The 137,035-nt window shown below is 50.3% G+C and overlaps 9 protein-coding genes and 2 non-coding genes across 19 annotated transcripts in view; 6 read left to right on the top strand and 5 right to left on the bottom strand.

Annotated features, from left to right (window-relative positions):
• Nucleotides 1–16,913, top strand: part of CSK (C-terminal Src kinase) — an 18,685-nt gene extending 1,772 nt beyond the window's left edge. Inside the window, exons 2-14 of one of the 3 annotated variants that reach the window (XM_063089469.1) lie at nucleotides 4,250–4,317; nucleotides 11,779–11,855; nucleotides 12,198–12,311; nucleotides 12,423–12,535; nucleotides 12,909–13,128; nucleotides 14,108–14,201; nucleotides 14,409–14,474; nucleotides 14,560–14,659; nucleotides 14,755–14,845; nucleotides 15,281–15,354; nucleotides 15,452–15,647; nucleotides 15,756–15,842; nucleotides 16,086–16,913. In XM_063089469.1, the coding sequence (XP_062945539.1) occupies nucleotides 11,841–11,855; nucleotides 12,198–12,311; nucleotides 12,423–12,535; nucleotides 12,909–13,128; nucleotides 14,108–14,201; nucleotides 14,409–14,474; nucleotides 14,560–14,659; nucleotides 14,755–14,845; nucleotides 15,281–15,354; nucleotides 15,452–15,647; nucleotides 15,756–15,842; nucleotides 16,086–16,268 (1,353 nt within the window). In that variant the 5' untranslated portion in view covers nucleotides 4,250–4,317; nucleotides 11,779–11,840 and the 3' untranslated portion in view covers nucleotides 16,269–16,913. Of the gene's footprint in view, nucleotides 1–4,249; nucleotides 4,318–4,552; nucleotides 4,626–11,778; nucleotides 11,856–12,197; nucleotides 12,312–12,422; nucleotides 12,536–12,908; nucleotides 13,129–14,107; nucleotides 14,202–14,408; nucleotides 14,475–14,559; nucleotides 14,660–14,754; nucleotides 14,846–15,280; nucleotides 15,355–15,451; nucleotides 15,648–15,755; nucleotides 15,843–16,085 lie in introns of those variants that run through there. The other 2 variants (XM_063089470.1, XM_063089468.1) reach the window with 2 other exon arrangements.
• A 6,118-nt stretch (nucleotides 16,914–23,031) lies between these two features.
• LMAN1L (lectin, mannose binding 1 like) lies at nucleotides 23,032–34,699 on the top strand. The gene is made up of 14 exons (XM_063088432.1): nucleotides 23,032–23,200; nucleotides 25,550–25,704; nucleotides 25,819–25,926; nucleotides 26,025–26,083; nucleotides 27,575–27,674; nucleotides 28,099–28,219; nucleotides 29,163–29,218; nucleotides 29,803–29,935; nucleotides 30,247–30,398; nucleotides 30,985–31,041; nucleotides 31,417–31,502; nucleotides 32,658–32,781; nucleotides 33,432–33,559; nucleotides 34,570–34,699. Exons 1-14 carry the CDS (start codon nucleotides 23,032–23,034, stop codon nucleotides 34,697–34,699), a joined length of 1,578 nt encoding a protein of 525 aa, XP_062944502.1.
• Nucleotides 34,700–35,776: 1,077 nt separating this feature from the next.
• Nucleotides 35,777–38,907, top strand: CPLX3 (complexin 3). Its single transcript, XM_063092196.1, has 3 exons — nucleotides 35,777–35,940; nucleotides 37,100–37,187; nucleotides 38,683–38,907. Exons 1-3 carry the CDS (start codon nucleotides 35,777–35,779, stop codon nucleotides 38,905–38,907), a joined length of 477 nt encoding a protein of 158 aa, XP_062948266.1.
• Nucleotides 38,908–44,775: 5,868 nt separating this feature from the next.
• On the bottom strand, nucleotides 44,776–51,666 carry ULK3 (unc-51 like kinase 3). Its single transcript, XM_063090235.1, has 16 exons — nucleotides 51,530–51,666; nucleotides 50,880–51,020; nucleotides 50,675–50,795; nucleotides 50,017–50,121; nucleotides 49,127–49,270; nucleotides 48,838–48,920; nucleotides 48,158–48,313; nucleotides 47,867–47,972; nucleotides 47,598–47,638; nucleotides 47,233–47,335; nucleotides 47,027–47,091; nucleotides 46,859–46,937; nucleotides 46,745–46,785; nucleotides 46,303–46,350; nucleotides 46,018–46,084; nucleotides 44,776–45,897 (listed from the first exon to the last, which is right to left on the bottom strand). Exons 1-16 carry the CDS (start codon nucleotides 51,629–51,631, stop codon nucleotides 45,881–45,883), a joined length of 1,419 nt encoding a protein of 472 aa, XP_062946305.1. The 5' UTR covers nucleotides 51,632–51,666; the 3' UTR covers nucleotides 44,776–45,880.
• Nucleotides 51,667–52,203: 537 nt separating this feature from the next.
• Nucleotides 52,204–73,829, bottom strand: SCAMP2 (secretory carrier membrane protein 2). 2 transcript variants are annotated; one of them, XM_063089592.1, is made up of 10 exons: nucleotides 73,686–73,829; nucleotides 62,700–62,768; nucleotides 62,176–62,274; nucleotides 61,529–61,657; nucleotides 60,321–60,438; nucleotides 59,599–59,724; nucleotides 58,752–58,911; nucleotides 57,522–57,623; nucleotides 53,972–54,092; nucleotides 52,204–53,725 (listed from the first exon to the last, which is right to left on the bottom strand). In XM_063089592.1, exons 1-10 carry the CDS (start codon nucleotides 73,740–73,742, stop codon nucleotides 53,591–53,593), a joined length of 1,116 nt encoding a protein of 371 aa, XP_062945662.1. In that variant the 5' UTR covers nucleotides 73,743–73,829; the 3' UTR covers nucleotides 52,204–53,590. The 2 variants fall into 2 exon arrangements, with proteins under 2 accessions (XP_062945662.1, XP_062945663.1); XM_063089593.1 differs by lacking the exon at nucleotides 61,529–61,657.
• A 10,475-nt stretch (nucleotides 73,830–84,304) lies between these two features.
• MPI (mannose phosphate isomerase) lies at nucleotides 84,305–106,617 on the top strand. 4 transcript variants are annotated; one of them, XM_063091396.1, is made up of 8 exons: nucleotides 84,305–84,374; nucleotides 84,819–84,946; nucleotides 85,656–85,856; nucleotides 86,622–86,763; nucleotides 87,294–87,476; nucleotides 89,314–89,487; nucleotides 90,180–90,382; nucleotides 106,075–106,617. In XM_063091396.1, the coding sequence occupies exons 1-8, from the start codon at nucleotides 84,359–84,361 to the stop codon at nucleotides 106,093–106,095; spliced, it is 1,068 nt and encodes a 355-aa protein (XP_062947466.1). In that variant the 5' UTR covers nucleotides 84,305–84,358; the 3' UTR covers nucleotides 106,096–106,617. The 4 variants fall into 4 exon arrangements, with proteins under 4 accessions (XP_062947466.1, XP_062947467.1, XP_062947465.1 ...); XM_063091397.1 differs by lacking the exon at nucleotides 106,075–106,617 and adding an exon at nucleotides 95,788–100,517; XM_063091395.1 differs by lacking the exon at nucleotides 106,075–106,617 and adding an exon at nucleotides 94,605–95,780.
• On the bottom strand, nucleotides 92,372–98,469 carry FAM219B (family with sequence similarity 219 member B). Of its 2 annotated transcripts, none has more exons than XM_063091398.1 (5): nucleotides 98,160–98,469; nucleotides 97,867–97,954; nucleotides 97,056–97,133; nucleotides 96,584–96,632; nucleotides 92,372–95,112 (listed from the first exon to the last, which is right to left on the bottom strand). In XM_063091398.1, the coding sequence occupies exons 1-5, from the start codon at nucleotides 98,371–98,373 to the stop codon at nucleotides 94,945–94,947; spliced, it is 597 nt and encodes a 198-aa protein (XP_062947468.1). In that variant the 5' UTR covers nucleotides 98,374–98,469; the 3' UTR covers nucleotides 92,372–94,944. The 2 variants fall into 2 exon arrangements, with proteins under 2 accessions (XP_062947468.1, XP_062947469.1); XM_063091399.1 differs by having other exon boundaries at nucleotides 92,372–95,109.
• LOC134373513 (cytochrome c oxidase subunit 5A, mitochondrial) lies at nucleotides 103,766–118,844 on the bottom strand. 2 transcript variants are annotated; one of them, XM_063091401.1, is made up of 5 exons: nucleotides 118,630–118,844; nucleotides 111,299–111,415; nucleotides 109,082–109,203; nucleotides 105,846–105,969; nucleotides 103,766–103,919 (listed from the first exon to the last, which is right to left on the bottom strand). In XM_063091401.1, exons 1-4 carry the CDS (start codon nucleotides 118,727–118,729, stop codon nucleotides 105,856–105,858), a joined length of 453 nt encoding a protein of 150 aa, XP_062947471.1. In that variant the 5' UTR covers nucleotides 118,730–118,844; the 3' UTR covers nucleotides 103,766–103,919; nucleotides 105,846–105,855. The 2 variants fall into 2 exon arrangements, with proteins under 2 accessions (XP_062947471.1, XP_062947470.1); XM_063091400.1 differs by having other exon boundaries at nucleotides 105,822–105,969; nucleotides 118,630–118,840.
• LOC134374150 (U5 spliceosomal RNA) lies at nucleotides 107,779–107,895 on the top strand. Its single transcript, XR_010023026.1, has one exon. It is a non-coding gene; the product is annotated as a U5 spliceosomal RNA (small nuclear RNA).
• Nucleotides 108,355–108,457, top strand: LOC134374177 (U6 spliceosomal RNA). The gene has a single exon (XR_010023052.1). It is a non-coding gene; the product is annotated as a U6 spliceosomal RNA (small nuclear RNA).
• Nucleotides 118,845–132,873: 14,029 nt separating the features above from the next.
• RPP25 (ribonuclease P and MRP subunit p25) lies at nucleotides 132,874–133,473 on the bottom strand. Its single transcript, XM_063088561.1, has one exon. The coding sequence runs from the start codon at nucleotides 133,471–133,473 to the stop codon at nucleotides 132,874–132,876; it is 600 nt and encodes a 199-aa protein (XP_062944631.1).
• Nucleotides 133,474–137,035: the final 3,562 nt, after the last annotated feature.

The raw sequence follows: 137,035 nt of genomic DNA, 5'->3' as shown, positions 1-137,035 counted from the left end.
CCTGACCCAGCCCCCCACACACCTCTTACCCAGCTGGCACAGAAGCAGCCAAGTTCAGAACATGAATGGGATTAGGATGGGCAAGGTGGGAGCCTTGTCTCCACTGACAGCACCCCACAGCCTTGGCAACGGGAGCATTGTCAGGACAGGTGTACCCAAGGAGCCTATTTCATGCTCCCTGTACCTTGGGGGATCCCAATGTCTTCCTTGGTGTGGCCACAGCAGGAACAGGGCAAATGCAGCAGGTGTGAGGTTGGGAGTGTAGCAGGATCCCAGGAGGGCAGGCAGTTCCCTGGAGTATCCTGAGCCATGTCTGGGCCCCCTTGCAGTTGTGGGCGGTTTGGTTCCAGCTCAGGCCCCTGCCCTTTATTTAGGGTTTTTCTAGTTACCGTTACATGGACCATAGAGGGGACTCAGATGTCCTGGACCTGTGAGGTTCCCTCACATAGCCCCACACCCAGCCCTAACTTCCTTTCCAACCTGAGCAGGGCTGGGGCCTGACATGGTTGGGTGCTTCCTTACAAACTGTGAGCACTAGGGTGCAGCCCAGAGTTCCAAGGCCTTTGTAGAAAGGAGTCTGTCTTCAGGCTAGCACATGTGCAGGGCTATGTTTTGTATTTGGCGAGCCTGGTGCCTTCCTCCCTCTCAGAAGTGGCTGCTCTTCTCTCTGCATCAGGTCAAGGACACGGAAAGATGAGAAAACGTTCCTCTTCACCACTGCAGGACCCAAGAGGTTGAGCCCCACAGAGTGGCCTATGGCAAGTGTTGCAGAGGGGGGCAGAGTTCAGCTCCCCCAAATAAGCACAGGGCCAAGGCTTAGGAGCCACAGTGATGTGGCTGCCCCCAAAGGCCCCTAGGTTGCCTGATGGGGCAGGACTGCCTGGGTCCAATTCTGGACTGCATCATTTGAGAGATTTCAAAGGCTTGACATGTAGCCCCCAAAGAATAGAGGTATTGGGTGGTAAAGAGAAGGTAGGGAGAGATCCTCACGTCTGAGGGATTGTCCCATATGGGAAAGGCTGTCCCATGGCAGAAATGTACCAGGCACCTGGGCCAGAGCTGGTGAGCAGGGAGGTCCCAAAGAAGCAAATCTGAGCTCGTTATAAGAAAACTATGTATGTACCAATTTTCTTGATTTAGAAAGTACCAAAACAGCACTATAGAAAACTTAGAAAACAAACAAAAAAAATCACCCGCTGTATTTCTTCACCAGGCAGTGACTGTTAGCATGTTGGAGTTCCCTGCTGGTCTTTTCCTGATTTTTTCCATCATGGCTGCTATCATTTGAGTGTTTGTGCCATTCCTTCTTTCATTTAATACTGTGTCTGAGGGCATTTTTTCATGGTGCTACACGGTCTAAGTAACTTTACCTCTTGAAAGCTACAGAATATTCCAAGCAGCTCTGCCACAGCAACTTTGCACATAACCTCTTACTGAGCATGTGCGTTGTTTCCCATCTGTCGCTGTTGTGGTTGTTATTACTACAGGCCCCCAAAGCTGTCAGGAATATTGGAGAGAGCAGGCAACTTGGCACCCAACTGACATGGGTTCCAGGCCCTGCCATGGCACTTAGGCCAGGGTGGAGGGACCTTGGGCAAGTCACTGATCCTCTCAGCCAGAGTTCCTTTATATAAATAACAGGGATGGTGAGACCTGCTTCAGAGGCAAGTGAGGACAGTGTGAACTAACTAACTAGAAAGTGCCTGGCATGACCCCTCTCCTCTACTTACCATTTGTAAGTAGGGGTTGGCGTTGTGGAAAGAATGCCACTGCAGACTGCTTCAACGTGTGGGGAAGATGCCTGAGCCGCGAGCCGTGGTTGGCTGACCATTCAGCCAGCAGAGAGTTGGCCCCTGCCCAGGGAGCCCCTAGGACACCCTCTGGTCCTGAGGTTCTGGACTCCTATGGCCAGTGCCCTGACCCACCTCCCTGCCTTCCCCTCTCTCCCTCACCATGTGATTGGCTGGCCCAGGCATGGGGCTGGCCCTAAGAAGATGGGCTGCTGGTTGGTGTCAGGGCCTGACCCCACCCATTCCCCTTCCGGTCTCCCAGCATTAGAGCTGAGTGGACCAGGCCTATTTTCTGAGAGCCCAGCTGCCTCCCACTTCCCAGCTTGGGCTAGGCCAGCCCAGCGCAGCATTTCCCCAGTGGAAATAGAGGCCTCCTTAGCCTGAGACTTGGGCAAGGAACCCAGGCATCCTAAGACCCAACCCGGGCACAGCCATGCCAGCCTCATCTTCCCATCCTTTCCCAGCAGCCAGGGAAGGGAAGAAGTCTAGGAGGTGGGGGTCTGGATTCTAGAGCCTCCCAGCTGGGAGTTATAAGGGAACATAGACGGTCCAGAGTCACTTGGGAACTCACGTGTGTTAGTGTTCTCCTCCTTGGCAGGTGTTCCCCACGTCTAGCCTGAGTGTGTACCACAGTTACACACCTTGCTCTCGTTCTGCTTCTATGGAGAGCAGAGTAACCAGGAGTATCCTCCTGAGGCCACCCCGTGGGCAGTAGGAGGAAACCAGTCTTAGCTTGGCACTCCCTGGGCCTAAGGGACCATAGCCCCAGATGACCCTAGGGTGGACCAGGACTAACATAGGCAGGGGCTCCTCCCCCAGCTGGCCCCTCCAATGCAGAGGTCCCTCAGGCACACAGCCTCAGGACTCTGGTTGCCAGATTTTTGCCTGTGGAGCGTCTTCCTCCTCCTGGTCTTGGTGCGGGGGAAGTGGGCATTACAACTGCCCTCCTGTCCCACAGTTTGGGCTGGGATGTGGTCACAGGGTGGGGCCGTCCCCAAGATGCTGGCCTGGCTGGGGTGAACCCTTCGGATGTTTCTTAGTTCCCGCCACCGTTGGTTGGGGATAGGATGGGTGGAGGATCAGGCTGCCCCCCACGCCCGGGAGGGAGCACTGCCTCCATTCCTCCTCCCTTCTGGGTCCCTTCATCCATGGGCTGGAAATAGAAACCGCTAAGTAATGATTAAAGTCAAATTCAGACCTAAAAATAAAGAGCTGGTAAAGGAATAGCTAGTATGCTCTCTGCATGGCTGAGGGGAGAAGCGAGCAGGGAGACGCTGGCTCTGGGTGGCTGAGCCCCTGCTCACCGGGATCAGGAGTGCTCCACCAGTTGCGGGGGGCTCTTTTATTGGACATGATGCAGCCTGCGGTGCCCATTGGTTATAGACTGCACCCGTCAGGGGCAGACTGGCAGGACCATGTAGAAAATCTCATTTTTCCCATGGGGAAACTGAGGCCCAGAAGGAAGAAGTGGTTTGTCCAGCGACTCTCTGGGAGCTTCCCTTAGCAGGCCTCCAGAGACCAGAGGGCCCGATGCAGCCCAGCCCGCCTTTTCTGCCTGCTCAGTTTCTCTTCCTGGTTTTGAGGTGCTGTGATGAGGGCAGCTTCTCATCACACTCTAGCTGTGTACACCCTCCGACCGCAGCTTCCCTCCGCCTCTCCCCTCCCCTTCTGTGGTCTGGGCCCAGAGTCGAAGGAACAAGCAGAAGAGAAGCTTGGTTGGCACTGCTGCGACTGTCATGCTCTCAGCAAGGTTGGAAGCCTTGTGGGCGGGTGAAAACCTGGGTGTCATCTAACCCCTGTCCACACTGGCTGCTGCTTCTCCGCCCTCCCCAACCTGGCACCTGGTCTCCACCCAGCCTTGTGCATCTGCAGCCTGTGCTGTCCATGCTGCAGGGAGATAAGGGGGGAGGATGGAGAACGAACCCTGAGAGCTTCCCTGCTGGCCAGTAGAGGAGACCAGACTCAGGGGAGTCAATTAGGGGAGGCTTGTGGTTCCAACTTCCTGTCAGGGCTGGTGGGAGCTCAGAAGCTGGTGATCTACGTGGGCTGGAGCAGCCTGGAGGACTTCCTGGAGGGGAAGGGCCTGTGAAAATTGAGAAGCATTTCAGGAAGAAGCATGGTGGGGGAGAGATCCTTGTTTGGACCTTCTCTAGGGCTGCTGGGTCTCTAGTTGCTGTGAGGCCCCAGGCAAGCTCTTAGCCTCTCTGTGCAAGGCCAGGATATGCAGATGAGCAAGAAGTAGGCACAGATGTACCTCTGCTTCCCAGAACAGAAGGGCCAAGCTCTGGGCAGACCTTTTCTTGGTGCCCCTCATCTGTCCATTTTCAGGGTGTCATATGTCCTGCTTAGGGAAAGGTTGGGGGAAAGGTCTCCTGCGCAAGATTCTGACAGTTCAAGTCCCTGTTCTACCCCTTGGAAGCCAGATGACCCTCCTCAGAGCCTGTTTTCTCCTCTAACAGAAGTCAGCATTGCCCCATGTGGTTTCTTGAGGATTAAATGACTGGCGCAGGGCCCCAAACCAGGTTGGGTGAGTAGGCTTTCGTGCTCGTGCTTTCATGTGTGCAGTCCATCCCGCTGGGGGAGAGCGTCGATCCCCGCTTCTCCCTCAAGGGGTAGCAATTCTGTCTATCCCTTGTGTTGGCCCCCATAGCTCTACCTTCTGACCTGTGTGTTCTGCAGGTCCCAGTTCTGAAATGTGGAGACCAAAAGTCTGGGGGCCAAGGTTCTAGACAGCTCGTGGGCCTCTGGACCTCAGTCTCTCCAACTATAGTGTGGCTAAGGAGACTTTGGAGAGAGAGACAAGGATACTCCATGGCTTTTAAGGGTTCATTGGAGGTTAGTGCTGGGAGACTGTATGTAAATGTAGATAAATGAAGATGCAAAGACCACAGTCTGCACTAAGGGGGTGAGGGGAACTGAGGCCTGGGTTTGGGCCCTGGGGAGGCCCAGAGTCCCCGTTGCCCAGCACACGTAGGTAATTAGGCTCCTGAGCGGTAATTAGAAATCTTTCTGGGCCAGGAGTGGCAGCCTCAAGCCGCAGCGGTGTGGGGGGGAGGCTCCCGTTAGCCTCTCCTCAGCCCAGCCCCCACCTCTTCCAAACCGCTAGATGGGATTTCCGATCCCACTGAGCCATTGGGAGCAGGAAAAAAGCCAGTGAGTTGCTGTAATTTGGTGTTTAACATTTTTCAGCCACTAAACTCGCCCTTCCCCTTAGGTCAGGGGTACTGAAGGCTGAGGGACTCCCGAGGTGAGGCTAGGGCAGCATGCACTGGAGCCAGCACGAGCCATCTTACAGTCCCTCCCCCTCTTCCCAGGGAGGTTTAGAACCCTCCAGCCCTACCTCCTGGTGTGTGGCTGGGGTGTGACAGTGCTGTCAGCCTGGGTGCCTGCTGCAGAACCAGGGGTGGGGCTGGTTTTATTGCTGCCAAACCAGCCCAACTGCTGGCAGGTGCCCCGCCCTCATCAGGTGCACTGCCCTTTCTGAGGGGGTGTGCCAAATCTGAAACTTAATTCTGCCTGTGTCTGTCCTGTGACCTGTAGGAAACTTCCAGCTGGGCTCAGAGCCTCCTTGGGCCCCCACCCCAAGACTTCCTCAGCCTTCATTAACTCCCTCTGTACCACAGTTTGGAATCTTAGTCTCAGCCTGCTTCTGCTCTGCACACCCCTTTCCCAGCTGCTTCCCCCTGAAATCCTTCCAGCTGCCTCTCCCCTCCCCCTTCCTCCTGGAAGCTTTCCCAGCTGGCTCCTGTCTCTCCTCAATCTATTGAGGCACTGAGCACTCCAGGCCAGGATTGACCACTGGTGGCCAGGCAGACAGGAGCCAGGTCTGCCTTTTGTCAGGGTCCCCAGCACCAGGACCCAGGCTGAGCACAGAAGAGAGACTGATGAGTGAATATCTTGGGTCCCCAAGGGCAGGACCTCCTAGGCCCTTTCCTCCTCCTGCCCATCCTGGCCTACCAAGCATGGTGCTGGGCACACAGGATGGCTCCTGAAATGTTGGCTCAAAGAATGAGAAGGCAAGGTGGCTGTCCCAGCCCCCAGAGGGCCTGTCCAGCTGGGTCCTGTGACAGGACCAGAGTCTCCAGGGGCCACAGCCCTGAGTCCCCAGGTCTCTTGTGCACTTCCCTTTTCAGTGTGTATTTTTAGCAGGGTGTAAACAGTAACTGAAGGCTCCCATGCCCCATTAGGCAGCAGAGTTTTGGTGAGGGGGGCAGGGCAAGGAACCCCTTGACCTATCCTGGCCCTTAGCACGTGCCTGGCTTTGGTGTTCTACAGCTGCCTCCAAGGCAAAGAAAGGGCAGCCTGGGAGTTTCTGGGCTCCCAATTCCCCTTCATCTCCCCTCCCTGCAAGCCTGGGTTCCCAAGAAAAGCCTGCCTGAGGCTGCGGCCACTGACCTCAGCACTTGGGCACAATGCCCAGTATGTTCCCGGGACCCCAGCACAAGGGCTGCTGGGAGCAAGTTTTGGGACAGGAAGTCAGAGTGAACACTGGCCCTGCCACATCCTAAGTCCCCTGTCCTCTAGCCCTCGTAGGGGTGGGGTGACAGCTGCTGTCCTTTTGGGGTTAAATATAGTCCCATTGGTTATAGGACCTCAGTGTGGTACAGCCAGCCTGGCTTCCCCCCTTTGTTCATTCGTTTATTTGTTCATTCATTCATTCATTCAGCACTTATTTACTGAGCGGCCACCATGGGCCCAGCCCATGCTGGGGATGCAGACATGAGTCAGACCCTAGCTCTCCCCCTACACAGCTCCCACTCCACCCGAAACCACAGGCCACAGCCAGTGAGGTTCTCACTGGAACACAGGGATGTGTGAGAGGCCCGGGCAGCCAACACAGCTGGGGACCCAAGGAGGGCTCCTGACAGAGGTGGTTTACAAAAAGTTATTATTGTCAATTTTATTTTTAGGGGGAAGGTAATAGATGCATGTGGTTTAAAAAGAAAAGTCAAAAAGAACGTAATAGCACATATGCAGTAAAAAGTAAGTTTCCCTTGAACTTGGTCCCATTCTCCCTTCCCATCCCAGAGGCAACCTCTGTTATCAGTTTCCTCTGTCTTTCCAAAGATAATCTAGGCATCTCTGAGTTAAGGTACACAGTATACATCTTTAAAAACACAACTGGTAGTATACCATAGATTATCTGCACCTGGCTTTTTTAAAGCCTTTTATTTTGAGTATTTCAAACCTACCATAAAGTTGAAGTAGTAGTACAATGAATATTGATATATCCTTCACCCAGGTTTCCCTGTTCTTAACATTTTGCCACATGTGTTTTGCCTCTTCTTTTATCTGCGTAGACATATGTGTGTGGGGTTTTTTTGTTGATTTGTTTGAGTGTTAGTTGCAGGCATCGTATCATTCGCTCCTGAGAACTTTAGCATATACCTCTTACATAATCACAGTACCGTGATCACACTGAAACATTGGTGTTAATTCTATGATACTGTCTATTACTTTCATTTCCCCAACTGTCCTCACATGATTTTTATAGCTGGTTTCCACCCCCAATCCAGAATCCAATTCACAATCATGTATTGAATCTTGTCATGTTTCTTTAGTGTCCTATTTAATCTAGAACATTCTCTATCCCGCCCCCCTTTTTTTGGTATTTTATGACATTGATGTCAAGAATCCAGGGCAATTGTTTTGGATTTGTCTGATTGCTCCTTCCTGATTGGAATCAGGTTAAACAGCTCTGGCAGGAATATTACACAAGTGATGCTGTGCCCTCCTCAGTACATCACACAGGAGGCACTTATTGTCCTGTCTCCTTTATTTACTTATTTATTTTTATGGTGCTGGCCGGTATGGGGATCCGAATCTGTGACCTTGGTGTTACCAGCACCACACTCTCCCAAGTGAGCTAACTGGCCAGCCTCCTTTTTGGTGATGCTTAATTGGATCACTTGGTTAAGGAAGTGTCTGCCAGATCTCCCTATTGTGAAGGTGCTTTTTCCTCTTTCTGATTAGTCCATTGGGTGGTACTTGAATGCCCTGTCTCTGTCCTCCTCCCCCAGCAATTTCCTTCAATGACTTGAGCTGGTGTTTTGCCATTTTACTTACTATGTCATTGGAAGTGTTCCGTATCAGCACCTGGAGATCTGTTCTGGCCCCATCACCGCTGGAGCTACGCTGCTCCCTTTTGGGGAGGTCTGGTCACTTATTACCCAGTCCCCCACTAGTGGACATAAAGGCTGTCTCCCCATTTCTTGTTACTCCAAACAGTATACTGCAGGGATTGTCCTACTACATTTTTTCTTAGGCATGTGTACAACAGAAGAAGCTGAAATTCCTCAGCTGCACCCCCAAGGTTGAGTGGAAGTTCCTTGGGTAGAGAAGAGGGTGGGAGTGGGGAGGAAATAGCAAGGCAGGGAAGTGGGCAGGGCACAGATGTCCTGGGAACTGCAAGTGGGAAACTCGTCTGGCAGGTAGGAGCCAGCAAGTACCAGAAAGGTCAAGTGACTTTTCCATGGTCACTCAGCAAGTTGGTGGCAAAACCATGTACATGACGCCTAGGACAGCATTCCTGCACTGCCTCTGTAGAGTGGCCTGGCCCTAAGTTCAGATAAGCCCAGAAAGGACCCCCGTCTGTGCCTGACACAGGCTGGATGTGGAGGCCTGAGTTTGCAGTAGCCCCTCCCAGCCACTCTGGCTCTCTCAGCCTGTGACTCAGAGGGGGAGGGGCTCACCTCCTGGGGATGCCATAAGAAGGGGGCCCCAGCACAGGCACCGGCTGGGAGGCTGCTTAGCCATCCTGGGCTCATGACCTCACCAGGGAGGGGCTGTCTGAGAGGGTCAAGGCTCCCTCTTGCATCTGTGGCAAGGCAGACAGCGTTCCTAGTGCTGAGAGGCAGTGACTCCAGTTCTCAGAGCAGCGCTTGGAGTTGCAGGGTTATTACCAATCCATTGTACAGAGGGGGAAACTGGGTCCCAAATTCACAGCCGGTAGAATAAAGGTGATTAGCTCCTCTTTCCCCTTTCCAGATCCTCTGCAGCCTTTAAAGCCCAGCCCTGCAAGATAGCCCACCTTGCTCCTCCTGACCACTCCTGGGCTTGCCTCTTCCTCTCAACACCACCTTCTATGCCCGAGGGCAACTTCTGGGGGCATAGTGTGGGGCAGAGAGGCACTAGGGGATTGGGGAAGGACAGGCCAAACTGCTCAGGAGTCTGACGCCTGAGTGGAACAGGATGCTCACTCTAGGTGTGACCTCAGGCAAGGCCACCTTGCCTCTGGGCTTCCCTCTGGGTCCTCATCTTATAACGGGGATAATAATAGCCTCTCTCTTGGAGTTGTTAGAGGATTTGATGAGCTATAATGTGCCAAGGACAGGGCCTGGCACAGAGTAAGTGCTCAGAAAACAAGGCCTGTTATTATTTTTATTATTATCATCAAAGCAATGGGGAGGTGGTGGCGGCAGCAGCTGCAGGCCAGGAAGGGAGTGTTTGTAAACTGACAGCTAGAAGGGTGACTAACAGTGCCACAGCCTCTGAGGCCTCCTGCAGTGGCAGCGGCAGCAAGTTTTGGGAGAGAGGGGGCGGCACAGGGATGTGGAGAGGTAGCAGGACCCCTGTTCACAAGGTCCTGAAGGTTGGGGCCCAGCCAACCACAGTGGGACCCCAACTCAAGCTCTGGGCTGTCACCCCCAGCTAATGTGTGACTTCGTTCTTGAGCCTCAGTTTCCGCTTCTATAAAATGGGGGTAAGAAGGATTCACAGGCCCCCCATAACTTGCAGTCTGAGAGGACCTTGGGGGTGGGGTGGTCCTGTCCCCAAGGTGGTTCAGCCGTGTGAATGTGGGTAGACGTGGAGGTTTCCAGGCTCATCCTCCTTGGGCTTCAGTGTCCCTGCTGGGTTTGATGGGCTGGCTCCTGGGGGCAGGGTGGGCCGTGTCCTAAGAGGAAGGGAAGTCCTTTTGTCTGGGGGAGTGGTGGGAGGCATGCCAGACACTTCCAAGTTTGGGACCTCATTCCACTCCCTCCACAGACCGCATGTAGAGGACCCCTGTCTCCCTTTCAGGGTGAGGGTGTGAGGCTCAGAAGGGTCAAGTCTGTCGCCCTGAGTTGCACACTTGGCAGAGCTGGGTTTTAAGCTCAGGTCTGCCTGGCTGTAGAACCAGGTGTGTGGCCTGGAAGTGGTGGTTGTCTTCCCTGGCCCTCTTCTCCCCAGTTCCTTCCACTCTCCAAGATCACAGGTTCCCCTGCTGAAGCCCCAGGCCCCATCACCCTCAGACTCAAATCCTGTTTCTTTACATTGGCCTTGGAAGCCCCCTTGCCACCTGGCAAGGTTTCTGCCAGGCCCACTTGAAACCATCCCCTGCAGCAGACTGACAGGATGCTTGGGGTGGACTGTGGAAGCTCAGGGTCCTAGGGCCCCAGATGGGCAGAATCTGCCTCCCACCTGCCCTCACCATCATCTTTCACTCATGCCAGTTTCTCTTGGCTGTGCCAGCTTTTTAGCCCGACCCTTTGGTCAGGCTGCTGCACCAATCTGGGCTGCCTTCTCGGCCACACTCTGCCTTTCTAAGCCCTCCAGTCTTCGAGGCTCAGCGCTGCCTCCTCCAGGAAGCCTGTGTAAGCTGTGCAGTCCTTGCTCACTTAACACCCCACAGCGCCTGCTCAGATGTCTTCTCCCTCTTCCTGGCCTGGGGTAGGTGCTGATGTGTATAACCAGCAGCTCAGCCCCTGGACCTCATCCATCCCATCAAATGAGCCTGGCGTCGAGGCTCATGAAAGAGATTCTCTTCTAACATACTGTGACCATGGAGAAGCCCCTGGCCCTGTCTAAGGATCAGTTTCCTCACCTGTAGAAAGGAAACAGTAGCCCCAGCCCCTCTACTTCCTGAGACATGTCCAAGGGGGCTCTGGGCTGTGTTTGGGAAGAAGATGGTGGTGATAGGAGCTCTGGGCTGGGGCTGCAAAGTACATATGTGTAGACAGGCTTGGCTTGCTGCACCTGGGGCACAGGATTGGCAGGGTAGCTTTTGTGAGGGAGTCAACTTTATTAAAGTAAACATACACCAAAAAGTGCACCAACCGTAAGGGTACAGCTCAGTGAATCACCACAAAGTGAACCCACCCTATGACTGGGCTCAGAAAATGCATATAACGAGCATCTAGAGGTCCCCTTGTACCCCTTTCAGTCCCTCGCCCCCCCCACCCAAGGGCAGTTGTTGTCCTGACAGCATGAATTGGTTTGGGCCGATTTTGAACTTTATACAAACGGAATCACATAGTATGTGCTTTTCTGTCTGGCTTCTCGGTTAACACTATGTTTAGAAATTCATCAGCATTGTTTTGTGAGCTGTAGTTCATTTGTGTTCACTGCTATACAGTGTTCCATTTTGTGAATCTGCATAGTTTATCCACTTTACTCTTGATGAGCATCTGGGCAGATCCCAGTTTGAGGTTTATTACAAATGATGTTGCTGGGAATGCTCCTGGGCCTACCTTGGTGGACACTGCTGTTTTCTCTTGGGTGTGTACCTGGAAGTGGGCTCGGTGTGCATTTGGCTTTGGAGATGCTGCAGGGCAAGCTTTTGTAGTTAAAGGACCTGAAGGGCTCACAGAGCATGAGTGACTTCCTGGGTCACACAGAGCCTTCTCAGTCTCACAGAGCTGCCTGGGCCCCTTCCCCCATGTTAGTTAGCTCCTGGGACTGATGGGGCTGATGGCAGGTGGTGCTCGTGCTGCCAACCCTCCAAGCATCCTTTGTCTCTCTTGGCTGTTCTGTTGGGTCTGTAAGGCTCCTGGGGCTTAGGGTTGGCCCCCTTTGTCCTTGAGGGTCCTCAGCCTCCATGTTCCTGCCACTTCCTCTGTTCAGTGCCCTTAGGCTGCTGAGACTAGAAAGAGCAGCCCTTGTCCCAAGTCCCAACTCGAGGAAACCTTTGGCACCTGTTCACACTCCTGTTGGGAAGGATCTGGAGTTCAGTGATTACGTGGAGCCCATCTCCTCATACCCCTTCACAATCTTTGCCCTTCTCCCATAGCTCTAATGGTACCAAGTGATAGGTCAGCCTTCCTGTGACACAGGGACGCCAGATCTGAGAAGATGTCGGCAATACAGGTACCGTGGGCTTGTGGGGTGTAGGGTATTTGCGTATACCCAGGAAAGAGAACGGGGTTTTAGATCAAACCATTCCCCTTTTTCCCAGCCCTTGTCCCATCCCAGCTTTCAATAAAGTAGAATTCCAGTGTGCATTGTCAGACACAGGGCCTCAAGACAGGAGCACAGCTCTGGGGCCTGTGGAGGAATCTCAGCTGGAAGGGACCCAGAGTTCTCAGGGGAAGGAGTGCCTCATCCAGGCTCAGGGAGGGCAGCTAAGAAGCTGTGACCTTGAGCGTGTGCAGGCAGGTGGGTGGAGAGGGGCCCAAGGCTGCACCCTCCCACCTGTTGCCTGCCCTGCAGGCCGCCTGGCCATCCGGTACAGAATGTATTGCCAAGTACAACTTCCATGGCACCGCTGAGCAGGACCTTCCCTTCTGCAAAGGAGATGTGCTCACCATTGTGGCTGTCACCAAGGTACTCAGGGAACCCACCTCACCCTCCCACCTCTGGGGCTTCTCTCTGGGTCTTGGTTTCCCTGTGAAGGAGGGTGGGCCTGAAAGTGTGTCTGTGCTGCCCCCTCCCCAGGACCCCAACTGGTACAAAGCCAAGAACAAGGTGGGCCGTGAGGGCATCATCCCAGCCAACTATGTCCAGAAGCGGGAGGGCGTAAAGGCGGGTACCAAACTCAGCCTCATGCCGTGAGTACCTGGAGAAGGGGTCGGGGCCACCCAGCCTAGGGAGAAAAGAAGAACAGGCCCTGTTCGCTCTTATCAGAGGAGAGCAGGGGGCTAGAGCCAGGTGCTGGCATGTAGGTGGGGGCTTCCTGAGGAGAGGGGCAGGGTGTGGGTGCTGGACCTCACAGAGAGGGGAGGATGGCATAGGAGGGCAGAAGACAGAAGGGACAGGGAGCAGAAAATGAGGGCCTCAGATACCTGACTGAGCAAGTGGGAACCATGGAAGGTACTCCGTGGAAGGGACCAGAGGGAGCACCTTCAGAAAGGGGAGGCTGTCAGGAGGCACCAGGGTCAGTCCCCTTGGGCCACTATGACGCCTGGCCCCACCACCCCCTAGCTGGTTCCATGGCAAGATCACACGGGAGCAGGCCGAGCGGCTTCTCTACCCGCCAGAGACAGGCCTGTTTCTGGTGCGGGAGAGCACCAACTACCCCGGGGACTACACGCTGTGCGTGAGCTGCGAAGGCAAGGTGGAGCACTACCGCATCATGTACCATGCCAGCAAGCTCAGCATCGACGAGGAGGTGTACTTCGAGAACCTCATGCAGCTGGTGGAGGTGAGCCAGTAGGGCACCTGCCTGTGGCCTCACCCCGCACTCTCACGCCCTCCTCAACCCACCCACCCGGGAACACTTGCACACAACTATGGACTCTAGCTCCAGCCCCACTACTTCTTCCTGGGTGACCTGGGCACATTGTGCAACCTCTGTGAGCCCTCATTTTCTCACATCTTTACAGGAACACCTGCTGCATGCCAGGATTGGTCTCTGACCCCACAATGCCACCTCAAGGATGGTAGCATTAGCCCCATTTTGTAGACCAGGAAATGAAAGTTCAGAGTAGTTAAGGGGCCTGCCTAAGGTCACACAGCCATAAATTGGAGGTGCCAGAACTAGCTTCCCTTCTGTCTGTCTAATCCCAGAACTAACTTCCCTTCAGCCACTCACAGAACTACATGCCCAGATGTGTGTATATAAACATGAGCTATATATTGTGATGGCCAGGTCCCCCAGGCTTCTGCATCTGCACGGACGTGCCCACATGTTCCTGCAGCTTCCGAGGCCAGCTCTGCCAGCCCTGGCCAGGCTACACCTGGCATCTGGTAGCCGCAGGCAGACTCCCAGATGTCTACCATACTCACTCTCATATTCCGCCTGCTGGCCTGGTGTGGCCTGTGGTAGGGGAGGGCGGGGGTCCCTGGCACACTTGGTTAAAGGTTGGTATCAGGACCGAGCCAGGATTTGCCCTCTGCTTCAGGATACTGGCGAGGCACAGAGTGGTAGTGACAACTGGGTGTTTGTCCAACAGTGGGTGTTGAGTGGCAGGAGAAATGGGTCATGTGTCAGAGTAGGGTTTTCCCAACCCTTGCCCTGCCAGAAATGGGGAGCCGTCCCCACGCAAAGCAACGGCTGGCCAGGCAAGCTCAGCCTCTGCCACCCTCTGGTGGTCAGGCCTGGGCGGTGCATGTGAACAACTGGGTGGTGGGGTGCCATGGGGGCTGGCTCTGAGTGCCCTGCCCTGTCCTCCCCTTCCCAGCACTACACCTCAGACGCAGATGGGCTCTGTACTCGCCTCATCAAACCAAAGGTCATGGAGGGCACAGTGGCGGCCCAGGATGAGTTCTACCGCAGTGAGTGTGCCCTACTCCCAGACCTCTTGCCCACCCCCGTCCACCTGCCCAGGCTTCCATGCACTTCCCCATCCAGGGAGACCTTCAAGGTCTTCATCCTGGAGACCTCCAAGGAACCCTACACACATGATAGTCCAGTCTGCCTCTGTCATCCCAGCTGTGACCCCCAGCCTGGCCTCCACACCCCTCACCGGCCCCTCCTCACAGGTGGCTGGGCACTGAACATGAAGGAATTGAAGCTGCTGCAGACCATTGGGAAGGGGGAGTTTGGAGGTGAGCTGGAGGGGCTGGGGGTCCCAGGAGGGCCCAAGGGACTGTGGGGAGTCCAGGGAACAGCCCCAGCTATCTTCCCCCACAGATGTGATGCTGGGCGATTACCGAGGGAACAAAGTTGCTGTCAAGTGCATTAAGAACGATGCCACTGCCCAGGCCTTTCTGGCTGAAGCCTCGGTCATGACGTGAGTTGGAGCAGGGGTGGGTGGGGAGGTTGCCTGGGGTGGGAGGGCAGTACGGGGAGGCTTGGTGGGCTTTGACCACCCCCGTCCTGCCCCAGGCAACTGCGGCACAGCAACCTGGTACAGCTTCTGGGCGTGATCGTGGAGGAGAAGGGCGGGCTCTACATCGTCACTGAGTACATGGCCAAGGTGGGCACTGCCCCAAGATCTGGGACTGAACACTGGGCCTTCTAGCTGCCCTAAACCTCCCACCATGCACATGGGCCCCTGCTCCCTCAGTCCCCCTTGTCCCAACTGAGCTTTGAAGTCACCAGGGCTCACCTTTTGTCCTGGCTCATCACTTAACTGTGACCTTGGACAAGTCCCACAGCTCTCCAAGCCTCGCTTTCCTCACCTGCGAAGTGGAGATAATAACAAAGCCCACCTCAGAGTTGTAAGAGTTCAAAGAGACCATGCTGAGTCTTGCTGAGCACAGTATTCAGCAAGGATGTGGGACCCCTCCCCTGCTCCTTCCCTTTCCTCACACCTCCCTTGGGTGTCACCATTTACCCAGCCCCCAAGCCCACTGTTCCTGAGGGCTGCAGGGCAAGTCTGACCTGGGGGGCTGTCTGTCCTGCCCCCCAGGGGAGCCTGGTGGACTATCTGCGGTCACGGGGTCGGTCGGTGCTGGGCGGAGACTGTCTCCTCAAGTTCTCACTGTGAGTGAAGCAGCGCCAGGGGTGGGGGGTTCGAAGGGGACCCCACCCTGCTATGGGAGCCCCAGTCTGAGGGGACATGTGACTGGCCTGCCCCCAGAGACGTCTGTGAGGCCATGGAATATCTGGAGGGCAACAACTTCGTACACCGGGATCTGGCTGCCCGCAATGTGCTGGTGTCTGAGGACAACGTGGCCAAGGTCAGTGACTTTGGCCTTACCAAGGAGGCCTCCAGCACCCAGGACACAGGCAAACTGCCAGTCAAGTGGACAGCTCCCGAGGCCCTGAGAGAGAAGGTGAGACGGGCCTCCCTCCAGGCCAGAGCATTGGTAGGTGGGGGTCCTGGGTCACCCCGAACCCCAGATTCCCAGGACCTGATGCTGCTTTTCCCGTCCACATGACAGAAATTCTCCACCAAGTCTGATGTGTGGAGTTTTGGAATCCTTCTCTGGGAAATCTACTCCTTTGGGCGAGTGCCTTATCCAAGAATTGTGAGTATAGGCTGGGGCCAGGGGCATGGCTGGGTTGAGGGTGGGGCGTGGAGCAAGGTAGGGGTGGCACGGGTGTGGTGGGCCCCGCCTCTGCAGTCTGAGGCCTAGAAGCACAGACCTGCCCCGGGGAACTTCCAGGCTGCTTCCTGGGCCTGTGTCTGAAGCGGAGCTGAAGGGGATCCCTGAAGAGGGTTGCTGGGGAGTCAGGCCCTGCACTGACTCATACCACCCACCTGCCCACAGCCCCTGAAGGATGTCGTCCCTCGGGTGGAGAAGGGCTACAAGATGGATGCCCCCGATGGCTGCCCACCTGCAGTCTACGAGGTCATGAAGAATTGCTGGCACCTGGATGCCGCCGTGCGGCCCTCCTTCCTACAGCTTCGAGAGCAGCTCGAGCACATCAAAACCCACGAGCTGCGCCTGTGACCACCAGCCTCGGCCCAGTCACGGGCCTGTGGGGACTGAACCCGGAAGGTTGTGGACCCTGCTTGCTGGGCCCAAACTGGAACTGAGCCCCAGCGGGCCGGTGGGCCTCTTTCCTCTGCCCCAGCCTATGCCCCCTCTGGCCCCCAGGGACCCTGCCTAGGCCTGGCACCTTCTCTTGTGGACCCGCCTCTGGGGCTTGGGGAGCCCACTGAAGGGGCCAAGAATGGAGGAGGCTGAAGAGCAAGAGGCAGCGCCCCTACAGTGGTCAGGCTTCCTGGGCCTCCCATCGCTCGCCTTCTTAGAGTTTTCATTCCCTTCCTTTTTTGAGATTTTTTTCTGTGTGTTTATTTTTTATTATTTTTCAAGATACAGAGAAAGAAAATACCCAGCAAATGGGCATTTTACAAGAAGTACGAATCTTATTTTTCCTGCCCCGCCCACAAGGGTCAGGGCGGGATCAGGACCCATCACCCCAGCCTTGTCCCCATTCCGTGTTCTGTGTCCCATGTCGCCTCGGTCCGCCCCGTGTTTGCGCTTGACCATGTTGCACTGTTTGCATGTGCCCAAGGCAGACGTCTGTCAGGGGCTTGGATTTCATGTGCCACTGCCGCTCGCCACCCGCCTTGTGAGATGGAATCGTAATAAACCACGCCATGAGGACACCGCCACCCAGCCTCGGCGCTTCCTCCACTGATCCTGCCTGTCCTGCCCAGTGGTCTCCCCATGCCATCTTGTCCATCCCCCTGTCTCTGTGAGTGGGGCTGGGTGGGGAGCATGGCCAGGAGATGTAGCCGCCGCTTTGTGTCAGCTGCACGAGTGAGTGTCCTGTGTCTGCCCGTGAAGAGTGCTCGCTGCCTGCCCCACCTCGTGTCTGGGGCCCCACCTGGCATCAAGGCCCCATCCACAGGATGCTTCCTTGGGGGGGGTCTGGCTGCCTCTTCTGCTGTATTCAAGCCTTCAGCACAGGGAGGGCTGGAGCCAAGGATGGGGGCCACTTAGGCCTGAGCAGATGATCCCAGTCGAGCCCCCTGTTCAAGAATGAGAAAAAGCAGTGGTGGGCCTGGGAGCTGGGTGGGGACCCCCGGTAGGAAATAAGATGAAGGTTTCATGCCTCAGAAGATGCTGCCCCTAGGGGGTGATAGGAAGGGGAGTGCTCTGTGCCTCTGGTGGTTCTCACATTTTGCGTAAGATGCAACAGCTTTGCCCCATCCCCACCCCTGCTGTGTGCCAATCCCTGTGCCTTATTGGACTTTGCAGGGGCTGAGGATGCAGGAGGTGGGAGGAGATCCAGGCCCTGCCCCCAGGCACCTTCCAGTGGGGGGAGAGCCTTTCCCCAACCTGCCTGTCGGGGCACAGAAGGGAAGTGACCAGCCATGAGGGAGGGTTCTCCCTCTTAGGTTGTCCAAAGGCAGAGGTCAGTACAGAACCTCTGAAGGTTGGGGGAGCTTGATTTGTTCATGCAGACAAGCAGGGTGGGGGGTTCCCCTGTGTAATTGCTGCTCTGATGCTTCCTGTCCCAGCCAGCAGGACCTGAAGACCAGGGGCTTCTGACTTTGAACTCTGCCTTGTGCCTGTTCCTCCTCAGACCCACTATAGTTCCAGCTATCATTATCTCTCTGCTGGCCCAGTGCAGCAGCCTCCTTGCCTCCTCCAATCCATCCTCTGTGCACACTGCCAGACTAATTTTCCTAAAACCAGACCATTCATTCATTCAAAAACAAGTATTTGAATACCAGCTGTGTGCTAGGAGTGGGGTTCAGCAGTGAACAAACCAGACCCCGTGGAATTTACAGTTGGGAAGACAGTCAAATAATCACACACTGACCATGAAAAACTAAGAAGTTATAAAGCAAACGCATAACATGGTATCTTGTCTGTAAATCAAGGAGGGCTTCCTGGAAGAAGGAGCATTTAGGCTCAGATCAGAAGGATGAGCAGGAGGCATGGGTGGAGGATTAGCAACATTCCAGGAAGAGATACTGAGATTGGAGGGAGGGCAGCTTGTTCCAAGATCTCTGAGAAGATGGACGAGGATGATATACAGACATTTGTGGTAAAGACTTCACTTTTATCAAATCGAGAGCCATGGGAAGCCAGTGGCAAGTTTTGAGCAGACAGGTGACATGTCAGATATATGTTATTGAAATGACCACCTTTGCTACTGGCAGAGATCTGAGAGCAGTGCAGTGAGGACTGGGCTAGGTGAGTGGTGGGACTCCAGAGAGATGTAAGAGACAGAGCTGACAGAACTTGGTAATGGGTTTCATATGAGGGTGAGGGAGAGGAAGGAGCCATAGTGACGCCTGATTCTAGCAGGATTAGGGGGGCAGGGTGGCAGGGGCACCTGCTCAGCAAGGGAACCAAGAGACTCATGTTCAGGAGGGAGCATCATGAGTTCTGTTAAGGGCATGTTGAATTTCAGGTGTGCCTTTGAAACTGCCAAGAGGTGTTGAATAAATTGTTGGAACCCAGAAGCCAGAGAGGGAAGTTTGAGAGTCATCAGCAGATGGATAAAGCCATGGGCAATTATGAGGTCACATTGGGAAGGCAAGAGGAGAGAACCCAGGACCAAGCCTTGAGGAACTCAACATTGAAAGGTCAAGAAGAGGAGCTTGAGCACACAAGGTGCAGAGGGAGCAGCTGGAGAGGAGGAGGAAGCAGGAGAGTGCGTGTCTTTGAGGCCAACGGGAGAGACCTGCAAGAAGGGGAGCCCCGTGCCTGCTTCCCAGAGGCATGGAGATGGATACTGAGTCTGCCCCTTGGTTTTAACCACAAGGAGGTTGCTGTTGACTTTAGCATCCCCTGTGTTTGGTAGGGACCTGTGCAGGGTGTGGTCAATGTGAGGGGCCGACAGTCTTCTGAGAAACTGAGCTGGAATGGAGAGGAAAGAGGATGTGTGAGATCCGCTTTTAAGAAAGCAGAGGCTTAGGGCTGGCCCGTGGCTCACTTGGGAGAGCGTGGTACTGACAACACCAAGTCAAGGTTTAAGATCCCCCTACCGGTCATCTTAAAAAAAAGAAAAAGAAAAAGAAAGCATAGGCTTGAGCAAATTTGAACTTTGGATCATGCCCAAGTACAGAGAGGGAGGCAGAGGATATAGAGGGGAGGGAAGGAGATGATAGTGATGGATGGTGGCAGGAACCCAGAGCACACAGAGGGGATGGGCCTCAGACAGGAGAGGGACAGTCTCTCTGAGACTACCGAGAAGGAGAGAGACACACAGTGGTGCACCAGTAAATGTTTCACAGCCAAATCTAGGTCTGGCTGGGCCGGCTTGGGGGGTGGGGGGGCTCTGATTTTCAGCATTTGCTGATGTCATGGGGTAAATACTCCCTCACCATTGCTGGTATCAAGCTACCCACCTGACTTCACTGAACACGGGTGGGAGGGGATTTTAACAGGCAGCTCTCGCTAGCTGGTCCAAGCCTGCTAGGGTTCGTATACCTGCAATGGTGCCTGTGGCTGTGGGGACACAATAGGGGCCAGGCTGGCAACATAGCAGAGGATTGAACCAGGTATAAGACACACAGGAGTGAAGGACAGGGCCCAGCTGACGGGACCCCCGGGGAAGGTAGGCCCAGGTAGCCAGATGTTCTAATTCTGAGTCTTTTTTTTTTTTTTCTGACTGGTAAGGGGATCGCAACCCTCGGCACAGTGCAGTCCGCACCACGCTCAGCCAGTGAGCGCACCGGCCATTTCTATATAGGATCCAAACCCGCAGTGGCGCTCCCAGCGCCACACTGTCCTCAGCGAGCCACAGGGCCGGCCCTAATTCTGAGTCTTTCTCCCTCTGCTCCCCACCCCACCCCCCTTCCTTCATTACTCTTCTCTGTTTTTTTGTTTTTCCTTCTTTCTTTTCTCTCATCCTTCCCTTCTCCTGCTCTGTGCTGGCCACTGGCTCATCGTAGATGAGAGAGATGTAGTTCCTACCCTTGAGGAGCTCATGGACTGATGGGGGAACCCTCTCAGGACTCAACTTGGTGCCCAGAAATCTGGTGGGGTGTTGGCTGCCACCAGTACCAAGCTAATAAGGCGGAGGCGGTGGGAGTCACAGGGTGGCTTAGACACTTGAAGGACGGGCAAAAACAGGGCACTGCCTGGGCAGAGGTAGGGAGGTACTTAAGTTGTGACTGGGGCTCAGTGCCCAGGGTGGGGCTTGGGAGCAAGTGAGGATGAAGAGGAAGCAGGGCCCAGGCTCCACATGGCTCTGCGGGCCCAAGGAGGGGCTCAACTTGATGCGAAGGTGACCAGGAGCAATTGAAGGATTTAGGGCAGAAGAGTGACATGGTCAGATCTGCATTTTAGAAAGATCATTCTGGGTACAGACTGGCCTAGAGGGGGTCCAGAGTGCAGACAAGACTGTGGGGAGGCTGCAGTCAGCTGGGCAGTAGGTGACCGGCCAATGATGGCTTGGGCTGGGGAAGCAAAGGGGGTGGAGAGAAAGATGAACACAGCTGAGCGCCCACCGTCTGCCAGGTCCTGTTCTGAGCACTTTACATGCATTATCTCAGGTGTATACTTTTTTTTTTTTTTTTTTTAAGATGACCAGAAAAGGGATCTTAACCCTTGACCTGGTGTTGTCAGCACCACGCTGTCCCAAGTGAGCTAACCGGCCATCCCTATATAGGGATCTGAACCCGTGGCCTTGTTGTTATCAGCACTGCACTCTCCCAAGTGAGCCATGGGCTGGCCCTCAGGTGTATACTATTAATTGTCCCCATTTTACAGGTAAGGAGACTGAGGCTTGGAGCAATTAAGGAACCAGGTAACAGTATCAGAGTGGCAAGAGCAAATGTAAGAGCTTGATGGTGGCCAGATGCAGGGGATAAGGCAGCAAATTTCAGTCTCTGGTATGATAAGGGGGCTGGTACTGTCCACCTGGAGGAGGATGGGCAGGGGGCTGGAGAAGAGGAATTCAGTTTGGATGTGATGTCTGGGAGCTTTAGTGACATCCTAGTAGAGATATCCCTTGCAGGGAGAGACATTCCTTTGGGCCAAGGAGAGGTTGGGCTGCAAGTAGAGATTTGGGAATCACAGGCACAGCAATGTGCTTGAAGCCTTAGGCGTGGATAAGCTTGGCCAGGGAGCATGTGGAAAGTGAGGTGGGATGCAAGCCCTGAGGAGCCTCAGAGTAAGAGTGGAGGGAGAGCAGCCAAGGGATCAGCCTGGGGCAGGGGAGAAGCGGGTGAGCGCTGGAGGGGGTGGGAGAGGGGATGCTGGCAGCATTCCATGTTGCAGAGGCTGATTTGAGAAGAAGCCACTGGGTCCAGAAAACAGGGCTCATTGCTCAGGCTTTGCTAGAGTATTTTTCATGGGGGCGGGGGGCAGGTGCTGGAAGGCAAGTGCTCAATGATCAGGTGGGAGGTCAGGGATAAGAGGGACCCTCCTTTCCACAGCTTGGCTGTGAAGGTGAGTGGGAGAGCAGGTGGAGGAGGCTGGAGCTTAGTGTTGAGAAATGATTTATTTCCTTTAGCATGTCCTTAAATTTTTCATTTACAATGCTGATTTCAGTTTGCAGAGCTTCAGTGGCTGAATCCTATTGGGAACTTACTTAACAAAGCACAGTAAAACTTCAGCTATCCAGAATTCTTGGCAAATGAATCACTCTGGAAAACCAACCTTGTTTTGGATGAAATATTTGAAATATATGATTTGTTTTTTTGGGTTTTTTTAAAAGATGACCAGTAAGGGGATCTTAACCCTTGACTTGGTGTCGTCAGCACCATGCTCTCCCAAGGGAGCCACGGGCCGGCCCTTGAAATATAGGATTTCTTACCTCCTAAAAACTTGTATTATAGAAATTGTCAAACACATAAAAGTAGAGAGGAGTTTAATGAATCCCATGTTCCACCATCCAGGTTCAACAGTTCTCAACTCAAGGTCAATCCTGTGTCACGTACACCACACCCACTCCCCACAAGCCCTAGGATATTTTGAAGCAAATCCCAGACATTTTTCAATTCATCCATAAAGGTTTAGTATGTTTCTCCAGAAGATACTTTAAAAACATGATCTTTAAAAACATGATCACATCACCACATTACTCCTAAAATTTTTAACAATAATTCCTTAATATAATCAAATATCCATTGTTCAGATTTCCCCAATTGTCTCTTTTTTTCCAGTTGTTGGGTTAAAATTAGCCTCCAAACAAGGTCCACACATTGCATTTATTTGCTCTGTCTCCTAAGACCGTCTTTCTTTTTTGCATGTAATTTATTTGTAGAGGAAACCAGGTTGCTTGGAAGGACAAGCTTTCAGGAATGTAGGAGAGAGCTGAGCATCAGAGCTGGAGAGAAGTGCAGCGGGGACAGGCTGAGGGGAAGGCAAGAAGGATGGGTGGATGGAGGGCCAGATGATAAGGACATCCTATGTGTGAGAAAGAGGCAGGATATGGAGGACCATCCCCCTGCTGAAGGGTGGGGCCTGTCCCCCTGCATCCCTAAGCCGTGCCCCCTCTGCCCCCCAGCTGCTGGAACTGAGGGAAGGTGGAAGGATGGCCTGAGTGGAGGAGCAGAGCCAGAGCTCAGATTGGCGTGGGGTCAGGCTGCCCAAATCAGGCAGGAGGTGAGGGAAGGGCGGGGCCTGAGATCAGGCCTGGAAGGAACAGGATGTCTGTCCTGGGGAGGGAGGGAGAGGACAGTGCCAAAACCCAGCTCCTGGCCAGTCACCAGTTCCTCCCGGCCTGGCCCAGGCCAAGGAGTCCCTCCCTGGCCCTCCAGCTACCACCCACCCTGGGACCCAGACATCAGCTCCCTTCACGATGATGGTGGTTGGTGGTCCAGATCTCTTGTTCTGCCTTCTCCTGCTCCTGGCCCCCAGTAGCCCTGAGGGGGGTCGCCCTCAGCGCAGGTTTGAGTATAAACTCAGCTTCAAAGGACCTAGGATGGCAATGCCTGAGGCTGGAATACCCTTCTGGAGCCATCACGGAGGTGAGGGGCAGGGCTGGGGATCGTTCGCGCCCAGGGTTCCTGAGAGTGCTGGAGGGGCTATGACTTGATGGGAAGTGGGTCTGCCCAGTGCCAGCCTCTGTCCAGAGTGGGGTCAGGCCTGGGGCAGGCAGTGCCAGGGGCCCCAGGACCCCTCCCAGGCTTGTCTCTTGCTCCACCCACTACAACTCCACTCCCACCCACCAGCCTTGGTTTCTCTCTGCCTCTCTCCTTCTCTGCCCTGGGACTTCTCTCTTTGCCTCTCTTTAGGCCCCCTCTCCTTCCTCTGCCTTTTGGACCTGTGAACACACACACATACATGCTCACACGCTAAGTCTCAGACACACAGAAACAAGGCAACTTGGACCAGCACAAACCTCCATTCTACTGGCCCCATCTTGTCGGGCCTGTGGCTGTCCGTGAGAATTGGGGGCTACCTAGAGGCAGGCATCCCCATGTCCAGCTGTTTTGCCAGAGAGGGCGCCAGCCCTTCCCTGTATGTGTGTTGGGGGTGGAAGCAGGTATGAGAGCATCTTAGCCACAGGTCTGTGTTCAGGACCTACAAAGAGTCTGTCTTCTACCTGATCTTGTTCCAAAAAGGATTTGTGATGACTTTTGAGGACCTACACAATATTTGTAATTTTTGGGGGGTGGGGGGCATCTGGCCAGTACCAGGAATCAAACCCTTGACTTTGGTGTTACAAGGCTGCTCTCTAACCAGCTGAGCTAACTGGACAGTCCTGGGACCTATACCATAGAAAGGAGCATAAATTAAAAGTAAGCCAGAAGAATGAGACTTAGATATAGAGTAGGGCATTAAATTAGTCTAGGAATGTGGCTTGTTTCCAAAACATATGCCATGAGGTCTGCTCACCTCAGAGTTGGAACATGGGTTTAGTTACAAGTCTTCTAGCAGGCAAAGCAAAGAGAAAAAGCAAATTGGCTGTGTATTTCTATCTATGAGATATAAGTTCTGAGAAATGGCATAATTCCTGATTGAGGACAGAACAGAATATCCCTTTAAGACAACAGGCCTCATCAGCAGGATCTTTCCTCCAGTCCTCCTTCACAGAGGCACAGGAGGTAAACAAAGGAGCGAGCCGTATCTCACAGCACCAAGCCAGGCCCTGCCTCAGAGCCAGGATGGCCAGGCCTGTGCAACACTCACTGCTCTGGGGCTTGCCAAGTCTGGTGTCACAGACCATGTGGGGGAGCAGAGGCACATTCTCCAAGATCGCCCAGTGGTATGTCTGTTGTCTACTAATTCATTCACTCATCCTTTTATTGAACTCCCACCCCCATGCTCCTCTGTGCCCAGCCTAGATACACAGGATTGAGTCAGGCTCAAGGAGCCCGCAGTCTGGGGTGAGGTCCCACGAACAATCCACATAAGGCTGAATGCATAAGTGTCACAGGCAGCAGACAATCCTCGCCTCTTGCAGTCACTTCAGAGGCAGTGGCAGCTTCCAGGGACCCCCAGACTTCTGGCCTTGCAGCCTCTGGGCCTCCCCGCCCCCATCCCTGGCCTTTGCAGAGCAAACAGGCAGGATTAGCAGCCTCCAGAAAGTCCTGGTAGGGTCTGGGCCCTGGGCCAGGTTCCAGGCTGGCAGGCTGGAGGGGTGGAGAGCCAGCTGGAGTGGGGACTCTGATTTCCCTTCCTCTGGTTCCTGCCAAGTCTGCCTCAGTTTCTCTCTCCTCTCCTCCCTCCTATCATACACATATAGGGCTCCTTCCTCCCCAGCCCACCACTAGCTGTGATCATTCTCACACACACACCCTTCACCCTGCCTCTTTCCCCCCATTCTGCGGGCTGGTTCCCACCTCTGCACCTTTGCTTTCATGCCTTCTCCACCTTGGAATGCCTGCTAAGTCCCCTCCACCAGGAAGCCCCAGCCTCATCTGGCCACACTGGAGTGTCCCTCCAAGACTCCACAGCCCGGGGTCCTGAACCTCCCGCACTTACTCTCTCACGAAGTGCTCTCCTGTGGTCTGTGGTCTCAGGCACTTCCTTTTCCCCCATAGGGCCTCAGTTTCCTCATCTGTAAAATAGGGTCTTGTAAAAACAGACAACACAGACTTGTGGTGAGGCTTAGGTGAGATTGCAGGTGAACTGCCAGCATTTATTGCCCTCCCCTGGCAAAGGCCCCTCCAGCTGTGCTAGGCTCCGATTCCCACTTCTTCAGTCAACTCCTGCGTCTGCCCAGCCCATTGTGTCTGCCTGGCCAATTGTTTAATGGCAGGTCTTGGTGTTACTTCCTTTCTCCTCCTGGAACCCAGCTCAGGCCCATGAGAGAGGGTGATGGGGAGTGGGGGTAGAGTGGGGCCTGGGCCCTGAGCTGTCCTGGTCCACAGACGCCATCCTGGGCCTGGAGGAAGTGCGGCTGGCACCATCCATGAGGAACCGGAGAGGCGCTGTGTGGAGTAGGGCCTCTGTCCTCTTCTCTGCCTGGGAGGTGGAGGTGCAGATGCGGGTGACTGGGCCGGGGCGCCGGGGAGCCCAGGGCATGGTGAGTGGCCCCACCCAGGCCCGACAGAGGGCGGTGAGTCAGGGAGGCGGGTGATGAGCCCTGGGGTTCCAGTGTCCTGCAGGGACCCCGGGCTGAGGGGCTAGGGACTTGCAGGCTGTGTGGTACACCCAGGACAGGGGCCAAGTAGGCTCTGTGCTGGGGGGTCTGGCCTCGTGGGACGGCATCGGGATCTTCTTCAACTCCTCAGCCGAGGACACCCAGGTGAGCAGTGGCCTCCTACCTGCCCACCCACCCACTGCCCAGCCCTTCACTATCCTCCCTGTGCCCACAGCTCAGGTTGATGGTCATCTCCCTTGTAGAGCAGCCCTGCCATCCGCGTGCTGGCCAGTGACGGGTACACCCGCTATGAGCAGCTTGGGTAAGGGCCTCTCTGGACTGACACCCCACCCCCACTCCTGGGCTCAGAGGGGCTCTGCAGCTGTGCCCCTGCCTCAGCCTCGGACAGGGACCCACTCCGCCTAGAGCTGCTGTCCTTGCTGACTGCTCCCTCTGAGCTGACGGCTGCCCCCGGGACTCCCTCCCACTTTGTCTCAGCTGTTCCCCTGGGGCCTCCAGGACCAGAGTTTGCTTGCCCTTCTGAGTCCTCCATTCACTCAACCCAAAGCCCCAGACGAAATGACATAGACTGGGGCCTGTGATTAGTATTTTTACCCCCATCTAATCTAATCATCTTATCCCCAGCACCCTTCATAAGTGGAGATTAGCCCCCACTTCCAGGTGAGGACCTTGAGACCCAGAGAGGTGAAGTGACTTGACCGAGCTCACCCAGCTTGTGCAGAGCTGAGATCTGAGCCCAGACTTGCCTGCGCAGGGTCCATGCCCTTCTCCTGCACAGCTGCTCCTTCCCTTTCTCCCAGATGACGTGGCCTCCCTCCCCTCCCCAGCCTGGCTGCCTCCTCAGTCACTGGGCCGGTTTGTCAGTGCTTCTCAGCAAACATCCCTCAGCTCATAACAATTAGAATAATCGCTAACATTTATGGAGCTGTGCTCACTGTATGCCAGGCACAGCGCCAAGCCCTTCACATTCATTGTCTTAGTTAACCCTCATAACAGTGGTATGAGGTCGTTGCAATCCTTAGCCTCATTTTAAGGATGGGAACATGGGGGTTGGGAAAGGTGAGGTCACTTGCCCAGGGTCACACAGCTAGGAGTGCAAGCCTGGGTTGCTGCTCCGGAGCTGGCTCCTCCCTGCTCTGTGCTGCCTCTGGCGGCAGTAGTGACAGATGCTCTGGTGTGAGCTGCCCATGGCGTATGTGTCCCCGTGTGCCCAGAGAAAGTCAGGCAGGGCTCAACACTCCTCTTAACTCCCCAGAGCCTGCTCTGCCACCCCTGTGGGGGAAGTGGGCTGGCCATATTGTCCTTGGCTGCTAGGACATGTCCCATGTTGTCTCTCCTGAGTCTGTTCCACTGCAGTCCAAGCCTTGGCAGAAGGGAGAGGAAAGAGAAGCCCTACCCAGAGGCAAACGGGGACTTGGCATTTAAGGAAAGGACAGGGAGAGAAGGGCAGAGGGATGAGGGGGTGAGCTGGGGGGCTTAAGGCACAAACCCCAGTGTTGGTCCAGGCCTCTGTCCCTCTGAAGAAGGGTCACAGGGAGGCCCCTGGCCCCTTTTTCTATAAACTCCAAGTCCCAACACTCCACCAGGCAGGGCTTGCTTTTCTGCCCCTTTCTCTTCTGCTAAGGGAGCAGCAAGGGAGACTAAAGCTAGACAACAGGGACATGTCCCATATCAGGTCACCCAGTGGGGAGGGGGGTGGTACTGCAGGCCTGGGCAGAGCGGTTTCTGGGCCTGCCCTTGCTGGCCAGGGCTCAGATTCTATGTGGCTCAGCTAGATTCTAAGCGCCCACAGGGACAGAGCCAGCTGGGAGCTGGGCTCCTGTCATCGGGACTTCCGGAATCGGCCATACCCCTTCAGAGCACGGATCACCTACTGGGGACAGAGGCTGCGAGTGAGTCGACCCCCTGGCCCCCACTTTAATAGGTCCTCCGGGTGGGGAGTGCAGATTACAGGGCTCTGAGTTACAGAGCTGCTGTGTGTGATGCCCATGACCCCAACAGACTCGTGCCTGTGACACCACATGAGGGCCCTAGCATACACATGTGAGTCCTCACATGTATGTGGGATCCCCAGCACATATGGGCCAACGTCCACTTTGGATCCTGCACTTGTACACATAATTCTCACACCCAAAGCACATGTATATAAGGGCTAACACTGGAACAGGAGCACAGTCACTTCCATGACATTCTGATACCAAGCCCTGTGGCTGTCTGCCCTCCATGGCTAGGGAAGCCCATGTGGCAAAGGTGGAGACAACCCCCCCTGCTGGGGTCAGGGGAAAGAAGGGAGCTCACTCCCTCCCTGCTCCTCAGGTGTCCTTGAATAGCGGCCTCATTCCGGGTGACCCAGATGAGGTCTGTGTGGATGTGGGGCCTGTGCTTTTGGCCCCTGGAGGTTTCTTTGGGGTCTCAGCAGCTACCAGCATCCTGGCAGGTGAGGATCCCACTGGACAGGTAAGAGCAGAGGGGCACTGGCTAATGAATCATCCTGAGGGTCCTCTAAAGAGCATGGATGTGGTCTGACCATGTGAGCTGGCAAGTCATGAGCCTGCCCTGAGCTTCTGCTACCATCGAGAGAAGTCATGTCAGCCTCTCAGGGTTACTGAAAGTCTCTTCTTTTTTTCTGGTGGCTGGCTGGTACGGGGATCCAAACCCGTGACCTTGGTGTTATAAGGCTGTGCTCTAACTAACTGAGCTAACTGATTGAAACTGAGCCAGCCCAGTTGAAAGTTTTAAATGGGATAAAACAGGAGACGCTTTTATTCCAGTGTTGGCCCCAGAAGTGCCCCTAGCTGGATGTTCTGGGGCAGGTGGAAGAGGGACAGCCATGAGGGACATTTAGGAAAATGGAGCAAAGGGATGTGATGCGATGTGAGCCCATGGAGTGTCCTGCAGCTGGAAAGCAGGGGGCAACCAGATCGTGGGAGTCCTTGAATGCCAGGACTTTGGTTTTCTGACCTTGGATACTGGGGAGCCATGGAAGGCTTCTGAGGAGGAGAGTGACATGGTCAGAACCATGCTGGGGAGGCGGAAACCACGTGGTTGCTTCTGCCAGTAGCGGCTGTGTTCTGGGGGCCCGAGGGTTTCACTGGGTTTGCTGCCATGGCTTTAGCCCAGAACATTTTGTGATTGCCCAGTTTTCCCACTCACCAGGGGCCCACCTCTGACTGTGTGTTTGGTTCAACCCTCAGAGCTCACCCATTTACTTGTCTGACCCTCACACCTTACTTATGAGGAGCAAGACAAAGGCCAGAGAGCTGCCCAAAGTCACCCAGATCTTTCACCTGCCTGGGATATAATGGAGGCTGGGGTGAGGGCCGACCCAGTGGGCTGCTGGGTGGAGGGGTCTTATTTCTCCTTCATCTACCCCCTTCCAGATGACCACGATGTCTTGTCCTTCCTGACCTTCAGTCTGAGTGAGCCAGGTCCAGAGGTGATGCCAGCCCCAGCCCACCTGGGAGAGGCAGCCCTGGGACCCTTCCCTCCCCAAATGCTTCCTCCCCACCATGGTGCCCTCAGACCTGCCATTCCAGCCCTTATCCCCCTGTCCTCTGAGCTCTGCTCAGGCCAGGCCTCGCACTGGGCAGCGCTGGGGCCAGGCCCTGTCCTCAAGGCCTCCCAGGTTGGCTGGGTCAGGCTGTTACATTAATGTTCAGAGTGATCAGTGCTGGGTCTCAAAAGGTGCAGAGAGCTGTGAGATCCCAGAGGAGGGGCCCAAACCCGCCAGGGCATCAGGGAAGGCTGCCTGGAGGAGATGAGCTTGAAGGAGTGGAGAAGCAGCCTGTATAAAGGCCTTAGGCTGCAGTGGGAAGGGAAGGATGTGGGGTTCAGCTTGGAGGCAGAGCTCAGAGGGCTGGAATCTGCAGGGCCTAGAGCTGAGCTGAGGGATCTTCCCTGGCCGGGGTGAAAGTGTGATCAGGGAGGGAGACTGAGCTCATGAGGGCCCTGTGGGAAAGCTCCTCTCACCTCTGGTTCTCCCATGGGTTTTGGGACCGACTTTTGGCCTTCTTCCTACAGGTTCCCCCTCAGCCCTTCCTGCAGAGGGAACAGCTCCGCCTGGCAAGGCAGTTGGAAAAGCTGCAGGCAAGGCTGGCCCTGGACACTAGGGAGGACATAATTCCAAAGCCAAAGTCTGAAGCCCAGGAAGAGGGTAGGGACACAGGCAGTGGGCAGGTGGGGCAGGGGCCCATGTGAGTGTCATGGGATCCTCTTCCCTTAGAACCAGGAGTCCTTTAGTCAGTGGGGAGACGGAGGCCTGAAGAGGCCATACCTAAGCAGGACCTGGGGCCCAGATGTTCTGTCCTATCCCCACCCCACCACCCAGACCCATTTTCCAGGGGAAGGTCTTGGAGACAGAAGCCACCCTTCTGGCGCTCCTCTCCAAGAAGCTCCCCCTGCCAAAATAGGATCTATTGCCTCACCCCAGCTGGCTACCCACCCCAGCTCTGCCCGAATCCCCAGGGGGAAGGCTCCTTGACCTGGAGGAGATGCTGGGCAGACACAGTCAGATCCTTCAGGCTCTCCAGGGTCTCTCCAAGCAGTTGGCCCAGGCTGAGAGGCAATGGGAGGAGCAGCTGGGGTCCCTAGGCCAGGCCAGGCCTGAAGGAAGCTGGGTGAGTACCATCCTACAGGCCTAAAAGAGGAGTAAGTGCTACAGTCAGGATGTGCCCTCCCCCAAGGACTCCAGGGAAAGCAGGGCAGGGAGGAAATGTTGCAGGTTGGAGGATGGGCAGGGCAGTATGCAGAAGAGCATCTCTGCACAGTCATATGCCCATGGAGCCAAGCGGCTGGGACTGGGGAGAGAAGATGCCAGGTATCTGGGTTCCAGTCTGTAGACAAATGACAGAAATAGACTAGGTGCTAATTTGCATGTGGCTCCACATGTGATTTGCATACAGCTTGCTTAATGCACAGTTGCACCAGAATGCTCGCTTCATCTCCACTGCCATCCTGGCTTCTCCCCCAGGGAGTCATGCCCCAGTGCATGCCCAGCCTGGGGTCCTGAGAGCTAAACTCAGCCAAGGTGTTAGATACTGGGCAGAGGAGGCCAGCAGCTCATGTGGGCTTTGCTGGGCTCTGACAGCTTGAGGTTTTAATCTTGTGTCCTCAGGCCAGAGCAGCTTAGGCTGGGCTGCTGGGGTGGGGAAGAGGGGAGTTGGCCCACGCTCCAGGGCCAGGCCTCTCCAATCCTACTTCCAGGCCCTGCACCTCTCCTGCCAGATTCCATCCCTTCCAGAGAGGGGCAACTACCTCCAAGTCACTCAGCAAGACAGGGACTCAAGCATTGGTTGTTGACAAGCATTGGCCCCCAACTCGGATTGAGCCCTGGGAGAAAGTGGGCAGAGAGGCTGGGTCTCTGCCTCCTTCAGGGGGCAGAACCACTTTTAGAAAGGGAAGTAATTTTGAGAAGTCCTAGGAGTGGCCAATGTTGGAGGGAAACAACCAGCCTTAGGGAGAAGAGTTTGGAAGGAGCGGGAATCCAGAGGCCCAGATGGACAGAGGTCAAATAAACTGAATGTGTTAAAATGAGGAAGGCCCTGGTAATCTGGTAAGGCCTCTGGAAAGAGGACGGCTGCAGTGCCCCTGGGGAAGGTGGGCTCTGAGAGGGGCTGTGCCTGGGCCCAAGACAAGATGCTGGCCCTCCTGCAGGACTCTGCCAAGGTCAGTGCCCTGCTCTGTGGACAGCGGACTCTGCTCCAGACTCTGCAGGAGATGAGGTAAGGACAAGGCAAGGAGGAGAGCCTGAGGAGAGGGAAGAGAAGCCCCTCCACCAACTTGCTTCTCCACCTGAAGTTCCTCCATTAGCCCTTCATTGCTTTCATCATTTCCTGAGCACTCAGCACAAAGCCTGGCAATTGGAGGGGCTGAGCGTGAAGTTAGGTTTGTTGAGTTGACCTGAATTTAATTGAATCAAGTTTGAAGTTTTGGGGCTGGCCAGTGGCTCATTCGGTTAGGGCATGGTACTGATAACACCAACGTCAAGGCTTCGGATCCCTGGACTGCCCCAACACCAAAACAAAACAAAGTTTGCAGTTTCGAAAGTCCTAGTTCAGGGGCCGGCCGGTGGCTGACTCGGGCAAGTGCGGTGCTGATAAAACCAAGGCCACGGGTTCAGATCCCTATATAGGGATGGCCGGTTAGCTCACTGGTTGAGCGTGGTACTGACAACACCAAGTCAAGGTCCCCTTACTGGTCATCTTTATATAGAATTTTTTTTAAAAAGTCCTAGTTCAAAAGCAACTCTTCCTGGGAGGAGTCCACTGTGAGGGCCCCCATCAGACATTCCTACCCCAGGAGGGTTAGTAAATCTGGGCTTCCTTCAGTGACAGCTGAAGGTGGAGATGTTTTGATGGGGACTCTTAGAGGGAGCACAGCCAAGATCAGGCCGGTTGGAAGAGGCAGTCCCTGATTTCACTATGTCCCCTCCAGCCTCCTAGCATCCCACTCCAGGCCAGGCCTTGGGAGCTACCCATAGAGCCCTGGGGGTAGGGAGGCCACCTGGATGCTGTCTGTGGATGCTGTGGCTGAAGCCCAACACCTCCTGCACACCCATGCCCTCCCCTCCCTACATCTAGATTCCTGGGGGTTGTTGATGGGAAGAGGGACAAAAACTAAATCCCCTGGGGACTGGGGATAGAAGGCAGAGCCCAGGGGAGCCTGGGGTTGAAACAGACAGCTTTAGGGAGATCCTTATCTGACCTAAAGCTGTTTCAGGGTCTAGGAAGGTTTGGGGTGAAAAGACTGTCCCCCAAGAAGAGGCCCTGCAGATGATGCTGTTCCCTACCCATGCAGATCATGGGAAATGACGAGGTGATTTGGGTGCAACCAGAAAGGGTAATGAGTCATCTCCTTTGGTTTCTACCTCCTACCAGGGATGCAGCTGCCCACATGGCCTCAGGAGCACAGGTCTTCTACCTGCCTGTGGGCACCCAGCATCATTTCTTAGAGCTGGACCAGATCCTGAGCCTCCTGCAGAAGGACCTGCGGGGACTGGTGGTGAGGGGGAAGTAGTGGGTAGCCTGGGGGCCCATCCCTTAGACCTGGGCTCAGCCACCCTTCTTCCAGTACTTCTGCCCCTCCCGCCTTTGCCCTCCCCTCCCAGGACCCCTGCAGCACATCTATGTCTGTGTCTGTGCATGCACGCATGCATGCAGGACACAGATCTCACCTCTCTACTCTCTCTGTTCTCTGGAGAGTCCTACAGACTCTCAGCACCAGCAAGGCCCTGGAGACCCCTTGGTCCAACCCCCTCAAGACCAGAAGGGAAATGGGGTGGACTGTGCCCAAGATCATTCCAAGTTCAGTGTGGGGCCGGCTCTTCCCCATCCCCTGTCCCATCTTGCTCTTCCCCTTGCCCTTGCCCTTGCTGTCTTTTGCTCTCTGTTTCTCTCTCATCTCTTGAGCCTTTGGCCCCCCGATGATCACAGGCCCCAGGCCTTCCCAGCTGTTCCCACAGATGGAGCCATAGGATCTGGGGTGAGGGAGGCAGCTTTGTATGATGCCCCCTCTCCAAGTTCCCTGGTTAAGGGTCAGAGCACTCCAAGCCTGAAGGACAGAAATGGAGCCCCCACATGACCCAGATTCCAGATTCCCTCCCTCCTTTTGGGTAAGAAGCTGAGCCAGGACCTTAGACTTTCCTCTTTCAGAAAGCAGCAGCCAAGGCACCCCGCCCACCTGGCCGGTCCCTAGGGGCCTTGTCGTGCCTGCACCCCGGGATCTTTCTGTCCTTCCTCCTCATCCAGACTGTAGGCTTCTTCTGCTACCTGCACTTCAGGTGGGCCTTCCTATGGGCGGTTCTTCCCACACCACCGAGCATATCTTGGTTCTGGACCATAGCCATTCGATTAGAGAGTGTGGCACTGAGGCCCAGAGGGGACCTGCCTGGTCCCCCAGATGGCAAGAAGCAGAGCACAGGCTCGGACTTTCTTTCATCAGGCACTGCTGACCACCTGCTTACCCCTCAGCCCCATCTGGGTCCCACTCTCACAGACCTCACTTTCTAGAGTGAGAAGATGAAAAGCAACTGATAGTCATACCCTATGTAGTCAGTGCCATGAGAACAGGAAGCTCAGGGGCTATAGGAGTGCAGGAGAAAGCACTTGACCCAGCTTGGGGAGATCAGGGAATTGACCTGGAAGGTATGTTTGATGTGAGTCATCAGGGTGACTAGGAGTTTTCCAGCCTGACAAGATACGCAAAGGCATCAATGTAGAGGGATTGGCATGAGAAAAGGCACAGAGGCATGAAAAAAGAATAATATTTTGGAGAAAAGGGGCAAGTTCAGTATGGTTGGAGCAAAGGGTGAAACCAGTTTGTGAAATTGGGCAGAGAACTGAAAAGGTGGAGAAGGTCACTATTTCTGCTTGGTGGGTGTTTGCCGAATGAAGGTGCACCATTTAGAGATGTGGGGTGTGCTAAGGGCCTCAGAAATGAGATTGACAGTCCTTGTTGGTGGCATTCCCAGACAAGAATTAGTGTGGGCCAGGATGGTCCTGGAGCAGAAGTGAAGTGTGCTGAGCTTTAAAAGTCACAGGTGGAAATGATCACAAGCTTATGAATGTGCATAGGAGTGCAGTGGTGGCAATAAGCCTGGAGTCACCTGGACAGACCTTAAATGCCAGAGGGAACATGTGGACCTTATGTGGCGGGCCAAAGCAGCCATAGAAGGTCTCAGAGCAGGGGAGGCTGTGATGCAGTGAGTGCAGGGAAGCAAGTGTGTGAGTCTTGGTTCCAAAATCCCAGAAGGGAGAGGACCAAGTAACGTTCTCCTCTCTCTGGCAGGAGGCAGGAGCTGGACAAAAGCCCTCACGACTGTTTGTCCATAGGCAGCCTTCCTCTGGGTCCTGCACCACACATCCCTGGGGCCCTGGGGGCTGTGAGGAGGCAGCCCCTCTCCCCCAGCATGCATGCCTGACCCACCTCAAAGCCACTTCTCATCACTGGGAAGCAGGTGGTGTCTGGGGGGTGGAGGATTTGACCAATATCCTCTCCTTCTGGGTGCCCAGCTCCTACCCACGCCTTAGCTTTTGGTGAGCTTCCACCTTATTAAAGGAGATTTCCCTCCCCCCATGCTTCGATATGCTCATTTACCTTCTAGTTTCACCTTAATTTCTCTGTAGGCTTCTACCTCATCTGGGTAGATAGCTGAGAGTGGGCTCCAGGCAGGCAAGGAGACCAAAGATCAGATACTCTACAGGCCTTGAGCCCTGAACTACGGAGGGAGAGGGAATCCGAACTGTGGATAATTCTGTCCCCAAATACACTCGGAACAAGGGGCAATGTTTCCCCGTGTCCCTCCTGGCCCAGCTCAGCTAGCATCACCCAACAACTCTCCCTCCCGGCTCCCTGCAGCTCCAGGGGCAGCAGGGCAGGCACGTGACAGAAGAACTCTGAGAGGCGAACACTCATATAAGCATAACAGGGATTCCCGCTCTCGCTTTGGGGTCTCCCTCCCCCAGTGTCAAGCTCTTTGGGCAGCTGTCAGGTCAGCGGGTTGCGGGCGGAGGGGGCGCGGAGGGGGTGTAAGAATGGGGTGGGGCCCAAATCTGGGTTTTTGCTCCTTGCTGCTACCCGGATCTCCCAGCTGAAATCCTGGTTATCAGTGACCCAGGAGAGGATGTAGTTGGAGAAGGGTAGGGAACAGGGTACCGGGTGCATATCAGCGCAGCCCCTTTCCCCGGGGGAGCGACCCCACCACCGCAGCCCTAATCCGCTGTCAGCAGTGCCCGGCGGAGCTTGGCGTTGAAGGAGGCACGTGGGGGAGGCGGGAGTGGGGAGCGGGCACGTGGTCCAGCCTCCTCAGCCCCGTGCGTGCCCCCCGCCCCCCGTGAGGAGGGGTTTGGGAAAGTGGGGGCGGGCCCGGGCGGCGCAAAGCGTGGGGCGCGGGCCCGCGGCGGGAGCTGTCCGCGAGTCCTAGTGCTGAAGTAGGCGCGGACGTGCCTGGTGCCCGGCGCGTGGTACCAGGGGCCCAGTACCCGGGCCGGCGAAGACCATGGCGTTCATGGTGAAGACCATGGTGGGCGGCCAGCTGAAGAACCTCACCGGGAGCCTGGGGGGCGGCGAGGACAAGGGGGACGGGGACAAGTCGGCGGCTGAAGCGCAGGGCATGAGCCGAGAGGAGTACGAGGAGTATCAGAAGCAACTGGTGGAAGAGAAGTGAGTGGGATTCCATCCTGGCTCCAACGACCCCCCACCCCCAACCCCCCCGACACAGCCGCTCGGCCCACCCGTGAGCCAGCCTCAGGCCCCAAGCTCCTTTCCCCTACTTTCCTAGTCACGGTAAGAGGCTGGGAGGTGCCTTCTAGGCTGCCCCAGAGCCATCCCATCTCAAACCCAGGACCCCACTCCAGCTTCGTACTCCGGCCCAGAGGGAGTAGGGGGAGGGGCGACAGGGGCCAGGGGTGGGGGTGGGGGGCACGTGCATTTCTGACGAAACAAATAATCCCTTAATCCGATCTGGTCCCAGCCGCCTATGTCTTCCAACTGGGGCTCCTCTGAGCTTGAGGCTCTGAGAAAAGCGGTGCAAGGGAGTGGGGCTCAGAGATCCTGATATGGGGGCAGTCATAGATATTGAGCCTACCTCTGTGCCAGCAGTCTGGGACAGAGGGGCAGCCCAAGTAGAGGTGGGGGCTGGACTTTGGAGCTGGGCTACTTAGGTTCAGACCCTGGCTTTGCTTATTAGCTGGGTAACTTTAGGCAAGTTGTTTAACCTTTCTGTGCTTTTATACCCTCTTCCGGAAAATGGGGATGATAATAATTTATACCTTATATATTTATGAAAATTAAATGATTTTATGAATGTAAACCATTTAGCACGTGGTAAGTCCTCATTAAATGTTACCTATTATTATTTCACTTAATCCTGATAACAGTTTGGTGAGTTGCAAAATCTTCTCCCCATTTTACAGGACAGGAATGTAAGTGATTTACCCAAGGACGTACCTAAAGTGGTAGTGGAGCCAGGATACGAACCCAAGTCTATCCCAAATGATTCCCCTGCCACACACACAGCTTGTCAGGGAGGGAAAGATGGGCCGAGTCTGAGGCAATGAGGGATATATATTATGGTCTGCCGAGAGCCAGACTGGCCCCCGGCTCCGCTAGCTCCATCCAGCGGCAAAGAAGTACGCTGTGATGGGTAGAGGCAGCAAAGCCTGACCGAGGCCAGCCGGCTCCTACCACCTTCGCTAGACACAAGGTGGCAGGCGGGACCACTGCCTCAGGCTGCCAGGACTGGGAGACCCCTTCCGCCCCTCCTCGCAGACCCGCTCCTTCTCTCAGCCCGGGCAGTGACTCCGCCCCGGTGCCCCCGCAGGATGGAGCGGGACGCGCAGTTCACGCAGAGGAAGGCAGAGCGGGCCACGCTGCGGAGCCACTTCCGAGACAAATACCGGCTGCCCAAGGTAAGCAGAGCCCGGGTTCGAGGCTATTCCGGGACCCTGAGCTCCAGGCTCTGGAATCCTTGGCCCCGCTCTGGGTGCTGCACCTCTTAACCCAGTAAGACTCACAGAGTGCTGGGTTAGACCCTTCCTTCTCTTATTCATTCATTCACTCACTTATGGCCAACCTGCGCCTGCCAAAGGCCAGGGCTTGGTGCTGAGGGAAGCCCAGTCCTCCAGCGACTGAGGAGTTTGTGTTTCTGGAGCCAATCCAGGCCTCTTCTATCCTCTACTCCCCACCTATCCAACCCCAGGTCAGGCCCAGACAGATAAAGGCGCAAAGGAGGCAGAAAGCAGGTTTTATTGTAGGGGTGAGTGCTCTTGAGGCTTCTGAACACGTGGAGGGCAGGGTAGGGGAGAGAAAGCAGCACCCTCTGTGCCAGGTACTTGACCTTCATGCCCTCACCTAACTGCTCCCTGATAGCGCTGTCAGGTAGCTATCATCCACCTCTACAAATGAGAAAACTGAGGTTTGAAGAGATGAAGGGACTTGGCTAAGATCATACAACCAGTGAGTGGTGGAGGTGGCATTAGCCCTCAAGCCTGTGAATATGGAGCCTGCACTTGCCCCAGGACTCCAGGCTGCTTTCCAGGGCATGGAGTCTGCCTGCAGAAAGCAAAGTACCCCTGTGGCTGGCCAAGCAACTGGGAGGATGTCTCAGAAGATCCCCTACCCCCTCACATTCACTCATTCAACAAATATTTAGGAAATCTCTCAAAGGGAAAACTGGCTTAGAAGCTTGCTTTGCTGCAGACCCAGCTAGGCTAGGAATGGAGTCATTCCTTAAATGCTTGTACTAAGCATATGAGACAAAACTCCTGCCGTCAGAGAACTCTGAGTCTAGTAGAAGAGGCAAGACTTGGATGCAACTGAGAAGGACACAAGGTGGAAAGTCACCAAGGGCTCCCCACAGGGAAGTGCAATGGCCATCAGTAAGTGCTGTGCAAAGAGAGTACAGATGTTGGAATCAGTGACATAAGTCTGAATCTAGCACACGGGCATGTTACTTAAATGATCTGAGCCTCAATTTCCTTATTTTGTAAAATGGACATAACAGTACCTCACAGGGTTACTGTGAGAATTAAAAGCACTCAGCTCGATGTCAGCCATATAATAGGTATTTGATAAATGGTACCCATAACTATTATTGGTTATGTCCTTCAGTGCAGTTAACAATAGTCAACATGTGACAGTATGACTCCTAGGTATTTTTGTCTTTGCTCACTATCCTAGTCCCTCAGTATCTCTGAGGTAAGTAAGGTGGTATAAAAGTGCAAGGTATAAAAACACAACGTCTCCATGTCCAAGCATCAAATGCTTGATCCTGGGATGTGGGGACGGGGGCTGATCTCACTGGAACATGGGGCTCAAGAACCCCATCCAGGCCTCCTCCCTGCCTCCTCAACTTGGGTCCTCACAGACCTCCACCTTCCTGCCCCCACCCCCTCTTCCCTTCAGAACGAGACAGATGAGAGCCAGATCCAGATGGCAGGTGGCGACGTGGAGCTGCCCCGGGAGCTGGCCAAGATGATTGAGGAGGACACAGAAGAGGAGGAGGAGAGGGCCTCGGTCCTTGGGCAACTGGCCAGCCTCCCTGGCTTGGACCTTGGCTCACTCAAGGACAAGGCCCAGGCCACACTGGGGGACCTCAAGCAATCCGCTGAGAAGTGCCACATCATGTGACCACTTCTGGAGTTGCCCACTGGGATGGCCAGAGGGCTGGGCCCACATGAGGGCTAAAAGTATGTCTCAACTTCTGGGGACCCATCCCCCCTTTTAGATTTTGTTTCCCCTGCCCCACCCGAGCCCCAGAACCCTTATCATCCATGCCCCAGGCCTGCCTTCTGGTCTCTCCCTCTCCGCTGAGAACAAAGTCCCCATTGCTCACCCTACCCTTCAGGACCCACCCCCACCCCCACTCAGCCCAGAGAGGCCTTCCAAGATTGTAGGAATAGACCCATCCCTCTCTGGCCAGGGCCCCAAGTTGCTGCACACAGGAGCACCCATTGAGAGACACACAGAGGGACACAAAACCCCTGGCATGTGCAGAGGCATAAGCCACAGATGCATCCTGGCACACACACACACACACACACACACACACACACGCACGCACGGGCAAGTTCCCCTGGGTGCCGGCCCCTCCAGAAATACAATCCAAACACTCAGATGTGCTCGGAAGGAGCTTTGGGCAGAAACCTCAGCAGGCAGGAGGTCTGAGTTCGAGTCTCCTCCTTTATTGTCCTTGAAAACCACTGCTCTTTCCAGGCTTCATTTCATCACCTATAGAATGGGAATTAGACTGGATGATTTCTTTTTTTTTTTTTTTTTTTTGTCTTTTTCGTGACCTGCACTCAGCCAGTGAGTGCACCGGCCATTCCCATATAGGATCCGAACCCGCGGCGGGAGCGTCGCCGCGCTCCCAGCGCCGCACTCTCCCGAGTGCACCACGGGCTCGGCCCTAGACTGGATGATTTCTAAGACTCTTACTGTCTTGGCCTCCCTGGCCTCTTAGAGCCAAGCCCACCCCCCTCTCCGGGCAGGGCAGGAGCTGCAGCCGCTGCCTCCAGCAGCTGCCACTGTGGGCTCTGGGAGTTGAGTGATGCTGTGTGAGGGGCCAAGTGCCAAACATAAAGCTGGCACTGAACAGTAGCCCAGGCGGCTCCAGGCCTTCTCTGGGCCCAGGGCCCAGCCAATTTGTTTTGTTCCTGTAGAACTCTCTCTGGATTCCATAGCTGGAATCTCCTCTCCTAGCTCAGTGAAAAATAAAAATTCCAAGTAATGTGCCTATCTTCCCACTTCTTACTGACTTCCAGGAGTCTTGGAGTTCATAGCCACAAGCCTCCTCCCAAGGTAGGGTGTCCTCTACCTTCTCACCCACAGCTTCCCAGGAGGGAGAAGACACCTACCACTAGGAGTGGAAGACTCTGTGGAACCCTCTGCAGCGCCACCCCTTGTAAGATGTTCAAGCTTTCCCCTCTCAGGGCCCTGGGCAATGCTGGGGTCTGCATTCACCCAGTATCAAGTTCAGCCTGGGGCCGGATGAAATAGTCTGGGCTTTGAGGAGGATGTGGCGGCCACCTGGATGGGGATGTCCCTGAGGGAGACAGGGCCTCTGGGGCATTATCTGAGGCCACAGGAGAGGCCACGGCTCAACCACGGTTTTCTCTGGCCCCCATGCCTGTACCCCTTCCTCACCTTGGAGATGGGAAATATAACAAAAAGAAGGGGCAGAGCACCTGTGTTCCAGTCTTGCACTGCAATTTGGCTTGAACAGGTCCTTTCCCTCTCTGAGCCTGTTTCTCCCTCTGTAAGATGAAGAGCCTCCCACAAATATTAATACATATGTCAAAGTGGGACTGTATCAATAAATGATAACTCATTCCTTAAGAACAAGAAGAGCCCAAATCTCATCCCACTCACCTGTGTGTGCAGTGGGGCTGAGGGCGGGGAGGGTGTCCAGGAAACCAGCCAGGAAGCCCCTCAAGCAGGTCATCCCAGGGGCAGGGCAGGAAGGGGGTGGGGCAAGCCAACCCTAGGTGTCCCCCTTGTGGGGTCCGAGGTGCCAGCCTATGGGGAAGCCAGCCAGTATTTACATGCAGGAACGGCCATCTGAGGGTTTGGTTTCAAGGGCAAAGTTTTTATTTGGTCTCCTTTGTAAAATAAGAAGAACCAGCATAAAATCTGTGCAGTGGGTAATGTGGGGGTGGAAGAGAGGAAGAAAGAGAATGAGAAGTTAGGAGAGTGAGGACAGGGAGGAACATGGGCCCAGGATTGGGATAGTGCTGCTCTGGCTGTCACACTGGGCCCCCTCCTCAGCATCTTTGGGGAAGGGGCCTCTGGGCTACTCCTAGGTTGCCCCCGGGGAAGGGCCTGGCGGTCACTGAACAAAACCCACCTTCCTGACCTTCCCAGAGCTGGAGGAGATCTGAGTCAGAGTCCCAAGCTGGGTGGGGGGGTCATGGGCTGCCTCAGCAGCGTCAGCGGCAAGGCCCACGTCAGCACTCCACCCTCCAGGGGCCTCCTGCCTAATGGGATTGGACAGACCCCTTCCCCCTGAGTGGTTCGCAGGGCAAGAGGGAGAGGCAAGGGCAGTGGGCAGCAGGGGCCCCGGCGGGCTCAGCACTCACTGAACCCTGTCAAAGCAGGGCCGGTTGGGCCCTGGGGTCAGGGAACGGGAGGGGCAGAGCCCCCACACTTGTTCCCCACCCCCACAGCCTGGGAGCCCTAAGAAGCCCTGACCTGTCTGCACTGCCCCTGGAATGGGCTGGATGAGGCTCTGCTGCAAGAGCCAGTTCTGGGGCTCAGGCAGAGATGGACAAGGAGTGCAGGCTGAGGGGTCCCCGGCTCTGCTGGCCTCACCCCACCTCCCCTTTTCCTTCCCCTCTCTCCATTAGCCCTGCTCTCTGGGTTTCTTTCATTCAGTGTCCCTCTCATCTGTGTCCCCCCACCCTCTCCCTTATTCCTGGCTCAGTGCCTGTCCAGCACCCATGCCCTCAGCTAGGGGCTGACCTGGCCATGCTGGGGCCCCTCCTGTGCCCCCACTCCCAAGCCCTCAGGCCCTGAACACAGCAACTACTCCTCTCTTCCCATTCTGTGTCTACTCTACTTAGACATCACATGCTCTGTGACTGATCCACCCACCTGGTGTGATGTAAGAGCCACAAAAAAAAGTTTTGCCACCAAAACTTCCCTTTTCATAGTGCTTAAAACCCCCACCATTAGGGTGCCATAGTTTGGACCCTGACGCTCCAGGCCTTCTCCCTTCTTCCCTCCCTCCCTCGTTCTCTTTCCCTCCCTCCTTCTTCCTTCTTCCCCTCATAGGCAGTCTGAGGATACAGGAAACGTGGAAAAGTGGTGAGAAACCCCACCCCCCACATACTCATTAGGGGAAGAGGAGAGGCAAAGATGGCTGGCCTGTTCCCCCAGCCCCCACCCTCAGGGGCTCTGGCCCCACAATACAAAGGATTTCAGGGAGACCCTGCCCAAGGTGCTCCAGTCCCCTTCTCCTGCCTTCCACCCATCCAGACAGCTCAGGCCCAGTTCCCAGAAGGAAGAGGGGTGCAGAGAACAAGTGACTTTCCTGAGACCAGTTGGTCCCCAGGGAGGAACTGGGGAGGGTGATCAGGGTTTGGAACGTGGAGGATCTCTCTTTCTCCCAGCAGCCAGTTGGTCCCTCCAAAGACTCTGACAGCCCCCAGGCAGGTACTGGGGACATCTGGGGCATGTTCATCTGCTGAGCTGAGCTGCCGACAGCGCCTATTGGCCCAGCTGATGCTCAGCCCTGCGAGGCCACAGCTTCTTGCCCACAGACCGAGGCTGGGGTGGGGGTGGGGAGTCACAGTGCCTACTGCCATGCCTCTAAGCCAGTGCCAATCAGGCAGAGCTGTTCCTGGAGCCTGTGTGAGGCTTGAGGAGAGCAGGGGAGGTTGGTGGCCTGGGTCCAGGGGAGCAGCAGCATTGGTGGGGCTGCCTCAGCCTCATTCAGCAAAAGCTGTAGCTGTGTGTGTGATCATGAAGGTACATCCATGTGGTGATTGCAGGGATCTATGAGCTTGTTCATGGCTTTCCATGTTTTGTGTGTCTGTGGGATTTTTGAGTGTATCAGTGTGGGTGTGAGTTATTCTGGGGCAAAGTGGTCACTGATGTGCCCCTTCCCTCATGCCCTAGATTCAATGTTGGGCCATCTCCCTTTCAGGGAGGGCTGGGACAGCAACCTGGCCTCTGGAGACAAGAGCCCTTCTAGATTCTGTCCTTCCCCTGGACTGGCCCAGCGCTGGCTCTAAACTTGGGTGACTGAGTAGAGGTGGGAGGACAGGGCAGGGTGGATCCCCTGAACATTGCTTTGAGTATCTGTCCTGCTTTGGACACTTTCAAAGTGTTAGAGGTGAGAGGTGGAAACAACTCCCTCTCCTAAGTGGAAAGGTATATTTTTTGAAAAGCAGATTTGCATGTTTCCCATAGCCTTTGCCATGAGAAGAGAGCCCTATATAGAGAGCCCCACTCCTCCCTTGCCCCCAGCCCTCCACTGGGTTGCCTCCCTCTTTGGCAGGCAGCTTCAGCAAAGGCTCAGACTGGAAGCCATGCAAATGCTTTGCCCAGAGAGGGCCCTTCTCAGGGGCTCAGTCTCCCAGCCTTTCCTTTACACAGACCCGCCTTGGGGACCCCACTCCTCTCCATACCCACATGGTTAAGAGTTCTGGGCCTCTGTTCACGCCCAGTCAATGCAGCTATCACAAATAAACAATTGGGGTCCATCGGCCAACGCTCTCTCCTATCCTCCTTCAATCCAATTAGTCTTCCATCTCCATCCTTTGTCATTTCTACTCTTCCCCCCACCCAGACTTCTCCATTCATTCCCCCAACTGGGTCCATTCATTCCCCTCCTTCAGGGCTGGCTGGTTAGCTCAGTTGGTGAGAGCACAGCCTTGCAATACCAAGGCCACAGGTTCAGTTCCCCATATTGGCCAGCAGCCAAAGATAAAGTAATTCCCTTTTTTCCCCTCATTTTACATATTGAGGCTTTTATATCTGGCCCATTTGCAGAGATAATCTGAAGTACGCTTCTACCCCTAGACCTGAAAATAACATTTTATTGAATTCTTACTATACGTCAGGCTCATGTACAATAAATAATACCTCTTACAAATTTCCCCTGGGGCACTTAGCCTCATCCTCATTTTATGGATAAAGAAACAGGCTAATTGATGGATCCTAGGCTCCACAGCCAAGTAGCAGAGCCAGGATTGTAGGCAGCTCTCCTGCCCTCTGGAACACTGCACCACACTTGCCCCCCAACAGCCAGGCCAAGGGCTTTGAAGAAATTAATTCTCTTGTAGGGTCTGTTCCCCATGCCATTATCAGAAGCCCTCTAATGTAGGCATGGAAGACTGAGCATCTTGATGGTAAGCCTAGGGAACTCCTCCCTCAGTGGCTGCCTAGGGATGTGTTCCCCCTCCTTTAAGTCCCCAGGGATGCTCCCAACAAGTATTGGTCAGACCTAGACCTTGGGTGTGTGTGTTGGGGGAAGGCACAGAGCCTTCTCGGAATGATCCCAGCCTGGGGGTCCTTGGAGACTGGGTATGAGCATAAGATACCCCAAAATATTGCCTTTCCCCCAATCCAGCACACTGCTCACTCACCAGCCAGGGAACCCTGTTTGGGACAAGCAAGTTTTCGGTGTGGAGGGCAGAGCATTTCTGAGGACTACACTCCTGCAATTGAGCTGAGCAGAGGGAAAGAGCCTTCCCCAGCTCCTAGGCCTGTGCTTCCCCCTCCTCACCATCCCCTAGGGGATGGGCAGGAATGGTGGCTGGTTAGCCTGACTCTCCTGCATCCCAGGGGCTGAGGGCAGGAAGCAGATGTGGCTCTCCCTCCCCTGCCACCACTACCCACCCACCCCGTGACCTCCCCCAGCCCTACCTCAGGTTTCTTAGCTGTTCCTTGGGCCCCTCTCAGCCCAGGCTGTGAACAGGGGCTACCTCTCCTGTTTTCCCTAGGGCAAGAAGAGAGGTGCAAGTACAGAAAATAATTTAATAGAGAAACAGTGAATTACATTACTTACAGCCAGCCTCCTGCAGGGAGGATAGGCAACTCTTGCTCCAGGAGGCATGTAAGGGCATAGGGGTTAGAAATCACCAACACCCTCTCTGATTTTTAAAAAGAAACCCTTAAATAACTCCAGGTGTGTACATTCTTCTCCAGATTAAATTCATTGTCCTCATAAGAGCCCGTGCTGTGGGCTGTGGAGGTATTAGCAGCTCCACTGGAGAGATGGGGAGACCTGGCCCAGAAACGGTAGGGGCTTGCCCAGGGTCACATACTGGGGTGGTGGCCATATCAAGCCTAGAACCGGTATCCTGGACTGAGCTGGGTCCCCTGCCTGATGGGTCAGGTAGTTCCCAGGCCTCGCCCTCCCAGGCCCAAATTCCAGCACATGGCCCTCTGTGGAGAGTGGGAGTGTTCCCTAAAGAGGAATAGAGGCAGGTGGGATGAGGATTGAGGACACTTCCCGTGGGCCCCCTGGGCCAGGGCTGGAACAAGGCATGGGTTTCTCAAATTTGCCCCATCCCTACTAAGGATATTATTTTCATGCCTGAAAGATGATCTTAAAGTACTGAGACAGTGGGCAGATGTGAGCTCCAGGAAGACTGGGGGTTCTGTGGGGCTGATTTCATTCGGGGGGAGTTCTATGGGGTGGGTGGTCCCTGAGGGGTATTGGAGTCCCCCATTCCAGTGCAAGCAGGGAGGTGAGTTGGAATAAGGCCTCCCAGGAAAGGTGAGCACAGGGCAGGGCCCCTTGCCCTCTTCTCAGTGCAAAAGTCCTAGAAGGCTGGCTGCCACCAAATCGACAGACTCAGGACCCAGCAACCACCAAATGACAAAGGTCTCATGAAAGAAATAGTCTTCTCTCAGAGTGCTGCCCCTTCTCTAGGGGCCAAGGCCCGGTGCTCCCAGCAGCACACAGTGTGGGTTGTCAAGACCCTCTACGGCCCCCCAAGCTGGGGATCCTGGGATGTCAGGGGTCTCAGACTTGTCCATCCAGGAAGCCTGCTCCCCAGGATTGCAGAGGGCCACAGAATTCTGGGTGTGAGCCTGGGTTAGTGTGCCTCTCAATTCTAGGTGGCTCGTGGTCTGTCCAATCATCCTTCTGGGGTCACTGCAGAGTGCAAGCTATGGAAGGGAAGGCAGGAGGGTCAGTCTCAGTTCTTTGGCAAGACAGACAGAATCCAGGGCTGCCCCCAGCCATCACCCCTCCTTGGGTAGAGGGTCAGACCCCAGGGCAGGACTCACAGCTACGAACAGACTCCAACAGCCCCTCTTTGTCCAGGCTCTCGGCTTCCCAGCGAGATTCCCTCATCTGTAGAGTGTAAAAGCAGCACAAGCGTTGAGAGGCAGCCAGAGACAGACACAGGAGCCACGACAGATAGCTGTTGAGCAACCGAGTGTGAAGGACAGAGACAGGCATGGAGAGCCATCAGACGGAGTCTGGAGAGGGAGACATGCACAAGGGGGCTAGGGGACAGACAGCTACAAGCAGAGAGAAGAACCCACAAACCCTTGCCCCCATGTGCCCACCTTGACCTGCTCCTTCAGATATTCAGCTCGGGCCATGAGGTTTTGAACCTGCCGAGGGAAGACATGCCCAGGGCATGAGGGGGGCCTTCAAATTGAGCTCCTCCTCACCCCTGATGCTATCTAGAACCCTCTGTCCATTAGAACACCCCCCACCCCGAGTCTCTTATCTGCTCCCTCCTCCAGGAAAACTTCCTGACTGCAACAGCCCAGCACAATTTCCACTGGGGGTTCTCAAATCTTGACTGTCCCATTGCCCTGATCTGAGCACCTTAGTCCTGATGGCACATGGCCCACTGACTTGCCAATTCTATGAGGTTTGATCCCAGACTTGAAACACCCTGAGGGTAGGGGATTCCAGAGGGAACCCGAGGAAGTCCCCAAAGACACAGCAGAATAAAAGGGGAAGAGGAAGCCCTACAACTCCCTCAACCCCAGTGGGCACCTCAGTGTGAAGCAGCTCCCGCCTGCGGCCTGGGGGCTCCGCTGCAAAGAGAGGGCACGTGGTAAGGGCAGGGCAGCCTGGGGCCCAGCAGGCATGTGGTGATGGGGGCCTCACCTGCCAGCAGCAACAGCAGCTCCCCCAGGCTGTGCTGGTACAGGTCCAGGGCATCCTGCTCCCCACCAGCTTCTTCCTCCTGCAGCCACATGGACACCAGGTCAGTTAGGCTCATGACCTCAATTCCTCCTTGTCGTCCCACCTAGACCCCTCCTACTGGGCACAAACCTTGACCATGGCAGCAGAAGCCACTTCCAGGGCAGCTAGAAGGCGAGGCTTGTTCTGGGCCATCTCTGGGATGAGGGGGCAAAGGCTCAGGTTGAGGGGAGCAGCCTGCTTATTCATTGCAGGGAGACTGCCCCAACCTGTCTCTTCCTGGGGCTGGAGGGAGGTTTGCTGGGGGCCTTGTGGGTCACCCAGGAACTGCAGCCTACCTCTGAGCAGGTCTCGGGCAGAGGTCCCCTGCCTCAGTAGGGCCTGATTGGAGGAGGAGACAATGGCTTTGAGCTCCTCAGCCCGGGACACGTACTGCCCCACCTGTAGGAGGGAGAAGACCTGAGGTGGGGCTGTCCCACGCCTGCCCCCTTGACAGCACCCACCTCCAAGTTCTCCTTCTGGTTTCTCAGTGACCACCCCATGCTGCAACCACCTCAGAGGTCGAATGGGGCTGGCCTGACCCCTTCCCAGCTCTATGTTCCAGGAGAGGAAGTTCCAATTCTAAAAGAGCCATTCCGCAGAGGCCCCACAATCTCTGGGCTCTCTCCCCTTCATTTCCTCATGGGGACTCTCACTCACCCACCTTTGCCTTAATTGCTTCCTTCCGCTGGGCATCCACTTCGTCTGCAGAAGGTGGGGGTTTGTATGAGGAGCATGGGGTAGGGGACCCCTGCGGACCCCTGCCCCACACCAAACCCTCTGGAGTCCCCCAAAGCACCAAGTTCAAGTTTTATGCTCTGCTTTATCTCCCACAAAATTCTGGATGGGGAACTTCTGGAACCTATCCACTACAGCTATAGCTGACCCCCACCCCTGCTGCACCAGGGGCTGCAGGCACGGTTTGGGACTCACAGTGCAGAGCAGGCACGAAGAAGTCCAGAGCTTTGCAGTAGAGGGACAAGGCAGCCACGGCATCCCCCTCCTGGTCCTTCGTCACAGCCTGAACCACCAGCGCAGTCTGGGGCCGGGCAGATCAGGAGTCAGGCCTACGTCCCAACCTTGCCACGCTCACCAGGATGGGAGAAGATCAGTGTCCCTGAGCCCACCCTCCGCCTGTTAGGCAAGTCACCTGTTCACCAGAAAAGGAGACAGATGAGACCCCCCACTGGCCCTCACCCACCCCACCCCTGTCAGCCTGCTCACAGCTCGTGCCAGGCTCTCCCCACTGGGCATGTGCTCCAGATCCACCCAGGGGTGGGCAAAGAAATCCTGAAAGGAGATGCGACGGCTGGGGTCCCGCTCCAGGAGCCGCTGCAGCAGATCCCGGCAGTCTCTGGATAGTGGGGGCCGCAGGGGGAGCTGCAGGGGGCGAGGGGGGAACAGATCACACTGGGCTCCAGCACTTTGGTCCCCAGTCCAGGGGCGTGCAGGACCCCCCGAGGTACATGTTTGACAGGTGGAGAATCTGAGACCCAGGAGGAAGGTAGGTCAAGGTGATGGGGCCACTGGAGAGCCAGACCTCCGTCCCCCGGCTCCTACCCACACTCTCATGGGAGCCCATAGCTGTGGTAGAACCCTATTTATGGGTCCTTCCCCCACCCGCCCCCAGACCAGGCTCCTGGAAAGGCTGGGCCTGGCTCTGCTTTGGCCTACTCCCCACAGAGGCTTGCACAACATTCTCAGGAGCAGGTCTTTTGCTGCCTATTGCGGGCCGATCTGTGTCCCTGGAATGGCCTTGACTTCCAGTCTAGAGCACACCCCACCATCATGAAGGCAGCCAGGAGCCCAGACTCCAGTCTGTGCAGGGGGAAGTGAAGTTTAAAACCTCAGGGCCCTGACTCCCTCCAGTCCCCCAATGGTTGCTAAAGCCCTGCTAGACCCACCTCGATAACCCGGTTGCTACAGATCTTCTCTTCCAGCTCAGAGAACGACCTGGAGGCAAAGGGGGGCTGCCCAAAGAGGGCTTCTGTGGAAGGGAGTCAGAGGGGAGGCCGGGAAGGAATGGAGTCAAGCCTGGCCCACTCCTGGGGAGGGGTCCGACACCACTCAGAGCAAGGGCCCTGGGCTTAGTCAGAGTTCTTATTAGGACCCTTCAGGAGTGGCCCAGAGAGGCTCTGACTGAGGACACAGAGTGCAGGCCTCCAGGTAAGGGGCAGGGGACAGAGGTCTCACCATACAAGATGACTCCCACAGACCAGAGGTCTACGCGGGCATCGTACTGCCGCTGACACACCATCTCAGGGGCCATGTAGAGGGGGGAGCCACGGAGCACGTGCTTCTCATCCCATGGGGACATGTGCTGTGCAAAGCCAAAGTCTGCAGGCAAGAGGCCAGGCAGCAGGGCTCAAACTCCAGCTGCTCCCACTCCTGGCCTATAAATCCTCAGCTGCTGCTCCTCCCCACTCTCTAGACCAGGACCAACCTCTCTTCCATCCTATGCTCGTTATTAGCCCAGAACTTCCACCTATATCTTCCTTGGGGGTATAGATACTGCCCCCATCCTGCCGTGCACAGCTCTCTCAGGCATCTTTTCCCCAGGAAGCCCACCTGATCACACCAGCTACATGGATAAGGGCCCCATCCTCCACTGACCCCCAGGCTTAGGTTATACCACGTTCTCTGGCCTCCAGCCTCAAGTCAATTCTTGTCCAAATCTTATGAGGGGCCACAACCACCCCCTCCCCCACCACACACCCACCATCCTTCTACAGATTGAGTCACAGTTTGAGCTCCAATCCGGATTACAGACCAAGTCCTGTCACTGAACACAGATTGAACCCTGGTACTGTTCCCAGATTGAACTCCAAACCCCAACACATGGCAAGTCCCAATTCTGGTCACAGACTGAGCCCTGACTCTGCCCATTACACTGCTGGATTTGAGTGTGGGTGGCCTGAGAAGGTACTGCCTTTTGGTGATGGGGCCCATACCTGGCTGTCCCAGCCTGTCACTGTTTGATGACTCAATAGAGGGCTCTGTGAGAACCAGGGCTGCTAAGTGACAGAGGGTGGGCTCTGCACACCCACCCTCCAAACCTCCTCCCTGCTGTTCCAAACTCAGACCTGCCAGTTTCAGGTGGGGCTTCTCCAAGGAGCTCAGCAGAATGTTCTGTGGCTTCAGATCCAGGTGAGAGATATTCCGTTCATGCAGGAACTGCAGGGCACTAGCTGGGGAGCAGGACCCACGCAGGCAAGTCGGAGGAGCCCATCTTCCACCTGCCTCTCACCTCTCCAGGCTTACACCTGCCTCTTTGAGCCTACACAACCCCAATTCTGGCCTGGCTGGTCTACTGAATGCTTTATATACAAGCACCAGGCTCTTGCCACTTCTAAGAGGTTGCCATCTCACCAGAGTGTCCACCTTCCTCCCCTCTGCCCCTTGACACGTCTCTCCTCCTCCCAGAAACCCCCCTGGATGCCCAGTCTTTTACAATTTTGCTCTTTTCCTTGGCAAAGCACTTAGGTGTTACCCACTGGGCCATGGAATGTTCTATAAGGTCCTTATATAATGCCGCACTTGTGGAAGCCTGCACTCCCCACAGATGGGGGCTCCTCCCTCTGTCTCTTTCACAGAATCCTTAAGTTAGGGATGGGCACATGACAAAGATAGGGCCCTAAACACCCTAGCAGGGCAGGAGGCAACTGCAAAGCGAACCAGGGCTCTAAACCTGGGGTAGAGGACATGGGAAGGAGTGTCAGGCTGGGGCGAGATATCTTTTACCCAGCTGCTGCATGAAGACACGAGCGACCTTCTCAGGCAGAATCCTGCGGGTGTGGATGAAGCGAGACAGGTCGCCCCCAGCACAGAACTCCATGATGAGGTAGATGTTGTCGCTGTCCCACTGTGATTAGAGGTAGAGAGGCAGCCTATAGAGAGTGTCCCTTCTCCGGCCCCATTTGGGGATGGCCCTGCCCCAGGCCCGCACCTGGAAGTCTTTCAGCTGCACGATGTGGGGGTGTCGAATACCCTTGAGGATCTCAATCTCTGTCAGTAGGTTTTCCACCGATGCCTTGTTCAGACTTTTCTTGGCCACACACTTTATGGCTACCACCTCGCGAGTGTCCTTCTAGGGGGACAGGAGATTTGGTGGCTCTGCCTTGAGTGGGCCAGGATCCATGCCTGGCTGGAAGGGCTCTGGTTCCCTCTGTCCCCTCCCCCTCCCGGACCTATCCCCTCCAGGTCAATGAGACATCTGGATTCTGGAATGCTGGCTTCCCAAGCCAGCCTGATGTTCTCCAATCCTCTGCCACATAATCCATTTCACTGCATTCTAGAGTACCCAGCAAAAGCCTGTCATTCAGCGTTCTAGACCTGTCTGCTCTGCCTCCTAATGGGTGCAGCCTTCTAGAGCCCTGTCCCAGTCTCCTCCCAGCCCACCGGGTAGACTCCATCGAGGTCTCCACCTGGCCCTCCAGACAAGCAGGGGTGTGTCCGTGTGCTTGTTTTTAAGACCTGACAGTGGCGGGCAGCTCCCACCTCTTCCATCGACGGTCAGACGGGGGCGAGGCAGGCCGCTGGCCCTAAGTGCCCTCGCGCTGTCTCTAACCTGTCCTGGTCTTCCCAGCTGGCACCCACCTTGGCGTAGGCCTTGTACACCGTGGCGTACGTGCCGCTGCCCAGGCGCTCGGTGAGGATGAAGCCGTCCAGCCGCGGGGGGGCCCAGCCGGGCCCCGCCATGCCCGCCGCCCCGCGCCCGCCGCCGGGCGCTTCCTGGTTGCGGGCGCCGGTTCCGGCCGGGAGCGGAGCGAGGAGAGCGCGGGCGGGGGGCCGGACCGGCTCCACACCGCCCCCAGCGCCGCCCGCCGGAAGTGCAGCGCCAGCGCGCGGCCCCGCCCCACTCGGGCTCCTCCCGCGGGCTGAGCAGAAGGGAGGCGAGGCCGGCGGGCGCGGGCGCACAGAGCGCGCTAGATATCGCCCACGTCAGGGCGCAGGAAGGGAGGAGCCCGCTGAGGGGACAGTCAACGAGGCCTCTAGGCTCCCTCCCGCCAAGACCAGCAGCTCTCAAAGTAGAGCTACTTCAAAGTTGAAGTGCCTTTGGAGGACTGCGAGTTACCCTACCCGGGCCTCCCATCCGCTTTTCACTCTTCTGAGAAAGCATCTCATCCCCAGGCGTGAAGGACTAGACGACCTGTCACAAACCAGTTACGGAGCATCTTCATTGTCCCCTCTCACTCATCCCAGGAGGGCATCGGCCCCTACCACTGTGGGCCACGCCATCTTCCCAAGTCCACCAGACATTAGGATCAGTGTTGTCTGAAAACGTCTTATTTTTATTTAAGCACAAAAATTGAGACATAACATATACATTTGTACATGGAGAAAAAAAAAATACCAGAAAGGAGTTTACAAAAGTCTGGTTGCTGCCATTATTATTCAGTGGTTCTGGGCCTGAGCAGGCTTGCAGGCCTGAGGCAGCCCAGAGGCAGGTGGCTGGCCAGCTTTGTGAGAAGTCCCCACACCCACTCCTGCAGACTCTGGAGGACAGGGTGCAAGTTTGAATGGTGGATTCCTACGTGCCCATCACAGTGATGCCCCTTGGGGAATCCCCAGGATGAGTGAAGGTGACCCAGACTTCACTCAGGGTATGGGGGGAACCCTGAGGTTTAGTCTGGAACCCTCAGAAAGATGGCTCATCAGTCCCAACTGAAGAATGCAGTTCTGGACTGATTCCCCCACCTTCCCTGAGAGTCACACAGGCTGGATATTGCTTATGGAGGGGGGCAGGGTGGAGTAGAATCTGAGGCTAAGGCAAAGGGTAGCTGTCCCACAGGAGGAGTGATGTCAAAACAAACAGCGACAAACCACCACATCAGGACAGTCAGACCCAACCCTCCTAGAGACTGCCAAAGGCTGGGCAGGACAACTTAGGGTCAATGTCCTCTACCCCTCCCCATACCCCAATCCCAACCAACTACATTGCACATTCAGGAAGTCTGAAGAGAGAAGGGCTCAGCAGGGCCCCAGAGGGTATAAGATGCTGCCCACACCAGGGGATGCAGGGGGCCTAAAGGGCTATGAACCTGTTTGTGAGGAACATGAGGCAGGGAAGAGCCTCGGGCAATTGGGCCAGAAGCTCAGGAAGCCCAAGACCTCCCCAGAGTGATCTGAGAAACAGAGCTCTCCACTCACCCAGAGTGCAGGTGGCCTAAAGAGGAGGCCATGGGAGGCTTATCCCAGCCTGGCCAGGAAGGGCAGGACTGTGCAGACTACAGGCTGTGTCTGTGGAGCCAAATCCAAGCCAGGCCTGCTGGGGGAGGAGTGGCATCCCAGGACTCTGGCAGAAAACGCCAGCTGGGGTGGGCCCAGGTCAGTGATCCCAAGTGTGTAGGGGAGTGCATGTGTGTATAGGGGGAAGAGAACTTCAGTCCCATTGCTTCCCGAGAGACAGAAGAATCCTACCAAACCACCACCAGAAAAAGAAAGATAGCTTTTTTTTTTTCCTCCTGTAAAAAATGTCCCTGTCCCTTCCTCCCTTTCCAGGGAGAGCTGGTTGCTGAAGAAGGAGGAAGAGCCCTGGCAAGACCCTCACCAAGTCTGTGCTGGGCATAACCACCGCATAAGGCACCCCTGGAAAGTGCAGCTCGGAAGGCAGACGAGAGAAAAGGCTGGGGTAGAGGGAAGAGAGAATCAGGAGGACTAATTCCCCCGGAAGGCTCCTTGGGCAGCAGATGAGGCAGCACTGCGGAAGGTTCTGTTGCTGAAGATGCCCTGGGAAAACTCCTCCTGGGCCTGCTGGAAGCTGGCCCCTGTCCGGCGGTATAGGGAATGCACCTGGGGAAGGAGATCAGGGTGAGAGGAGCCCACCAGGAACCTCACCATCCAGGTTATTATATTCCCAAAGGGGCCACCAGGAATCCAATTCTGCCTGACCGTCCCCTCCACCCCCAGCTTTGGAAAAAGGCACTGGACATTAGGGGCCCAGGAGGCCCAACTGCAGTGGTAAACATCTCGTGGCAAAGGAAAGAGACAGGTGCTTGCTTCCTCAGCTTTGCTGTTGGCCCAGCCCCCACTACTTACCCGCTTCAGGAGGAAGAGTGAGAGCACAGCACACAGGGTAAAGAAAGCAGCCACCACCATCATGATGATTGACACGGCCAAGGACTCTTGCCCCAGTGTAGACAGGGCTGCAATCCAACCACTATAAAGGCAAGAAGAGGCCAGAGGAGGCAAAGTTGCAGTGGGCCCCAGGAGTCCCTGAGGGGCTCTTCTTCAAGTGGCTGCTGTGTCCTGACCACCACTTTAGCATCTCCCTGAGCACAGGGAGTCCTGTGGGCCAGAACCTCTGGGCCTGTGAGAGGCCAAGCCTCTGTGAAGGCTGACTTCTCCAGCTGGTCCTCCCCTGGGGCCTCAGAAATTGATTCACATGGGGAATCTTCTGGCCATGTGAGGTCTCAAAGGGAAGACATGGCCAGTGCCCTCAGAGCATCAGGAGTAGCTCTGGGCTGAGCCTCTTCCTGCTGCTTCAGGGGTTGGGGGTATGGAAAGCCTAGCTGCTCACTCCTTAGGACCCGCCATGTGGGAAGGAGGACCACTGGCCAACCCATTGCGTTCATCCTGTCACCTCCCTGAGCCCCAGTGTCCTCATCTGTGAAAGGGATATCCTTACACTTCTTGACTTCGAAACTTACTATAAAGCTACAACAATCAAAACAGTGTGGGTCTGGCATAAGGATAGACATATAGATCAATGGATCAATAGATCAATGAAACACAATTGAGAGTCCAGAAATAAACCCATATATCTATGGTCGATTGATTTTTTTTTTTTTGGCAGCTGGCCAGTAAGGGGGATCCAAACCCTTGACCTTGATGTTATAACACCATACTCTAACCAACTGAGCTAAGCGGCTAGCCCAATTTTTGATAAAGTTGTCAAAAGAGAAAGAATAGTCTCTTCAATGAATGGGACTGGGAAAATTGGATATCCACATGCAAGACAATGAAGTTGAATCTTCCAGCATATGCAAAAATTAACTTAAAATGAATCAAAAAACCTATTAAGAGCTAAAACTATAAAACTCTTAGAAGAAAACAGAGGTGACTTCATGACCTTAGATTTGGCAATGGTTTCTTAGACATCACATCAAAAGCACAAGCAACCAAAGAAAAAGATAAATTGGACTAAATCAAAATTTAAAACTTTTGTCTATCAAAGGACGCTATTAAGAGAGTGAAAAACAACACATAGAATGGAAAAAAATATTGGTAAGTTACATATTTGATAAGGGCCAAGTATCCAGAATATATAAAGAACTCTTACAACTCAACAACAAAAAGACAACCCAGTCCAGGGTTCAGTCCCTGTACTGACTAGCCACCAAAAAAAAGGGCTGGCCGGTTAGCTCAACTGGTTAGAGCATGGTTGATGTTGGTAACACCAAGGTCAGGGGTTCAGATTCCCATACAGGCCAGCTGCCAGGAAGAAAAGACTTGAATAGACATTTCTCCAAAGAAGATATACAAAAGGTCAACAGCACATAAAAGATGTTCAACATCATCAGTCATTCAGGAAATGCAAATCAGAACTACAGTGAAATACTACATCTTTAAGTTGGCTATAACTTTTTTTAAAAAAGGAAAACAACAAATGTTGGTGCTATATAGGTCTAAATATGTTCTCCAAAAAGCACGTGTAAATGCTATGGTTTGAATATGTTGGAAATTTAATCCCCAATGCAACAATGTAGGAGGTGGGGTCTAATGGGAGATGTTTAGGTTATGAGGGCATGACCCTCATGAATGGATTAATACCATTTACAGAAGGGCTTGAGGCTGCAAGTTCAATCTCTTGCTCTCTCTCACCATATGAAGCCCCTCAATTTTGGACTTCCCAGCTTCCAGAACCATGAGCCAAATGGTTTACTAATTACCCAGTCTGTGGTATTCTGTTATAGCAGCACAAAACAGACTAAGACAGTTGGTGAGGACATGGAGAAACGCAACCCTCATACACCGCTGGTGGGAATATAAAATGGTGCAGCCACTGTGGGAAACAGTTTGGCAATTCCTCATTAAGTTAAACATAGAATTATCATATAACACAACAATGATACTCCTAGGTAGATAACCAAAAGAAATGAAAACATACTCAAACAAAAACTCACAAATGTTCACAGCAGCACTATTCACAAAAGCAAAAAGGTAGAAACATCCCAAATGTCCATCAACTGAGGAATGGATAATCAAAATGCTGTATATCTATATAATGGAACATTATTCAGCTATAAAAATAAATGAAGTACTAATACATACTATAACATGGATGAACCTTGAAAAAATGATGCTAAGTGAAGAAATCCAGACACAAAAGGCCACATATTGTATGATTCCATTTATATGAAATGTCCAGAACAGGCAAATCCACAAGGACAGAAAGCAAATTAATGGTTGCCAGGGCTTAGGGAAGGAGGGAATGAGGAGTGACTGCTAATGGGGATAGAGTTTCCTATGGGGGTGAGGAAAATACTTTGGAACTAGTTAGTGGTGACTGCACTACACTGTGAATGTACCAAATGTTACAAAACTGTATAGTTTCAAATGATTTCAGTGGTAAATGAAATGGTAAATTTTATGTTATGTTTATTTTACAGTTGATAACAAAAGGGGGGGAATTATACCCATTCACCATGGGTATTGTGAGGTGTGATGAGAAAATGGTCATGGAAGGGCTTTGCAAAGGCACAAGGAGGCTGGAGGCTGCAGAGCTCATCTCGGTAGACCCAGGCAGGGCAGTGAGGGAGAGCCAGGGCTCAAGCCTTCTGATTCCCGGTTCAGGGTACAAACAGCAGTTATTAATCACAGACTTTCTACCAGGATCTCGCTTTGGGTAATGAGTAATGAAACTGGGTCACTGATGAAAAGGGGCCAGATTAAAAACAGCAGGGCAAGAAGGAAGAGCAATAGTGGGAGTGCAAAGGGAGTCAGCCCTCTCCCAATGCCCTGGACTTGCCAGCTACACCAGAGGGAGGGGACCAAAATAGTGCAACCCTTCCATCCAGCCTCAGGCACTCAGCCAAGTGCCAGCCTGACCTTTCTGCAATGCTCCCTGTGCACTGTGACAGAAAGAAAACATCAGCCATCAGCTTCTCAAGACTAATTCTCAGCTGAGGACTGAGGTGCCCAGGAAACTCAAGCCAGCCATATATGCTCAAAGAGGGCAGCAAAAAGCAGCCTGTGCAGGGGAGGTGAGGCACCTGTCTTCTCAGTTACAAAGCCTCTGGAAAAAGCCACAGCTCAGGCTCTGCAAAGGCCAGGGCATCCACCAGCTGCCAGGAGGGCATGGTGAGAGAAAAGGAAGAGGCAGCAATCCAGTGCAGGACACAGCTCTGGTAACCTAAAGATTCAAGCCAAGTTCACCCACAACACTCTAGAAAGCAGAGAGTAAGGAAAGACAGCAAGTAGCTGTGGTGATGAACTGGAGAGGGGGTCCAAGGCAGATCCAAGGTGCCCCCCGAACCACGGTAGAAGTGAGGTAATCTGCAGGGCTCTCTGGGGTTGTGAAACAGGGCAAGTGAGGCTGAGCCCCACATCCAAAGCCTAATTTCCTCTGTGATGCCCCAGGTCTCACCTGTTCCCCAGGTTAGGGAGGCCAATCAACTGGATGACGTAGATCCCTATTTGACAAAAAAATACAAAGAAGAACACGAAGAAGCTGAAAGAGTTGTCTGACCTGTGGAGACAGAGGGAAATAAAAAGTCACAAGAGGACTCGAGCCGTGTTCCTTCAGCATTCCTTACTTGGCACAACATCTCTCCTCAGTAGGAGCCAGGAGGCAGGATGTGCAAGTAGACAGAGTTCAAGGGGACCAGCCATATGGTCCATAAGGTCATCTACACACAGACATCCACCACCATAATCCAAGAGCTGATAAAGTTGCTCCCCACAAAGGACAATATAAAGAGCCTAACATTCCATCTCCTGCAGTACTTACTTGCACTTCATAATAGGAAAGGAGCTGGCTGGTTAGCTCAGCTGGTGAGAGCGTGGCCTTATAAAACCAAGGTCAGGTGTTCTGATCCCCCACCGGCCAACCACCAGAAAAAAAAAAACAGGCAAGAAAATCTATGCCAAAGGCATAAATCTCCAACAATAAAACTGTAGGCCTAGGTGGAAAAAAAAGTATTTGGGGAGCAAGGAACACCAGACAAAACTGCTCAAGACAAAAAACCTGCACCTGTGTGTCCCTGAGGGCTAGAATACAGTAATGGTTCAGCTGCTGCCCCAGCCCCTCCTCCCAGGGCCTGCTGGGCTCCCAGCCCTGAAAGCATTAACCCTGAGGTACAATTCCAAAGCCCCTAGGGGTCTGTGAAGTATATCCATTAATGTTCACAGCACCTCGTCTAGGTACTGGCTGTCAGCAGATGCTCAGGAGTTACCAGGGAGCATAAGCAAGCGTGGAGAGATAAGCCATTGAAAGCACCTGTCTGATACTATTAGAGAAGCACCGTTTGAGCCTCAGAAGGGAGGTCCTAAGGAGAGTCCCCTTCTTCTTCCCAGTGACTGACATACCACTGCACCAGTCAGACTGGGAGCAGTGGGATGGCAGGTAAGGCCCCTGATGCCCTCTCTAGGTCTCCTGTCCTTAGTCCAAGCACAGGACCCAAGCAGACCTCAGGCACAACAACTGTGGAAAATGGCTCCAGGTCCTTGGCTGCTCTGGTTATGGGTAGCAACAGGAAGTGAATTTCCCCACTATTCTATTTTGCTCTAAGACTGGGATGGTGCCCAGGGCTATGGCCCTTAGCCTGCTACCTGGGATGCCAGCCATACGTTCACCCCTTGCCCCTGCCCCATTTACCTAAAGGCCTTATAGATGGGTCGGTACCAACAAAGGAAGGCACAGGGGGTGAAGATCACAAACCACAGGATCGAGAGGCCGAAGTCCACTCCCTTGGAGGTGTTGCCTATGAACCAGGCCATGCAGGCAAGCAGGTTCAGAAACAGAGTCACTGAATGCACTGAAAAAGGGGAGAAGAGAGAGATATGGCTTGTGCCACGGTGGCTGAAGAGCTCCCCAACATGCCAACTCCCCCCAGGAGAGGAAATGAGGTCCATGCTGTGAGGACAGCTGTGACACAGTACATGACCTCGGTCTGCACCTAGGCAGGGTTCGCTTCCCAAATCCTGGTTTTGTGGGACCTCAAAACCAGGGACCAAACTAAGTTCCTGAGCGGTGGTGGGGCAGCCCAGGTATGTGGGGGGTGAGGGTAGAGGGGGGATGCAGACCCAGGACTGATCCTTGGAGAATGAGGTCTTTCTCTCATCAACTCTTTTCCCTGGCCCTCGATGGCCCCCAATGGAGCATCGGGGGAGTCTTTCTCCTCACCCCTAGGAGCCTAAGGGACTGAGGAGTGGGAAAGCCTTCACCTAAGGAGGACCTTTTAGTGCAATGAGCTCTGCAGGGCCCTGCAAGTCTCTAGCTAGCCCACCCTACCTGATCTGTGGTCTGGATTGCCCCTTTCCAGGAGGTTCCCAGACAGGGAGCAGCCTGTGGGCAAGGAGCCTCCCCAGATCAGCCTAGGCACTGAGGAAGGCTGGAGTCTGCAGAAAATCTGTACTCCAGGGAGGAGCAGCCAGAGCAAAGATGGGGCTGTCAAGTCACATCCACTGTACCCTTGAGTGCAGAAGGCAGGAGCAGGACTCACACATCCAGAGATAGTAGAGCATCTTGCATATCCGCTGGTAGTCGGCAGGGATCTCTGTGGAGAAATCCTGATAGAAGAGCTTGACAGGGCACCGTGAGAGCAGGGATGGCCGGTTGTTCTCTCCCACTGTGTGGAAAGAGGTGACAAGGTAAGGGCTCAGCCTCAGAGGCAACACTGAAGAGTGCACATGCCAGCCCAGTTTATGGGCCAAAACAGGGCTTCTGGAGGGGTTCTAGCAAGCAGGGCCCAGGGTCTTCATGGAGCATGGAGTGTGGTGGAGATGAGTAATGGGACCCAAAGAGACACCCACAAGCTCACTCCAAGATAATGGACCCAAATGCACTGGGAAATACAGAGAGCTATATGGCCTAAGTGATTATCTTTATCAACAACCAACCCATAAGCATGACAATCCAAGTCATCATCATGAGCAAGGGACTGTGGGACCAGTACCTCGTGCTATCAAAAAATCGAAGAATTTTAGAACTGGGAAGGAGCGCACAAATAATCTACATCCATCAGGACTATATTGAAGATCTCCTGACTTCCAACTTAATTGCTCTCCCCCAGGAGCGGCACTCTTCGATCAAGATCTCTGCAAAGCTCCCAGCTGCCCCAGGAAGAAGGCGACTCAGTGAGTGCTGGGAGGGTCCTATGTGCAGGGGTCAGGACACTCTCCTGCCCCAGGCAGAGTGGCCCCAAGTCCCAGCAGCCTCCCTTACCATGCAAATTGGCCACAGTGTTCTGCAGCTCCCGCTCCTTGCGATCCAGCTCAGCAGCTTTCCTATCCAGTTCTTCCTGCTGCCGGAGCAGGCCTGCCTGGGCTGCAGCTGCCACAGCCTGGAGACAGCAGGGGACGGGGGGCGGGCAGCCAGACACAAGAGACAAAGGAATAGTGTCAGCCTGGGCAGGCAGCAGAGGGGCCTTGTCCCAGGCAGGAAGAGCCAGCAGAGAGTCCCAAAGGCAGTACCACTCCCACAGAGTGTCTTGGGTACCAGAGACCATCACAGAGAGGCGAAGGTGACCTGCTCCCATATAACCTCTGGCCCCTTAGCCATTACCAGGGCTGTCCTCTCCCCTCATCCCTAACCTTGAGATAGGAAAACTATCCCCAGTGGCTTCCCCTTCTCTCCCCAACACTGGAATCCAGGCAGAGTTCAGTTGTAGTGACCTTTGGGGATAACAACAAAGGGGAAAAGACCTCCCAAGAGACTGGCCTGTAGCCAGAAACCCAAGCCTCATTTGAAGAGCCTGGAGGATGTGTGTATGAAGAGAGAATGGTGCAGTGGAGAGGGGAGACACTGAGGGCAGATCGTGTGTCCCCAGGCCTCGGGAATCTGTATTTAAACACTCTCCCTGCCACTCATCCCCCAGGAGCCGCCTCCCAAGGTCCACCTGAACTGAGCTGATGGCCTGAACTGTGAGTGTCTACACCCAAGGACACTGCCTTAGGCATGGCCCTGCTCTGCTGACTTTCATGGCATGCAGAGTCCAAGCTTTTTGTCCTCTCCAGGCACAGAAGAGCCTCTGAGTGGGGAAGCTGGGGGACTGTGTGAGCCTAAGCAGAACTGGGCCCAGGGCCTCAGCGTTCCAGCCCAGACCCCGCTCCTGCTGGCTGCTGCTACTGTTAAAGCCAGCTTCCTCGTGAAGAATGAGACTACCATCCTTTTCAGGGAGCAGATATCAAACTGGTCATCTCGCAGGATGACAAACCAGGCATACAGCTATATATGTACATACATACACAAACACTGCTCTCCAAAAGTTCTAAAAAGCCTCCTCTCCCCAAGTCTGTGACTTCAATTGAGCAGGACCCAGCTCCCTCCAACCCGCCACCCAGCTGAACATAAAATTCAGCCCTGCACGTAAGGCTTGCCTCCCCTGCATAGGCACGAGGGCCCTCCCTCTTGCTCATCTACACTTGGCCTACCTTTGGAAGCCTTTGCATGTAGCTGTCTCTGAGAATACTATCTCTTCCTAGCAGCATCTGCCTCTCTGAGAGCTTGCTCACTGCCAGGAATCGGGTAGGCAGGAACTTGCTGGCCTGTCTAAGCAGGAGCTGCAACACACAACTCTACTGTGGGTATGCTCACAGGGCAGCGAGGAGAGTGCAGGGAGGGCAGTGAGGTGACAGAGTGGAGGGTCAGGCACAGAGCAGACAAGAGTCACAGTATTTGGGGAAGGGCTGAAGGAAAATAGGAAAGAAGACAGGAATAAATGAGGTTAAAAAAGAGAGAGAGAGAAAGAGATTCTGGGCCCCGAGAAAGAGAGAACAAACCAAAGGCCCAAGAAGGACCTGGAGCGGCACAGCAAGAGAAAACGAAGACACCAAGCACTCCAGCCTGGGAGTAGAGCTTATTTTTTGGTGGTGGCAGTGTGGTGGGCAGGTGCGGATATCAGTTGGCAGAACAGCCCCTCCACTTGTAAGTGACTCACTCCAGAGAAATTAGGAAGAGAGCCCTTGAAGGGGAGCCAAGGATTAAGGCCCTCTGCCCGCTCTGGCCCCAGGGCTCAGCTACTGGTCTGGGTGATTCTCTCACTGGAGAAGAGAGGCCATAGGGTTTTTGTTAGCAGTACCTGGGGGGTTGGCTGGGTTGGTTCCACTGAGGGCTGGAGAACTGCCGGCTGCGAGGGCCCAGGGAGTTGTGTGACAGGAACTGTTGTCGCGGCATTTGTCTGCATGGGACAGATCAAAGGAGAGAAGTGAGTGGGCTCTATTACTGGCACACCCACAGCAGGGTGAGTGACACTCCTGCCTGGGAGGGGCACTCCCTCTGGGCCTGCCCTGGCCTTCCACTGCAGCTTCTTAACCAACAAGCCTCAGGCTCAGGGCAATCTCATCCCTAATCCAGCACCCCTGGCCTCGCAGGATCCACAGCTCTCCACACTGCCCTGGCCTCCTAAGGGAGGCCCAGCTCATGGATCCCACAGGGAGAATTCCAGAAAGCCTGTGTCCCCCACTCACGAATTCATGTTAAGACTGTCCCTTTGAGAACTGTAGCTTCTCAGAGATGCTTCTGTCTCTGCCAAGGCTTCTTGCCCAAAGACCCCAGCACCACCCAGAGGACCACAGGACTCAGAAAGAGGGCACGTTCACCAACCTCTGAGAAGGGGTTGAACTCAGACAGGCCACCCTGAGGGGCACTGGTCAGCTGGGTCACAGAGGGATCCTGACAAAGTGAAAAAGAGGCATTAGACACTGGGGACAGGAGGGAACCCTGGTGACACCTGGCTGAAGTTAGGCTGCCCCAGGAAACCTCTCTTGAAGGCTCTTGTGCCCACCCCTACCAACCGTAGCTGCAATCCCACCTCCCTTTTTGGAAAAGGTTCAGCCCAGCTGACTTCCCAGAGAGACCCAGAGCAAGCTTTACGCTGAGGCCTAAGACAGACACCACACACATTCCTGTCAGTGCCCATGTAGATGCAGAACGGTTCATCATATTTACCTCCAGGGAGGGGGGCTTTTGGGGGGGGTGAATGGAGGGGTGGGGGTGGAAACTTTTCACTTTATAACTTTCTGTGCTGTTTTATTTATTATTATACAGAAATCATTTATTCCTCTTATTTTCTGAAGAACAGATTAAGGTTCTGATTTTATTAAATCAGGCTCACTTGCTAGGGGTAGAGACATGAAGGGCCCAGATGAAAATCGAGGAAAATGTTTTCAGTTTTTATTGTTTTCAAAAAATGCAAAACTGTCCTCAGAACGCAACCTTGTCCAAGTTTTCAATCCTCCCTTTCCCATCAAATCTCAGCATGAGGCTCCTGCCATCCTCTGGCTCAAGCAATCCCCTGGTGGCTTGGGTGGGTCTGTCCTCACCCGGTCCCTCCACTACACCCTCCCCTTCCCGGTAATAGGTGCAGGGCTCAGGTCCATGTCCATGGCCACACCCCGACTCTGGAAGAAATAGCCAGGAAGGTGGCCAACCTGCCACCAACCTCTAGCCTTGGGGGCCTGGCCCCCATCTCCACAACTTGCCTCGAGCCCCTCCCTACTCGACCAAGATGCTCCCATCCTTCAGGCCTAGCCTCACCTCCACCAGGAAGTCTCCACAGACCCAACTCTTAAACACAATGTTAACACTGGACAGACTCTCACAGAGCAACTCCCTCAATCTGTAGATGCAGAAAATGACACTTGTCATGGTGAAGTAACTTGTCCTAGGTCTCAAAATGGGAGCTCACTCCCTATTCTGAATATTTAGGAGCTGAGGGCCAGTACTGAATGTGCCTTCTGGCTTTTTCACAGATACTAACTCTATCTTCCTACCTGGGCCACCAGTTTCTAGAGGGTGAGACTGGGTCCAATCCCCTCCAGGGCCTAGCCCAGAGCTGGGCACAGCCCAAACTCACTGTGTCTCTGGACAGGGCTCATCTTATGCAGCCCCACCCACCTCCAACCTCCTCTGCAACAGACTGTGGCTATGTCTCTTCTGCTGGACACCACCTCTGCTCTGGTGGCTCCTTCAACTTGGACAAAGTGACAAGGTGAGGTTTGGGAGGCCACCTCAAGCTGGAAAAACTGACCTTGAGTTTATTTCATGGCTAAATGACTAGTTGTTTTCTCCCAGAATTAACTGGCTTGCAGCAAGAAGATTTGGGGCTCAGTATCTGTTCCCCTTTCAGACTTAGCAGACACCTAGCCACAGCTGAGTGAGAGCTGAAGCCACTGAAATCAGATCACTCATCCAAGGAACTGGTTATACAAGTCTGAGTCACCAGAGGACAGAGGAACAGAGGGACAGCTCTGGTAGCAGTTTCAGGTGCTGGCACATACACACCTGGTTGAGGTGCATCTGTTTAACAGGCAACCTCCAGGCCTATGAAGAGATGCCACTTCCTTTACCAATGGCAGACAGAAGTGAATTCTGGGGTGGCATAGGGATGGTGTCTACTCTGATCCCTCCTCATATAAACAGATCCTGTCTACAGCTGGCTGGTTAGCTCAGTTGGTTAGAGCATGTTGTTATAATACCAAGGTCAAGGGTTCAGATCCCCGTACTGGCCAGCTGCCAAAAAAAATAATGATAAACAAAATAAATAAATAAACAGACCCTGTCTCCACTGGTAGTCTGGAAACCCTTTGCAGCCAGATGCATCTGTGTATACTTCATACTTCTAGCTCCCAATGCTTGGTGAAGGGCCGAGGCAGAGCAGTAGCTCAGCATATGCATGAGAAGAAATGCTGCACACTGGAGGGCCACTCCTTCCTCTAGGAAGCGCTGCCCAAATGCTAGGCATGGAGGAAAGGGGGCACCTGCATCACAGCAGCAGCCCAAGGTCCAGAGCATCTTGCCTGGAAGAGGAATCTAGAATACTCTGAGACACACCTGAGGAAACCTGGGCTCTTCTTGAAAGATGTGGGTGGCTTTAAGAGAAGCAGAGGCCTGGTAGCAGAGGGAGAGGGAAGGAGGAGCAGAAGAAAGGAGCTGACATTTATGACTGTATACTATGTGCCAGACTCACCACACAATGATGCTATTATGAAATTCCAAACATCCCAGAACTGGCCACTGTGTCAAGCTGTCAGGAAAGAAGGTTCTACCAGCCTTCCTCAACCTGGTTCCTTGAGAGACATATGCCCCACTGTCCTAAGGAATTCCCTATCTATAATGACTCAACTTCTCTGCATCTAGGATGGTACCAGTTGTAGTCCATCCTTGAGAGAACTGAAGAAACCGATCAGCTTCTATGGCTCAGTTGTGGAACCCTGGCTGAGAAAAGCTATAACATATTTCCTCATTTAACCCTCACAACAACCCAAAGAGGGAAAAGTATTTATATTTTGCAACTGGAAAAGTCTAAGCTTGGAGAGGAGAAGTAGTTCGTCTAAGATTTCAGGGGTAGGGCTGGCCGGTTAGCTCACTTGGCTAGAGCACTGTCCTGGGAACACCAAGGTCAAGGGTTTGGATCACTGTACTGGCCAATTGCCAACAACAACAACAACAACAACAACAAAAATCTCAGGGTAGTGGCTGGGCCAGGTCTGAATTCAAGTCTGTCTATCTCCAGAGACATGAGATGGTAAACCTGAGAGAGTAAGGGATTCCAAAGCCTGGTACAGAGCCTGCCAAATGGAAGATGTTCAATCAGTACATGGTCAAATGAATGAACCCCACTTCAGAAGGACACGGATGAGGCCTTCTGCTTATTTCCTTATTGGACTTCAAAGAGCTGGTTCTTAAGAAACAGTCTCAGTAAGACATATGCAGAGAGTCTTTTGAGTAAGGACCACACTGACTGGCCTGAATGAGGACAATTAGCTTTTACTCTGAGTCACAAGTAGGAAGTCAACAGCATCAACCTTCTTTCCCACTCACCAAGCCTCACCTGGCTCTTAAGTGGGTCAGGTAGATACTTAAAAGGATAGTGAGGGCTACGTTTCACTTATGAAGGAGAAGTAACATAAAACCCCCTCAGCGCCACCCAGACTGGCTAATGCCCTTTACTGATTAATATCAAATAAAAAGCTCTTAAACTCAGTTCTTTTCATTTAGTGAACAGCTACAATGTGAGGGACACACCAAAATGAACAGGGCACCACTCCTGCCCTTCTGGAGTCCACAATCTGGTAGTTGAGACAAGTAGACACACCCCAGGTGAGGGAAGACACCTTAGAGGGCTTTAAGAAAGGCTAGGTTCCAAGAAGGAGGGTAGAAGGCGAGCAAAGGGCCTGGTCAGCTCGGTTCATCCCCGCTCAGGGGCAGGGGAACACGTCTACGTGGCTGGGTGGGAGGGCACTGAGAGTAAAAAGGCAGGCAGAGCTAGGCTGGGAATCTGCCGCAGGGCATGAAAAACACACCTGCTTTCACAGGTTTGGAAGCCTCCTTCCATGCACTCCAGAGCTCCTGGCTGTGCCTGAGCTCTCTGTGACCTGTCCTTGCCTTCCCATTCTGTACTCCACCAAAGCTCCCAGTGTGAGGTTTATTTCAAGCTCCAAAGAAACACATTAAATAAATACCTCACCAACTAAAAAAACTCAGTTCATTCTCTCTGGAAGGCAGAGAGTCACCAGCACTATGAATGAAACCTCTGTGAAGTCCTGTTTGCTTTGGACATGAGGCTGTATGACATGGAACAAGAAAAGGCAATCACCCCAGAGTGGCTGGCTGGGTCCAGGGCACACAGAGAACCATAATTGACCCTGACGCCTCTGACCCGCAACCCAAGAATCCATTCCAAAGAAATATGACAAAAACATGTAGAAATACATACTTGTAAAGATATTCATTGCGCCAGGATTTACAATAGGAGGAAAAAGCGGGAAATAAATATCCAAGGACAGAGAGCATAAGTATGTTTTAGTGTACCTCCCCTTGAAGGCTTAAGCAGCCATTAAAAATCACAGCTATGGGCCGAGCCCGTGGCGCACTCGGGAGAGTGCGGCGCTGGGAGCGCAGCGTCCCGCTGCGGGTTCGGATCCTATATAGGAATGGCCGGTGCACTCACTGGCTGAGTGCCGGTCACGAAAAAGACAAAAAAAAAAAAAAAAAAAAAAAAAAAAATCACAGCTATGGGCCAACCCCGTGGCGCACTCGGGAGAGTGTGGCGCTGGGAGCGCAGCGTCCCGCCGCGGGTTTGGATCCTATATAGGAATGGCCAGTGCACTCACTGGCTGAGTGCCGATCACGAAAAAGACAAAAAAAAAAAAAAAAAAAAATCACAGCTATGAAGACAGTGCAGCAATACAGAAAAGGCTTTGTTATATAAACACCAAATTATGGTTTTATCAAAAGTACTCATATGAAAAAAGACCGGCAGGAAAACACATCAAAATAACAATGGCTGCGAAATGGTAGAAATAGGGATGAGTTATTTTCTGTCTTCCAAATTGTCTATAATGTGATTATGTTATTTTTACTTTAAAAACACATACATACATATTTTTAAAAAGAGAGTGTCTGAGAACCCACTAAATGATCTTGGGTCTCCCTCCCTGCCACAGGCAGTGATGTATAGAACTGTCCAGAAAAGCACGTCTAAATTCTGCATCCCACTCCTCTAAGCACAGTCTATCTTCAAACTGAGACACTTGACATATGCTCCCACCTCTGTCTGCTACTCCCTACACAAACCATTCTACACCAAGTTCTGGACTGGGGCACCAAGCAAAAGCCTTGATTCCCGCCCTCAAGAAGCAAATACTACAGAGAATCAAACAGAAGCCAGAGCAAGAAGTGATGGCACATGATCAGTGCTGTAATGGGGTGAGGGGGAACATGGCAGGGTCACTGAGGAGCAAGTGACTAAGCTGTCAAGGGGAGTCGGGAAGGCTTTATTGAGTTGGTATCTGAGCTGAAGCTTGAGAAATAAAAGGATTTAGCAAGCGGTAAAGAGGGAGCCAGAACCATATTTGCAAAGGCTCAGAATCTTTAAAAAGACCTTGCATGTGTTTAGGGAATGAGAGAAGGTTACGGAAGCCGTGGAGCAGAGTGTGTGGAGAGAGAGAGAGGAGCCAGGAGTGTCAGGGAACCAGTCTGAAGAGGGCGGGGCCAGACTGTAAGGGTTTGGGCAGTGGGGAACGACTAGACTATGTGGGCACGGGGTGTGATGTTCATTCTGGCAACAGTGAGGAGAATGTAATATACGGGGAAGGACACGGTGGAGACAGCCTGAGACACAGCCATCTCAACATAAGTGACAGTGAGGACTGAGCTAAGGATGGCAGCCAGGGATGGAGTAGAGGGGAGGGACTCCAGAGACCCTTCTCAGGTCGATGCCACAGGCTCTGGGTTGGTTGGGAAATGGAAAGACTGCAGGGCAGGAAAGGGAAGGGAAAGGAAGGAGATGTTGCTAGCCAGTGTGACTGGTGAGCAGTGCCATCGTTAATCAAGATAACTGATCACGGCAGAGAAAAAAACAGGTTTTTCAGGGGTGAGTGTGGGTGGGCAGGGAGAGATCTGAGAAGATACTGAATTGGACTGGAGATACTGGTAGAATACCCCTGGTTGGAAAAGTTGGAAAGATCCAGTTGAGAGTTGGAAATACTGGTTTGAAGCTCAGGAGAAAGGGGAGGGCTAGAGATCTGGATCTGGGATCGCTAGTGTGTGGATGCTCTTAAGCCACAGAAATGAAGGTATAAAGTGAGAACCAGGTCACAGAAAGAACTTTTGATTTTCCTAAACATATGAAAACAGGTGGATGATAGTCATCAGGATTAAGGAGGCCAAGGATGGAGAGAATTTCGAGAGAGATTCTTAGCCAAACAAGTGTGTGAGCCAAAAGCAGCAGACAAGAGACCACAGGATCTAAGAGTGAGGAAGTGCCTGGGGCTGCAGGGGTGACAGGCAGGACATAGGAGTGCAGGGGTGACAGCATGAGGGAGTGGCTTTTGATTCTTGGTGCTGTTTCACCTGAAATACCCTATCATCTGTCAGGCTTTCTGCTCTCAGGCCAAGCCTTTTATGTCTTTCTTCCGAGATCCCTCACAGTTCCTTCAAGGCACTGCCCTTATCCTACCTATCGTGTGCTGTCATTATCAGTGAGCATTTCTTAGCTCTCCTGCCAGATTAGAAGCTCTGGCAGACCACTGACCATGTACTGTGCCCATTTACCTTGGTCTCCCACAGAGGCCTGCAGAGCAGCAGGGTCTGGGAGATGTGCACTAACGTGAGCATCTCAAAGGAGCACTTGCTGGATAGGACACAACTAGCAAATGTATACATCACTCTTTTCTGAATGAATGGCAAGTATCTCTTGCTTGTCCTAGTTAAATATTACCATTTCTCTGAACATAGGATTATTCTACACCAAGTGGCTCCAAAGAAACCTTAACAGAAGTGCAGAGTCAAAGTTTACCTGTGTCTCCGACCAAGTTCTTTCTAACACTGGCTCCAAGTGCCAACCATAGAGGCAGGAATACCCCATCTGGGCAGCTATTTGGAGTCAGAGATAAGCTCTAAGAACCTTGCTATTTTCAAATTTCCTTTCTCCTACCCCCAAGTTTCTTGAAACACTGCTCCTGTTCCACAGGAACTTTCTACCAGGTCCATCTGGTGGTTCTGAGAATTCCCAAAGTTATAGTCCAGCTGCAGCCGACCCCCAGTGGCGAAACCCTCAGTGTCTGTGCAGGGAATTTCATGTAATGTTGTTCACACCCAAGTCACGCTTTTGCCACCACTTTCTCCTCCCACAGGAGAGAAATGTTTCAAATACTTGGGAAGCAGCCACACCACTGAGATTATCTTTTTAACTGCAAGGAGGCAACGTGTGAAAGTGATATTGTGTGATTTGGCAACTAATGAACACTGAAAGGCTTCTTCTGCTCAGCACCATCTATTCCACTCCCCCTCCTCGAGATCAATGCTGTCTGCCTGGTATAATCTGGCAGAAGTGCCGACTAGGAAAGCAGCCCTGGCATTTGCCAGAGTGGTCTGATTTTTAGTAGACTACTGAAAAATAAAATGGACAGTACAACACCTCCCTTTAGCTCTCTACCTCTTCATCCTCTGACGACACTTAATGAGAAACTTTTGGGAGCAGACACCCTGGAATCATTCCAAAGCAGGGACCCGAACACCCAGAGGGTACAGAGCAGATGCACCATAATTAGCAGAGGAATTAGGGTGTGCCAGTAGAGGTTGTGAAATCGGCAACACTTGGCTTGCAGTTTCCTGCTTCCTCCTAGGAGTTTGGTAAACCTCTACTGCAGTCTTGTGACTTAACTTTCCATTCATAGCTCATACTTTGTAGGAAGTTTTCTAATAATCCCAATTATAACTATATGCAAGGAAGAGGTCATAAAAACTCACGCCCTCAGTGCCAGTGGGAGTGGAAGTAGGGGCTTGATAAAGAACTTGGATGAGTCAACTTAAAGGCACACTGGGAGTTTCATGACAAGTGAGCAGAAAAAGGTTCCATGATTGAGTAATTTTGAGAAATTGCTGGGTCAAACAGAGCTGAGCAAATGTCTTTATTGTAGGATTTCTCAGAGACTTTAATAAACTAGCAAGCCTTGTTGATCTTCCAGAAAAATGAAACAGGTAGCAATTCCCAAGCCAATTTGACCACAGAACACTGAGCACCTGTCAGTACTGGCATTACTCAGAACATACACTAGTTTTTTTTGTTTTTGGGGGGGTGGCTTGCCTATGCAGGGACCCAAACCCTTGACCTTAGTGTCACAACACCTCACTCTAACCAAATGAGCTAAATGGTCTGCAGAGAGGAGGCTATTTAAACACACACACACACACACACACACACACACACACACACACACACACACACACACACACACACACACACACACACACACACTTAGCTTATAACTTAGCTAATAACAATTTGTTACTTTTTTTTTGGTGGCTGACCAGTACACGGATCGAACCAACTGAGCTAACTGGCCAACTTCCCAATTGGTTACTTTCACCATTACCAGTACTCTCATTTTGAGAATGGGACAAAGTGATGGTGTTACATCCTTTACTCGACTGGCCTAAAATAATGCCAAGGCAGTTTAACACCAATGTCTGAGCTTCAAAAACCTTTAAAACAGCACTGTTCTGGGAATGAGAGCCGGGTCTGAGCCCCTTCCTGCTAATTAGCTAGTGACTTTGGCACATCCCATCCTCACTTGGGTCTTGGTTTCCTCATCCGTAAACTGAAGAGGTTAGAATAGATTTTTGAGAACGTTGCCAGTGATAACAGTCAACCATGGGCTCTGAATGCTAAGTATATTTTTGTAATCTACCATTATATGGGGTGATGGAAAAAAACAACTGCTCTGGAGGCTGACTAGGTGTGACAGTTTCTGAGTCTATCGCCTCTCCTCTTGCTCTCTCCTGAGATCTGTGCCAACACCCTGAGTAAATGAAGCTGGGCTCACACCCAGTCACCCAAGGGCTGCAACCTCCCAATGTCCCAGGCTGGCATTTAAGGAAGCAGACACTACCATCTTGAGGGAAGGGAGGGCAGCTCTGACCAGGAAAAGGGATTCGGGGAGCTCACATCCAAAGCTGCTTCTCCCCACACAACTGTGTGCCAAGAGGAAAAACACAGTCCAGGACGAGGAGGAGCAGCATCGCAGCCAGCCACATCTCTTCTTCTCACACAGGATTCCCTACCAGATGTTGCTGGTTTACAGGACCACAGCTGCTTCCTGTCCTATCATATCCTGGGTCTGCCTGATGGACAGACTGCCTTGCTTGAACTTGGAAGCTACTTCTACCACAACTGGCACAATTATTTCTGGGGCTGGAGATGTGGCTTAAGACTTTCAAGTAGCTATTAATACAAGGCAGAACTATCTAACCCACTGCTAGCACCAGAGAAAAGCTTTCTGTGTCTTTGGACAGCTGATTGCCTCTAACTGTCAGATAGCAGCAGACATTTTATTTCTAATTCTGACAGGACAAAAAAAAAAAGAAAGAAAAATCATCTTACACCACACACACCAAAACGCTACTAGAGCCTCATTAAAACCCAAATCCCAGGGCCGAGCCCGTGGCGTGGCGCACTCGGTAGAGTGCTGCGCTGGGAGCGCGGCGACGCTCCCGCCGCGGGTTCGGATCCTATATAGGAATGACCAGTGCACTCACTGGCTGAGTGCTGGTCACGAAAAAACGACAAAAAAAAAAAAAAAAAAAAAAAAAAAAAAAAAACCAACCCAAATCCCAGAATTAAACAGCAGTTTTGTAATTAAAGCAAAACAGTTACCAGAAGACACTAGCAGAAGAAAAAAAAAAAAAATGCAAATGCTCTTTCTTTACTCAACTAACAGAGATGACTGCTTGCCTTACATAAGAGACAAAGTCCTTGCAAAGGCTCTGTCAAGAAGCATTAAGGTACAAGAGAAACGTTCAGAATTCCCTAATGTTACAATGAACAAGCTACCGAAATTTGCCTTGAGGGCTCCGGTTGACTAAATCACCTTGAGACCAAGAAGCAAGCCTACAATGTTCACTCTCCTATTTCGTTCAAGTCTCCTTTGCCTTTGCTCTGACCCTTCAAGGGATTCAAGGTGGGAAAGCTATACTGTGAGTTACAGGAAGGACCCCAAGGACTTCCTGGACACCTGCAGGAAACTTTGAATCAGCCAACTACCAAAACAAAGTACAAGCAACATGAGTTAATGTGCCTGGTGACATCCTGACAGCGCAGAAACATCAGTGCTCATAAATCACCAGTCAGCACAAGTAAGTTTCCCTAGAACTGGTTTTGAGCAGACATGAAACAAGAGGCATGGGAGCTTCCGAGCTAAGAGGAGTTCCAGCCCTTCACCATAGAAAGAGGTCATCCCTGGGCTCTCAACTTAAAGGCAGAAAGGTTTTGACGCTTTAAGAAAGAAGAGTGTTTCTTTCTTGACTGTTCAAAAGGTCAGGCCAGCTCATAGGTCAGTGCGTCTCAACTACCCTGCCACCACACACAGGTCCATCAGACCATCATCCTTGTGCTTCAAGACTCTTTCAGAGTCCCCTCATCCTCCTCTTTTCCTAACCGGAGCTCTCCTATCTGGCCAAACCCCACTCCACAACAGATCCACGGCCAAGGTGTGGAATTCTTATCAAGGCCATTTTTCAACCTGGGCTATCTTCCCACCCTCTCCCAGCCTTCTTTTCCTGACAATTCTCAGGGACTCTCCTATATTTTATACGCGAGTTTGACAGCTAGTGGTGGTGGTATGGAGAAGAGTCTTGGGCTTTTCCCACATTTCTCCATCTCACCAGAGGTTCCACTTCCTCATTATGTTGCTGTCACCCTCTTAAAAGGTGACTCAAAGACAGGTATCTTCCCAAGACTGCGTAAATGTGACAGCTACATTTTGCTTTTCTCCCTGACATTAGGATATCTCCTCCAGGGTCCGCCCAAGCCTGCTCCAGTCCCCTTCCCCAGGAGTGTCCAGCAGAGCGGCTACGTCCCAATGCTAGAAGATCCCACCCCTTCCCAGGCTGCCGCGCCTCGCCGCCTCCCCAGTTCCACCTGCTGCTAGTCCCGCCCCCCAGACGCCACGATAGGCCAGCCCTCAAAGCCCGCTCTCCCATTGGGCAGATGACCCGTCCCTCCTACGCCACGTCCCCCGACTCTAGCGAAAAAGGCCCGGGCCGCGGCCCCTGGCCCTGTAGGGATCTGTGAGATGGGAGCTCTACCTGGAAAGGATTTACGTCCACTGGGTCCGCGAAGGGGTTGGTGTCAAAGGCCGACATGGTGGCCGGGGGCCTGCGGGCGAGCTCCGCGAGCGCTGCTGCCTCCGGACACCCAGACCCAGCGGCTCTCTGTGTAAGCCCTCCACTTCCGGGAGCGAGGCAACCTTTCTGGCGCAAGCGCAGCGCCCTCCCAGAGGGGCGTGGCCTCGTGACGTAACAGAGGCCCGCTCCGCCCCCTGCCGCCCCCTTTCCCCCTGGAAAGCTACAGAGAAGACTTCTGCTTCCATCCACGTCTTCCCTCTGCCACAGATTCTGGGGTCGGGGCTGCGCAGAGGGACTAGGGAGCCAGAGGCGGAGTCGGAGCCCTTCCAGTGTGACACCTTCCAGTTTTGTGTTGCTAACACAAAGCACCAAAAGTGGGACAAGAAACCTAACCCCTTCACTTTCTCGAAGGACAACTTTGGGAAGTCCGCACCAATCTTAGAGCAGGCGACAGGATTGACAGATGGGCGAGAAGCCTTGGGCAAACTAGGAAAGGGTTCTGGTGAAAGGCGCCAGGTAGAGGGTTTCTCCTCCGAAGAACAGTGCTCCGAAAGAGAGAAACACGAGGACCACACAACGGCCCTCCACGCTAGCTGAGAGCGTTAACTTTTTTTTTTTTTTTGGCGGCTGGCCGGTAGGGGGATTCGAACCTTTGACCTTGGTGTTATCAACACCGCACTCTAACCAACTGAGTTAACCGGCCAGCCCATGAGCCCTCTTCTTTTAGGTCTTGCCCCTAACGTCAAGTTTCATAGATGTAGGGATGAAGATCCCTGGTCCCAAGCAGGTTTAGGGACAGTGTTGGGATTTGAACCTGGGCATCAAGCATTTACTATGTGAATGAGAAAGTTCAACAATAGTTGAAAGTTCTCCCACCTCTCTCAGTCATGGGAGAGGTAGCGGAATCACTTCCCACAGGTTCACTTTTTAATTATTCATAGCTCTCTGGCTTTCTTCATCTCTGCTGCCGTGGTCATTTTTCTACCCTTGATGAGTAAGTATGGGGCTGCTAATTGGTCTGTTGTTCTTCATGTTGTAACCAGAGATCTGTTTAAAGGGGACAAAATTATCATGGAAATTTCTGTTTAAAATCTTCCAATTAATTTTCATAAAGATTCAAACTCTGGGCCAGCCCCTGGCTCACTTGGGAGAGCGTAGTGCTGACAACACCAAGCCAAGGGTTAAGATCCCCTTACCGGTCATCTTAAAAAAAAAAAAAAAAGATTCAAATTCTTAGTTTGGCTTAAGGTCCTGTAAGATCTGCCCCCACCTCTCTCCTTCCCACCCCTTCTCTTGCCCACTCCCCTGCATTCCAGCTATCCTGGTGACTTCAGTTCCCCAAGCTTCCCTTGTTTCCTCCTGCCTCAGGGCCTTTGCACATACTGCTCCCTCTACCTGGTATACTCTGAAGTGCCCATGCCCTCCATCATCCTGTAGTTAACTTCAATTATCCTTAAATCCAAGTTCAGATCCCCTTTCCTTAGGGATACCTTCCCTTCATTCTCTAGGTTAAATCAGCCCACTCCCTGTCATAAGTTCTTATGTTATCCTGTAGTTTTCCTTCATAATACCTATTGCAAATTGCAATTACATGCTTGTATAGGTGGTTATTTGTTTATGTTTGTTTCCTTCATTAGACTGTAAACTGCATGAAGGCAGGAGTCAGGTCTGTTTTGCTCACTGTTGTATTTCTGGCACTAACATCGTACCAAGCACATGATAAGTCATTTAGTAAATATTTACTGTTTCCCTCCTCCACTTTGTAAGAACCCAAATGCCCCAAGGGATAACATCCTGATCACATAAGCCCTTCTCGGCCACACCCCATCAAGGCGCTGGTTGCCCTTCTCTTCTGTACTCTCCTTCCCGCCGGCACGAATTGCACACCAATCAGCTCACCCCCCAAGCCCCATGTGGTATGCTAAGTAGGGATTGTATTTTAAGCCAATCAGCTTTCCCTTAAAACCCTATATATATGTGTGTGTGCTGCCTAATAAACGAGCCCTCTCCAGTGGATCTCAACTGGTGTTGACTCGTCCTTTCACACTTCTCTTACCTTTCCCCTGTCTAAATCCCAACTAGCCTTTAGGGTTCAGTTTAAGTTTTCTTCAGGAAACAACCTCAAGTGGGAGGGTGAGAAGGGATCCATGTTTGTGTCCCCTTAGAAACTCCCTACTTCTAAGCTCCTGTGGTCACCCCTCCAAGGGCAGAGATCTGCTGTCTGCAGCCTGAGAAGAGAACAGTCCACACAACACAAGGCTGTCTACCTCCTCACAGTTTGCTGTAGCCTAGTACAGTGCTGGGCTGCTGAAGAAGAAATAGAACTGAATTATAACCAAGGAAGAGGATGCCCACCCATCTGTCCCTGAAGATCCCTAGGATCTGTCCACTTCCCTGTCACAGACACCATTTATTTACTCATTCATTTATTCAGCAAGGGAGGAGGTATAGTGTAATGGAGCTGTATGCTCTTGAACCAGTTTTTTTTTTTTTTTTTTTTTTGTCGTTTTTTCGTGACCGGCACTCAGCCAGTGAGTGCACTGGTCAGTCCTATATAGGATCCGAACCCGCGGCGGGAGCGTCGCTGCGCTGCTAGCGCAGCACTCTACCAAGTGCGCCACGGGCTCAGCCCTTGAACCAGTTACTTCATCTCTCCCAGACCCATTTTTCTCATCTCTGAAATGGGGCTAGTGACAGTACCTATCTCATAGGGTTGTTGTGGAGTACACCAACATTTATAAAGCAAATGCATTTCACAGGGCCTACTTTCCAAAGCCCTGTAGTCTCAGATTTATCCTAAACTTTTAAAATTACATATAGAAATGTTAACCTTGCAAAAGACAGGAAACTTTCCTCAGGCTAAAGTCTTTGTAACACAGCAAAGTTGCTAGCTCAAGGACAGACAAGTCACTTGATTGATATGTAAAAATACCGGGGAAATTGCTGTAGAGAAAAACAGTGTTTGCTAAGATCAAGTTTTTGTTGGTGGATCGACTCAACCTTTTACAAATTGAATTATGGAATGTCACTTTGCTTGTTACCAGCCTCTATTGCTAAACTATACTTAACCATAACTTCACCTGTGTTCTTTTCCTGTAACTTCCTGGTCTGGAGAATAAGTGCAGGGTGAGAACTCCAGTTCATGGTTAATTTCCAAAAGAAGGAATGCCTCTCTCTTGAGGGTTCTGGGAAATTAACCCCTTCGGGGTCTCTCACTGCTCGGAAGAAATGGGCTTTGAGTAATCCTTTTTGTGGCTCCATCACCCAGGGGAAGAGAGATGATAAATCCATGTGAGGCAAAGCAACAGTTGCCTTGAGAATTGAAGAAAAAACAAACTTTTTTTTCCTCTACTCTCACATAGTCACTCAACACAACACTTCTGACACCAAATGTGTGGGGGTTGTTTCCCCATACCAAACAATTGTCCAGTGAATACAAACTGTGTGTCCTATAATTCAATTCAATTCTCATACTATCTACCTGGGGATAGCATTGGATCCCACGGGTCAGTCCCACAAGACCGCCTCCCACTTCGGATGTCAATCACAAGCCCCAGCTTGTGACCTATTGCTTCTGACTGACTGGCTATCAGGTTTCCCAGGGTTCCCATAATCCCCTTATTGGGTTTGATTAATTTGTTAGAGTGGCTCATAGAACTCAGGAAAACACTTTACTTACATTTACTGGTTTAACATAAAGGATGTTACCAGACTCAGGTCTGGCTGCCCGCCCCCTTGAAAAGGAAAGAAAAAAACTCAGAAGTCAAATGGTTGGTGTTACAAAACCAGATGTATTCAGCTGAAGGAGATGGTAGGCTATCCCATCTCAAAGATTTACATTTACTGAGGGGTTTTTAAAGGAAGGGTTTAGGGAATGGAATGTGGGAGGTGAAAAGCAGGAGAGCAGGAGATGTGAGTTACCAGGGGTCCATTTCTATGGGTCAGGTACAAGGTCTTGCCAAGGCCTCATCTGGTTTCTATTCTCATCTTCACTGTTATCTCAGGACCCTGCAAGATTCTGATTTGCGCTGGTCTACTTGGCTGGTGCCCAAGGTCAGCTTCAGTCATTTGGCCTTGATCATTTCTCAAAACTCTACAAGTTTCAAAGAAATAAATGTTAGCCTTGCAAAGAAGTAATTAGCTTCTCAGCCTTGTTTTCCTACTTAGCGAGTGAGATAAGAAATTCAGGGGATGGGAAGAAAAGAGTGCAGAGAAAAAGAACTGTCTGTTGGGAAAATAGAATAGTTTTGTCAGGGCCCTCACCTCGGGTCCAGTTGGGTGTGGTTCAACATCCTTTGTAAGCAAATTGTGTGTGTGTGTGTAGTTAGTGCATGTGTGCCAATGTATCTTTTTAGTTTCGTTGCTATTCTTGTGTTCTACAGAGAGAGAGAAAGACAGAAACAGAGAGAGAGAGAGAGAGAGAGAGAGAGAGAGAGAGAGGAGTTTGGTGAAGCAGGCGGGCAGGTGTTGGCCTCAGGCGTCTACCCGGTGCAGTCATGCTTTCCAACCTATGGCTCCAAGGACCTTTAGTCCGGTTACCTAGCTCATAGACCTGCGTGAAGGGGTCTGGTGACCCAGCTTAGCCCATGAAGGGTTTGTGACCCAGTCTGTGAATGGGCTTGAGGGGTCTGGGAGCTCCAGACCCAGCCCTAGCTCAACAATCGGCCCAGTTGGTGCAGGAATACCGGCAGGTAAAAGAGCCCGACAACTGTTGTGGTTGCCTAGCTTTACAATTGGAGTCACGAACAGGATTAAGAGCTAGACGACTGGTGATGTCGACAGGATTCCGACATTAGCCTAGCCAAACACTGTCCTTTTAAAAATCCTCACCCGCTCTACAACCCAGACAGCTTTAGGTCCCAACACAGCTTCAGTCCTGCTCACTCCAACAAGGATACTACAAAGGATTCAGATGAACAGCCAAATGGAAAAGACTTACAGGGTAAGGTACATAGCAAGGGGCAAGAAACTTTTGTGCCCTCTCTGGACCACTACCTCCAGGAACCTCCATGTGTTCAGCTATCTGCAAGCTCCTCGAATGTAGCCTTTTTTTTTTTTTTTAGGTTTATATGGAGGTTTCATTATGTAGGTATGATAGATCACATCATTGACCACTGGCGAACAACATAACTCTCAGCTCTTCTTCCTTCCCCAGAGGTTAGAGGGTCGGGGCTGAAAGTTCCAAACCTCTAGTTATTTGATTGGTTCCCCTGGCAACCAGACCCCATCCTGACGCTATTCAGGAGCCCCCAGCCACCAATCATATTAGCATACAAAAAGGCACTTATTACTTAAGAGATTCCAAGGATTTTAGGAGTTGTGTTCCAGGAAACTGGGAGGAAACCACGTACAGCATATATAGTAGTTCATAATATCACAAGAATGAAGTGAGAGAATTCTTGGAAAGGGCTTAGTGCAGTATCCAGTGTGTTACAAACAATAAAAGTTAGCTGCCTTTGTATATTGAACCCTCAGCCAGGCACTGGCAGAAATGTGAAGCTGAATTAGACTAGCTAATCTAGAAGGGGAGAGAGGAAAGCAGGTCATCACTAGATAAAAGAGTGTGATCAGTTCTTCTAGAGATAGACCAGCAAGAAGGAAGGATGAAAGGTTCCAGATTCTTCAAACACCCTAGTTTCCCTTACACGCACATTTTTCTGTGTGTGGGGGGGGGGCGGGTTGCATGGGGGGGGGGCTCGGTCTGTCCCATCAGTCTAACTCTATGATTCTAAGTCTGGTTTCTGTGTTGGTAGTAGTGGGAGGTGCTCCAAGAACCCCATGCCCTCTCACACTAAACAAATGACTTGAAAGTCCAAAAGTTGGTGCAAGATGTCTAGCTAAGGCTAATGTCGGATTCCTGCCGATATCACCAATTGTCAAGCTCTTTTACCTGCCCGTAATCCTGCCGACTGGGTCAATTGTCGAGCTAGGGTTGGGTCTAGAGCTCACAGACCCCTCAAGCCTGTTGTCCAGAGTGGGTCACAAACACTTCACACACCAGGCTGGGTCGTCCCCAGACCCCTCACATGCCAAGCTGGGTCACTAGACCCCTCACACGCAGGTCTATGAGCTAGGTACCAGGCCAAAGAGGTCCTTGGAGCCATAGGTTTGAGATGCCTGAGGCAGTCAATGCCAGCCAGGTGGCGGCACCGCACATGTGCTCTAACTCCATCTACACACAACTTATTTACAAAGAATGCGCAGCACCACCCCCAACCAGACCTAAGGCGAGGGGACCTGATTATTCTATTTTCCCAACACAAGGATTGGAAGGTTTATTCAGATTACCAGTACTCAACTAAATGTCTAACCAAGTAAACAAAGAGAAAAGGGAAACAGTGGGGTCCACTTTATCCTGGTCCCAATTGTCAGGGCCAACCTCTTACCCTGACACAGTAATTGACAAAAGCAGTTCTCCACACTGTTGTCAGCAAAAAGAAGAAAGGTACCGCCCAGATTTTAATCAGAGAAACAAAGCATAGCCAGGAGCCCTCCAGGGTGGACATACACAGTAGCGGATACAATCCAACCAAATAGCAGAAGGCTCAGAAAATCAGAGAAAGGTAGAATTTTAGTGGCTTCCAGACTTCCAGATACTGTACGGTGTGGGAATGAATCCCATCACTCTCATGAATCCCCTGTCAGGGGGAACCTGCTAAAGCAAGATCTTCACAGTGTAGGACTAGCCTTCCCACCTCTGCTAGTGACCTGTCAGGGCAAGCTGCCACCGGCCAGAGAGAGCATGCTTCTCACAGGTTGAGAGGAGTTTAAGCTGTAGTTGTCCAGTAGTCACTTTAAAGAGGAAGAAAAGGGGGGGAAAGGAGAATAAAAGAGGATAAAGCATTGCCTTGTCAGAATTTTGGCCGGGGACTCCAGGAGAGACTTACCAGCAACACAGACGTGGGAGTAAAACAGTCCCAGTGGCCACTAGCCTCTTGCAGGTGGAGTCTTCTCTGGTGCCCAAAGCTTTCCAGTTTTCACTGGTGACTCAGTTAGGCTTTGGGTTCCAAGGTCATAGAAATGAGCAATGTACCTAGCAATAAAGCAAGCAATACCTTATTAAAAGAGGAGACAGACATGCATACGGGGGATAGTTACAGTAAAGCTAGCCCCCAGAGGGGAGCTGTTCAGGGTCTTTTATATGGAAAGGAGTTAAGGGGTACAGGCCAGCATCACTGGAGGTGGTCCGTTCTGTTCTTCCTGGCTGCATCATGGGTCCATGCTCATTTAGGGCTTTGGTCCTTGAGCCTGCTCAGTAGGTCCAAGATGGTGGTGGTGTTCATCATCATCACCCCAAGAGGGTCGTTGCAGTGGTCACCTTGAAGCTTTGTGCGCAGGTGGGAATTCCTAAAGGGGTCCTAAGGTTAATCTGTAACTTAATTTTTACAATTATGGTAAACAAGCCTTGGGGATGTGTTTAGCAACTCAGTGAATATCTGCTTCCTCTCTTATCTCAGTCTATTTCACCGGGCGGGCCTTGGGGTAATCATTTGCCCTGGGGGGTCTCATGACTGAAGAGTGGAAAAGTAACAAAGTGCCCTCTGCGGGGAAAATGGAGTCTGTTTGGTTCACAGGCCTAGCCTTACTCTGTTTCACTAGGACTGTCACCTCTCACTCCATGTTTCCTGGAGCTTTGACTGCTGTTCCCTTAGGCCCCTCCAGCTGGCTGCCCTTGGAGGTCCAGTTGTCACAGCCTTTCTCTACAGAATATAGCAAGGTTACTCTGCAGCTAAGACCCAGGCCCAGCCTTCCCCATGTAGGGCTTCCTGATGACTCTCCCTGACTTGGTTTTTTTTTTTTGGCTGCTCGCTGTTACAGAGATCCGAATCCCTGGTGTTGGTGTTATCAGCACCACACTCTAACTAACTGAGCTAACCAGCCAGCCCTCTCCCTGTCTTCTGTGTGTGCAACTCACAAGCAGCTCAGCCTGGAGGCGTGGCTGGGGTTCTGAGTTCCTGCAGCATTTAGGACAGTGAGGATCAGAGAAGCATGGAGCATTGACTGCCTTAAAAGCATCCCACATCATCCCATCTGAGCCTCCAACAAGCCTGTCGGGCTGGCATTGTTATCCACACTCTACAGAGGAAGAAACCAAAGCTCTGAGAGGTTAGAGCCTTGCATGTGACATTTGCCATCACCATCAAGCATTGATAAGTCTCTAACACATCACAGCAATTCCTTGCTCAAACCCTCTAATGGCTTAGACATTGGGACAAATGCTCAGAGGAGAACCTGAAGTCCTCACAGTAGCCTAAAAAGCTCTGCCTGCTGCCTTTCCTCTGACCTCCTCACTTCCCCTTTGTCCTGCTCACTCTGCTCCATCCTCACTGGCCTCTTTGCTATTCACTCCTGAACATGACAGGCACATTTCCATGTTCCCACCTTAGGTCCTCTGCTCTAGCTGTTTTCTCTGCCTGGAACACTCTTCCCTCCTCACCTCTAAGTCTGTACTCAAATCTTACCTTCTCAACGAGGCTTACTCAGTCAATCTTTTAAATTCTGCAAACTGCCTCCCACTCCCACCTACCCTCTTACTTTTTGTAGCCTTTATTACCTTCCAGCATATTACATGATTTACTTATTATTATTATTTTAAAGTTAAAAAAAGTGTGTTCAAGGTAACTCGGCAGCACGGCAGCATCACCAGAATACCTGCTGTTAAACAACAGCAGGCTATTAGTTTCAACCTACAAGGCTGTGTTTTGATTAAAAGGTTACTGTATTCAGTATTTTTTTTTTAAGGTGAGAAGAAATATCAGAAATAGTTGAGGGACCAGAAAGTGGGTCCTCTAGGTATGAAGAGACATTCTGCTAGATGGCTTTTTTAAATGTCTTGTCCAGAGTCACCTGCCTCATTAACAATGGTGTTTGCCTTAGAAGTCTCTCTTTGATTTTATAAATTGACATGATTTCTTTTTCAGTTATGAATGAATGCTGCTCTACTCCTTCAATAAGCCCATCACACGTTTTCACCAGGTTGTCTATAGGCACTTTTTCTGTAGTTTTAACAGTGTCATTTTCATTGTCACTATTATCACAATCACCTTGATTCAGAACCACTTTGGCTAATTCATCATCAATCAGTGAAAGAACAACTGGAGCCTCATTATTGATGTTAAAAACTTCTTTGATGTCTACTTCTTCTAGCTTACTTGATGGACTCTGAATGGATATTTTTTGCACATGTAAGGAGCTCAGATATCATTTTTTTTCTCATTTGACATACAATAACCTACAGTCATCATCACTGATTTTGTCAATGAATTTTTCTCCTGCTTTGTGATCACCAGATGATTTATCACCATCAATCTTTAAAAATTTAATGCCATGTCTTTTCTTAAATTTCTGCAACCAGCCTATTGAGTATTCACAGTTCACTTCAACTTTTAGTTCATCGTGATAGATCTTTGCTTGTTTTGTGGTTAGCATACCATTAAGCGGCATGTGTTCACTGCTATGCTGATGGATCCACTCTCAATACACAATCGAGATCTTCATTTTTAGCTTTATGCAGTATTTTACTATTTTTCATTAACTTCTGTTCATCACTTTCAGCACAGAACTTCAAAAGTTTATTCTCTGTTTCTTCAAGTCATATATGGTGGTTATTCGAATACTATACTTTTCTGTAAGATGTTTCACTTTTATGCCTCTGTCCAGTTTCTTCAACAGTTTGACTTTCTGTGCTATAGATAAACATAAACGATTCCTCTTTTTCTTATCACTGTTATCCACAGGAATATCTGCTGGCCTTTTTGACATTTTCAACAATATCTTTACACCACAGAGCAGAGAATAAGCAAAAGAACACAACGAGTAATGCACTTAGGTCTTGGTCTCAAGTGGGTCATCATGGGGAAACTGCTGTAGGTGTGTCCGGCCTTCACATATGCCATTTTATTACCCTTTGTGGGCATGCTTGAGTGGAGGAATCTAAGCGTGCGTGGAGAAGATGCTAAATGGGGCTGGGAGAATATTTTTTCCTTTGGGGATGCTGAATGAACTGCTGTGCACCTCCGTTTTGACTGCGACCCATCAAAAGAGGTCCGGTGTGAAATTTTCCACTTGTGGCATCATGGCGGCGTTCAAAAAATTCTGGATATTGGAGCATTTTGGATTTCAGATTTTGGGATTAGGGATGCTCAACCTCTCCAGGCTACCTCAGGCGCTTGCAGTGGAGCGTCTACAAGCGGCTGGAAAGGGGACTTCGCACCAAGATTTTCGGGAGCACGCGCTCTGGTTTACTTATTATACTTGTCTTCCCTTCACCAAAATGTACGCTCTCCGAAGGCAGAGGAACCGTTTCCCTGTTCTCTGATGTGTCCTCCAACCTCAGAAAATTCCGCGGTACTTAGCAGGTTTTCAATACATATGTGCCCGGTGAAGGAATGAAGGAATGAATGAATGAATACCGAGACCCAAGACTGCAGGCCGACAGCCTCTGGCTGGTGGGGGGGGGGGTCCTCCAGCTGAGCAGAGGCTGGGAGAGGGGTTCGGAGTGTCTGGCCAGGTACCCCGAGGGTCTGCGCGCGGAGCTCGAGAAACTACATTTCCCGTGAGGCTCTGGGCACAGAGGGCCGCGGGTGCTGCCGGGAAGGGCATACGTGTGAGAAGCCAGGTCCGGTTCGGCAAGAATGGCCGCTCAGCGAGGTGAGCTGTTGGCCGATGGGTCAGCCAGCGTGCTGGTGGGTCGCGTCCTGGCGACTAATCCCGGCATGATCTGCCAGGTCGAGACCACCCTGGGGCTCTGCGTTAAGATGGGTGGGCGGCGGGCAGAGGAGGGGCACTTGCGATGGGGATTGCAACCCTCGAGGGGAGGGGGCTCCGTTCTCCCTGACTGCGCTTGGGTCACTTCGAGACCGAGTGCCCTGGGATGGGTATCTCTTGCTCCCTCCCTGTCACCTCAGCGCCGCTCTCTGCCCCACGTCAGCACAAGATCCTTACTGCCCATCTTACATCGAGACCTGTAGGGGACAGGGGTATCACCCAACAACCTACAAACCTTTTGACTGTCTCCAGTCTGAACTCCCAGCTCTTGCCTGGTTTCTGGCCTGAGGAGTGGAGAGGAAGCTGACACTCTGTCTGTGTCCCTAGTATTCCCACTTTCCTGTGTGGTGCAGCAGTATGCCTGGGGGAAGATGGGTTCCAACAGCGAAGTGGCGCAGCTGCTGGCCAGCAATGACCCATTGGCCCAGATTTCAGAGGACAAGCCCTATGCAGAGGTGAGACCCCATCTGTAGTTCAGCCCACCTTACCCTCAAGTGAGACCAAAGGGCCCGAGGCAAGTTATGGGTCAGCTGGCAACAGCTGGGGCAGCAAAAAGGAAGGAGGCCCTCCTGGCTGTTCAGATCAGTGTAGGTTGATGGATCAGATGGTGGCTAATAAAAGAAGTTTTGTCACAATAGACTGCCATTCCCAGTACCCTCCTTCCTCCAACGACTCTCAGCACTTAGCTGACAATTAATTTTTTTACTTTGACTTTTTTTTTTCATTTTTATTAATCTAGAATATTATTTCTCCTGCCTATTTACTAGAGAAAAAGCCAAAGAATAGAAAGGCTTTAGCCTCTGCTTCCAAGACTGGAATAAGTGAATATTAACCCTTCACAGAGCCATTTGAGAGTCATGGCTTTTCAGTGACCTGGACAATGCAGATATCATTGGATTGATAAGGAAACTGACAGACGAAGATTCTGACACCCAGGGAAGGGAAATAACTAGCCCAAGGCACTATAGCTGGTTAGAGGCAGAGCCTGGATGGGGGCCTGGGTGTTCTGGGGTCTGCTGACACCCTGTATGTCTGTGATGGCATAAGCATTTGTACCCAGACATGGGGAGCCTATCCAGGGGAGCACAGCAAAACGGACCGGGGCAGGCCTACTAGTGGTGTCAGGATCTTACCCCTTCCCTTCTACGTTTCCTGTCTTTCCAGCTGTGGATGGGGACGCACCCCCGGGGAGATGCCAAAATCCTTGACAACCGCATCTCTCAGACAACCCTAGGCCAGTGGATTGCTGAGAACCAGGACTGCTTGGGCTCAAAGGTCAAGGACACCTTTAATGGCAAACTGCCCTTCCTCTTCAAAGTGCTCTCTGTTGAAACAGCACTGTCCATCCAGGCACACCCTAACAAGGTACTGGATCAGAGTGGGGACAGAGGTTAGGGTAGAGAAGGGCTTATGTCTAGGCCCTCCCACAACTTTTACTACTGCTTTTATCCTGCCTGTGCCAGACTCTAGCCCAGAGCTAAATCCAGGTCTGACAATTCCCAATTTAGCTCTGCAAAGCCAGATGCTGACACATGCAGCAGCTAAGTCTAAAGGGACAGCCGACCAGTCTTTGGCAGGGGAGCTTCTCTAAACTCATTACTGGGGTCTTGTTACTGGTCTCTCCTCCCCTAGCCCAGGTCTATTCAGATTGCCATTTTCACACCTGGCTCTCTGGGAGAGTTCAACTGCCACGATAGAGCAGGTACCCTAGCTGCTGCCTGAGCTCCACCCACTTGGAGTCTTCTTGCACAAGCCCCTGAGTCCCAGATAAAGCAACTGCCTGTACAAACTCTTCATTTCTAGATAGGCAAAGTAAGGCCTAGAATAGGGAGGGATTTACCCAAAGTCACACAGCTTGTTAGTGTCAGAGCTTGGCCTGGCATTTGTGTTTCCTGATTTATAGGCCAGACTTCTTAAGTCTGCTCCAGCTCTCCCCCAGATTTGGCCCATTCCCCTGCCCTGGGTTGGCTGACCCCAACTCTACATTATGCCTTGACCAGGCTCCTGGCCAGAGGTTTGAAGCCACTGGCAACTGGGTAAGGTAGAGAGCAGGGACTAGGTGGGACTGTTGTTCCTGCTAGGTGATGGCTGCGCCCTGACCATCCTCCTCTTCCTCTGGCAACCCCACAGGAGCTGGCAGAGAAGCTGCACCTTCAGGCTCCGCAGCATTACCCTGATGCCAACCATAAGCCAGAGATGGCCATTGCCCTCACCCCTTTCCAGGGCTTGTGTGGCTTCCGGCCTGTTCAAGAGATTGTAACCTTTCTGAAGAGTAAGGTTGGGCAGAATGCTGAGGGCATGAGTTTTGGGACTGGGATGTGTGGGGAACCCAGGCCAGAGTGGAAATAGTAGCAGAGAACAGAGGATGAAATTCACAGGAACTGAGGGGCTGGTTGGCCTCATGAAGCAGTTTTTGGAGTCAGTGGGCCAGGCCAGTGATACCAGGCACAGGTGTGGTTGCTGAGGGCTGGTGGTGAGCAGTTGGTTTTCTTTTTTTTTTTTTCTTTTAAAAGATGACCGGTAAGGGGATCTTAATCTTTGGCTTGTTGTTGTCAGCACCACACTCAGCCAGTGAGCTAACCGGCCATCCCTATATGGGATCCGAACCCGTGGCCTTGGTGTTATACTCTCCTGAATGAACCACGGGCCAGCCCCGAGCAGTTGGTTTTCACTGCAATGTTGGTTTAGTGTTGCCTGGCTCCTTGGTTAGGGATGGGATGGGGAGGCCTCCTCTAACTCCCCACTTCCATGGGTTCCATCTTACCATTCCTGATATGGGCCCTGGGCCTGGCCTTCCTGCAGAGGTGCCCGAGTTCCAGTTTCTGATTGGAGATAGTGCAGCAACACAACTAAAACAGAGCATGAGCTGTGACTCCCAGGCTATGGCCTCTGCTCTGCAGAGCTGTTTCTCCAACCTGATGAAGAGTGAGAAGAAGGTGGTGGTGGAGCAGCTCAACCTGTTGGTGAAGCGGATCTCTCAGCAAGGTGGGCATGGTTGTAAGCCTGGGTGCATGCAATGCCCCGGCTTGGGTTCCCTGGCACAGACACAAGGCTGTGGGGACAGGAGTCTCAATCTCTTTGCCCAAGTGGGACACTAAAAGGGGCCCAACTTAGATGGCTTGTTGGAGACTCAGCATTTCCTTCCAGTCTTTGTGGAGCAGAGCCCTAGGTTGAGAGCTGCTTCCTCACTGGTTGTTTTCTGTAGATGGTTGGAGGCAGACTGGCCTAGAAGACTCTTAGGATGCCTTCCACCTAGGCATTCTGAGATTTCCCACAGCCCTGTATCTGCTGCCCATGGGTGGACTTGTTTTTGGAGGCTAGAGAGTAGGAAGGGGACAAGAGGACCCTCCCTCTCCTCCCAAATCCTGATGTTTAGAGTTCTCAATCATTAGATCTTTCCTTAAATACCTATTTTGTGCCCAACGACCTTGTCCTAAGGAGAGTTCAGAAAATGCCTGTGATGGGTGTGGTCATGTCATGTTTGGATTGAGGAGTCTACACAAGCAGTAAGAAACACAAGGCAGAATGGACTCTCAGCTTATGTGACACAAGCAATGGTGTCTCAGCTCCTTAGCCTGGCAGCCCAAGCCCCTTCTACAGGTGGCCACAGAGCTCTCTTCTGGTTTTACCTCTACACATTTCCCCTGCTATCTTTGACCCACAAGGTGCTATTTATTTTACCCAAGCATATCCTATTTTGGTGGGGTTATTCTTTGGTGTTTTGTCTGCTGCATTCCTCTCCCTTTAGGACTTCTTACACTCACAGCAAAACTGATTATTCCTCCCCCGAGTTCCAATAACAGTCTGTTCATACATCTAAGTATAGATAGCCCTTAGCACTTATGAGTGTGTGCCATCATGTGCCCACTTGTTAGAACGGGGATTTTCTCCAGGCCAGAGACCTCTTTGACCTTTGTGTGTCCCAGTGCTTAGCAGAATAAGTATTCAGTAAGTCTCTGTAGACTCAGAGCCCCCCTCCAACCCAGACCAGCTGGTTTCTTTATTGTGGCGCTTACACCCTCTTTTAACTTAACAAATCCCATCCCCCCTTCTCTGCACACTCAAGGAAGTCCAGCTTACCCTGCCCCTGCCCCCCTTCCAAGAAGCCTGCCCTTGCTGCTCTAGCCCAGGCTGAGCTCATATTCCCCTGGTCAGTCTCCAGGACACATTTTGGCACTTGGCTTATTCTGCCTCATGCTATCTGTGGTGACCAACCATCCTGGTTTGCCTAGGGCTGAGAGATTTCCTGAGGCACATTAACTTTCGGTGCTAAAAAAGGGTAAGTCCTGGGCTAATGGACACAGTGGTTACCTTTCATGGAACTCTTTTGGGTTATCTCCCTAACTAGATTTTGAGCTCTAAGAGCAGTGGTTCTCAACCAGGGGGCATTTGGCAATTGCCTGTGGACATTCTTGACTGTCAAAACCTGGGTTGGGGGCTGCTAGTGGTATCTTGTGGGTGAAGGCCAGGGATGCTGCTAAACATCCAGCAGTACATAGGACAGTTCCCACAACAAAGAATTACCTGGCCCAAAATGCCAGTAGTGCTGAGGCTGAGAAATCCTGTCCTGAAAGGACCAAACTCTTGCCCTTTTAGTGGCATGTGAACAGTCAAGATGTGGTAAAAGATGGCATCTGTGTGGGGTGGAGTATCAAGGAAGGCTGGACCCCAAAGGCCTGGGGGTATGGCTGGGAGGATAGGTCTATCACAGCTTCTGGATTCCTGTGGGCAGGGACTCTTCCCCAGCACTCCCTGGCCAAGGTGGGGCTGTGCACACCTCTGACTGTCCCTAAGTTGCCTTGGGGTGCTCTGTGACCCTCAGTGGCTGCTGGAAACAACATGGAGGACATCTGTGGGGAGCTCTTGCTGCAGCTCCACCAGCAATACCCAGGGGATATCGGCTGCTTTGCCATCTACTTTCTGAACCTGCTTAACCTGAAGCCAGGGGAGGCCATGTTTCTGGAGGCCAACGTGCCCCATGCCTACCTGAAGGGAGGTAAGCCACATTTCAGCAGTGAGCCCACAACCATCCTCCTTGGGTCTTGTTTCCCCATCTGGACAAAAGAGAGAGGGTGGACGAGGCGACCCTCTCTAAGGACCATCCAGCTCTACCTCTGAGGTTTCCTGGGCTTAGCAGGGAAACAGCCAGTAGGAATGAAGAATGCCCATTTGGTGTTGGACACTCCTTAAATCTTCCCACCAGCACTGTGAGGTCATGACACTCTGATGTTAAGCCCTGTCAGTAAGTGTGGCAACCACAGTTTGAACCCAGACTATAGGATCAAGGCTGCTGTTCTTTCCCTTTCTGCTCAGCCTTTGCATATCTGTGCTATCAACCCAGAGATTTTTACATTAAAATAAGCATGTTGCCACAGAAGGATGTCCCATTTTGACTGCGGGCTGCTTATCCACTCATGCACAGGATCCTGTTGTAGAAGTGTGTCTAGAGTCAGGGAGGGGTGGGGCTCCCCCAGGGATTAATGTGACTCCCCCTGACGACTGGGTGACCTGTAACCAGTTTTTGGAATTTGAGATCTTAGCCCCATTCTCCCAGAGAATACTATTCATACAACATTTTTGCCTAACTCCGCATGGATTCATGGAGCTCAGGTTAGGAGGCCAAGTCTGGAGAGTGAAACTCCAAGGTGTATTTCATCAGCTTAGCACATGCCAATTGTCTGTCCACAGACTGTGTGGAGTGCATGGCGTGTTCAGACAACACAGTGCGTGCTGGCCTGACACCCAAGTTCATTGATGTGCCAACCCTATGTGAAATGCTCAGCTATACCCCCAGCAAGCACAGGCTCTTTCTCCCGACGCAGAGTCAGGAAGACCCCTACCTCTTCATCTATGACCCCCCTGTGCCAGACTTCACCATTATGAAGATGGAGGTGAGTGGGGGCTTTGGGAAGTGTCTTTTGTGTAGCATGAAAAACCCTGGTGACGGTCACAATGTGGAACATACCTGGGGCTTTGTTTCTGTCCAGCTCACTTGGTTGGGGGGCGGGGGTGGCCAAAGGGCCTGCCTACTCCTCTCTACCACAGGCCAGACATAGGCCTCCATGCTGACGAGAGCCTGAGCAGTAGGGGATAAGGGGGCAGAACTCTCCCCCACTGCCCTGGGGGTTGTCCTAGGCCTGTGAGCTGACTGGAACAGAGACTGAGCTGCAAGTCCTATCGTTTCTTTGTGCCCAGGTTCCTGGCTCTGTTACAGAGTACAAAATTTTAGCACTGGACTCCGCTAGCATCCTCCTGATGGTACAGGGGACAGTGACAGCCAGCATGCCCACAGCCCAGGCAACAATCCCCCTGCAGCGTGGCGGGGTGCTCTTCATTGGGGCCAATGAGAATGTCTCACTGAAGCTTACTGTGCCTAAGGACCTGCTGATGTTCCGTGCATGCTGTCTGCTGTAGAGGCCACAGCCTCCCCAGCTCTCCTCAGTCACCCTAAATCCTGGCCAGCCTCACCTCCTCAGGCCTAGGCCAAACCCCCTTCCCTGCTCTGGACTCTTTGGGTATACCCTGGAAGAGCTGGGGTAGAGGAGTGAGCTTGAAGGTAGTGACACCTGACACCTCATATTCTCTCACCACTCCTCCCACACCTGAGCCAGGCTCTCCTCAATTCAGGAAACAGCAGCTCTGCTCCAGCCTACAGCATTAGGCTATCTGGAGAAACCTGACACAGTATTAGCTCAGTATCCATCATAGCAAGAGGCGAAGTAATTCTAAGAACAGGGTTCTTGCCCCAGGGCTGCCCACTTCCTCAGATGCAAGAAGGAAAGGGAAAAGGTAGGCCTATGGACTAATGTTGCTTACACTCCCTTGCAGTATCGAAGCAATTAAAGATAACATTTGTTGAAGCTGTGGGGTACTCAGGCTTTGGCGTTCCTGTCCCTGAAGGGGGCTGAAAGAGCCCTCCCTGGGTGTTGTCTGGTTTTTGCTTTATTCCTACTTCATACAGTTTGCTGGGGATGAGCAGGCTGGACTCCAGAACCTTTTTATGGGAAGTAGGAGGAAGCCAGCTTCAGCCTCAGATGCACAGCTTGCTGGCAAGCCTTGGGCCCTCCAGCCCTACAGAGAGAAGGTAGGTTTAAGGATACACTAGTCATCAGTGCAAGATTCTTCTCTATTTTTCAGTTGGCCCTAAGAGCAGGGGCTGGCAGGCCGGTTCTGGCCATGCCCATTCATTTGCATTATGTCTGGCTGCTTTCAAGCTACAAGGGCAAAATTGAATAGTTGCACCAGACTGTATGGCCCTTCACAGAAAACGTTTGTCAACTCCTTCTCTAGGATATATTCAGTCATTATAGATTACAGGGACTTAGGACAGAATGATTCAATTTTTGCTGTGAGAAGCCCAGCCACCTTTGCCAAACTGGCAGGAAGTACCTCAGAGGGCATCTACTCTACCTATGCCCACCTCCAAGGCTGGAGCACACCTCTGCAAGAGGCTGGCTGTGTTGCTGCTGAGGTTTCTGACCTATAGTCTTACATCTTTTCACCCCACAGTAAGCAGAGGTTCAGGCCATTGGCTTCTTCCTATGGGGTAAGGGTTTAGACTCATACTAAAGAATCCTTCTGGGCTTCTGCCCACACTAGACCCCATGTAAAATGGAGTTTAGGAAACAACCTTAAAAAATGTTCTGGATTTTTTGGCCTCCAAGTTTTCGTTAGCTTAAAAAAAAAAAAAAAAAGGAGCTGGAAAGAAATGGTCTGCTAAAGGGAACCTATTCTAAAAAGAGAGATGATCTGCAAGCATACTGAAAATGAAACAAACTCAAAAATGGTGCCTGTCCAGAACAGAATCAAAAATGATGAAAGAGAATTGAATGCCCATCCAGAACAGCAGAAAGAGGAACAAGTTTCCAGGAGGAATTGCCACAGTTGGGCTGTTAAGGCATTTCTTCATTTCAGGATATCCAGACCTTTCTTAAAAATCCTATTGCAGCACAGACAGTTCCACTAGCATGATTGCATTTATTCTTATAAATGTACAGAGCTTAGAAGTGCAAGCCAAAAGTTCTGTAGATTACTGTGTAAACACCATATGGTGCTACTCTATCTGTGAGGTAAGCCTGTATATACCCCTCTCTCCCAGGGGACTGTCACCTGCAGAAAACCCAGCACACTGAATTAAGGCAGTTTGGCTCTGGGCACCTTTGATGCCTTTAGTGGTGGTATTTTGGTCTATGGCCTCTGGCCCCAAATGACTGACCATTTCTGTCCTGTTGCACTGTTACACTGTTCCTTGCTCCAGGTCCCTGCAGCTTTTTCTGCAAGGTACCCTCCCAAACAGAATCAACATCCTCTACAGGGACAGTTGCAGCCAGTGTTGATTATAACAGTGACCACACAGAGGGCCTTGGTTTTGGGGTCCTGCCACCTGCACCCCAGCAGCTGCCAAATGCCCGGGCTACTCTGTCCTAATCAATTCTCCCATAGAAATGTGGCTGCACAACATGGCTTTCACAGCCACCTTCTGGCCCCCGCTGCATCCCCCACCACCACTGTCTTTCTTTACAGTCCTACGTCTAATCCTTTCCACATGTGTGCTTCACCTCTGCAGAAATCAGAAAGGCCTAGACAGTCTCTGTGGATGGGGAAGAGGTTCAGAATGAAGATGTTCTTCTTGTTCCCTGCATGCATTTGCACAAAGTGCTCAAAACATTGGGCAGCTGGGTAGAGTTGCAAGTCCCATTCCACAACAGAATAACCATCTTCCTCCCCTGTTCCCCAGACCCCTGGTTTCTGTCCCATCTCCCTCTGGTGATTCTAGCTAGTAGAATAAGTCAGCCACAGATCCTAGATACTATATACTCCTCTCAACCTTCCACAGTTTGAAAAAAATACAAAGATAGATGCCCATCAAGCGCTAACAGGATACCCTCATGAGGACTGTCTTCTGACAAATAACAAATAAGGCCTTATCTTTTTATGACTTTCTCAGTCTTCCAATCACCTCTCGTGGTACAGCAGAGTCTGTACCATCCCTCATATGCCTGTAGTGGCCACAGGACATTGAGTGAAGTAAGACATGACATTTTCCCATGTGAGGCCAATCCTGAGTACCATGCCCCTTGGGCTGGGAACCCTGTCTATTCCCATTCAAACCTAATCATGGTCTTGGGTGAGACCCCTGCCCCCAAAAAACCAACAACAAAAAAACCAGGACTACTGAAAAACTAAATTCTAGAAAGAGGCCTCATATAACAGATGCTATCTGGTTGGGGGTAACATAGAGGAAATTATGCCTGATTCTGCTGTGTTCAGGCTGGGGGCCAGGAGGCTGTGTTGCACCCAGAGGTTTGCTGTAAAGCCCAATCCTGAGTATCCACTAAGGCCCATGCTGTGATCAGAAGAATCTGGCAATAGAATGGCCCATGCTGGAGTGAGGGGTGCCTTCTGCACTGGCAGATTCATCTTAGGCAGGGGCCTGGCAGCTGGCTTAGGTCCATCCTCCCCATCCTGTGAGTCTCAGCCTAAGCCAAAACCCACACAGCTGCACCAAATACACCTACACTCACCCATTGCTACTTCTCAAAAGTTTAAAAAGCTAAATGAATAGGAAGGCACCAGACCGCTCCCTGAAGCTCCCTCTGCTGGTAATCACAAAAACGGCAGGTTTCTGGGGCCAGCTCAGGTACCTTCAACCCAACCTTTAGCTCAAAGGCTGGGTGGATAAACTAAACAAGACCAAAGAAACACAAATAAATAAATATGTATATGATGTAGCAATTTTTCTCTAACTAGGGAAGGGCTGACCAGAGTCACTAAATTCACCCAGACAGTTGGATCAGTTGGGGATCCATGTCCAGGGATTCTGGAAGCCATGATCCTGTTGCGTCATTAAGCAACCAGCTATGTTCCCTGCCATAGCTAGAGAGGTGCAACCTGAAAGACAAAGGGACCTGCATTATGCTCTTTTGAAGGTCAAACTTGTAACCTATCTTAGAACTGGGAAGAGGAGGAGAGCATATGGAATTTCTTGAACTGGTCCCAGTTAAATTCTTTTTCAAAGATTCCCAGCTACAAGCCATAAAGTGCTGTTTTCTGCCTCATACAACAGTACCCAGCACAGCCTGGGCACAAAAGCTTGCTTTTTCTCTCCCCTAGAGCACCTTGACAAATACTACTTAAGATGTCTGCAAGTGTTTTTCTTAGTCACCTTGGTCACCCACCATAAGAACCAGAATTCCCGTTTCTGCCCTTATTAAAGTGGCTTCTCCAAACTTTGCTCCAACGTCAGAGGAAAGCTACAGAATTCCACTCATCACCCCATGGCCTAGAGAAGCACCAGGTAGGGGCTACCTGCAGGTCACTGACATTCCCAGAGAATCAGTGCCTCCAGTGTTTCTAAGCTGACAGCAGTTCCCATTCTACTTGGTGAGCTATGAAGGGCCAACAGAGCTCTGTAGGCCTCATGGAGAACAGGGCCTATCTTGGAGGGTTATGTCTACTGGAGAGTACAAGAGGAAGACTCGCCAAGAAAACACCAGCAACAGGAGCACGCTGAAGAAGCAATAGGCTTAGGGGGAATGAGGTCCAAGTCCTCGTCATCTGGAATCTCGTCCAGGTGATACCCATCTCGGAGCAGCTGCCGGCTCATATCCTGGTTCACCTGCTAAGAGAAGAGAAGGGAACTATAAGCCAAGATGCAGAACAGAAATAACTGCTGCCCAAAAGACAGGCCCACTCTCCCTTACCAAAGCTTCCTATCCATTCTCCATCCCCAGGCCAACCTCACACATCCCTAAAGGAGGAAGTACCACCTTTTCCTAGTTGTGCCTCACCCAGCAGTGAGGGGCACCCAGAAGCCTAACTCGTATTGTTCAAGCTTCACTGTCACTGACCCCCAGGGGAGCTGCTCTCACAAAAGAATCCTGAGGCATCTGATATAAATATCAAATTTCCGATTATGTTTGACCAGATTAAGTCTGTCCATTTCCACTGGGAACCCAGACTGGTCCCTATCACGGCTGAAGAATGATAGAACAATAGGCTACAGCAGTAGAGGAATATGGGTTACAGTGGAAAGGGGTTGGGAGCAGCTTGGTCTGCACTGCCAGTTAGACATGTTATCCTTTGATGCCAGCAGAGCTGAGTCCCTGCAAAGTGGAACCTGCCAGCCTGGCTTCACAAGTTCCACTGAACAGAAGGAAAATAAATGAACCTGGGAAAAATGTAGGACTTCCTCTGATTCTTGACTAAGTTCTCTTTTCTTAGTTTTAAACAATCTTAGACACTCAGATATTCAAGGAGGACACTATTTGCAAACTGCCCCTATTTTCTTTGGCAGAAACTCAGAGGCTAGTCAAGGATTTCCAGGAGAATAAGGAAGAAATACCAGTGGTGTACAGCCATGACCTCAGCATTTCACCACGTAAAAGGAGTAAGCTGCACAAGCCAGAATTTTACATCCCTGTGTTTCTGTCTGGGACAATCACTCTGGAAACATGTCCACAAGACCAGTCCAGGAGTGTCTCAATCTGAGTTCCCATAAATGGAATAACTGAAGGAACAGAAGTTGTTTGGCCTGGAAGAAAGCAAGCTTGGTGGAGGATAGGCAGGGGAGGAACAGGAAATTGTAAACTCAGATAAAAGTCAAAAGAAGAGAGAGTTACTGTGTGACACAGGAAGGCAGGCCTAGGACCAATGTTCCTGGCTGCAAGAAACATTTCAGATTAACAAGGGAGAATTCTCTAAGAGCTACCCAAAGAAGGAATCGTGTACGTGTTGGCAGGAAGGCGGGCAGCAAGGCTTCTTGAAGTCAGTGAGTACCCAATTATAAGAAGCATTCGAGAGGCTACTAAATACTTAGCTTGGATCTATCAAGAGGATTCCTTTTCTAAGTGTAGTCTGGAAGACTTTTGAGGTCATTTCCAGCCCTGAGGGTATATGGTCTCCCGGATTTTCAACAGCCCTCCTTAGACACCTATACCTCTGCTGGGGGAAGAGGGCAGAATGGAAGATCAGAGAACAAACTGGAAGTCTGGCATAGTGCTGTGCACACAGCAGGCACCAAACAAGCATTTGGCAGTGGCGGTGATGCTGCATGCAGCCCAGCCCCAGGCAGAAAAGCGCTCTGGACTTGCCTCTGCAGAGGAATACCCGGAGGAGTATCTGGATTCCAGCTCCCCATCACTAGAAGAAGAGGACGACAGTCAGTTCAGGGGTAGGCCTGTGGAGCGCATTTGCAAATGGCAAGGAGGAGCACATGCAAGGGTGTCTGGAGGACTTGGGAGGCAAAGACTACACACCATAGAACTCAAGCCCAGAATCTGCCATGAATAAAAATGACTGCTTCAATAGGCTCCAGCAGGGACAGTGCAGACCTAATAGGTCATGATGATCCCCCAGGACAACACTGATGCTCCAAATCCTACAGCAGCATGATTACCTATGAGTCTTCTAACCAAGCCATCTTGGGGGGATAGTGCTCAGAAGAGAACAGCCCCGGAATGTGCATGAAAGGCTTTGGAGGAGACGGAACAAGCAAAGGCACCAAGCGATCTGCAGTTTTATCCAAGTCATTCCCCAAGGAGTATTTCCAAGGGCAGCACTCACCTGTCAGAGTCGAGGGACACCAAGTTTTCATCTGGACTCTGGCTAAGAGCAGTATAGCCCTTCTTAAACTTCACTGACCTGAGGGGAGATGGAGGAGGAGAGACCAGGCATAGATGAAAGCACCAGCATTTCACAAGGAAAGCCAGAGTTCTCGTAACCCTTACGGAGAACGAACTGACTGCACTACTCCTGACTTGTCCCTCTACCTGTCAAGCAGCCACCACTGCTTACAACTATCTGGCTACAGCTCTTCAGAAAATGTACTCCCTCAGCCACTGCACTTGACAAAAAGCACATCTCCCCTCTCATGAACCAGGAAAAGCAGCCCACCCCGCTGCCTGATTTAACCAGAGGACAGAAAAACTGCAAGTCCTTGGGCAAATCCTTTCACCTTTCCGGGTGTCAGCTCTTATCGGTAAAAGGAGGCAATGGATAAGGTCCTATCCAGCTCTGAGAGTTTACTGTTCTGTTAAAAAACAAAAAACAAAAAAACAGCACTAGTCTTTCCCACATTGTTCTCCATCACTCCTGGAGACTCCAGCCACCTGCTCCTCCCTAACTTAGAAACTCAAGACAGTGAATGATCCTATGCACTGACACAACTCCTTTATTCCAAAGCCCTTTCCCTATTATCCCATCTTTAAAGGAAAAGAGGAGGCTGTTCCTCTTCTCATTTTAAAGATAGTGAACCTGACAGATTGCCGTGAGGAAAATCACTCGCTCTGCTTTAAACGTGGGCACCCTGTCTCCCAGCCTGAGGATTAGGGCTTTCTCGGAAAGCTGCCGGCACAGAGGTGGCGCCTGCTGAGACCTTTTCCCTGAAGAGTCTGGGCGGTTCGACGAGGCCCCCAGCATGCCTTTTCTCCGCAGAACGGCCTTGGCCAGGTCCCGGTGCTTCTCTGGAAGTCAAAGGGCCCCCATCAGCCGGGTCTTGCCCACTCCGCCGAGGTTCTCCAACGCCGGGATACCGCTCTCTCCGGACGGATTTCCGGGGGCGGGAGCGGGCTGCACCTAACCCCTTCCCTCTGGGGGCAAGGCCCAGCGGAGCTCGGGAGCCCGCCCTGAGAACGCGGCAGCCCTCCCCCCACCATCGGCCTCACTCACGCAGCTTGGCCTGAACGGAAGGTGCGCGCGTCACCGTGTACGGCCCCCGCTTCTCCACGGCCGCGGGGGTGCGCTCCCCCGGCCGGAGAGCTCCGCTGCCGCTCCGCCCAAAGGGCGGCCCAGCAGCTCCTGCCGTGCGGTCCGGGGTTCCACCTGGCCGGGGAACGGGGGCAGACGCCGGCACCGCGCGCCCACCGTGCCCTACTGTCGCCATGGCTTGGCCACGCCCCGCCGGGTGGCGTAGGCCGGCCCCATGGCTAACAAGCCAACGTTCGGGCGAGGGCGGGCTATCCTCTAGCAAGATGGCGGCGCGCAGATGCGGGCCGCCCACGCGCGGACCTTTCCGACACAGCCTGCTGGGGGGTTGGCCCAACTGTTCCGCCCTTCCGGGGAGCTGAGCAGCTTCCATCTAGCTTTTGGGGCTAGCTACGGAACTTGTAGTCGATCCGAACCTGGTGATGTCGAGGCTCAGTTCTGTCTCTAATCGAAATTAAGTATTGATGTTTATGGAGGGCCGCGGGTGTTCATCGGCCGGGTGACATCCGTTTACGCCCTGGTTTGCGCGCGCCCTCCACGCTCCTCGATGCGTCTCCTGGGGGTCATCTCGCCACAGCTGGAGCTCCCTGAGAGCGGACTCTGGAGGCTTTGGATTGAGAAAAGCAGTATTGAGGAGGAGAGGTATATCAGTGCCCTTCTCCAGAAAAGGAAACAGGCCCCAGAATTTCAAGGACCTTGCGAGGTGACACGACTAGAGGCAGTGCCTGAGCTCATCAATCTGACTCGACCCCAAGTTCTTTCCAACACTACGCGGTTCCTGAGACCTTGGACGACGCCTGACTATAGGCCTGTTCCCACTTTTTTTTTTTATGGCGGCTGGCAGGTAGGGGGATCCGAACCCTTGACCTTGGTGTTACCAGCACCATGCTCTACCGAGCCTTACATTTTAAAATGGAACTAATGTCGCTACTCATCCTACAGTGACAAAGGCAAATAGGCGCTGGAAAGGAGGGTGAAAGTGCACTCCGAGGCTGTGTACAGCAGGGACTGTGTCAAAGCTCTTGACTTCTCTGGTCCCCAAGGGATGTGCTGCGGCTGAAAGAAGTCCCAGATCCTGGTAGGAACTGCCAAATTTCAATCTCATGAGGTTGTCCCGTGGCTAATTTATTGGTCTCCACTGGATAGGTCAACAGTGTGCAACCTCTTAGCCCCCAGGGCCACCCAAACTGTTGGGCAGAACTATGCCTTAAGCAGGATAGGAGGAAAGGAAGAATTTAGGGCTGGAGTTTTTGAAAAACCACAAGCACAAAGGAAACATTATTTTGGTAGATTCCCCCCCTACCCTGCACCCCCCACCCCAAGATGTCAGATTGTTTTTCACCTCCAGAAACAGCAGTTTCTTATGGCTCAATTTAATGTTTAATCCTCATGACCTCGCAATGAAGGTGGGTAGTTATTCCTGTTGTACAAAATGAAGCTTAAACTTGATCAGATTCACCAGTTTAGTGGTAAATCTGGAATTTGAACCCAGGTCCCTGTGGATTTCAGAGAAGTGGTTTTCTCCTGGCGATGCTGTTAAACTGATGGGGCCCTCACCAAGAGACAAAGAAAATGTGATCAAAACTCAATGTCACAAAATCACCAGAAAGTTGTAGCAAAGTCTGACAGCCCTCATACATGTCCCTGCCTGGTTTTCCATCAATAGTGTTGTTAATTGCTTTGTGATTGAACATGGACCCTGTAGCCAGATGATTTGCTCAGGCAAGTTAACCTCTTTATGTGTCGATTTCTTTACCTGAGAAATGGGGATGATAATAGAACCTATCCAATAGAATTGTGAAAGTGCTTAGAATGGCACCTGGCATACAGTAAGTACTCAAGAAATGTTATCATCACATACTTCACATAGCATTCTAAGGATTTAGTGTTTATTCTCTTATTTGACTTTACACTCTCCAAGGGCAGACTGCTTTGTTCATTTTGTATTTCTCGTTTTTTAGCACAAGGTCATAGTAATAAATATCTGTTGAATGAATGTCCTATTTCCTCTCAGTTTTTAGTTAATTAGTATCATAGACTTGGGGCTGGAAGAGGTCTTAGAAATTCTATGTGTAAACTCATTTTATTAAAGAAGAAATTGTGATCTTGTGATAGCTGTGACCAACTACCCTGGCCTGGATGTCGGCAATTCCCTTTTCCACTTAAGAAATTTTGTTCATTAGGAACCTAAGAAAAACAAATTACTCCCCACTCCCCCAAACAAACAACAAACCCTAGGTTCTAAGGAGATGAGGCTCCACGGCAAGTATTGCCATAGCTCATGGCACAAAGTCCCTCTTCCTTACCCCTGCTATGCAGACCGTAATCCAGTGACTGTGCTGGCACCCCTGCTGGGTCTGGGTGTCCTCAGCTCCTCCATTCAGCAAAGCTTTATTCATCTCCTATGCTATGGCAGGTGCTATGCTAGGTCCTGCAGACCTAATGATGACACAGATAAGGTATCTCCCAGTCCCATCTTGTTTCTTTGTTGTTGGAGGTGGCAGGTCCTTGGGGAGAGGTTATTGACCGTTAAGCAAGAACTGCCACCCTGGCTTTTGGGCCCTTCTACTCCCACTGAGCAGTCACATCCTTCATCATTGGCTCCAAATCATGGGAATCCCACCCATTCCCTAAACTTCTTTAGTCCTCGGACAGATGAATCTCTAACATCAGTAGAGAATTCTGGTTCTGCTGTTCACTGAGCTGAATCCATTCATCTAGGCCAAGTATCTGGGGTTAGACATTAGAAGGGATGGATGTCAACCACTTTTTTATCCTGCTACTTCCCTCTGAGACTCTCCTCCTCAGAAGCCAGTCTCACCGGTTTCGACCTCTAGCCCAAAGAACTTATCCCATTATATTGGTAGAGCACAGATAACTGACAAATGGAGCCCATGATTTTGCAGGTCTTTCTGGGCTCCCAGGTCACCTATCCCACCTTTGTCCCTACATTAATGCATGCCACCTCCCCCTAGAGAAGAGATTTCCCAATCCTCACAATATCCTCATGTGGCACTGTCATACCCACTTCACGTATAAAGAAACCGAGGGTCAAAGAGTTGCCTTGCCTAAGGCCTCAAAGTTGCAGAGATTAGAGTTGAATCCTTGTCTGCCTCAAAAGCCTGTCCTCTTTATTCCTCAAGTTTTTGTGAAATGTGCAGAATCTATTTCCAGAGCATAACACTTGCTCTAAACAAGATACTTTTAGAATTAAAATGTTGGAAAGAAAGCTAGCACATGCAAAGGCATGGCCACAGCTATAGAGAGCCAAGCCCAGCACAGAATCATCTCACTTTTGGTGTTCAACCAAACTTCCCCAATGCAGGAAAATGGCAAACTGGACAATGCCTCTACAAAATGTGAAGATGGACTTTTTGTGCTGCTAAGGACAAGCTCCCTGAAACCCAGTTAAACAGACACGAAAAACTGCAGTGAGAGCCAGCAAAGCTTAGGAGAGAATGACTAGGCTTAAGCCATTTTCCCAAGCACAACCAAAAAATAATAACAAGTAAAACAATATTAACAATCTTTCATTCTCATTATAATCCTGCAAGGTAGCTCCCTCCCATTTTCAGGTAAGAAACCACAGCACAGTAACGGTAGGTAACTTATCTAGTCATACGGCTGCTATGCAGTAGGTTGGGATTTGAGCACAGGTCTGAATCCAAATCCCATTTTGCCACCTTACAGCTACATTTATTCTGCCTTCCATCAGCTGGTAGGACAAACTGACATCATGTAACTCCTGAGGGGCTATCACTGGAATTTCACAACATCTATGTAGTATTTTGGCCAAAAATGTTTAACTGGGTTTTAATAATGAGGCAACAATCAGGCAGAAGCAGATTATAGGACATTCTACAACACCACTGGCTTGGACTCTTCAGCAATATGAACTGTGTATACTTTATGCCAAATTTTTTGAAGCATAACAGTATTGTGGTTATGTAGGAAGAAAAAGTCCTTATTTGTAGACATCTGTTGAAGTGTTTGGGGTGAAGCGTCACATCTGCAACTCAACTTCCAAATGGTTGAGAAAAAATGCTGACTTTTAAAGCTACACATTAGACTGCAAAAATAAGTCCTACCTGTTAAAAAGGGAAGGGAAGGAAAAAGCTAGAGACCCCATTCTGCTAGGGTAGAAGCCTCACCCATCCAAGTCAAGCTGTGGAAGGATCCTCTTAATTACCATCTACTCTCTTTAGGTAGAGCCAGAATCCAACAAGCTAAAAGATGTACCTACTTTCTCCAGCACAGCAAAAGAGTCAATCCAATTTGACTAGTGGGTCTGTGTTTGAGGGTAAGATGGGGCACAGAAACATGTGATAGGAGTAAGAAATTTATCATTCCCTGTACTGGCCAGCCGCTTCTCCCCACACCAAAAAAATGGTTTAGACTGTGGTGTTATAACATCAAGGTCAAGGGTTCAGACCCCCACACCAGCCAGCTGCAAAAAAAAAAAAGGTTAAGATGGTAAATTTTATACTATGTATATTTTATCACAATTTTTATAAAAGCAAACAAAGTAGCCATAGATATGGCTATGACATAGACATGCAAATGAATGATTATAGCTACATTCCAATAAAACCTTGTTTATGGACACTAAATTCTGAATTTCACTTAAATTTCATATGTCATGGAATATTTTTATTGATTTTTCACACATTTAAAAATGTAAAGGGCCGGCCCGTGGCTCACTCGGGAGAGTGCGGTGCTGATAACACCAAGGCCACGGGTTCGGATCCTATATAGGGATGGCCGGTTCGCTCACTGGCTGAGCGTGGTGCTGACAACACCAAGCCAAGGGTTGAGATCCCCTTACTGGTCATCTTTTAAAAAAAAATAAAAAAATAAAAATAAAAAAATTAAAATGTAAAAATAATTCTTAGCTTGTGGGCAGTACGAAAACAGATAGTTGTGTTATGACACCAAGGTCAAGGGTTAGGATCCCCTTACTGGCCAGCTGCCCAAAAAACAAACAAAACAAAAACAAAATATGTAGTGGGCTGGATTTGGCCCATGGACCACAGTTTGCCTGCCCCATCTTAGAAATTAAAAAAATATATAATATCGGGCCAACCCCGTGGCGCACTTGGTAGAGTGCTGCGCTGGGAGCGCGGTGACGCTCCCGCCGCGGGTTCGGATCCTATGTAGGACTGACCGGTGCACTCACTGGCTGAGTGCTGGTCACGAAAAAAACGACCAAAAAAAAAAAAAAAAAAAAAAAAAAAAAAAAATATATATATATATATATATAATATGTGCAAGTTAAAAGGTAGGGCTTATTTTTTGCAGTCTAAAGTGTAGCTATAACAACCTGTAAGAGATTTAAAAATCAGCATTTACAAAAAGCTTATCACAATATCCATGTTTCTAATAATGCAGATGACTGACCTAGCCTGACCAAAATTTAGAAATATGTGATATAACTGACTTTCATGTCAGATGGTTTCCAGAGAATTAAAGCAGTTCTTTCAGCATGTAAGAAGGCAACAAAACTATGAAACCAATGGCCCAATAGCATCTTATTTTTTGATTCTCAATGCAAACACATAGAACAAACTTAATTTCAGTTCAAACTCATTTCCCTTTTATTAAAGTCCAAGCTACCATTACATGGTTTGGTACTCAATAAAAGAAAACTTGTTCAAATAAGGTAATATGCTCTCCTCGGTATTTCCAGGTGACTTTAAAATCAAGTAGTCATAGCAATAAATCCATCTGTAAGAGAACACACAGAGTTAGCCAGAAAAGAATAAAGGTAGAAATCTTATTAAAAATAAACTTTAGAGCAAAAATCCAGAGAAATCACTGTCTCTCTATAGCCTTTGCTGCTTTTAATCCTGCCTACAGACAACTCACAAGGGACTAGCTTGGTGATTTTTTCATCATTTATACCACTGGTAATTACTGGATTAGTCTTTTCCAAACAGAAAAGTATTTGGTAATTGGCTTAAAAGAAAAAACAAAATTTTTAAATATGTTACTGCAGCTAGAATATATCCTATATAACAAAGATCTTCTGAACCCCTTGGAATAATACTTGGTAAAATTAAAATTAAGCATAAGAGTTTAAACAACCTCTCAAGAGTTCAGTAAAGAATAAACCACAGACAAGAGCTTCAAAAATAGACTAGGAGGGCTGGCCCGTTAGCTCAGTTGATTAGAGCGTGGTGCTGACAACATCAAGGTCCAGGATTTGATCCCTGTACTGGCCAGCTGCAATAAAACAACAAAAAATATAACTAGGAAATCCTCTATTCTGAACCCCTAGTTTTCTCCAGGTACTCACAAAAATCTTTAATAACACACAAGAAAACCTTTCCATGCATTATAAAAAATGAGCTATCTGGGGTCAGCCCGTGGCTCACTTGGGAGAGTGTGGTGCTGATAACATCAAGGCCATAGGTTCGGATTCCTATATAGGGATGGCCGGAGCATGGTGCTGACAACACCAAGTCAAGGGTTAAGATCCCCTTACCGGTCACCTTTTTAAAAAATAAATAAATAAATAAATAAAGAGCTATCTGACTTCAGTGAGGTTGTGCTGGTGAGGAGTGAGCGAAGGTAAAATGAAAAGACCACTGCTTTAAAGCAAGCTTTAAAAAGAGATCCCAAAAGTGGATTACAAGACCTTAGGCATTTTCTGCTTAGTTTGTCAGTAGGAAGACTGAATGTAGGGATTCATTGAGTTCTGAGGGTTTTTGGTTTTTTTTCCAGGCAGCTGGCCAATACAGGGACTGAGGTTTTTTTATATGTGTTTCAATGGGTGTTGATGAACAATATACTAACCAGGCTCTTTGCTTCTTTATCTTCTAAGGGATCTAATATTAGCTCCTTCTACTCTTATTGAAACTTTTATGTTTTATAAGATACCAGATGCATGGCACCAGTAAGCCAGACTTCCAGGGCTCACATCACTGGCTGTGTGACCTTAGATAAGGTGAGTCAGATTCCTCATTAGTAAAACACTAAAATGGGAATAATTATAACAATTTTAACTACCTCGCAGGACTGTTGAGGATTAAATGAGGTAATATTTATTTATAGAGCACTTAAAACAGCACCTGGCACAGTAAGAGCTATATACACTATAAGTGTTTATTAAATTTAAAAAAAAAATGAGTTACTGCTTATAAATTTTGTGTCTTATAAAAATTCTAACTTGGACACACAAAAACAAAAGCATCAAATTAATATAACCCTGCTGTTAAAAATAAAATATAAACAAATACATGTATGATGAGCACCTTGTATGCACTGGGTTACTAATAGGTTGAGAGGATAAAGGACTGTAATTAAGGAAGGGCACACAGAAGGCTCCAATTCTACATGAAACCAGTCATTTCTTCGGGGGAAAGGGGGGCACAACCAAAACCAATGTGGCAAAATAATATCTAAAAATCTAGGTGCAGGTACATAGGTTCACTATATTATTCCATATAGTATTCTTTATGCTTTAAATATCTTATATACATATTTTTTAATTAAAGAGGTTTTTATACTTGCCTTTATACCAGTAAGAGAACAATAACAACTAGAAACAACTTTAGCTCCTTAAATTTATCATCATTGGTACTTTCTAAATTTCCCCACCCGCCCCTCCCTGGATTCTTCTCCTACCTTGTTCAGTGGTGTGTTGCTTACCCATGGGGATTTACACTTTGTCAAGGCCCAGTTCCTCTGGAGTGGAGATTCCCAGTTCATTTAAAGTTGGTCTAAGTTCCTGGATGACATAGGGGTAGATTTCCTTATGAGGTCCTGCTTTGTCCTGATGGCAAAGAGAATATTCACATTTAACTCTCTGAAAAGCCATATCTATTAACAAACTGAACTTAAGAAAGCTTTTCTTTTCTTTCCTTTTTCTTTTTTGCAGCTGGCTGGTCCAGGGATTTGAACCCTTGATGTTGGTGTTATCAGCACTACACTCTAGCCAAGTGAGTTAACTGGCCAGCCTGGGTCATCTACTTTTAAGTTAACACATTTGTTCAGTAAAGAGGACAACTTAAATAGGCACTGTTCAAGGTAGGTTTTTAAGATACCTTGAGAATAAGTAAGACAATTAGACTAAATCCAGAAAGACCATTTAAAAGCCTGGAATTACTGGAAAAGAAGGTGGTGATGACAGAATTTTGTGAAGGTAATTAAACATGCCCAGCAGACAACAGGAATAATTAAGTTAACACATGAAAAGTTTTTTAATTTGCCTCCAATTTGAGACCCTAACTGAATTAACTACCAGTGCTAAATGGATTGATAGCCTACAGAACCCTTAATTATCTTACCTATTAAAGATAATGTAATGTCACACTTTACCCCTGACAGATCTTGAATTTCTTTCTTACAGACCATGTCTTTTCATGGAGTTGCACTTAGAGAATACATATATCCAGGGCAAGAGAGTTTTGACAAATACACACTATAACATATAATTATACCTGTAATTAAATCTGTATTGTCACAAGGTTCCTGAAGGGCAAATATTAAAAAGTCAAATGAACTAAGAAGGTGCTAAGCTACTATTCTTTTTTTTGGGTGGCTGGCCAGTACAAGGAACTGAACCACTGACCTTGGTGTTACCAGGCCACACTCTAACTGAGCTAACTGACTAGTCTAAGCTGCTATTCTTCTGTCTTCACCAAATTCTAGGTTTCTTATGATATTATGATATATAAACATGTAGGTTTTCATCCACGGTTCCTGGCTCCTCAAGGCAGGACACTAATCTTCCCCTATCTCTCTGTCTTGGAGCTGGCCATAATGAAATTCAGGAACTGGCCAGTTAGCTCAGCTGGTTAGCGCATGGTGTTATAACACCAAGGTCAAGGGTTTGGATCCCTGGATCAACTAGCCACAGAAAAGGAAGGAAAAAAAAAAAAAAAAGGAAATTCAGAAGGGGTCCTGTCCTATACCCAGAAGCAAGGAATGCTGCACAGAGAGGCCAAGAAGAATCTGAATAAACAGCCCTTGCTGGGTTTCCCCACTCAGTCTATTAGTATTAGATCACACGATTTTTGTTCAATCACATTTCTACATGGTTTGTTCATATTTCAATCGTGCCTATGTAATGAAACTTCCATAAAACCCCAAAAGGACAGGATTCAGAAAGCTTCCAGATAGCTGAACATATGCACGTTCCTAGAGGGTGGCATGCCCGGGAAGGGCACGGATGCTCCCTACCCCTTCTTCCATACCTTACCCTATGCATTTCTTCATCTGTATCTTTTGCAACATCCTTTATAATACGTAAATAAGTTATTTCCTTGAGTTCTGTGAGCCACTTTAGCAAATTAATCTAACCCTAGGAGGGGGTCATAGGAACCCTGATTTATAGTTGGTTGGTCAGAAGCACAGGTAAAACAACCTAGGGCCTGAGATTGGCATCAGAAGTGAGGGGCAGTCTTGTGGGACTAAGACCTCAACCTGTGGGATCTAACGCTATAAGCAGTGTCAAAATTGAATTGGAGGACACCCGGTTGATATCTGCTGCAGAACTGATTGCTTGCTTACTGATGGGGAGAAATCCCCACACATTTGGTGTCAGCAGCGTGTTGTGGGAGAGTACAGAAGAAGCACATTGATACTCTGTTTTCTCTTCATATCGTATAAAACTTTCACCTGTTACCAAATATTTCTGTGGACAGCAACAACTCTGAGCCTTAAACCAATTTTTTGAGGCCTTGTGTGTAGCAGGGCTACATTAAAAAAAAAAAAAGTACTTTGGCTTGTTTATTCATATATACTAGTTTTGATAAATACTTACCATAACATATAATTATATCTGTATTGTCCCAAGGTTCCCCAGAGGCAAATATAAGTCAAATGAATTAAGGAAGTGCCAAACTATTCTCCTGCCTTGAACAAATTCTAGGTCTCCTAACTGTATTTTTCAAAATTAAAATGCTTAGAAAAAATAAAAACAAAGAAAATAAATAATTAATAAATTAAATTAAATTAAAATTCTTATTTTAAATGTAGTGTATTATTCTGTATGTTCATTACAGAAAAAAACAGAAGCTATAACCAAACAAGAGTGAGGGAAATTAGTATATACCTTCCTACATTTTCATTTATCTATCTGTATTTTTAAAAAATAAGCAGAGTTCACACCACAAAAACTGTTTCATAATGTTCTCCAGTTAATATGACAGAAATAGTGCTGGCTTTGGCAGCACATACATTAAAATTGGAACGATACAGAGAAGATTAGCCTGGTCCCTGCACGAGGATGACAAATTCATGAAGCGTTCCATATTTTTATAAGTCCTACATTTGGTCCTTCATTGGTCCTACCTTTCTAGTCATGGTGAATGTATTTTGTGTACTATCCTCATATAATAAACTTAACTTCCAAAAACAAATAGAACAAAAATTACACAAATATGTTTAATGTCAAACACATTTCTACAATACTATAGTTGTGCAGTAATAACTGGTTCTGGGAGCAGTTAAGGAGCCACTAATAATATTTAATTTCATATTACAAATAGCAAAATGGCAAAAACTCTTTGTAGATAAACCTTTGTACACCCTTAATTATTTCCTTAAGATAAATTCTCAGGCTGGCCAGTTAGATCACTTGGGAGAGTATGGTGCTGGAAATACCAAGGTCAAGGGTTCGGATCCCCATACTGGCCAGCAGCCAAAATAAAAAAATTCTCAAATGGAACTGCTGAACAAAAGGTTATCATGCACAATTTTAAGGCCTTGCATAAATGCTGCCAAATTGTCTTCTAAAAGATTGTAACTGCAACGTATATTCCCTCCAGCTATATAAGAACTAATTTAGGTTTTTTAACGTATTCAAAAACACAGAATATGCGGATACCTGATCAATGACCCACCCGCTTCCAGTACAATTTTAGTATTGTAATTTCACTGACCTTAACAACCTCTAGGATGCGAACTGCACTAGCAAAATCATTTAATCGTCTGCATGCCCGCAAAGCAGCATCAATAATTTTGGGTTCTGGAACCAGATCATAGCCAACAAGCGTGTTCATCCCTGTCAAATTAAAAAGAGGGGCCATGTCAACCAGGAATATTCTCATTTAAACTACAATTTAGTTTAAATCAGATACTACAATCGGCATCTGTATCTATATCTATCTATATATGTATTTTTTAAAGACAGGGACTCACTGTGTTACCCTGGCTGTAGTGCAGTAGCTACTCACAGACGCCATCCTGTACTGATCAGCACAGGAGTTCTGACCCGCTCCCTTCCCAATCTGGGCTGATTCACCCCTCCTTACACAACTTGGTGGTCCCCTGCCCCTGGGAGGTCACCATATTGATGCCAGACTTAGTATGGACACTTGATTCACATAGCACACTACAGCCCAGAATTCCTGGGCTCAAGCGATCCCCCTTGCCCCAGCCTCCCAAGAGGCTGGGACTACAAGTACAAGCCACCATGCCCAGCTAGTTATGTATATTTTTACTGAATCACAAACGTGGGATGTTACCTGTTTGGGCCTCTATTATCTATAAAATCAGAGAATGTATTTTTAACAAATTCTAGATGATAAGATCACAGTGATCTTCCAGTCAATTAGTGAAAAGAAAGAACTACACAACACCATGAAGATTGAAGGAAAAAAACCCAAGTATTTCCTTAAATGTTAACACTACTTTCAAAATAATGGGCTGCTTTCTATTCAAACAAGAGAGTCATTTTAAACTAGTATCTTTAATCCTTTGTACAATGTACTTATTTTGGATGCTTTAAAACAGATCTGATTTAGGGGCCAGCCCATGGCTCACTCGGGAGAGTGTGGTGCTGATAACACCAAGGCCATGGGTTTGGATCCTATATAGGGATGGCCGGTTCGCTCACTGGCTGAGCGTGGTGCTGACAGCACCAAGCCAAGGGTTGAGACCCCCTTACTGGTCATCTTTTTAAAAAACAAACAACAACAACAACAAAAACACAAACCAGATCTGATTGGAAAATAATCTAAAAACAACCAGAGAAATCCTGAAGGACAGTTAATGAAGCCCAAATGAGGACATTAAGGAGATATTATAGAGAAACGTTAGTACACAGACTCATAAACATTCAACTAGAAAATGATTTGGCATGATTACTTTTGTATCTACACAAAATGACAAATCATAAAATTTAAGATTCTTAATGCAAACGTAGAATTACTGTTGTTTTCATTACTTCTGCTCAAGATTATTCAGTAAGAATTTCCCTGGTTGTAGCAAAATGGAGTCATTATATTCCTGCAGAGAAACTTAAAGCACTTAGGTTTCTTGCTTTTATTATTTTAAAATATTCAAACATGGGGCTGGCTAGTTGGCTCAGTTTGTTAAAGCATGGTGCTGATAACACCAAGGTCCAGGGTTCAATCCATGTACCGGCCAGCTGCCAAAAAATAAAAAAATATTTAAATAAACGACATCAACAAATATAATGCTAGAATACAATCATAGAGACTGAATTCTTGGTCTGAGATAAATTACCCTACACTTAAAATTAGTGACTAGTTTCATTAACAATACTTGTTAAATGTCAACCTGCAAATTTAGGAAAAACAAGTTCTAGCTTACTTAGACTGGACACTTATTCAGGGCAAGACAATTCATAACTGAGTATTAAAAAACCCCCAAACCATTACCCAGAGGGAAGGAGAACCAAATGACTGCTTGTGTAAATTACCTGAAAGGTACAAACATGTTAACTCTTGCTCACCTAGCCCTATCACTATAGTAGTAGTTTTCAATCAGGAGTGATTTTGTCCCCCAGGGGACACCGGGCAATGTCTGGAGACATTTTTGGTTGTCACAACTGTGTGTGTGTGTGTATGTGTATGTATCTAGAGGGCAAAGGCCAAGGATGGTGCTAAACATCCTGTAATGCAAAAGAAAGCCCCTTACAACAAAGAATTATATGGCCCAAAATATCAATAGTGCCTGCTTTAAATTCCTGCTTTATGGAAAACACTACAGAAGCTTTAAACTTCCCTAACTGCAAGTTGCATTATGATAACCAGTTTACATAATGTGTGTTTTCAAAATAGTTGCTTGCAACATAGTGGAAACAGTTCATATTTATACACCAAAACAGAAAAATATGTCTATGTTCCAATTACCTTTACGCAATTCCCAGGCATCTATATCTGGCTTGTTGAAGTATGTCACCCAGCGAGCATCAAACTCCTCATCTGTCTCATTTGACCCATGAGAATAGCAGCGAAATGACTGGATAACTACAAGGAAGAAAAAGCAATAACTTCATTATACAAAAATAGTACTTGATATATCTTGTTCAATGCATTAAGTTTTGTTTTCTCTCTTTTTTTTTTTTTTTAAGTTTTTTTGGTTTTTAATGCATTAAGTTTTGAATCAACTATATGCATAGTGGCAGAAAAAATATTCAGCAGGTCAAATGAAATAAATCTTATGTATTGATATAGAAAGATATCTTTAAAATTTTCTACCAAAGAAAAGCAAATAGAACAAAAAATATTATATAGGTATGTTTATGCTTCCCTCTCTGACCCATGTTGTAATACTAGTTTGAAATTAACAGTGGTTCCCTTTTGTTTATTTGTTTTTTAAATGGTTAACAGTGGTTATCTTTGGGAGAGAAAAACTTTCTTTCTTTCTTTGTGCTGCTGGACAGTACAGTAGTCCAAACCAGTGATCTTCGTGTTATATGGCTGTGTTCTAACCAACTGAGCAAACAAGCCAGCCATTCCTTCCTTTCCATACTTTCATATTTAAATTTTTACATTTTTAATTCCTAATTCAAAATGTCCATTCTATTTCTTAAGCAAAAAAAAAAATTTTTTTGGCAGCTGGCCAGTGTGGGCATCTGAACCCTCTGACCTTGGTGTGAGCAGCACTGTGCTCTAACTGAGTGAGCTAACCACCAGCTCCTGAAGCAAATTTATAACATATTTTACTGCTGGCTGATTGGCTCACTTGGTTAGAGCATGGTGCTGATAACATTTTTTGACACTTTTAAAAAACCTCATGCTCTCCATTATATTCTAAAATAAATTGCACATCCTGACAAAGCAATGGTAATTTAAAAAATTGTTTTATCAAACTACATTCCCCTACCTGGAGATTTTGATAAATCCCCTATGGAAAAACATGCCCTTTGATCTATACCCAATGCAAAAAAAATACTGCTTTAAAAGATTTCTAAGAAGGGAGATTTTTAATATAACACTGCTAAGAAAACAGGACACACAACCATTTTCATGTTTTTTCCTGCCGTTAGCATTCTGTTCCCAATCAATATACCCTTTACAGTGTAGTATGAAATGCCTTTCCATTTTTTCTTTCTGCTTGTCAAATGGACACCGAATTGGGAGTCAGAAGATCTGGATTCCTTCTAAAGAGTTTCTGTAACAGGTGGGGGTATAGGAGGCAGGAAATTTTATCTTTGGGTCTTAGGATGCAGTACAGTCTAGTGATCAAACACCTCTGGGCTCTTCACTCTCTCTCATTATTTGATCCTGAGAAAATTAACTCAAATTTCATTTTCCTAATCTGTAAAATGAGGATACCACCACTTTAGTAGATTAAATTTGAAAGCAGGTCACACTTTGCACAGGGTTTAGCACCTGGTAGTTACTCAATAAATGATAGCTATAAAGTAACTGTTGTCTAAAAATGTCTTAATTAGGGGCTGGCTGGTTAGCTCAGTTGGTTGGTTAGAACTTGGTGCTGTAGGGGCCGGCCCATGGCTCACTTGGGAGTGTGGTGCTGATAACACCAAGGCCATGGGTTCGGATCTCTATATAGGAATGGCCAGTTAGCTCACTTGGGAGTGCCTGCTGCTGAAAACACCAAGTCAAGGGTTAAGATCCCCTTACCAGTCATCTTTAAAAAAAAAAAAAAAAAAAAAAATTTTGGTGTTGTAACACCAAGGTCAAGGGTTCAGATCCCCATACTGGCCAACCACGATGGACGGATGGATGGATGGATGGATGGATGGATGGATGCATGGATGGATGTATTAAGTAATCTCCGAATTATGGAAAACATACTTTATAGAATAAAACATACTTTGAATCACATTTTCTTTTTTTTTTTTTTTTTGTCGTTTTTTCGTGACCGGCACTCAGCCAGTGAGTGCACTGGTCAGTCCTATATAGGATCCGAACCCGCGGCGGGAGCGTTGCCGCGCTCCCAGCGCAGCACTCTACCAAGTGCGCCACGGGCTCGGCCCTGAATCACATTTTCTATTGTCTGTTTTAGCCAAACTTGGTATAATTTCTAGTTTGTTTTTTTTAAAGCCTTCTTAACAATATTTTTTTAGAAACCTCACCCAGAAACCTCTAAACACTATAGTTTAAGAATATTTGGAAAGCCGGTTAGATCAGTTGGTGAGAGTGGTATTGTTAACAGCAAGGTCAAGGGTTTGGATCCCCTAAGGCTATTTTTCCATCTTTCCACACCCCCACCCCCCTGCAAAAGAATACTCTGAAATTTAAATGTTAGAATATCCTATATATCCTTAATGTAATAACTAGCATGAAGAACAGTGGGGGAAAAAAAGAAGAAAACACAAATATGGGAAACTAGTCTGTTCTGGAGATGGACTGTCACTGCTATATCAAGTGAAATGATTCTCACTTAAATTACCATTTGTGCCTGTAGCAAAATACCTGCCATTAGTCCCACACAGTCACATCACAAGTCCCAATCTTCCCACATTAGTCTCACAGGATCATACCATAAGTCCCAATCTTGGATTGCATAGATAATTTAGGTCTAAATTACCTATATAATCCAAATTATCTATCCCAGAATGAAGATATGTATATAAATGGACTGAATGTGGACATGTCTTAATTTCTATGACAAGAAAAAAGAATGGTTTTCTAGACCTCAATGTATCTGATAAGTACAAACATTGAATCAAAGCATCAAAGCTACATGGATATTTAATAAGCCTTACACAACTAATATTTACATTTAATATATCAGAATGTATAGATTACAACAACTCTCTAATCCACTGTCATCAAGAATTTATAACCTATCTTTTTCAAAAACTAAACTGAGTAGTTAAAGTGCAATTGTAAAACAATGTGACCACTTTGTAAGGCTGTTTAAGCAGTTTCTTTCTTTCTTTTTTTTTTTTTGTGACCTGTAAGGGGATCGTAACCCTTGGCTTGGTGTGGCCAGCACCGCACTCAGCCAGTGAGTGCACCGCCATCCCTATATAGGATCCAAACCCGCAGCCTCAGCGCTCCCAGCTCCGCTGCGCTCCAGGAGCCGCACTCTCCCAAGTGAGCCACAGGGTCGGCCCTGTTTAAGCAGTTTCTTATCAGGTTAAACACACACCTACCATATAACCCTGTAATTCCACTCTTTAAGTATTTACCCAAGAAAAATGAGAATATATGTACTCCCTCCCCAGAAGTAATTATTAAGTTTACCTTTCCTTCTACCCAGAAAAGTGTTTCATAATAATAACCAATTCCTGGGCCGGCCTGTGGCTCACTCGGGAGAGTGTGGTGCTGATAAAACCAAGGCCACAGGTTCTGATCCCATACAGGGATGGCTGGTTAGCTCACTGGGTGAGCGTAGTGCTGACAACACCAAGTCAAGGGTTAAGATCCCCTTACCGGTCATCTTTAAAAAAAAATAATAATAAATAATAATAATAATAATAATAATAACCAATTCCTTTTGCTTACTGCTGAGCATGAATTTAACTAGATAAGTACCAGCTTTGTTTTCTAACTGAAAAAGATGACCAGCAACTGCAAATCCAAGTCAAGGAGATCATAATCTTCAATGATTTGATCACCTCTCTTCTGTAAACCAAATTATAGACTGGTTGAATCTGAAAAAATTTTTTATTAAAACAACTGTTTAGAATACCAAGCATGCACTGGGAACATACCTCTCTTCAAGGAGGGCGAAAACAAACTCTTCTACATGGTATAAATTTTATTCCTAATTCTAGTAATGGGTTGGGCAGAATCTATTCTCTTAGCTATGGACATGTCCCCCATAAGCTTAGCATTTTTTTTTTTTTTTGTAATATATATAGGCATCCTTTCCATACACACACCATCCCACTTAAGTAGAGTCGGCCTTCCACATCTGTGGGATCCACATTTGTGGATTCAACCAATCATGGATCAAACATGTATATTTTAAAATTGCACCTATATTGAACACGTATAGACTTTTTTCTTGTCATTATTCCCTAAACTATACAGTATAACAACTATTTACACAGCATTTACATTGTATTAGCTATTATAAGTAATCTAGAGATAACTTAAAGCATAACAGAGGATATACATATGCTGTATGCAAATACTACACCACTTTATATCAGGAACTTGACCATCCACAGATTTGGTATCTGAGGGAGGTCCTGGAACTGATCCCCCACAGATACGAAGGGATAACTATGCAGCATTTCCACATAGCTTTTTTTTTTTTTTTTTTTTTAAAGATGACCGGTAAGGGGATCTTAACCCTTGACTTGGTGTTGTCAGCACCACGCTCAGCCAGTGAGCGAACCGGCCATCCGTATATGGGATCCGAACCCGAGGCCTTGGTGTTCTCAGCACCGCACTCTACCGAGTGAGCCATGGGCTGGCCCTCCACATAGCTTTGAGGCTTGTAAGGCCAACTATTCTGGAAAACAATTACTCAGTGCTTTTATACAACCTGAAGGTTCCAGAGTAGGAAAAGGGAAGCTGTTGTGAAAAACAGGGACATTTCGAACAAGCTATTTCTAACACTGCTTTTTGGCATTCGGTTAAACGCTCTATTTAAAATAAAAATTAAAAAGTAAATATATTTTAAAAAACAAGGGGCTATTAATCCCTTGGGTTTAAATTAAGTCAGATGACTTTCCATTTAATAATTAATCAGCTCGGACAAGGCCCAAAGGATGGACATTTTGATGGTGGTAATTCTAGGAATGAGGGATGGCAGCAAATATTGTGAGGAGCATGTTAACAAGTTCAACTGCAGGGTTACTAAGACTGTTGACGGTGCAAGGCTTAAGACCAGCCTTGGACCTTGAGGGCCTAAAGTTCAGAACCTGGAAATGTGGGAGTGGTGCAGAAAAGAAGGTTGGAAGGTAATAGGAAGTGCTGCTTAAATTGAGCACTGCACCAAGAGAGAGAAAGCTCCTTCCACCCATCCAGGTCTTCCCAGCTTGCAGGGTAAAGCTGTAGAAGCCAGGATTTCAATTGTTTTAAGAGCTGATCAGAGAACCCAACCATTAGTTAAAACATTTAATCACAGGAGTTACTGCGAAACAATTATGTTTCAAGTTGGAGGCTTCTTCATGAACCAAATAAGGAATTTGAGTTGCTACTTAAACAGAGCCAATCTGAAGCAACCCCTTCAGACTTCTTCAATATACTCTCATTTAACTTGGATAGCCTCATCCAAGAACCTTAACTCTTTTTTACTTTCAATCTCATAAAATCTCTTCAGTCTCATACTGATAACAAATCCCAACCTATAGTATGCAAAAATGAAATACACTATAACAAAGCATTTGTGCCAGGCAAGGTGCTAAGAGTTACATTATCTCACTTAAACCTCACAACTACCCCAATTATGCTGATTTTAGAGATGAGGCAACTGAGGCTTAAGAAGATTAAGTAACATATCCAAGGTCACACAGAAAGAGCTGACACCACTTGTAACCAATACTGACTCCTTGTGGCAAATATTTAGGTCTATGGGACAAACACTTAAAGCTTTCGGTTTATAAATCATACTCAGGAGGGAGAACAGAACACCTAAACCACTGAAAAAAGAAGAATCTCCTTAATCTGTGGTTTGCCAAAAACCTCTGCCACTTCCCTGCCATAAAATGCAGCAATTCTTTTGAAGAGGTCAACAGAAACCTCCCAAAATGTATCTATATGAAAAAATTTAAATAGTATTTGCTACTTTGGCAATTAGATAAGAATCAAAAAACTACAAAATCTGACAAGTATCAGGATGGGCCAAACCTAACAACTATAGCTAAGAAACATAAAATGGTTCCACCACTAATGAAGTAGTCAGTTTCCGAAGGTGGGCCTCTGTTTCTTCTTCTAGAAGAAATAAGATGGTCTCCATGGTCTCTAAAGTGCACTCCAGCCTTACTGTTCTATGATAAATTATAAATGATAAAGTCTAAATCGAATGAAGTGAAACATTCTTAGGGCCAGCCCGTGGCTCACTCAGGAGAGTGTGGTGCTGATAACACCAAGGCCATGGGTTCGGACCCCTATATAGGGATGGCTGGTTCGCTCGCTTGGAGAGCGTGGTGCTGACACCACCATGTCAAGGGTTAAGATTCCCTTACTGGTCATCTTTTAAAAAAAAAAAAGAAAGAAAGAAACATATTCTTTAGGTTCTTAAGTGTCTAGTTAAAAAAAACCCAAACAGTTAAGTGAACAACGTTATTAGTCGTTTGAGTTTCTGAGTTATGTTTAAATAAACATGCACAGGAGCTAAATTTCATAATGTAGCAGATGTACTGCCATCACAGACCAAGGTCAAAGTGCAGTTACTGCAGTGAAAAGTACAGTGCTGCCGTACTGGCCAGCCGCCAAAAAAAAAAAAAAAAAAAGGACAGTGTTGGATACAAAACTTCCCAGAACATGTTAGCGGAAGGCAAAGTAAGAGACAAGAATTTGCAGCACATTTTATACTACAACCATCAGGATTCTAATCCGAAGGGGAAAAAACCATGAAGCTTTGCCATGTTTGTAAAGCCCAGCACTCCTAGGACTGTGGTACCCAATTTTCGAAACAGTAATATTCTTATCATAAGCTTATCAATATTCAGGCTCTCTTCCAGATGGGAGAAAACAATCACACGTGTCTATTTTAAATGTGGATGAATTAGAACGTGGCATAGCAGTCCCTAAAAATGACAGAACGGCTGTGAAGGTGACACACAAAACATTAATCGAGAAATGCCTGCTTTAAAAAAAAAAAAAAAAAAAAGGATACTGTGTCCTTGGAGACGCTGGGTGCGGATGGCGGTGCCAGGGTCCCCGGAGGGGCCACCCCCGCCCCTACCCTGAGCGGCGCGCCCCGAGGCTCAATGTCACCTTCGCCGAGGCGCTGCAGGCCGGCGGTGGCCACTCCCGGTCAGTTGGCCACGGGCTCGGGGCCGGGGCATGGTCAGGCCCGGGGGCCGAAGGGGAGCGCCGCGCCCCCTCCTCGGCGCCCTCAGAAGGTCCACACCTGACCCGACGGCGGTGCCCGCGCCAGGAAGTCGCAGAAAGGGAGACCCCAGGGGCGCGCCCTCATGTCCTCCACAAACCGAGGCGGCGGCCAGGGCGGTCCGCGGTCACTGGGTTCGGCCGCCGGCTCTCAGGGCAGAGGCTAGGCCGCGGGGGGAGCCTGCCCTCGAGTGGCGGCGGGGGCCAGGTCACCGCAAGGACACGCGGGAGCAGGCAGTTGCAGGCAGGGGCCTTACCGGCGGCGGGGCCGGGGGCCAGGGCGGGGTGCAGGAGACCTCCAAGGCCGGCCCGGGCGGCTGCGGCTACGGCGCAGCGGCGGAGAGCAGCGCCTATCATAATGGCGATGGAGTGGCTCAGACTAAAGCTGAAGAGAAGCCGGGTGTGAGCTCGCGGGCCGCTCCGGAACTCGCGGGGGCCGGACTCACGCACGGACGCACGGCGGGCGGAGCGCGCAGGCCCGCCCACTGCGGCGCTCGCGCCTCGGCGGGAAGGGGCCCCACGGGACCACGGGCGGACTACGGCGGCGCGCTGAGGACAAACCGTGGCAGCGCCGCGCCCTGCCCTGCCTGTGGTCCGGCAAAGTGCAGCGGCCGTAATAGAATCGGGATGCAGGGAAAGCCTGGGGTAGGCAATAGACGGCGTCGAGTTCGAGTCCGGCTTGGGAGGAGACTCCATCACCTCAAAGTGGGAATGATAGAAATAACGACGACAGGGCCGGCCCGTGGCTCACTTGGAAGAGCGTGGTGCTGACACCACCAAGTCAAAGGTTAAGATCCCCTTACCGGTCATCATTCTTTTTTTTTTTTTTTAAAGATGACCGGTAAGGGGATCTTAGCCCTTGACTTGGTGGTGTCAGCACCATGCTCTCCCAAATGAGCTAACCGGCCATCCCTATATAGGGATCCGGACCCATGGCCTAGGTGTTATCAGCACCGCACTCTCCCGAGTGAGCCACGGGCCGGCCCTACCAGTCATCATTATAAAAAAAAAAAAAAAAAAAAAAAAAAGTGAGTCCAAAGTGGGGGGAAAAAAAGTAAGTCCAACTACTTCATTTTACAGATAAGGAAACAGGCTCTGAAATTAGGTTGCTTGCTGGCAATTAAAGCTCTTTTCACCACATTCCCAGTTCCAGGACTCTCATCTGGATGTTTCTGAGCAAACGCCCACCCCCACCCCCTACAGGAGGCCGCCCGAATCTGTAGCAGACCGCTCTGAAATGGGTTGATCAAGTTCCAAGGCTCTCACATCTGATCTCAGTAACTACTTCCTGATTTTGAGCCCCTGAGCGGTAGGGGCACTTTTCCCAGACCTGAATTGTCTTGATGCCACCTAGACTTAAGGAGACAGTCTTTTATCTTGGTATCTGCTATTCTCTATCTCTGGACCCACTAAGGAAAGAAAACATGGATATTCCAGGCCACTTTTCCTCGCTCCAGGCCCTCTCTACTGGGCCTCAGCATCTGCCCTTCTCTTTTTCCTCCCTAGCAGTGTGCCTTTACGGGGAATAAACCTGGCTGGGAAAAGGATTTTTTAAAAAAGCATTTGTTTTCCAAGCACCTGCCCTCATCTTCTCCAACTAACCTAGTGTTGAGGATCTGAAAATGATACCCCAAATTGAAGGCCTCAGAAGCAAAGTTCTCTCTTACCTTCTCCTGCCCTCCTGTCTCCTGCCCCTGATTCTCCCCTGAAGCAAGCCATAGAAACTAGAATCCCTCTTCCCCAAGGTGGGTCATAGTAATTAGAAGCCCTTTCCCCCAAAGCCAGCCATAAGGCCTAAAAATACTACTCTAACTCCCTCCCCGCCCTGCCTTTCTGTGTGACAGCTGGCCATGATGAAATTAAGACCCTTATTCCAGAGGAGTTCTACCCCATATCGGGGAGGAAGAAATGTTACAAGAGGCTCAGAAGAATCTGGACAGGCTTTGCTAGTTTTTCCCACTCAATTTATTTCCATTAGCTCATACCCTTTTTGTCCAGTCACATTTCTACACAGCTTTCCCTGCTTTATCAAACCTGAGCATAAAAATGTTTTTTTCCCTTTCAATCTGAAGGCTGCTGTGTCATGTAAAACTATGGTAAAATAAACATGTTATTCTTTTCTCTTGTTAACCTGTCTTTTGTTATAGGAGTGCTGACCATGACCCATATGATGGTGAGGAAAAGGATTACCCACTTTCTGCCCTTACATTAGCCAAAGGACATCAGGGGAAGCTTTGACTTGTTTGCGGTTCAATTAATGTTCATCAAATCTCCAAGAGCTGAAAGCTCAGATTGCGGTCAGGGCTTCTATGAGTAAGAAAGTGCTGGGGTACAACTAAATCCCAACTGGTCTCTCTCTGTCAGAGTCTCCCCACTTTGCCATGTAGATTGGCTACTGAGTGGGTTTTTTTAAAAACAATTATGACTATAATTTTTTTTTATGATTATAATTTTTGATGTGCCACTGCATGCCACAAACTATTTATTACCTCACCTACACCTCATTACAACCTTGTGAGGTAAGTATTTATCCCTAGTTGTTATTATTATTATTATTATTTTGGTGGTTGGCTGGTACAGGGATCTGAACCCTTGACCTTACTGTTATCAACACTGCACTCTAATCAACTGAGCTAACTGGCCAGCTCTGTACCTATTTTACTGATCAAGAATAGACCCAAAGGACATTTACCCCCAAATCACATACCTAATAAATAGTGGTACTTAGATTTAAGCCCTAGCTTGTCTGACTCCAGAAATTGTTTTCTCTCCCCACCATCACTGAAGGTAGCTTTGCTGACCTCTCAGTTAATTCTGAACCCTGTGCTACCTTGACGGCAGTCCTCAGCCCCCATCCCCTATATTAATTTTCTATTGCTTCATAACAATTTACTACAAACTAAGCAACTTAAAACAATACGTATTATTGGTGCTGGCCGATTAGCTCTGTTGGTTGGAGCATGCTGCTAATAATGCCAAGGTCTGGGGTTCAATCCCTGTATCAGCCAGATCTTCCAGTTTCTGTATCTCAGACATCCAGGTATAGCATAACTGTAGTCTCTACTCAGGGTCTCAGAATGGTGAAATCATAATGTCAGCCAGATCTGTGGTCTGATCTGGAAAACAGAGTCCTCTTCCAAGGTCATTCAAGTTGTTGGCAGAATACAGTTCCTTGCAGTGGTAGGACTGAGGTTACCTTTTCTTCTTGCTTGCTGTCAGCCAAGGAAACGCTCACCTCCTAGAGGCCACCCTCATGTTCTCACCACATGGCTCCCTCCATAAGCCCTCTCATAATACCACAGCTCATTTCTTCAAGCCAGCAGGGCAATGACTCTCTGACACTTCACCTTCTTTTAAAGACCTCACCTGATTAGGTCAGGCCCACCCAGGATAATCTTTTTGATTAACTCAAAGTTAATTGATTAGTAGCCTAGCCTTGGGAATGATAGAGGAGGGGATCTTTATACAAAGGCATGTACACCAGGGAGCATGAATCTTGGGGGCCATCTTTCAATTCAGCCTACCACATCACTAAGGTAGTGGGGCTCCTGCTTGTTCCCAAGTTGGCTCCCAGGTGTGTCCCCAGGTCCCAGCCCATTCCACTGCTTCTGGTGGGTATTCCTTCCCTGGTGGGCTCAGACAAGACATCTTGGCTCTCAACCAAGGCCATCAAGGTCTTTTGTCTCTTGCTACCATCTCTTGCCCTGAAATCCTTTTCTGTCCCTTTGGAGAAGCAACAGCTGGACTTCTGATACCTCAAGAATGTCATCTTCACCAGTCCATCAGCCTATCAGCTTCCTGCTGCAGCCCAGAGCCTTCATGCTGGAAGAGTTGTGATGGGACATTTCCTCTGCTGTGTGCAGAGGGAAGGGATGTTGTTATCGAGAACTTATGAGGACAAAGACACTGTTCCACCATATGGATTTCTAGTAAAGTAAGTTCACGTGCAAGTAAAGCTCTTATCTTCTCTGGTGGAATTAAGCAGGCACTGTGAAAAAAATGAATACTGCCATTTCAAGGCTGGGACTGACCCCTGAGGCCTTTAGTCTGACTGATGCTACATTGCTATTGCTTTAATTTCCTCAGTCCCCTACTTGAGAATCTCCATTGATGAGGATCTCACTACTAGCTTACCTGAGAGAGAATGACACTCTTCCTGCTATTGAATTATAGCTCTGCCATATGCCCTTGGGCGAGTTACTCCAGCTCCCTGGACCACAGTTTTCTCATCTATAAAATGGGAATAATAATGGAACCTACCTAATAGGTTAATAGGGAACTGGCTGGTTAGCTCAGTTAGTTAGAGTGCAGTTGTAACAGCAAGGTCAAGGGTTCAGATCCCCATACCAACCAGCTGCCAAAAATAAATAACAATAATAGGCTAATAGGTTGTTGGGAAGATTACCTGAGAAAATGCACATACTACATCCTGGCTGGCACACACCAATGGCTCAATAAATGGTAACCATTGCTCTCTAGAAAATTTTCCTATTGTAAAATTGTAGCAAGTTCTTTTCCCAGCACAGGACAGGATGTGAGATGGGGGATGCCTTAGTCCATTTTGTGCTGCTATAACAGAATACCTGAGACTGGGTAATTTATAGTGAACAGAGCCTGGCCTGTTATCTCAGTTGGTTAGAACATGGTTCTGATAACACCAAGGTTCAGGGTTCAAACCTTGCACCTGCCAGCTGCCAAAACAACAACAAAAATGAACAAACAGAAAAATTTATAATGAGCAAAAATGTATTGGCTCACAGTTCTGGAGGCTGGGAAGACCAATATCAAGGTGCTATCATCTGGCAAGGGCCTTCTGCATCATAACATGACGTAAGGCATCTGTATTAGTCCATTTCTGTTTCTTATAACAGAGTACTGAAACCTTGTAATTCATAAAAAACCAAAAATTTACTTCTTACAGTTTGGAGGCTGGGAAGTCCAAGGTCTAAGGCACAGATCTGGTGAGGGCCTTCTTCTTAGTGGTGACTCTATACAGCGATGCAGGGTGTCACATGGTGAGAATGGCCTGAGCAAGAAAGCTAACCTTCTCACTCGCTCTCCATGTGGAGCCATCAGAACCACGTCTATGATAACTCATCACTTCATGAATGAACCTTCAAAGTGGATCCTGTGGGGCTACCATCCAATAGGGAGAGGACGGATCTAGTGGTACTTTTTCCTAATTTATTTATTTATATTTTTCATATAATTTCCTAAACTATCACTTTTATAATCAGAATATCACAAAAGATATAACTTTTTAAATTGAGATATAATTCACATACCATAAAATTTACCCTTTTAAAGTGTAGAATTCAGGGCCGCCCGTGGCTCACTTGGGAGAGTGTGGTGCTGACAACACCAAGCCAAGGGTTAAGATCCCTTTACCGGTCATCTTTAAAAAAAAAGTGTAGAATTCAGTGGTGTTTAGTATATTCACTACATGGTGCAATCATCACTACAGTCTAATTCTGGAATATTTTTCACCCCAAAAATAAACCCCACACCCAACAGCAGTCATGCCCCCTTTTCCCCTGTAGCAGATTGAATTATGTCCCCCCCAAACTCCCTGAAGCTTGAATTGTGTCCCCCAAGTTTTACATATTAGAAACTTGGTCTCCACTGTGACTGTTAAAAGGGTGGGAAATCCTATTATGGTAATTGGAAGGTGGAGCCTTGAAGAGGTGATTGGATTGTAGGACTGTGCAGTAGTAAACAGATTAAAAATGGTGGTCGAGGGCATGGTTCTAAGGGCTTTAAAAGAAGAGTCTGAACTTGCCAGCCTCAAAAACTGTAAGCAATAAATTTTGTTTTTCTTTATAAGTCACCCAGTTTTGAGTAATTTGTTATAAGCAACAAGAACAGACTAAGACACCCCCCAACCCCACCAATCCTAGGCAAATACTAATCTCCTTTCTGTTTCTATGGATTTGCCTTTTCTTTCCTTTTTTTTTTTTTTTTTTTTTTTAGTTTTGGCTGCTGGCCAGTAAGCAATAAGGGGATCTGAACACTTGACCTTAATGTTATTAGCACAACACTCTAACCAAGTGAGCTAACAGGCCAGCCCGAGATTTCTTTTTTTTTTGGCAGTTGACCAGTAACAGGGTTGAACACTTGACCTTGATGTTAGCAACACCACACTAACCAAGTGAGCTAACTAGCCTTTTCTGGCCATTTCACATAAACAGAATTATACAATGTGTTCTTTTTGTCTTGTTTCTTTCACTAAGCATGATTTCAAGGTTCTTTCACATTGTAACATGTACTAGTTTGTTAGGGCTGCCACACAAGGTAAACAACAGAAATTAATCTCATAGTTCTAGAAACTAGAAATCTGAGATCAATCTTCTGAAGCCTTTCATTGGCTTGATTTTTTTTTTTTTTTTTTTTGGCTGGTGGGTGGGGGGATGTGAACCTGTGACATTGGGTTTAAAAGGCTGCACTCTCGGGGCCGGCCTGTGGCTCACTCGGGAGTGCGGTGCTGATAACACCAAGGCCCCGGGTTCGGATCCCATATACGGATGGCCGGTTCGTTCACTGGCTGAGCGTGGTGCTGACAACACCAAGTCAAGGGTTAAGATCCCCTTACCAGTCATCTTTAAAAAAAAAAAAAAAAAAAAAAAGGCTGCACTCTAAATAACTGAGCTAACCAGCCAGCTCCTTCCTGGCTTGTAAATGGTTGCCTTCTACCTGTCTTCACATGGTCTTTTCTATGTGTGCGTGGCACGTCTGTGTCCTAATACCCTCTTCTTACAAGAACACGGGTAACATAGAATCAGAGCCCATGCACATGACCTCATTTTACTTTAATTACCTCTTTAAGGTCCTGTCTCCAAATATAGCATATTTTGAAATACTGGGGGATAGGACTTCAACATAATGAATTTTGGAGGGACACAATTCAGCCTATAACATAACATTAATCAGTATTACACTATATGGATTCACCACACTTTGTTTACCATTCATCAGCTGATGGGCATTTAGGTTGTTTCCACTTTTTGGCTATTACGAATAACACTGTTATGAGTATTCGTGGATAAGTTTCTGTGTTGACATATGTTTTCACATCTCTTGAGTATAGACCTAGGAGTGTCATATGGGTCATATAGTAACTCTATGTTTAACTTTTTGAGGAACTGCCAAACTGTTTCCCAAAGCAGATGCACTATTTTACATTACCACCAGCAATGTATGAGCGTTCCAATTTCTCCACATCTTTATAATTTACTTTTTTTTTTTTTTTTTTGTCGTTTTTTCGTGACCGGCACACACCGGTCAGTCCTATATAGGATCCGAACCCGCGGCGGGAGCGTTGCCACGCTGCCAGCGCAGCACTCTACCAAGTGCGCCACGGGTTCGGCCCTATAATTTACTTTTTTAGGTGGCTGGCTGGTATGGGGAATTGAACCCTGGACCTTGCTGTTACCAGCTGAGCTAACTAGCCAGCTCAATTTACTTTTTTTTTTCTTTTTTAAAAAAAGATGACCAGTAAGGGGATCTTAACCCTTGGCTTGGTGTTGTCAGCATCACGCTCACCCAGTGAGCTAATCGGCCATCCCTATATAGGATCCGAACCCGTGGCCTTGGTGTTATCAGCACCACACTCTCCCGAGTGAGTCACGGGCTGGCCCCCCAATTTACTTTTTTAAACAAAGAATGCTGGGTCTTTGTAGCTGTTTGAGCTGAGCCCTGTTACCGACCTCAAGTTTGGCTGCCTGCCCCAAACAAAAACCCTAGCTTGCCTTGCCAAAATCTGTTACCCCAGGGCATTCAGGTCCTGGATGAGGTTCACTGAAATCTTGTCACTGAACCCAAGTCTGGCTGCCTACCCCCAAACGAAAACAAACAACCCCAAAGTCAAATATTGGTGAAAATGGAAGTCAGCTTTTATTCAGGAATACTGGTGACCTGAGGAGAGATGTTAGGCTAACCTGTCTCTCTGGTAAACCTGAAGGAGAATGGCCAGACTAAAACCATCTCAACGCTCAGATTTACTGAGGAGTTTTTAAAAGAGGGGATTGAGGGAATGGAAGTGAAAAGCAGGAGGGAGAGGGACGTGAGTTGTGGCGGCTCCATTGCAAGGAGCCAGGTGCAAGGTCGTGCAAAGGCTCTGTCTAGTTTCTGTTCCCATCCTTGATGTTATCTTAGGGTCCCGTTTCAGAGCAGAATCAGCATAGCTTTATTGATGCCTTCCTTGGCTTCTCAGGGTCTGGATACTACATATCTCATTGCAAGTCTTCAGCTCCAGGCTGACTGGAAAACAACTTTATGTTTATGTAAATAATGTCATCTTGCACTGTAACCAATGTTCAAAATATCAAATAACTGTGGGAAAAGAGACTCAGAAATGCACGCTAAGAAAAAAACTGTTGGCTGGATGGTTAGCTCAGTTGGTCAGAGAGTGGCCTTACAACACCAAGGTCAAGGGTTCATTCCCTATACCAACTAGCCACCAAAAAAAAGGAAAAACTGTGTCCTTTTTTCTAAAAAAAAAAAAAAAAAAGCTCATGTGATTTTATGTCCCAACATGGCTTCAGGTCCTGTTTACTCCAACAGCCCCACTCCCTCGGTTTTCTGTGAGAAACAGGACCCAGAGCACGATAGCTTTGTGCTTGCAGTATGTTAGCTGTTCTAAAAGATTCTTTCTCCTCTCCTGCCCAGCTCCCTGAGCCCAGAGCCTCTCTTTCCCCTCTAGGGGGCAGTGCGCAGCAGTTCTTTAACAGTGAAATTTCTCTCCAAAAACGTGTTCAAACCATTGCTGAATGTGAAGAGCAAGAGAAAGGGATTTGATTTTATGTCTCTCTTATCACGATCAATGTAACTGTATATTATCTCAGAGAATAAACAACCTTGATTAACCATCAAAATCAACTGAGGATCTTATTAAAATGTATATTCCCTGGTCCCTCCTGGGAGATTCTGATCCTATTGGTTCAGAGTTCAGCCCAGGCAATCTATTTTTAACAAATATCCCAGGTAATTCTGACAACTAGCAAAGATTGTGAAGCCCAGTATTATTATCTCCCGCATCCCCACAGCACTCTGGCTTATTTTGCAGATGAGAAAACTGAGGTTCAGAGAATAATGAACTTGCCCAAAGTCACAGTCATATTGACTTCCTCCAAAGCCTGTGATCTCTTCATTACAACACCAGACATTACATTTGCTAGCACAAGCCTGCAAAGTAGAGACCCTCCCTCCATGCAGGGCTGGAAATTCTTTTTTTTTTTTTTTTTTTTTTTTAAAGATGACCAGTAAGGGGATCTTAACCCTTGACTTGGTGTTGTCAGCACCACGCTCAGCCAGTGAGCGAACCGGCCATCCGTATATGGGATCCGAACCCGAGGCCTTGGTGTTATCAGCACCGCACTCTCCCGAGTGAGCCACGGGCCGGCCCCAGGGCTGGAAATTCTAAAATGGGCCTTGGCAAACACTTTCCTCTTCTGTATTCCCACTGAAGGCAGTGAGTATACCTATTATATTAGTTTCCTAGGGCTGCCATAGCAAAGTGCCACAGGATGGCTGGCTTAAAACCCTGAGGAAACAATTTATTCTCTTACAGTTCTGAGGCTAGAAGTCTGAAATCAAGGTGGGGCAGGGCCATGCTCTTTGAAGACTCTAGGGAATAATCTGTTCCATGCCTTTCTCTTAGCTTTTGCTGTTTGCCAACAATTTTTGGTATTCTGTGCTTGCAGCTGAGTAACTCTGATTCCTGCCACCATCTTTACAAGGCATTCTTCCCTCTATCTGTCTCTGTGTCTCTTCTCCTTTATATTATAAAGATCCCAGATTGGATTCTCATATTGGATTAAGGGCCAACCCTACTTCATATGGTCTCAACTTAATTTCTTAATTCACATCTTTATTAAATCTGCAAAGACCCTATTTCCAAATAAATTCATATTCAAAGATACCACGGGTTAGGACTTCAACATGCCTTTTGGAGGGACACAATTCAACCCACATCATCTATAATAATCAGGTGTCAGACGCGACACCAGAATCCTCAAGCTGGATATACAAACCCAATCATGATGGTGACCCTAACCTCTCCAAAGGGCAGGGGGACCCGAGGCCCAGATGGGATGAGAAGCTGTGGTGGGTCTAGCTTTGGACATTGTACATGGGGCTGGACAGTTAAAGACTTTGATGTGACATCGGAATAGTTCAGAAACCTGGCTCACAAAAAAACCAAAAACCAAAAAACAACAAAAAAACAAAAACAAAACAAAACAAAAAAAAAGAAAAAGAAACCTGGCTCAGCAAGTCTATTCAGTCAACAACTCTCTAACAGCTTCCTGTGTGCCAGGAGCCAGGCAAGGAGCAAGGCAGGGAGGATCCATTCAATCACGGGCTTATGGTTTAGTAGAGTGACTGACAGATTGACAGCCAACAGATCACACTTAGGGGACAATTAAAAACTAGTGTCTAGGCCGGCCTGTGGCTGACTCGGGAGAGTGTGGTGCTGATAACACCAAGGCCACGGGTTCGGATCCCATATAGGGATGGCCGGTTAGCTCACTGGCTGAGCGTGGTGCTCACAACACCAAGTCAAGGGTTAAGATCCCCTTACCGGTCATCTTTAAAAAAAAAACAAACTAGTGTCTGTGCTCTGAGAGAAGAAATTTGATGTAACTGAGGAGATCCTCCTGTGGCTGGACTTTCCTTCCTTTTTTCACCCTTGACCTTGGTGTTATAAACATGTTCTAACCCACTGAGCTCACCAGCCAGCAGCCCTCTTCCTCTACCTCCCTCTCTCTTCAATTACCACTCTCTCAGAGACTTGGAGGTGTTTCATCTCAGTGAAACAGAGGGAACTAGAGCATCCCTGGTGGCCAGTGTGAGCCAAGCAACGAACAAAACTGCAGAACTTAAGGGGTTGGGAGATGGAAGGCAAAGATTGCGGGGGAGGGGGGCAGTGTGAGTGTGTGTTTGGCTCATGTCTTCCTGCAGTGAATACACCCTGCAAGATTCATGGCCAAGGGACAATAGCTCCTGAAGATTTTAATCAGTTTGAAGCTGTGGACCAGCATCTACTCTCCTCCATTGTTTGGTCCTTACACAGTGCGTCCCTTGGCAAGCCAGAAATGCAGGCCAAGTCCTGGCCAGGCTAGGGTTAATGCTTAAGGAGAAGCCCTCCCCTTTTCTGGCTCTAATGTCAATGAAATCCTACCTAGCCTAGATAGCTCTCAAATCTGTCCCCATCTCCATTTCCATTGCCACCATCTCATCTCTTATCTCCCTGTAGCCTCCAGAGTCCAGTCAGGCCCCTCCCAATCCACCTCCCACCTACACAGGTGTCAGAGGGATCCTTCTCAAACACCAGTCAGTCCAGGGACTGGGGCATTCCCTGGCTTCCACTGGCCCACTCCCATACCTGTGGCCTGACTCCCACCTGCTACTCCAGATCCACCTGCCTCTCTACATTCTGCCATCTATACTCTATCTTTCAGACACATGTGGCGGCCTCAACACCATAAGCAGCATCACCTCTCTGTGCTCTGCCTGCAATTCCTTGTCCAGTGTGGTCAAGGAATAACGCTTTTGCTCCTTGGAGAACCAGATCCACCAGCACCTTCTCAGAGCTCCCACCTTCTCTTACTAACATCAGATTGTGTCCTAACTCCGTTTTCTCTCCCTCCACTAGACTGGCCCCTCTTTGAGGTAGGAGCAAAGTCTGATTATTCTGTGATTCTATCCCCCAGTCCCACTCCATGCCTAGACTGGGATATGACACAACAATGAATGCTTGTTAAATGGATAAAGGCCCAACTGGAAGTCCACCACCCATCTGACCACGAGCTCTGTCTGGTTTTGCATTATATACTTTTATGTTTCCAAATGGATTTTGATTTTGTGACCTGACAGTTTTCTGGGTATAAGGCTTCACTGCCACTTCTGGCCTGCAAGAGTCCCAAGGCAGGGCCAAGGAAAACACCAGGCTGGGCCAAGGAAGCTCCTGGATAGAAGCAACTGTTGGAAAGATGGGGTGTCACAAGGGGGTGCTTCCCATTCTACCACTAATTGGCTCCTGAAATAGGCCCTGTTTCTGAGGTGCTCCCCTAAGCATCCCCTCCCCTTATTCCAGGACTGCTCAGGTTCCCACCTCGGCCTTGGTGGTGGGGAGGGGGCACAGGACACCTGTCACCTTCTTTTGGAGCCTGCTCCTAGGTTAGCAGGGCCAGAGGATCAGTAAGGCAGATGTGAGGCGTTCATGGGTGATGGGATCCACTGGCAAGTCACACACCTATCAAAAGCCTGGGAACCAAACCTGCTGGAGTTGGGCGCAGGTGCAGAAAAGAAAGCCATCTTCAACAAACAAACAAAAATAAGAAAGCCAATTTCATGACCTGTTTTCTGGCATGGGGGTAGGTTAATGCTCTCACGCTGGGGAAACAACATATTTCCCTCTTCCGCACTCCCCAGGATGAGTTTCTAGGCTGGATGGAAACATACCTGACCTATCAAAAGGAAAAGCCGCTGCAGCCTTCCCCGCCCCCAACAAGACTAGCAGCTCTGCTTACACAGTCCTGGTAACCTGGCAATCACTACTTCAGACCACTAGTGGTCTTGGAAAGGTGGCTCTTTTCCAGGACCAAGACCAGTCTCTCTTAAGCTTCTACCATGCAGGACCTCTTCCAAGTTTAATCATTTACTTTAGATGCTGAAGACCAGGAGCAGCCCAGGGCACTTTAGTTGTCAGGATAGTTTACATTCTTTCCATGCTTCATGGGCCTCCCTCCCCCACCTCCAGAGGGTCAGACAAGCACACCCAAACCCCTTGGCCCTCCCCAAGGACTTACCAAGAACAGGAAATTGGGGAGGGCAACCAGTGACAGAGTCTGGATGACAGTGCTCACTGATCCAAGGCTCAAGCAGAGATAATGAGGGAGAGGGGGACCTCCCTGAAGAGCCCTTCTGTCAGTTGCAGAACTTGCCTCCTTTTACCAGCAGAAGGATTGATTTCAGGGTTCTGCCAGCAAAGTGACTTACAAATACATCTTCCCCATCTCCTCCTTTCCAGGGGTGCTGTTACGTTGCACGGGACAGGGTCTGCTCCTGAGATCCTGGGGCCGTATGCCCCCCCCTTACTCACCAGAGCTCTTCCAGCACACAGCACCACCTCCACTATCCCCCAGCTGACTTGGAGTTGGGCACAGAAGCTTACGATGGCCTTATCTCTCAACAGACAGCTGTGAAGGGCTGGAGGCAGCAGCTTATCAGGGAGCCTGCACTGATTCACAGCCCAAGCTCCAGCTTCTCTGCTGAATAGTAATTTCCAGCAGTGGATTCGTGTTCAGTCTCTCTCCTCCCCATCTCCCAAGGGTGTGCTGTCCTTTCTCAGAGAGAGGGCAGTGAAGGGGAGATCCTACCCATGGAGATGGGAGCTATGTGCTAGCCTTCTGGGCAAGGCTCAGTCTATTGCCTGAAGGCTGCAGGTTTAGGGACCCCAGCAGGGTCTGCTATCCTTGGCAGTGACCCCCAGGAGAGTCCATTGATGCTCTCCTTCCTTACCTACCCAAAAAAGCAAAGTGCTGCTACCTTTCCCATAGTGGTGATGCACAGGGGGACACAGGCCTCCTTCTGGCCATAATCTCCTGAGGCCAGGGCCAGCCCAGGAGGGTGGGGGAGAAAAGGGAGAAGCCAGGGACTGGGAAGTGTGCCCCTTACATCATTTTGAAGCTGTCCAGTCTCTGTGCCTAACCCTGACAACTCCAAAGGCTCAAAGGGACTGAGACATAAGGGGGCAGGCCAGAGCTGTCTCTGCACAGGCAGGTGATTAGGAAAAAACTTGGGGACAGAGCCATTTTGGTGTTTATTTTATTAGAAGCAAGGCTTCAGCTGTGGGGCTCAGAGAGGAGGCCTGAGGAGTTCTGTCCTGGGTCTCTCTCTTTGGGCCAGCATGGGGAAGGGAGAATGTTAAATGAGCTAGAGCCCACGGAGATGTCCCTACCATCACAATCTCAGGATGCTCCTCAGAAGCAGGGGAAGGAAAACTAGAAATTGTCCCAGGGTCGGGGGCAGAATGGGGCCCCCCATCTCAGACTCCCCTACCCTCAAGCAGTTTCTCACCCCCTCGCCTCCTCTGTCAATGGTGGGGGTGATTCCAAGAGCTTTCCTCGGCTTCCAGATTCCGTGTCCCCTTCAGGAATATTGGGTGTCTGTAACCATTGAGGGCCCCAAAGAAGGCCCAAGAGTCCCAATGCCCACCATTCCCTCCCAGAAGAAGATCCCAGCATAGTCCAGAAAAGGTGAAGGTGGAGTTCTGCATCCTCAGGCAATAGAGGCCTAGCAGCAACCTTCCTACAAATCTTCCCTGCGGACGTCGGGGATCTTTCCAGCCACTCCTGCGCCCCTCCTTTGTTGCCTGGGGGTCCATGCTACGTCCAGGCTGTGGACTCCAGAGGACCGAGGCATGAAAGGCTGAAGGTACATCTGAAGCTGGAGGCGCCAGGGATAAAATCCAGCAGGTCTAGGGGATCCGGCGGCCGAAGTTCTCAGGCCGTTCGGTCCTCGTCCGCGACTCCTGGCTCAGGTAGCGAACGCTTTGCAGAGCCTTCTCCAGCTGCCGGTTCCCCTAGGCTCCTCTTGGACGTCGGCGCGGCTGGCGAGGACGAGGGACCAGGATGGGGGTTCGGGGGTTGGTAGCCGGGTTGTCGCGGATCCAGTTCGTCCTTGGAAAGTAGGATGGCGAGGCCCGGCACGTTCTTAAGTACACTTAGACTGGCGGCCGACTCGCCAGGGGTCTGACCCGGCGTGGGCCCAGGCGGGAGACTCTGCCACACCTCGCGCACGCTCCTGTAGCGCAGCCGCGTGACCTGGTGCAAGCCCGCCAGGCGGCGCTTGAGGATCTCGGCGCACGTGACGGTCTTGGTGGTGGCCCGGCCGCAGCCGCTAAAGACGATGGCGCGCGTGGCTGGCTGCGCCATGCTGGCGGTGGCGAAGGCCATCAGGTTCCGGATCTTGCTCCCCTCTTTGACCCGCATGTTCACGGCATCCGGCGCCAGGTCTGCGAAGGGACCAGAGCCCGGGCCGTCTCCCTCGGCCCCGCCCCCCGCCGGCGCCTCTTCGGAGCGCACCTTACGGAAGTTCTCCATGCGCCGTCGTTGCTGGGACCTCCGGCTTTGCCATGGGGCTGCCTCAGCCCTGGGGCTGCATGGTCGCCGGTGGCACCCGGCAAGGGCCGGCAGGGGTAAGGGTGCCGGTGCAGCGTGGACGCTGGCGGGAGGGCTGGGGCGGCGCAATCCTCGATCTCCACTTCTCAAGAGCGGACGCTGCCCTACTCCGGGCTCTGCGCGCCCTGTGCTCGCGCCTTTAGCAGAGGCCCCGCCTGGGAGCCTGGAGGCCCCGCCCCTACACCCAGGCCCCGCCCCTAACTCGGCCTGGCCCGCCCCCGTCCCAGCCTCACCCGCCTTTGAAACCAAATCCCGTCCTTAGTTACTCCGGCGTGGGAGCTGCGCGCTCGGTTGGGCGCGTTGGCAGCGCCAGGGGTGACTTGGGAGGTGAAGTTCCCATATAATCTCCATCAGCCCTCTCCGAGCCACCCTCATAAACGGGCAACCTAAATGAAAACTGCGCTTGCGGCGCAAACGCCGCTTCAAGCCAGGTCCCCGAGCCCGTCCCTGTTCCAACTGAAGGCCGCCCCTAGGTCCCTCCCAGCGAGAGACTTCCGAGCGGCCTGCTGGGCCTGATTCCCCCCACTCCCCCGGGGACCAGCCCCCTCCCTTCCGCTCCCAAGTATTCTCGCCTCAAGGACAGCCAGTGCACGGTCAGCAGAGTGCGGGAGGAGCTGGCTCCGGCTTAACTCTGCACTTGCCCTTGGGCTACTACGTAGCGGCGTGGTCCCCGCAGAGCGGCCGAAGACCGAGGCTTCAGCCTCGCCACACCCGTCCGGAGCGCGGGGCTCCCGGGCCCCTGGACATGGGGAGTGAGGCTCTGGGCCAGGCTGTTTCCAGAGGCGAATGGGGAAGCGGACAAGGAGACCTCTTCCCAAGAGGCGTTTAGCTTCCTCCACCCATGCCAGAAAGTCCACTATCAGAGTTGCATGCTTTAGGGTAAGCCCCTTCCCAAGAGGCGTTTAGCTTCCTCCACCCATGCCAGAAAGTCCACTATCAGAGTTGCATGCTTTAGGGTAAGCCAGGCATTGTTCCCTGCTAACGCGGAATTCGTTGTTAATCAACCTTGGCTCCTGGAGACCCAATGAAGTCCTTTTTCAAAAAGGAGACTGGGCGAAGGCAGGTTTTAAGAGAAAGAAGGGAGGAAGGTGGGGGGTTGAAGCTTTGCGGGCATGTTGAAGCTACCGGATGCCTCTTTTCGGAAACTCCAGCGAAAGAGTGGCCCGGGGTCTCCTGCCAGGTGAGATAAGCAGTAGAGAAAGAGACGAGGTGGGGGTTGAAGGACTGCTGCTGATGGGAGAGAGGAGGTTTGAGAAGGAGTCCGGCCCTCTCCAAAACTGCCCTAGTGCCTCGCCCTTCATCCTAACACCCCGTGCATACCCAGAACCGAGGGAGCAGGGCAGATCTGGTCCTGGTGGGCATAACTACGATAGGGCGAGGAGGGGAGGGGCACCGAGAGCTGGGGCGGGCGGGGAACTCGGAAAGTGCTGGAGGCGTGACGGTGCCTGGGCTTGCCGGGCCTCAGTCTTGGGATGGCGCTGCCGGCCCTTCTCTCTCCTCGTGGCTGTCCTCGCCCCAGCTGTAACAGCCCTGCTGTTCAGAACCCGGGGTTTAACCTCTTACCGCCCCTTGGGGACGGCTGCAACACCTGGACCTTTGCGTCCCAAACTATGAATGGCTGACTCCCGGTATCTCCTGCTCGCACGCGGGGATCGGGGGCCCTCGGGGTATGCTCCGTATTCGGACTTGGGCCCGCCCCAACAAGGAACGGCAGTAGGCGCTGGAGGCACAGTGGCCTTGGGAAGACACAAAGACTGTCCGCAGCGCCTGGCGGGGCGCGGGAAACCGCGGGCTCTGTAAGGCCCGACCGTGATGGGACTTAAAGAGCGGCAGTTTCCGCTAGGCCTGAGAAAAAACCTCCAATAGCTCGAAGCTACGTTGGAAAGGGCTGGATGGAGAAGGAGCGAGCTCTCTGCCCCCGGGGATATGCAAGCTTGGGCTGAACGCTCACTCGGAGGGGATGTGGGCAAGGGTTTGTAGTGTGCAGGAAGGGGCCTGGGAGCTCCGGGTTTGTGTGGGGTGAGGATGGCCACCCCCACCCCACCCCCTTCGTGCTGTAGAAGACTCCTATTCTCCTCGCTCCTCAGTCGGTGAAAGGAGAACGCCGAAAAGGCCCGCATCCCCTCCTGCCGGTCCCCTCCCCTTCCCCGCTCTCTCTGCAGCACTTAAAATGTAAATGTACATCGTGATTAGCCGCAGGGTCGCTAATTACAGCTGAAGCCATTCATTACACAGTCAGCGCGCGTCGTAGCCCGCAGGCTGTGCGCTCCATCCTGGCGGAGGAGGGGCGCGGGGGGCTGGGGTGGGGGTGCGGGGCGGGACGGTGGGAGGGGCATTGTGAGTGAGAATAACGCGGCGGGCCGAGGAAGGCGGGGTGGGAGGGGGCGGTGAACCGGGGTGACAGGGAGAGAGGAGAAGCGGGGTGCGGGGTGCGGGGGGGAATGGGTGTGTGGAGAAATAGCGAGGATTCAGTGGAAAGAGACGGTGTGAGAGGGGAAACGGAAATGGGGAGCTTGGCGAAGGGGGAGAGCACGCGGAAGCGGGTAAGAACCCCGAGGAGGGGCAGACGACCGAGGGAGGGAGTAGAGGGCTCAACTCCGGGAAGGTAGCCAAATAAGCGCGGGCGTTTGTGGCGCACACACGCAACGGTTAGACACGTGGAACGAGGGCCGACCTGCGGCTCACTCGGGAGAGCGTGGTGCTGACAACACCAAGGCCACGGGTTCGGATCCCTATATAGGGATGGCCGGTTAGCTCACTTGGGAGAGCGTGGTGCTGACAACACCAAAAGTCAAGGGTTAAGAACCCCTTACCAGTCATCTTTAAAAAAAAAAAAAAAAGGAAGAAGAAACGTGGAAAGACAGACAGTCAAGACGTGTAAAGAGCCGGGTGCCAGCCATACACACAGTAGGACCCCAAGTATTAAAAAAAATAAAAAGCGATCTATTTCCGTGTATAGGCGTTTCTAGAAGTAAATGAGTTTTTTAAATATCTGCACGAAAACAGCACACTAACATCTGTTACCTCTGTGGTGCATCCAGTTTTTGTTGCCTTATTTAAGAAAAGGACTACTAAATATGAATACAAATTAAGTACAAAGTCTCGGAACAGCCCGTATAAATGAGGTACTGACCCTGAAGCCTAAGCTTCATTAGCTTCTTCCTGCCTCTGTGTGACCTTGGACAATTTACTTAACCTCCATGCCTTGGACTGTCGTCTGTTAAATGGAGCTAGCTATAGTAACTTGCCTCATAGAGTGGCTGTGAGATACATAACAGTCTAAGAAATTTGGCTGCTAGGTTCCCAGGGAGTGTTGGCTGTTATTATTTTTCATATATTATTTGTGGTTAAAATAAATTTTTAAAATGTTAAAAGGGAGATGAGGGGAAAGAAAGCTGGTGAAAAGGAATAGAAATGGGGAAAGCCTTAGGAATAGTTTTCCTAATATGTTAGGGGCAGGTGAATGGCAAATTACTTTCTTTTC

The sequence above is a fragment of the Cynocephalus volans genome, chromosome 3 (assembly GCF_027409185.1).
Source record: "Cynocephalus volans isolate mCynVol1 chromosome 3, mCynVol1.pri, whole genome shotgun sequence".
NCBI classification, from domain to species: domain Eukaryota; kingdom Metazoa; phylum Chordata; class Mammalia; order Dermoptera; family Cynocephalidae; genus Cynocephalus; species Cynocephalus volans.
This window is presented reverse-complemented; position numbering and strand designations above follow the sequence as displayed.

Excerpts from the sequence above, each read along its gene's own strand:
- LMAN1L (XM_063088432.1), top strand. The coding sequence starts at position 23,032 with ATGATGGTGGTTGGTGGTCCAGATCTCTTGTTCTGCCTTCTCCTGCTC. Across the intron at positions 25,705-25,818 it reads GCCGGGGAGCCCAGGGCATG|GCTGTGTGGTACACCCAGGA; the intron begins GTGAGTGGCCCC and ends AGGGACTTGCAG. Across the intron at positions 31,042-31,416 it reads AGAGGGGCAACTACCTCCAA|ATGCTGGCCCTCCTGCAGGA; the intron begins GTCACTCAGCAA and ends GCCCAAGACAAG.
- CPLX3 (XM_063092196.1), top strand. The coding sequence starts at position 35,777 with ATGGCGTTCATGGTGAAGACCATGGTGGGCGGCCAGCTGAAGAACCTC. Across the intron at positions 35,941-37,099 it reads AAGCAACTGGTGGAAGAGAA|GATGGAGCGGGACGCGCAGT; the intron begins GTGAGTGGGATT and ends GTGCCCCCGCAG. Across the intron at positions 37,188-38,682 it reads ACAAATACCGGCTGCCCAAG|AACGAGACAGATGAGAGCCA; the intron begins GTAAGCAGAGCC and ends TCTTCCCTTCAG.
- ULK3 (XM_063090235.1), bottom strand. The coding sequence starts at position 51,631 with ATGGCGGGGCCCGGCTGGGCCCCCCCGCGGCTGGACGGCTTCATCCTC. Across the intron at positions 50,122-50,674 it reads TGTCTTCATGCAGCAGCTGG|CTAGTGCCCTGCAGTTCCTG; the intron begins GTAAAAGATATC and ends CCTGCTCCCCAG. Across the intron at positions 49,271-50,016 it reads GCCCCACCTGAAACTGGCAG|ACTTTGGCTTTGCACAGCAC; the intron begins GTCTGAGTTTGG and ends TCTTGCCTGCAG.
- SCAMP2 (XM_063089592.1), bottom strand. The coding sequence starts at position 73,742 with ATGTCGGCCTTTGACACCAACCCCTTCGCGGACCCAGTGGACGTAAAT. Across the intron at positions 59,725-60,320 it reads CACTGTGGCCAATTTGCATG|TGGGAGAGAACAACCGGCCA; the intron begins GTAAGGGAGGCT and ends CTTTCCACACAG. Across the intron at positions 53,726-53,971 it reads CACTCTTCCTCCTGAAGCGG|GTGCATTCCCTATACCGCCG; the intron begins GTAAGTAGTGGG and ends CTCCTTCCCCAG.
- MPI (XM_063091394.1), top strand. Across the intron at positions 84,947-85,655 it reads AGGACAAGCCCTATGCAGAG|CTGTGGATGGGGACGCACCC; the intron begins GTGAGACCCCAT and ends CTGTCTTTCCAG. Across the intron at positions 89,488-90,179 it reads CCATGCCTACCTGAAGGGAG|ACTGTGTGGAGTGCATGGCG; the intron begins GTAAGCCACATT and ends GTCTGTCCACAG.
- FAM219B (XM_063091398.1), bottom strand. The coding sequence starts at position 98,373 with ATGGCGACAGTAGGGCACGGTGGGCGCGCGGTGCCGGCGTCTGCCCCC. Across the intron at positions 96,633-97,055 it reads GTGTCCCTCGACTCTGACAG|TGATGGGGAGCTGGAATCCA; the intron begins GTGAGTGCTGCC and ends CTCTTCTTCTAG. Across the intron at positions 95,113-96,583 it reads CCGGGTATTCCTCTGCAGAG|CAGGTGAACCAGGATATGAG; the intron begins GCAAGTCCAGAG and ends CTCTTCTCTTAG.
- LOC134373513 (XM_063091401.1), bottom strand. The coding sequence starts at position 118,729 with ATGATAGGCGCTGCTCTCCGCCGCTGCGCCGTAGCCGCAGCCGCCCGG. Across the intron at positions 111,416-118,629 it reads GGCCCCCGGCCCCGCCGCCG|TTATCCAGTCATTTCGCTGC; the intron begins GTAAGGCCCCTG and ends TCTTCCTTGTAG. Across the intron at positions 109,204-111,298 it reads TGCCTGGGAATTGCGTAAAG|GGATGAACACGCTTGTTGGC; the intron begins GTAATTGGAACA and ends TTAATTTGACAG.
- RPP25 (XM_063088561.1), bottom strand. The coding sequence starts at position 133,473 with ATGGAGAACTTCCGTAAGGTGCGCTCCGAAGAGGCGCCGGCGGGGGGC.